The sequence below is a fragment of the Mustela lutreola genome, chromosome 7, assembly GCF_030435805.1.
Source record: "Mustela lutreola isolate mMusLut2 chromosome 7, mMusLut2.pri, whole genome shotgun sequence".
Taxonomy (NCBI): Eukaryota; Metazoa; Chordata; class Mammalia; order Carnivora; family Mustelidae; genus Mustela; species Mustela lutreola.
In genome coordinates, this window is record NC_081296.1 from 68,395,183 (window position 1) to 68,539,361 (window position 144,179).

A 144,179-nucleotide genomic window follows, 5' to 3' on the forward strand; every position below is an offset into this window, starting at 1 on the left:
TTGACTACACAAATAATAATCATGATGATGACTACTATGGGGAATAAAAAAAAAGAAAGAAGGAAATTACAGAGCAATGACAAGTGAAACAAAAGTTGTGACTGGAGCTGAAGAATTCTGAATACATGGTATTGTGAAGGAGAGGGAAAAAAATGGATCAGCTTTGGGACACCTGGGTGGCTCAGTCAGTTAAACATCTACCTTCAGCTCACGTCAGGATCTCAGGGTCCTGGAATTGAGCCCTGTGTCAGGCTCCCTGCTCAGTGGGGAGACTGATTCTCCCTCTCCCACTCCCCCTGCTTGTGTTCCCTCTCTCACTGTCTCTCTCTCTCTCTCTGTCAAATAAATAAATAAATAAACAAACAAATAAAATCTTTAAAAAAAAAAAAGATCAACTTTAAACCTTGTTCATTTAAACAGGTTAAACAGGTAAACAGGTAAACAGGTTAAAATTTCAGGATCCCTATAAAAAGAATAAAAGCAGAACATATAAATCCCAAAATAATGGAGGGGGAGGGAAGAAGCAAAAAGAATTCAGAAAGAAAAAAAATGAGAAAAAGCAGAGTGAATAGAGGGCACAAAATAAGAAGTAATAAATCCAATCATCTCAATAAACATAATTAATGTTAATGGACAAAATTTGGAACACCTGGGTGGCTCAGTTGGCTAATTGACGGCCTTCCGCTCATGATCTTGGAATCCCAGGATTGAGTCCCACGTTGGGCTCCCTACTCAGTGGGGAATCTGCTTTTCCTTCTGGCCCTCCTCCTTCTTGTGGTCTCTCTCTCTCATTTTCTCTCTCTCAAATAAATAAATAAAATCTTTTTAAAAATGTTACTGGACTATATTCATCAGTTTAAAGACATAAATTTACTTTTCTATATGATTGAAGTTGATCACAATAAAACATTTTTTAAATTTCTTTTCAGTGTAACAGTATTCATTGTTTTTGCACCACATCCAGTGCTCCATGCAATCAATAAAACATTTTTTAAAGGGAGATTGTCAGTCTAGAGTTTCTAAAAAAAAAGAAAAAAAAACCCACCTATAGCTGTTTTAAAGGGTGCACTTTGGAAAACAGTGTGGAGATTCCTTAAGAAATTAAATATACAGCTACCCTATGACCCTGCAATTGCACTACTGGGTATTTACCCCAAGGATACAGATGTAGTGAAAAGAAGGGCCATCTGTACCCCAACATTCATAGCAGCAATGGCCACAGTGGCCAAACTGTGGAAAGAACCAAGATGTCCCTCAACGGATGAGTGGATAAAGAAGATATGGTCCATATACACTATGGAGTATTATGCCTCCTTTAAAAAGGATGAATAGACAACTTTGTATCAACATGGACGGGACAGGAGGAGATTATGCTGAGTGAAATAAGTCAGGCAGAGAGAGTCAATTATCATATGGTTTCGCTTAGTTGTGGAGCATAAGGAATAACACAGAATATGGGGGATAAGGAGAGAAGTGAGTTGGGGAAAATTGGAGGGGGATACGAACCATGAGAGACTGTGGACTCTGAGAAACAAACTGAGGGTTTTGGAGGGGTGGGGGGTGGGGGGTTGTGTGGGCCTGGTGGTGGGTATTACCGAGGGCAAGTATTGCATGGAACACTGGGTGTGGTGCATAAACAATGAAGTCTGGAACACTGAAAAGAAATTAAAAATAAATAAATAATTTTTTTTTAAAGGGTACACTAAAAACATAAGGACACAAAAAAGTTGAAAGTAAATCTAGAAAAAGCTACACCAGGCAAACCCTGATTATAAGAAAACTGGAGTACACAAAAGTCATTAAGGGTTAAGGGGAATTGCTAAGTAAATATAAAAGGAATAATTTACTCCAAAGATATGACAGTTTGAAACTTGCATGTACCTAAGTAACATGCCTTAAAATCCTCTAAGCAAAACTTGAAAAAATTACAAGAATGAAAAATCCACAATCACATCTCTCTCAAAAATAGAGAAATAAGACGTATAAAATGTTAGAAGGAATATAGATTTGAATAACACACTTAACAAGTTTGTCTGTTGGACATAAAGAGACCTGCCTCCAGCCACAACACTTAGAGAACACAGCACTTTGTTCTCAAGCACAATGGAAAATTTATAAACATTGATCATGAACAAAGCTTTATGATAAGTCTCAAAAGCTTTATGATAAGTTTCAAAAGGTAGCATAAAGATAACATCCTCTCACCAAGATGCAAATAAACTAGAAATCATTTACAAAAACATGCCTAAGGGACGCCTGGGTGGCTCAGTTGGTTAAGCAGCTGCCTTCAGCTCAGGTCATGATCCCAGGGTTCTGGGATCGAGTCCCGCATCGGGCTCCTTGATCGGCATGGAGCCTGCTTCTCCCTCTGCCTCTGCCTGCCTCTCTGTCTGCCTGTGCTCACTCGCTCTCTCTCCCTCTGTCTGTCTGACAAATAAATAAATAAAATCTTTAAAAAAAAAAAAAAAACATGCCTAAAAAATCTATGATTTGAAAAACATGAAGCACATTTCCACATGGAAACATGAATAAACTTGTTTTTTTAAAATGAACTTTAACAGAAAAATTGTGATGATAGTGCAGAGTGCTCATTGATCTTGTGCCCAATTTCCATATTATCAACATCTTACATTACTGTGACATATTTGTTACACTTAACTGATACTGATACATTATTTTTTTTAAGATTTTATTTATTTATTTGACAGACAGAGATCACAAGTAGGCAGAGAGGCAGCAGAGAGAGAGGGAAGCAGGCTCCCTGCTGAGCAGAAAGCCCGATGTGGGGCTTGATCCCAGGACCCTGGGATCATGACCTGAGCCAAAGGCAGAGACCTTAACTCACTGAGTCACCCAGGCACCCCCCTGATACATTATTATTAACAAAATCCTTACTTTATTCAGAATTCCTTGGTTTTCACCTAATGTCTTTTTTCTGTTCCAAGATTCCACCTAGGATATGACATTACAATTAGTTGGTCGTGTCTCCTTAGCCTCCCTCTGGGCTATGCCAACTTCTCTGATTTTCCCTTGTTTTGATGATCCTGACAGTTTTGAGGAGTACTGGTCAGGAATTTTGTAGAATGTCCCTTGATTGAAATCTGTCTGATGTTTTTTCTCATAATTAGGGTTATGGCTTTGGGTGAGGAAAACCACAGAGTTAAGTGCCATTTTCCTCACATCACACCTAGGATATGTAACACCAACATGTCTTTTCATTGTTGCTGTTGACCTTGATCACCAGACTGAGGTAACCATTTGTCAGTGTCCCCTATTGTAATTCATTCGATTCCTCCTTTTCATACTGTACTCTTTAGTCATTAAACATAGTCCATGCTTAAGGGGTAGGGAACTAGGTTCCATTTCTTTCAGTAGAGAGTATCCATGTAAATCCTTTGGAATTGGGCACCTGGATGGCTCAGTTGTTTAAGTGTCTGCCTTCAACTCAGGTCATGATCCCAGGGTCCTGGGATAGAGTCCTGCATCGGGCTCCCTGCTCAGTGAGGAGTCTGCTTCTCCCTCTCCCTTTACCCCTCACCCCTGCTCATGCTCTCTCTCATATAAATAAATAAATTATTTTTTTAAAAATCCTTTGGAATTCTTCTGCACAGGAAATTTTGATCTGTCTCCTCTCTCCTATTGATTTATTTATTCAATCATTTATTTATATTATTTATTTTATGCTCTGGATTATAAATACTGGGTTATTTTGTTATTCAAAGGTATGTATATGTAATGTTTTATATTTAATATATTATATATGTATATATAAACCTGCATGTATATTACATATATCAAGCCATGTGTATACGCATATCTAAAATTATTTGTTTCTATCAGTATCTGTACCAAGCTAAAAGTGAGTTCATACTCATTGAGTCTCTAGTTCTTCTTTTTTTAAAAGATTTTATTTATTTGAGAGAGAGAGTGAAAGAGCGAGAGCATGAGCAGGAGGGTGGGGTAGAGGGAGAGGGAAAAACAGACTCCCAGTTGCGTAGGGAGCCGACATGTGGCTTGATTCCAAGACTCTGGGGTCATGACCTGAGCTGAAGTCAGATCCTTAACTGACTGAGCTACCCAGGTGCCCTAACTACTAGTTTATTGTTTAAAAAGGACTTACAGATGACTAGAGTGAAGATAGGACTGGATCAGACCTAGAGACTTGGGGGGGTGCCTGGGCAGCCCATGGATGACTCTATCTAAATACATCAATTCTGGGCGCCTGGGTGGCTCAGTGGGTTAAGCCGCTGCCTTCGGCTCAGGTCATGATCTCAGGGTCCTGGGATCGAGTCCCGCATCGGGCTCTCTGCTCAGCGGGGAGCCTGCTTCCTCCTCTCTCTCTCTGCCTGCCTCTCTGCCTACTTGTGATCTCTGTCAAATAAATAAATAAATAAATAAATAAATAAATAAATAAATAAATACGTCAATTCTTTTAAAAACAATCTATACATTCCAAATGAAGCCCAGAAGAGTTTTCAATGGAATTTGACAAGCTGAATCTAAAATTTGTATACAGAGTGCAAAAACAATAGCCAAGAAAATTTTAAAGAGGAACACGAAAGAGAATTGCCTTACTATAAATTAATTAAAGCAGTTAGGTCTTGGCACAGAAGACAGATCCACAAACATTAGCAGAATATGGAGCCCAGGAACAGCAACACCCATACTGGACACTTATTAGATAGGTAAAGTGACAGTGTAGATCAAAACAGAAAAAAACACACTAAATGGTGCTTGAAAAAACATAATTTAGTCCCTTTATTTTAAAAGCAAAGAGTTAGATTACTTACAGCATCAGGATAAGGAATGGTTGGGATGTGTGGAAGGCTCAGTCAGTTAAGTGTCTGCCTTCAACTCAGGTCATGAACCCAGGGTTCTGGGATCAAGTCCCACATTGGGCTCCTTGTTCAGCAGGGAGTCTGCTTCTCCCTCTGCCTGCTGCTCCCCTGCTTGTGCTCTCTCTCTCTGACAAATAAATAAAATCTTAAAAAAATATATAAGAAAAGGTATCTTAGACAAGAAATGCAAGCCATAAAGGAAAATAATTATACACTCAATTATATTAAAAGATAAAATTTCTTTTTAATAAAAGCCACTTTACAAAGTTGAGAAAATAAGCCACAGACTGAGGGAAGATATTTGCAATGTACTTAGCCAAAAAAGTATTAGATCAAAAAAATATTCATACATGTATCCAAGTCAGTCAAAGACAAAGAATAATAGAAAAATGGGCAGAGTTTATCAATAAGCATATCACAGAGGACCAAACCTGAATACCAAGAAACACACAAAATACACTTAATCGCACTAGTATTCAAAATGCAAATTAAATCCACATAGAGATACTATTTCAGACACATCGCACTTGCCAAAATCCAAGATTGTAAGATTTAAAAATGGTACAGTAAATTCAGCATTTTCTCTTTGGAGGTTGTCCAAAAGCAACAGAATAAAATGGTAACAGAAACCCAAAGTTCACCTTCGATGAGACTAAAAGACATTTATTTGAATCCCAATCTACAAAATGCCTGGAAAGACTGCCCAAAGCAATGACGGTCAAGCAGGAGGGCGTGGGTGGAGGGGCAGGGAAGTGAGCGGATGCTGAACTCAGAGCCAGGGGCACAAGGCTCTTACCGAAAGGTGTAGGATAGGCCCTGAATTACAAAGCCAAAGCCGAACTAAGGAGTAGATGCATGGGCTTGGGGCAAGAACTCTGTTGGAATCAGTTTAGTTAGGAGAAATTTAGGGGGTAGAGCTGATGGATAAATCCTGGAAACAAGCCCTTAACCAGACCAACAGCTGCCTTTTCCTTTGGCTAAGTAATCGTGTCCAAATATTAGGATGCCTGAGAACTCAGGCTGATTACAACTGGATGTTGTAATCATCTGGTGGGCTGTTCAGTCCTTCTGCCAGTGGTAGGCACTGCCATTAGGGCACAGACACTCACCCTGTGAGCCCACACCCGTAAGTCCACCCACTTCCCTAGCCATCCTATCCATCCTCTCCCCTAGACCTCCCCGTTCCCAATCTTCCTTCTCCCCAGTCTTTGTGCCTTGCTCTGCCTTGCACAAAGGCACCCCACTGAAGGGTGAGTGAAAGTTGATGGACAGCTGGTGCCCTGGCCTGGGTCTGGGTCAGAATTAAGGAAGGGGCACATTTTTTTTTTTATTTTTTATTTTTTATAAACATATATTTTTATCCCCAGGGGTACAGGTCTGTGAATCGCCAGGTTTACACACTTCACAGCACTCACCAAAGCACATACCCTCCCCAATGTCCACAACCCCACCCCCCTTCTCCCAACCCCCCTCCCCCCAGCAACCCTCAGTCTGTTTTGTGAGATCAAGAGTCACCTATGGTTTGTCTCCCTCCTAATCCCATCTTGTTTCATTTATTCTTCTCCTACCCACTTAAGCCACCATGTTGCATCACCACTTCCTCATATCAGGGAGATCATATGATAGTTGTCTTTCTCTGCTTGACTTATTTCACTAAGCATGATATGCTCTAGTTCCATCCATGTTGTCGCAAATGGCAAGATTTCATTTTTTTGATGGCTGCATAGTATTCCATTGTGTATATATACCACATCTTTTTGATTCATTCATCTGTTGATGGACATCTAGGTTCTTTCCATAGTTTGGCTATTGTGGACATTGCTGCTATAAACATTTGAGTGCACGTGCCCCTTCGGATCACTACGTTTGTATCTTTAGGGTAAATACCCAGTAGTGCAATTGCTGAGTCATAGGGCAGTTCTATTTTCAACATTTTGAGGAACCTCCATGCTGTTTTCCAGAGTGGTTGCACCAGCTTGCATTCCCACCAACAGTGTAGGAGGATTCCCCTTTCTCCGCAAGGGAAGGGGCACATTTTGTATTTTATCCACCCAGAAGAGATGTTTCTGCAATTTGCTAGCCCAGAAAGACAATTGCTTTTGTACTTTGCATATCCACAGGGAGTGTTTCATGCAATCCTTCACAAAGGCTCTGTGAGCCCTTTTGGCAGGGGACAGAATGAGAGGGTTTCATCATATCCTATAAACTCTTTTTCATTTTAATCAAAAAAGCAAAAGCCTGATTAACCAGAAATAGAAAGTGTAGTAGTTTGGATCCAATCAAGAGTAGTTCACCCTAATATAAAAAATGGTTAGTTGCGGTAAACGAGTAACTATAAGATATAAAGAAACTTTGCACGGTCTCCAAGCATCATTGGAGAAGCTGGGTTTAACCCCCAGAGGGCAGAGAAGTTTGCTGGTTCATCCAGGCCAGAGTGAGTTTGGAGTTGCTTGGCAAGCAGTAAGCATGGCTCCCAAGTTTAGAAGAGGGAGCAGGTGACCAGGCAACCTCTGACTCTTGCTGCCCCCACTCCCCGGACTGATCCTCAGGTCTGTGTTTTAAATCTATCCTGCTCAGGCATGAGAGTAGCTCGTGTGAATATTGTTTGGTTAGCCAATATTCTACACAGGCCTGAGGGGGACTTTACAGCCCTCTCCTCTCAAACCAGCCATGGACATAAGGGATGGTTTTACCTGGGCTGCAGGTCCTAGGCCCTAAGGACAGCTGCAGAGTAGCCTGGGTCTGGGAGAACTGAGAAATGCCATCCGGGGGACGTGTGTGGCTGTGCTCAGTGTAGATTGGGTTAAACCTCCAATCCTTGGACAGTCAGAATGTGGCCTTCAGGGTCTCTGGGGCCTCCTTCTGCACCCTCTCCAGGGCCCAGTGTATTGGGGAGGCCTCAAGGTCTGTGACTGTACCGTGGTCTCAAAGGTGACAGTAGTCAAAATCTTTCCCCTTGGACATCATATAGGAAAAAGAACAGTGTGACAAGAAGTGAAAATGTTTACTTGGTTGCCCAGGACACTGGCCTCAGTGGGGAGAGTAGGAGGTTAAGAATAGGTCCCAGAAAACCCCCCACTCAGCTGGTAAGAGGGGGCTTCCTAGGCCTGATCTGGGTCTAGACAAGCAGCTTCCAAGTGGAACTCCCAGAGAAGTCTTGCTTGTGGGGTCAGGCTGCCCCTGGGGGAATCCAGAATGGGAGGCAGTTTGGGGTCCAAAGGCAAGAGATCCCCCTTTTTTTGAGGGACAGTATGGCCAGGGGCTTGCCCCCATAGCCTGGAGCAGCCTGAAGTTCTGGTATTTCCAGAGAACATGGTCCCTTAGCAGGTAGACATGCCCTCTATAGTCTGGAGATAGGAATTTGGAAATCACCAACGCCAAGAGACTGGAAGAGATTGTTAAGCCAGTGAATATGGACAGAGGCAAAAAAGGGGGAAAAAAAGAAGTTTAAGACCAGAGTCATGGGGACTCCAACATGCAGATGTCAGGAAGGTGACCAGAAACAACTGTGAAGAGACACCAGGGTCAGCATGGGGTCTGGGAGGCCAGGAGAAAGCGCTTGAAGTGGGGGAGCATCACTGACAGTTTCACACGCAGCTGAAAGGCCTGGAAGGGTGAGGACTGAGGACCCACTGTCAGGCCAGCAATGCAGTTTCCCTGGGGGGCCTGGACAAGCAGTTTGGCAGAGTGGTGGGAGAGAAACCTGACCGGTTCCAGAAAGAATGGGAGGAGACAGGTGGATGACAACACAGATAAATCTTTTGAGGAGCTAAGTTATAAAGAAGAACAAAGAAATGGGGAAGTAGCTAAAGGGATGAGCTATGGGGAGACAATGAAGGATTACTGCATCTTTAGTCACTGATGGGTATGATCCAACAGAGAAAGAAAAACTGATGAGGCAAGAGAAAGAATGGAAATCTTCTGGACCAGTGTCCTTGATGAGGAGAGAGTGGAACCTAGTGGACATGTGGGGGGTTGGCCTTAGGAGATAGATGACTGACCTCCGGGAAGGCGGGGGTCACAGGTTGGCTACAGATGGTTGTGGAAGTTTTTTTTTTCTAAATTATTTCTGTTTCTCAATGAAGTGGGGATGGAGGTCATTGGCTGAGACCTTGGAGGAGGTTTGGAAGGTTTACAGATGGAGGAGGAAATATGACTAAGTGGTCTGAGTGGGAGAAAGAGTGGACTAGAACATGGGCTAGGCCTGTAGGCAGCACAAGGATTCCCCTGAGGCTCATGGTCATGGAATTAAAGTGGGACATTCGGCCGCGAGGATGCAAGTGGTCCAAGAGTTGGATTCCTCCAGGGTTGGGTGGTATCGAGTGAGTATAACGAAGCAAACGAAGGGCAGGCAGGTTGAGAGTGGATATCAGTGAATGATTATAATGATGGACCTCAGAACTGATGACTGTTCTTATTCCAGGAAAAAGGGAGATAAACAGCAAACAGCCCCTTTGAATTCTCAGGAGGGACCAGCCCCCAAGTATTTCCAGTTCCAAGCAGGATGGCCAGCCTATAGACTGAGTTCCAGGGTCAGGACTCCAGAAACCAGGCATAGTCTGGGAATGGGACAAGGAGCCTCAGGATTGTGGCCCTGGTCGCATGTAGGCCAGCACAGGGGACACCAGAAGACTCGAGAAAGCATCCAGCCTGCAGTAGGTCTCACTCAGAGGAAGGCAGATCTGGAGAGGGGCCCACGAGGGCTTTACTGAACTTGGAAGTCTGTGGGTGCAACTGGGAGCCCCTAGGCAGACTGGTGAGGGCAGGGCAGGGAGCCTGTGTAAAGGCTCTGGCCTCAGTTTGTGATCCTAGTAGGTGATTCGAGAACGTTATGACTGAGAAAGGCCACATGGTGCCTTTGGTCTGTACGTGCAGTTCCTTCCATCTGTGGTACTCCTATTTGGCACAGTCATCGACTGGGCACACTAGGGTAAGTGACGGGTCTGCAGGGAGCTGGGGGAGAATGGCTGAGAGGGCTCCAGACACCAGGCCCTTCAGCCACCTAGAAGGCTGAGGGGCTCCATGACATTCAGGAATGTCAGAGAATAGCAGCCAGTGTCTGGGAAGCCCAGCCCTCGGCTCCTGGCTCACCCTGCCAGTCTCTCCTGCCCAGGCCCTGGGTCTGTTCCAAGACCATCTTTTGACAAAGAGCCCAGCGCCCTGGGTGGTGGCAGTGATCTTCTAGCTCAGCGAGGCAGGGGTTTGTGAGATCGGAGTTCCACCCTCTGGGTGGCGCCCATGCCAAGGGCTTTTTCCTTACCTCTTGGAGGTCTGCCAGCACCGAGAACCTTAGGTACAATTAATACAAGAAAGAGAGAGTACATACATGTACACACAGGGGCACATGAAGGTGGGATAACTTCTCCCAGTCCCGGAGGAGAGAGGGAAATGGGTCATATCCATGGGCTGAAGACAAGAAGCCAGTCCTGTGAAACATCCCTGATGACCGGGTCCTCCCCCTGGCCCTGGGAGGGTTGGGACCGGAAGTTTGGTCACTCCCCCCACCCCCACCCCCACCCCCCGCCAGGAGTGTGGCAGCAAGAAGCCCAGGTCTGAGCCGGGCTACTCATGTGCACCTGGTAATGTGGGGGAGCAGCAAGGACTGCATCATTTAGGACCAGCCAAGAGGCCACTCGAAGCAGCTCAAAGCTCTCAGCATCCCATGTAAGAGGGATGAGCCCATACTGAGGACACGCGGCAGGCCAGCCACACTTGTTGCATGTCACACGCTGATTCATCTTCCCTGACAGCACCGGGCAAGCTGCCTCTGGAGAGCCCTGGGGAGGCCAGCCTGCAGCTCTCAGACTAGGAGGCTCCTTACCCTTTGATGTATCAGATCCAACTGAGCCCTCAGAAGAGAGGAAGTAGTTTGGACTGATGGTTCCTTTGGGGATTAAAAAAGCAAAACCCAAAAAACACCTCAGATACTGTTAATAGAATAAAATTTTATGTCATAATAATGCCTAAAATTTCTTCATTATCTAAGATATACAACAGTTTTAATTTAACCTAAATTGTTTCTTTAAAAGAAATTTAGTAAATTTTACAGTATAATTAAAAATCATTAATTTTTTTTAATGTTGGGAAGGGAAATTGGAAATTCTCCTTTGTAATATTTTATTTACCACCAACACCAAACCCATCAGATTAATGATGGAAAAGATATAAACAGATTAACAAATTCAGAAGCCATGATTCAAAACAAGAAAGGGAGTTGCTTAAGAATCAGAAAACCTCCCTCTCCAATTTCCCCCAATTCACTATTTTTCCCTCTCCTAATGTCCTCCATGTTATTCCTTATGTTTCAAAAGTGAGTGAGCCTGGTGGTCGGTATTAAGGAGGGCACATATTGCATGGACCACTGGGTGTTGTATGTAAACAATGAATCTTGGAACAGTGTATCAAAAACTAAGGATATATTTTATGGTGACTAACATAATAGAATAAAAAAAATACGTGGGTAAATAGAAACAAAAAGTGGTAAAATACTATGAAATGTTTTCCTTGTAGATCAGAAGTGGGACCATTGTTTTACCCTATGAGGTGTTGAGATCATATACATACCTTACTTGAATAAAATATTAAAGTGATACCAAAAAGAAATCAGAAACCCCGAGACAACCCTAAATAAGATGGCAAGTCGGAATTTAGCAGTATGGGACTCCTTCCTTGCCCGGGCTGAACCATCAGCCAAGGGCTACATACAGCCTGGCCTCAAGTCTCTCCCAGCCGCCGCCCCTGCACCCCTTCCACCTCCTCCCCAGCCCCACACTGCCCCCTGGAGGTCACCATTACCAATTGCACGGTCAATGAGGAGCAGGAACCATCATAGCCCAGAGCGGGTATAAAAGAACCCTCTCACAGCTGCGATTACAACCAAGAATTACCAACTATAGAAAGCAGGCAAAGTCAATGAAGGAGGGGCAACAAAGGAAATAGTTCACAGGATATTCAGGAAAATGTTTAAAAATTCCACCATCTGAGTTAAAGGAGCAAAGCACACCAGTGCAGTGAAAGCAAATAGTTGTGAAGATCCTATTAGAGAACTTAAATTGAAAGATGTGTTAGTCAAACATTAAGCAAAAATCCCTGAAAGATGGCCGAGGAGCAGACTGGAAACACAGAAAGACTGTATTCGTAAATTGGGAAGAATGTGAGGAAAATGTGCTCAAGAACATAGCACCAATGAGAATACGTAAAAGGAAAGTTGAGAGATATAGAGACTCAATTCAGATTCTTTCATATCCATTTGAAAGGAATTCCAGAGAGAGAAATAATGAAGAAGAGTAGTGTTTTGATAAAATTGGTAGACAATTTCTTAGAGCTTCAAAAAGATAGGAGTCCAGAAATTGAAAGATTTCACCCGTATTTTTTTAAGGCTACACCTTAGAATAATCATAGGGAAAATTCTGCAAGTCAAAGACAAAGAGGAAGCCCTAAAAGTTAAACACAAATTATCTACAGTGGGATGAGAATTAAACCAATATCAAATTGCCTATCAGTGATACCAAATCAAGAAGGCATTATAATCTGAGTAAGTATTAGTTTAAATCAAGACTTTCATATTCATCCAGACAATTATTCTTAAGTCAGGGCAATAAAATATAATTTCAGACATATAAGAACTCAAAAAGTTTACCAGCCATAGACCCTCCTTTAAATACCTATTCAGTTTTGAAATCAACAGAAATAAAAATAAACCCAAAAGGAATAAAAGGAGTTATAAGAAGCAACAATGAGCAAATAAATCAGTAAAACATATTGTAAAGTTGAAATAAATATCTCTATTTTAAAGTTTTGTTTTTAAGATTTATTTATTTTAGAGAGAGAGAGATTAGAGAAAGTACATGAGCAGGGGAAGGGGTAGAGGGAGAGGGGAAGCAGACTCCCCACTGAGCACAGAGCCCAACTCAGGGCTCCATTACAATACTCAGATCATGACGTTCAGATCATGACCTGAGCTGAAACCAAGAGTTGGACGCTTAACTGACTCAACCACCCAGGCACCCCATGTATTCTGAAGTTTCTAAAACACTGAAAATAAAATTCAGGCAAGAGCCCCAGGGCAGTCTGGAAGATTTGGTGGCTGGGGAGTTGGATATAGGGCAGAAACTAGAAAATGTGTTAACATGCTCAGATTTTTGTCTTATTTTGGGAGAGAACATGGAGACTGACTGACTTTTTAAAAATAAAATTTAAAAGATTAATGAGAGGGGTGCCTGGTTGGCTCCATCAGTTAAGCATCTGCCTTTGGCTCAGGTCATGATCCCGGGGTCCTGGGGTTGAGCCCCAATTCAGGCTCCTTGCTCAGTGGGGAGCCTACTTCTCCCTCTCCCTCTGCCTGCTGCTCTCCATGCTTGTGTTCTCTCTGTCAAATAAATAAAACCTTTAAAAAAAATATATATACACACACACACACACACACACACACACACACATAGATATTAAAAAAAAAAAAAAGATAAAGGCTTAATGAGAGCCCTAAACTGGAAATAACCCATAATTTCATTTGCAGGTGAATGGATAAGCAATCTGTGGTATACCCACAAAATTCCAATTTAGCAATAAAAAAAAGGAAACCACTAGTACACACAAGAGCATGGGTGAATCTTAAAAGCACTATATTGAGTGGCAGAGACCTGACCCAAAGAGTACACACTATATGATTACATTTAAATAAAATTCTGGAAGGGAAGAAGCTGGTCTATAATGACAAAAAGCAGATCAGTGGGCACTGGGACCACAGGTGGGAGATTAATTGGGATGGAACCCAAGAGAACATTTTGGGGTGATGGAAATATTCCCTATCTTGACTGTGGTGATGGTTACATGTGTACATAAATTTGCTAAAATTCATTAAACTGTACACTTAATCTTTTTTTTTTTAAGATTTATTTATTTGAGAGAGAGTGAAAGTGCACAAGCTGGGGGCAGGGGTCAGAGGGAGAGAAGACCCCCCCCACCGCCACTGAGCGTGGAGCCTGGCAGGGCTCAATTTCATGACCCTGAGATCATGACCCAAGTCGAAATCAAGAGTCAGCCGTCCAACCAACGGAGCCACTGAGGTGCCCCAAATTGTACACTTAATTTTATACATTTACTGTATACTTAGAATGGGTGCATTGTATTATTTAGAAATCACACTTCTACTAAAATTGACAAGGAAAACCATCAGCACTCCAGAAATAGCAGAACTTTCATACTAGCAGAGGGGGATAGTGGAAGAAAGAGAATTGAATCAGAAAGCAAGAAACTGGAGGCTTAGGTGGCACCTGCCTGAACCAGAGATAAAGGGGTATCTGGGCCTTGGTTAGCAGCACCCTCAGCCCAGGTCCAGAGGACTCCATGGGGGTGGGTAGAACAGGGCATATGGCCTGCAGGAGACCAGAGCAGACCCAGCTTAGACATCTGTACCGTTTAAATTCCCTAGGTGATTCCGCTGTGCGGCCATATTACAGAGCAGAGACCACTACTCTGAGCTCAAAGAATAAAGAGCCACAGAAGACTTGCAAACACCAGTTAAGCAGCCAAAGCCTATCTAAAAAGCAATTGTCCCATCTCCCTTCCACCGCCTGCCTACTTACCCCTCCCCTCCACTGCTCCTCTTCCTGACTCATTTTTTTTTTTTTAAGGTTTTATTTATTTATTTGACAGAGAGACATCACAAGTAGGCAGAGAGGCAGGCAGAGAGAGAGAGAGGAGGAAGCAGGCTCCCTGCTGAGCAGAGAGCCCGATGCGGGACTTGATCCCAGGACCCTGAGATCATGACCTGAGCCGAAGGCAGTGGCTTAACCCACTGAGCCACCCAGGCGCCCCTGACTCATTTTTTCCTCCATCTTTTTCTGACTTTTCCCCCAACCTTGCCCCCTTTTATCACTCACTTTCCCAAAGCTTGCCACCTGGGGTTAGCAATTAGACTTTTAGAAAGTCTAATTAAATGGACTTCTATTGCATATATTTTTTCAAAACCAAAATCTGACTTAAGTAAAACTTTTTTTTTTAAGGTTTATTAATTTATTTTAGAGAGAGTGCATGCATGGGTGGAGGGGGAGCAGAGAGAGAGGGAGGATCTCCAGCAGACTCCCCACTGAGCGCGGAACCCGATGCTGGGCTTGAACCCATAACCCCAAGACCATGACCTGAGCCAAAACCAAGAGTCAGACACTCAACCAACTGAGCCACCCAGGCACCCCATAAAGTAAAATTTTTTAAATATGTGTGTGGCTCTCACTTGCTTAGTATTTCCTGTGCCTCATTTGTCCTAATAGGAGAAAAAAAAATGGAACTCTGGTGACCAGACTCCCTGACTCACAGGACAGCCCCAGCGTAGACCCCTCTCTGTTGTGTGGGGAAGACTCCCTGCCCTGTTCTGTGTTCCTGTGGATTTTCAACCGCTTGTAGTGTGGGGACTGGGGGGAAAGCAGATGCATGCCGGGTAATGCAAGTAATCCTCCTTCCCTACTCTCCAAGAATGAATCCATCTGAAATGAGGGAGTTTTCATGTCAACTCTGAGCAAAAGAATGGAGCAGCAATGAGGCAATTAGCTGCAGGGACTGAGCTCTGGAGAAGGTCAGGGGCATCTACGCCAAGCAGCCACCTGCCAACACCAGAGGCCCCCTCCCAGTGCTGTGCCAGCCAATGAGAGAAGAAAATGCTTTTCTTCTCTGTCTCTCCTTTCCTTCCTTCTTTCTTCCTTTCCTTCCCCCTACTCCCACATCTGCCTGGCACCTCTTTCTTTTTTTCTGCAAGAGACTCTTGTGAATGCCCAGAGATCTATCTGAAGAAACCAGGAGGCCTAATATTTAAACCAGTGTTTATTCTCACACACCTTGAGCTAAAACTGTGGGCCCAGACCTGCCACGTGCTACAACCCCTCCGAGCAAGTTCATATCCTCACTATGTATGAATGGCACCCCCTGGAATTGTATAGTATACAACCTGTGCAACTGTACATGGCAGCCTGGTGGCCACCCTTTTCTTCCTTTGCCTGCTGAGAGGGTCTGAGAAGTTAAGGAATGACATCCCTGCTCCTGTGTTTCTGCCCAGCCTCAGAGCAAATCAAGCCTGTAGCTGTGTTCATGGGGGCCCGATCCCCCCAACCTGGTCACCCTTGGGGCCTTGAAACATGTTTCTGGCCCTTGCGCCAGGGTTGGAAATAGGGCAGAAATGTAGTAGAAATAGACTTAGATCCCTCCTCACCTCGGAGCAGGAGCCAAATTGGCCAGATCATCTTTGAGTCCCAACTTCTCCATCTGGTTGGCTCCCAGAGTCAATCCTGGTGATGGTTCCTCATTCCCTGGCTGAGCTCACCCCTGCCCCGGCTGACCAGTCTCTCCTACCCTCATCTTATTACGTCTTCCTGAACCTAATCTGAGAGAAGGTGGCATTTTCTACACCTCTGTGTGAATCGAGGTACCTCCCAGCTCTGTACAAGCCCACGTGCCTGCTTTCTCCATAAAACTTGCTGGCCTAGGAGAGCAAACACTAGCCCCAACCCCAGGGTGCTGATCACATAGTAAAATAGAGATCTCATTGTAGGCAATTTTGCATATGTGTGTGCATTTTCTTGGGAGTGGGTCCATGGCTCTCATCAGCTTTTCCAAAAGGTCCAAATGGGTTAAGAACAACTGGAGGACAGTGATGTACATCTTCTCATGGTTGGGGGTTAATGATCCATCCCTTGAGAGTGTAGGATCCCATTCATGTATTTTCAAATATTTGTTGAGCACCTACTACCTGCCAGCCACTGCTCTAAATACTGACGATATAGCAGCAAACAAAACAGACAGAAATCTCTACCCCCTGGGAGCCAGAGACAGCCTGCAGCTATCTGAGGCATTAAAGGCAGACTGCCTGAAGGTTCTGTTTTGAGCTCAATGAGGATCTAAGTACTCAGAACTCTCTGAGTTCCAAGTTCTAAGAACTCTACAAAGTCCTAAGTTATGAACTCTGTGGGGTCTTAATAAGTTACTGATGATGTCATCACAACAGGGGTGATGACAGGGGCCGTAGCAGGAGTTCAGGGGCCAGCCTGGGGCTACCCCAAAGGAAACTTCTCATTGCTGAGCCTAGACAGCAATGGTAGTCTCTGATGGGCAGTGATGGTGAGGAGGTAGGAGAGAACAAAACTGCCCCCCACTCCATTCCAGCCCAAAGCACTGGCCCTTCTGAGGCCTGGCTCCTTCAGCCCTCCTGCTCATGTCCAGCTGGAGGGCTGGTGGTCCCAGGTCAAACCAGGCTTGGGGTACAGGCTGAGATCTAACTACCTTCCTCCCAGCTGGGAGCCAGAATAAAGATTTTCTTCCTAGAGGTGGGATAGGGGTGGCTTCCTCTAATAGGTGTTCCTGGTTGAAAAAACAACGGTGACTTTTGTCCTCGAGAGGATGGAGAAGGAAGGCTGCAGCCCATAGCATGTGTCCATGGAAGAGGCAGGAACCCAGGCCTCTGAGTTCCCAGCCAGGTGCCCTCTATCACTGTCCCACCCTGGCCAATAGACAGGTGCTCACCCACCCCATCCTCACTAGGAACATACACACACACTTGAGGCACACACTTCCTCTGCTCCCTCTTCAACGAACATACCCTCCAGACACACCCAGCAAGCCTCTGGGAATGGCAACCCTATTTGGAGGAAGTGGCAGCTGTGTACACAAAAAGAGAGTGTGGCCCAGGTCTGAAGACTGAAGCATCAGTAACTAACGGGGAGACATCAGCACACCTATCAGCTCTGCCAGGATGGGGTACTATCCCCCAGCCTTCAGGAGGCTAAGCAAAGACGGATGGCGAGCAGTGAGGAGACAGGGAAGCTAGAGGCAAAGGAGACTCAGCAGGCTGAAGGATGGAGTTAGGGATCCAAACTGGCAGCCTGGGAGGCTTTATTCATAATAATTATTTATTCATAATAGCACAAGCCCTGCATCCAGGAGCCTGACCATTTGCAAAAGTGTGGGTTAGATGGAGGAATCTTTGCTTTCGGTTTCAGCTTCAGGAGAGGAACCTGGGCCTCAGCACTCACAGCTCCTGGTCTGGTGAGGGTCTGAAGACCTGGGCCCTCTAAGGGCCTTCTAGGTTTGGGGCAGGCTCTGGGGCTAGACTGTTGCCCGATTCCCTCTACACTCCAGTGCAGAATGAGCACTGCTCACCTCTGTCTCCCATTCCCAAGAGTCCCGGAGAGAGATACAGTGCCATCATCACCCAGAAACACTTATGAGAAGGGCCCAGCTCCAAAGCCAAGCTGCTGTTTGGCAGGAGCTTTCTGGGGCCTGAAGGGCCTAAAGCGGGTCCCTGTAATATGGGAAGCAGGAGCCCCTCATTGTCTACCACTCCTCTCTCTCCAGCCCTGATCTGGAGCCCAGGGTCGCTTCCCTCTCTCATGATACTCCTCCTCCAGCCCTGTCAGGCCCCAGCCCTGTCCCCAGCCTGCCGCTGTTCCAGAGCCAGCCGGAGGGCATGCCTCAGGGTCTCCGCGTTGTTCAGAACATTGTATCGGCTAAGAGCCACCAGCCGCTCAAACTCCTCGGGCTCATAGGTGAAGTTCATCATGCCGTAGGGAGTGTCTGACCCGTTGATGACAAAGTCCCCGCAGGCCTTCTCCTCAGCTGTTTGTCGCTCCATACCTGTGGGTGGGAAGTGGAGTGAAGGCCACACTGGGGAGCACTCTGGGGCTAGGAGCTGCCAGCCCAGAAGCTTCTCCCCCCGCGGCCCTAGGAGACCTGGCTGAACCCACATTTCCTGTCTCTCCCGACCATCAGGAGGAGCTGGGCCGGTGTGAATGCTGAGGCCCTGGAAGCAGAGGGCAGCAGTGGCCGGCTCGGGCCCTCGGAGAGGCATGCTTTGGGACATTGTCCCAGAAGTCTGCTCTCAGCACAACACCCCACCACCAGACCCCAGCTCAGGGGCTCCCCTCACCTGGGGCCAGGTGTGTACGGAAGGTCCGGTTGACAAGGGGGAAGTGCAGCACGATGGGTGAGCGGGGGTCCTCAGCCTTGGTAAACAGGTAGCACTCGCGGGGCTCCTCCAAGTCCTCAGGGAGCACCTCAATCCTTGGGAAGGGGATGCCTCGGTCCAGACAGTACTGCTCTGTCATCTGTAAGACCTGGGCAAGAAAGCCAGCTTCTAACCCCGCTTCCTACCCCCTGTGCTCACGCAGCCCCCCTGCTGGCTGAATGACTACAGGCAGGTGACCGGGCTTCTCTGAGCCTGTTTCTTTGTTTACAAAATGAAAACAGACTAACTCTAGTGGGATGGTTGTGCAGACCAATGACAACATCCTCATGGTCCTTTCTCCCGTAACCACCTACTTCTTCCCTTCTTCTTCCTTCCTCTTAGGGGCAGATTTCAATGTCACCAGGTGGAGATGGAATGCTTACAGAAGGTCCCATGGGAAGAGGCTTTATGCATTGTCTAACCCCAGGCTTTCCTTACACCCAGGAGGATAAGGAGGAGAAGGAAGCCAGCAGCCCAACCAGAACCCTCATCCAGATGATGAACCTGTCCGCTACCCCACAGGGCTTGAGAGAGCTGCCACTGGAGGCGCCCCTGGGAAGCTGATGGCTCTGTTGTTACCACAGTAACTAAGGGACAGCAGACCCCAACACAGGTCCAGACAGGAGCCAAGAATGCTTTCAGAAACAGGCAGGGGCCAGAACAGGCTGGAAGACTTCCAAGGACCGCCTTTGGCCTCTTCTCCTGAATCCCACTCCATCCCATGGCCTCAGCAATCCCCCTCCTCCAGCTGGGGAGACCAGTATCACTAAAATCTTCACAAGGTACCGGCCCGCAGATTGGAACGCACAAAGGGCAATCCCGAAATGCCCAGGCAGGCCTCCTCCACGGAGAACCTCAATTCCTCCCCACCACACACTTTACCTCAAAAGGGGCTTCCAGGGAGTAGTCAAAGGATAGAATGAGGTCTACCGCTCTCTGGGGCAGCAGGTTCAGGGGGAAGGGAGAGTTGATGGCAAAGCCCCCATCCACCAGGCACAGGCAGTCCCGCATGGGAGTGAGCTGGTTGGGAAAGGCGTCGGGGTGCGTGGCTGCAACAGGGACAGATGCTTGCTTGCTCTTCTCTTCACACTGGGATGGCCCCTCTCTGTAGAGATCTCTCCTCCACTGCTTCTGATGGCACCAGAGTCTCCCACCCCAGCCCCTGGCTCTGCCTCCTCGCAGACATCCCAGTCCTTCCCCCTCAGCCACTGGGCAGCAGGAGCCCACAGCCCAGTCCCTAGGGGAAAAGGCAGCGCGGGCCGCAGGCGGCGGGGGCTCCCCATCCACAGCAGCACCCACCTTTCCAGGCCGTGAACTCCTGGCCGAAGACATAGTCTTTGTGTAGGCAGAGGCCTCTGATGAAATTAAAGTTCTCCGCAGAGGTAAAGCGGGAGGTGAATAGGTCCAGCATAGCCTGGGAGAAGGGGCCCTGGGGGGTGAAGAGCCTAGTTCGCAGACATGTGGGGTCATGTAGCTGGAGCTTCTGGCAGTCATCTAGATGGGGGTGGGAGGGTGACATACAGTGAGAAGTGGGGCCCTCCTTTGTCCAGCGGCCCTCATGGCTCAGGGGACTCCCTTTATCTCCTCCTCACATTCACCCCTCCTTTCTCCCAGCTCCTAAGACTCAGACCATTGCTTCCCAGAACCTCTTTTAAATGACCTTTTCTTTCAGGTTGCCTCTATTTTCAAAGTTGCCTATGGCTTTGTATTTATTAAGTGATTGTTTATTTCCCCGTTTCGAAAATGAAGTTGAGCATACAACTTCTAATCAGAATTTCACCCATTAGATACCCACTGAGGAGTACCATGTGCTGGGCACTGTGCCAGGAATGGGGGATGGGTAGGTGAATAAGGTCCGGCCCTGGCCCCACAGGGCTCGTGGCCTACTTAGGGGAGAGGCACATAAAGAGATCATAAATCGTAACAATGCCTCAAGACAAGGGTAATGATGGAGGGTGTACACAGGGCTACAGGACTCTGGTGGTAAGACCTTCAGTCAGCCTGGAGGGATGGAGGAGAACAGAGAAGCCCCCTGGCAAAATGAGGTCTGAGCTAAATCTTATGAGATGAATAGACATTATCCAGGGAAGAAGTGTGGAAAGGATATTTTGTGCATCAGGGAGCTCACAGGACACTTAAGAAGCAGGCCCAAGAGGAGGCCCAAGAGAACCCCGAGGGGTATGGACTGGGCTGAATCGACATCTTTGGAACCAAAGCAGAGAATTCTAAGCTAGTGTCTTATCATAGAGCACTCACAATTCCCACTGGCTTTTTAAAATTTATTTTTAAAAAGAGTTTATTTATTTGTCAGAGAGAGGAAGAGTGTACAAGCAGGGGGAGTGGCAGGCAGAGGGAGAAGCAGGCTCCCCACTGAGCAGGAAGCCCGATGTGGGACTCGATCCCAGGACCCATGGATCATGACCTGAGCCAAAGGCAGATGTTTAACCAACTGAGCAACCCACGCATCCCTCCTGCTGGCTTCTCTGACACGGGCCTTCCCCCAGACCCGAAAGCACACTGTCTCCTCAAGCCTCTGGGCAGCTGGAGACCCTAAGCTAGAAGTCATCCCCTCAGGACTTCTCTGAACCCAGTGGGACAGCCAAGTCCTGCACCATCCCTTCCCTCATCCTCTGAGCCTCAGCCAGGTCCCTGGGGCCAGAAAGAGAAGTGTGGGGAGATCAGGGTGTCTACCCTTACCTGTGATGTTTACTTTCCCTCTGTGCCCGTCTAGGAAGCTGAGGCCCGAGCCAGCCATCTTCAGGAAGATCTCATCCACGCTGGCTGCGAAGGCACTGCCCCACATACCTAAGGGGAGAGGCGAGGCCCTGGGCCCTCACACCTGCAGCCCATCTGAGGGCCTAGCCCAGCCCTGCCCTGTCCCCAGCCCTCCAGCCCAGACTCACCCTGTAGGTAGCAGATCCGGGGCTCTTGCCGGGGCTGCAGCAGACGCCCCATGAAGAACTCAGAACCAAAGAGCTCAGTGGGAACATAAGCCCCATACTTGGGGAAGCCGACCTCATAGGGGGTGAACTCACACCACTCTGGGGGCCCAGAGAGAAAGGAATGTTACCTGGGGACTTCCACCAGGACCCCAGGGTTTCCCCTCACACCTGAGTGCCTGAGCAGGAACTAGACTTGCCAAGAGCAGGAGGCAGCAAGCCCACTGGGCTCCAGGGCTCACATCTGCACATTCCTAGCACTGGCCTCTCACACCCTCTACCAAACACCCCCTCCACCTTCTTCCCAGTTCCCCACGCCCAGGCACCTGCAAAGTCTTCCCCGCTGATGTTGGTGCGGACATTGATGCTGGCGTAGATGGGAAAAGGGTTCTGGCCCTGGCTGACGGCCTCCTGCTGCTCAGACAGCCTAGCGGGGTTTTCCTGGCAGGTAGGAAGGGAGGCACTTGGCTTTTGGGGAGTTCCCTTCCCCCAACCCCGATACCCTGCAGGGGACAGCGTGCCCACCAGAGTCTGGGGCTGCCAAGGCCAGTGTTCTAGAGATAGCTCTCTGAGGACCAGGCCTTAGGCTGCAGGTGCAGGTAAGGCTGCTGTGGGTTTTGTACAATTCCAGGGGCATTAAGAACACTCTCCCCACTTCTTTGCTGTTTCAGAAAGCATATCAGTGACCTTTTTTAAAGGAAATACTGAAAAAAAAAAATCCAGTTTACTCTCTTTAAAAAATAAATCATTCAAAAATATGGATGGATTCTTTTCTTAGACATGAGAAATCACTTGTGATTTATATCCACACACCAGTGGGCCAGGCCCCCCCCAGGGCTGAGACCCTCACTCGGCTCTGACTCCTCTCCTCTCCCAGCAGGCGACTTGGCTAGTGGGCAGGAGTGGCAGCCAGCCTAGCCCACAGGTTAGAACACTTTGGACACTTTCAAAACACACGTGTGCTAGTGCTCAAACCCAGACTGACCCCCATCGGTATCTCCGGAAGTGGAGCCAAGGGCAGAGTGTTTTTGAGAACCCGTGCAGGTAATTCGAATATGCAGACAGACCCGAGAACTGCAGACCCATCTCTCCCTTCCCAGGGGTTAGGGGCCAGGAAAGAGGAAGCTCGGTCAGCCTGCCCAGGGGTCTTGCCTCTCATCCTCGGGGAGCTCAGACCTAAGGGCTGGCTTTGCAAACCTTCCGTCTCAGCCTAGCCTTCTAGGCAGAAGGGTGTGCTGGTGGGGCGGGCTGGGAAGGAGCCAGGTATATTTGTTATATGCTCTTCTCTTACCGCCTGGTAGAGGAAATACTCAATGAGGAGACCCCAGAGGTCAATGAGGGAAACACTGTGGCCGCTGCCCTCCAGGCTTGCCAGCTCCTGGACGTAGTACTGTAGACGCTCCGGAGACATCGCCCCCATCTTACTGCTGCAGACCCGAGCCCGGGCGCACTCAATGGGGCCCTGCAGTGCCACCTGGGACCAGGCTGGGTCCTGGTACAGTGTGGAGATGCACCTGGGCATAGAGAGCACATTAGGGGCAGTGGGGCAAGGGGGCCCAGCAAGGGGAGAGAGTGATGGGTGTGTCTGTGGGTGCCCTGCGTCTCCATCCCTTGTACCCACTGCCCTGCCCCACCCACTCAAGGAGGCCTGGGAACATGGGGCTGTTCTGCCCTTGGAGCCCTTGGAGGCAGGAATCCAGCCCCCTCTCAGGGAATCCTCCCGCTCCCTCAGGGCTCTCCTTTACTCTGCCCCCCGCCCCCACCTCACATACCAGGTAGACCCAGACACCCCACTGAGGTAGGTCACCGTGTCCAGGAGGCCAAGTTCCTGCAGCCCAGCCAGGCTGCCGTACAGGGAAGACATGGCTCGGGTTCCACCTCCGGAGCCCAGCACAGCCACCACAGGCACCTGAGCACAACAATCACAACACTAGCCATCATTGTCCTTTATCGCGTACACGGTCAGACACTGGTCTAAGAGCCTTATATCTCTTCTCTCACTGACTCCTCACAGCAACCACTGGGATCCCCATTTTATTGAGGCACAATATGGTTGGCCCAGTCATATAGGTGGTAAGTGATGGGCTATGAAACCCAAGCGGTAGGACTCCGGAGATGGCTCTTAACCATGGCACCAGGAAAATGCATAACTGGAAGGTGGACTGGATTTCACCCAAAACCATCAGAGCAGGGTTTTTCAGTCTTGGCACTAATGATCATTTGGGACTGGGTAATTCTTTGTCCCAAGGGGCTGTCCTGTAGGTTGTAGGATGGTTAGCCGCATTCCAGGCCTTTACCCAGTAGATGCCAGTTGCTTCCTTCTCACCCACGTCTAGTGGTACCACCCATAAAGCATGTCTCTAGACAGTGACAAATGTCCTCTGGGTGGGTGGGGGTGAAACGGCCCCCCGTGGAGAACCACTGGGCTGCAATGACAAAGACCACCAACCAGCCTGGACCTGCCCCAAACATGAGAGGCTCCCAGATGTTTCTTCAGCAACAGAGGTGCCTGGTGGGAGCAGACTAGAAGCTTTTTGGCTGCTCAGTTTTTCCACAACGCTTTGGCTCATTCTGCCCCCATACTTTTGGTTCCTCTCCCAGCCCTCCTTTCTTCTGTCTTGAAAGAAATGCTCCATGGCCAGTGCTCAGCAAGTGTACTGTGCCTTCGGAGGGCTGGAGGATACAGAGCTCCCTGAAAGCCAGGTCTGTGCCCTCTTTACCCTCCACCTACAGAGTGGAGAGCTGGCACAGAGCAGGCATTACCAAAGGAACCATCTGGGCTTGCCCACCTTGTCAGCACCAGGAATGACTCCAAATCCTGAGTACACTTGCAGCCAGGAGGAAGCCACCAACTTGTTCCTGATTTGCCAGAGCTCTCTCCCTTGGTACTGCCTGCCCTCCTGCCTCCCAGCAGGCTCCCACAGACCCTCCACTTCCAAATCCCTTTGTCTATAGTTATGCACTGAACTGTGTTCTGCCTCTGGAAATGCATGCATCAGGAGCCCCAGTGTGACTTTGTTTGTAGAAAGGGCTTACAAGGCAGTTATACAGGTTACGTTAGGTCACACCAGTGGGGCTTTTATCTAATGGTACTGGAGTCCTTATAAGAAGAGGAAGAGAGAACTTGCCCCTTACCCTCTGTACAAGCTCAGAGTAAGGGCCATGTGAGGACACAGCAAGAAGGTGGCTGTCTATGGGTCAGGAAGAGAAGCCTCGCCAGGAACAACCCGATGGCACCTTAATCTCCAACTTCCAGCCTCCGGGGGAGAAAATAAATGTCTGTTGTCTAAGCCGCCCAGTCTGTGGTGTTCTGTCATGGCCGCCTGAGGGGACTAATATACCTCTTGCTTGGCCAGGGCTGCTTGTCCCTCATTACACATGGGGTCCTGCCTCTCCTGATTTTGCCTATGTGCTCAGGTGAACTGGCCTGCCCCTTCCTCCTCTGTTCCCTGCCCTCCCTGAAGGCTTCCTGTCACCTCTTGGACACACAGTCCTCTCAAGGAAAGAGGCTGGATTTGGTCCTGGTGACCTGGGGGCCACCTCCTCCATTTCATACCTGGCCACTGTCAGGAGCCTTGCTCAATCCCAGCACTTGCTGCAGGGCCTTAGACACAATTGGCTTCCTCTTGTCCAGAAACTCCTGTTCCCCGTCACACAGGCCAAAGCCAAGGCGCAGGTCAAGGTCTCCAGAGCTGCCTCAGATGGGGGTGGGGGTGGGGTGCTGGGCAACTGTTCACTGGAGGAGAGCCTCAGACCCATCCCATTTGTCACATTCCATGGAACCCCTTAGAAAGACCTCATCAGTACCAGACAAGGCCTCCACCACCCAGACTGAGTCGAGGAGGCAGAAGAGCCCCCCCACTCCCAGTCTAGCCCAAGAGCCTTCCTCCTGAAGCCGGCCTTCCTCACCTCATTTCTGCCTTCATCTGCAGAACCACTGCCTGGTCCTGAAAGAGACAAGAGCCCCATTGCTGAGTGCCAAAAGTGGGATACTCCACCCCCCCACACAGCCCCTGTCACTCAGGAGGTTCTGGCCCAAGCTCCAGGCTGGCTCATCTCCTCACCTCACTTCCTCCCTCTCAGGTCCCTCCCCCAGCCCTCTTTTGGGGGCCACAGAGCAGGCAGGAGTCCCTCAGGCAGCCAGAGAGAGCCTTACCTCCCCCAGGACCACGAAACGCTGTTCTTCCTGGCCTATGGCCAAAGAAGAGAGCGGGATTCCCCCTTTGCCCAGCTGGCTGGTCTGGGTCTCTAGCTCAGCACTTGGGCCACTCTGCAGAGAAGCAAACACCCCTCATGACGCTGCATGGCAAAGGAACACATGTCTCTGTGGTGGCCCTGGGACGCCCCTTCTAGACCGGACTGATTCTCTCACCCACGCCTTCCCAGACTATGGGCTCACTCACCTCCAGGACTCTGAGCTTCTCCCCCAGCTCCACATCCAACCTGGAGCTGATCATGGGGTTCACATGAAAGGTGAAGGTGGTTGGGTGGCCTCCTTCTTTGGGGGGGTTCAGGGGCAAGAACTGCGGCTTCTCATAGGCCCCAGGCACTGTCAGCTGAATCTGCCTAGAGCCTGGGGGCAGATGGCCCAGGTGACGGACCAGATGAGGGGATGAGAATGGGGGGGGGGGGTTGGCCCATGATGGTAGCACCCTGAAGAGCAACTCCCCTTTCTTTCCCCTTAGAAATGTCAACTCCTTGCCCCACTCACTCTCTGCCTCTATGACCCATAGCAAAGGCATCATGAAGGATCCTCAGGGTCCCATAAGCTGCCCAGATCAGAACTGGGAACCTGGGGCGGGGTGGGAGACACACAATGCCTAGGGAAGGGGGAAAGGCAGGAAGGGAGAGGGCTCCTTGCCCAGAGTTTATGGGGCCGAAGATTTTGAGATTATTATATTAAGTATATAAAGTATATTTCTATAATAATTATAATCATCACACATTATTACATTAATTAGCAGTCTTCAATTGGCAGTTGCTCCATCTCTTGCCTCCACTCAAGCTCTGTGCTCACCACTGTGGGGAAGTTTTGTGGCCAGAGAGAGAATAGGCAGCAAGTTGTCCTGCCCTTTATTTCCAGTATAAGATCTTGCAAGAACACAGGGTGTGCAGAGGGGGGTGAGAGGAAGAAGTGGGTAAGTAGAGGCTTGGAGAAGCAGGGAGAGCCAGCCTAGGCTGGAAGGAGGTGAAGAGGGAGGCCTGCGGGCACACCCTGATCCGAGCAGCTTTCTGGGGAGGGGGCAAAACCCCCGAGAGAAATGTGCATGACACTTAGAGGGGACCCCAGACCCTAAACCTGACTTGAGAGCAACAGACACCCAAACAGTCCAAGGTGACAGATGCTTCAGGAACAGAGGTCCACATGGAATCTCTCTCCTGACACACCCTCCTTGGCACTAAATGAGACCTGGAGATAGATATGCCCCCGGATGGGTGGGAATTAGAGAATATGAGGAAACTGTGGTTTGTGGCTGGAAATGGCTATGTGCTGGTCCGAGGCAGACAGGGCCCCGAGTGCCACAGACCTGTGTTTGGTCCTGACTCTCGCTTTCAGGCTGCGGGACCTTAAGTGGTTTTCTTGTTTGAGCCACAGTTTTGTAAGAGGTTAATAGTTATATTTTACAGGGTTGTTAGGAGAATTAAAGCTAAAAGAATGTGACATGCTGAGCACAGTACCTGGCTCACAGTGAGTGCTGGAACATTACATGGGCTCAGCCTGCAGGCTCGGACTCTCAGCATCCGAGGGGACCTTAGCTGCCCCATAGCCTCTGCTCTGCTCCTGCATCCAGACCCCTCCCCCATCCCGAGTGGCTATCCCCTGTGGCACACTACATCAGTGGCTGTGGTTCTTCGCTTCTGGAACTCCCACGCTTTGCCATGCGACTTCAGTTCTTCTGGCTGAGAGGCCAACTGGATTGCTGGCGCTCCGACTTCAGGGTCCCAGCCTTGTGACATGTCTTGGCTTGTAAAATGTCAGTTAGTGGCTGTGATGCGACCAAAGGCTCGAGAACCCCCTGCTCATTTGGCTCACTCTCATGCCGCTGCTGACACCTTCAGAACACGACTAGCCCATGGGTCACAGAAGGTGGATAGGGACATACAGCACACAGCCAGGTCCCTCCTGCCAAGCCCAGCTTAGATCAGCCAAGCGCCAGCTGACCATCTGACATGGGGTTGCTTTTGGCAGAGCAGTGATGGAACTGATACAACCTCTATGCATGAACACTTCCAGGGACAGGAAACTCACTACTTTCAGGAGCAATCCGTTCCACCCTTGGTCTGCTTTCTGCTTTGAGTGCTAAAACATTTAAGAACTGCCTGAAGTCCCTCTAGAAGGACCCACCTTCTAGAATTCAGCAGTCCCCACCCCTCAGGAGAGAAGGCAAGCCCCAAGGCTAGGGTCCACACTCACCATAATCTCGATGTGGGCCTGTGCCATCTTCCCTGAGGGTGCCCTGGATTCTCAGACAGGGGTGAGCCTGAGGAAAGCAGAGGCTGCTAGGAGCCGACAGTTCACAGGGCCCTCCCTCCACGGGGCCCAGACCAGAGTGGAAGGAGGGGTGTCTGGGGCAGGGTCCAGGTAACAAATTTGCTTGGGCCTGAGCCTTGTGGGTAGGAGTCTTCTGTAACAGCCCACCTCCCAGGACTCAGATGAAGTGGCCCTGGTGGGAAAGGGGAAGGAGCAGGAGGGGCTTGGATAGCAATGTCTTCAGCTGTCCCAGCAACCAGGGGCCCCAGGGCTCAGGGGACAAGAAAGGCTTCCAAGCTGTCCACTCTGACTTGAGGGAGCTTCTTGCTCCTGGTCCCTGGAGATGCCTCCCTAACACATTTCCCCTCTCGGGAGGGTTCAAGTGACCTTCAGAGGCAAGGGGGCATGATAGGCTCAATTGTGGACTCAGCACTGTCCTTCCCCACCCCCAGCCCTGACAGCCCCAAGCTCGCCTTCCCTACTCACCACCAGGATCCCATTGGTGATAACTTCAGATGCAGGCACCTGACTGCAAAAGATAAGGGGCTCATGGGACATCTGGCTCCCTGCCAGACAGCTGCTACTCTAATAATGTGACTAAAGCAGCTGGAAGAGCCTGGGGAGCATGGCCAGGTTTGGGGGTAGGAGTGGGCCTGTCGCCAACAGTCAAATGGGTGTCTGGACTAGGACACTAGTCCCTCTCGGGCCAGGCCAGTACAGAACCTGGTGATTGACAACCAGAGCCGTCCGTGATTCTCAGTGTAAACAGGAGGGCATGGGTGTCACCTGGACTCACCTGTTTTCCAGAACAAATTCCACCTGCAGCTCTTGCGAGTCCTACAAGAAAGAAGCACGGGAGCATTTTATTTTCAACTCTGAAAGTATCAGAGACTGTCCCAGCCTCCTACCCTGCTCAGCTCTAGGATTAGAAGAGGTGATGATTGTTGTGGCTTCTCACAGGCATAGGAGGGAGAACCTCTCCACGAGGGGTTTAGGACTGTGTGTGCCAGACTCTCAGTGGGTTTGGCAGTGGCTAAGACACACAAAATGCTCTGCCATCAAGGAGCTCACATGTTGGCTCCATTAAGGGAAGAAATATATGAGGGGAAGCCATTGTAGGGTCGGTGGTATAGGACAGAGGAGGGTCTGTCTTGGAGGCCTGGCCTGTGCTGACCAGGAGCCCTCACCTCAATACCCTGTGCCAGACTTCCTCTCTTGAGTTCAGTTCGTTGCTGGCACAGGTTCTGGGAGGCAGGGGGACTCACCTGGTGGTTGAGTAGGAATGTGTGTCTGTATGGTTGGCCAGGTTTGAGGCTTCTCAAGTCAAACAGTAGCAGGGAGAGCTGGTCACTGTCCAGGAGGTCCTTATCATAGAGGGTGAGTTCCAGAACATTCTGGGAATGGCAGGTGAGAGGTGGCAACCTGAGGCAGGGTGGGAAGGCAGGCAGCCCTCTCCCTCCCCTGGAGGAGCTCTCTCCCTCCACTGCCCAGGCACTTTGCTGGTCCTCACTTTCACAGCACTGTGGATCCGGTAGTGGAAGGTCTCATCCCACTTGGGATCACTGCAGTTGGCCACCATTCTTGTCTGGGTGGGGCTAGAGGACGCAGTGGGCAGGCACAGCTGCACATAGCAATCAGCTTTGGACACTGCAGGTGGGATGGGGGAGGGGTCTTCAGCATCTAGCTTTTATTGCAGGAAGGGTTCCCTGGAGGAGGCTGGGGCAGGAGGGGAAGGAACCGATGGGGGAGAGAAGGTTGCCTGTGTGGGATGAGGAGACGTGGGGAGAGCCAATGTCCTTAACTCCATCTGGACCACTTACAACTGAAGACTGTAGTAGCCAGTTAGAAGACCACATGGCTGCACAGACTATTGAGTAATTCCCCTGAAAGGACCTGATTAGGGCAACAAAGTCCCCTTCCAGGGTGAGCATTGGCGTAAAAAGCGGCTGGAGAACAGACTTTGATTTCTGACAACAGCAGCCTCACATGCTCACCCAGGTTGCACTGCTCTACTTGTTAGACTCAAGGAGCCAGAGGTCTGCATAAGTCTCCTGTCCATCCCTTGCCTGCCTGCCCCGAGCTCTCTCACTGGGAGGGCTCACTCCCTCCACGTCCAACACTAGCTGCCCCTCTCCAAACATACACACACACACACACACCTTAAGCCAGCTCCTGCTGGGCTCTGGGGGAAACCCCAGGAAAAGGAAGGGGAAAAAGGGTAGAATTAGGCGTCACTCACGTAGATCTGTGCCCCGGATATTTCTGGCCCTCAGCACCTTCACCTGGAGGTCATAGTATGGGTGGGTTTCCCGCTGAAACAAGAGAACTCTGGAACTCAGTTCTGGGAAGCCAGGTAGGGGGCCTGGTCACCTCCCTGCGGTGGTACCCAGCTCCGGCTTCCCTCATCCCCTCACAGAGCAGCAGCCTGGCCTGGGGTCACTGAAGTCACTGTGCCTGGGACCGGAGAGGACTTGGGATGCTGGGAGTTCAACAAGTCGTTGATGAGCCTGGACTTTGAAATCAGTCAGGCTGTGTTCAAGTCTAAGCTCCACCAAGGCCTAACTGAACGGCCTTGGGCAAATAGCTTGATTTCCTCAAGCTTCATTTGCCCCATCTATATGCGGGGGTTTATAATCTCATAGGGTTGTGCTGACTTTTAAATGAGAAGTTCTATAAAGTGGCTGGTATTAGTGCTTAATACATGTAGCTACTGTTACTAATTACGGTTGTGACGCACCACTGCAAATGGGCAGCTCTCCTCACTTTCCTGCCCCGGCCAAGAGCTTGGGAGCCTAAGTGAGAGCTAGAGTATTGGACCTCAGAGATTAAAGATGAGAAGAGAAAGTGGTGATCGACCCCACCCACCAGGACACTGACCAAGTCCACACCCCCTAGGAGGCCAGCAGGTGAAGGGAAACCAGGTGTCATCCAGCTTGTACTGGTCTGATGAGTCACAAAGGAGACAACAGCTTGAGCCCAAGAGAGGTTAACAACAGACCGCACTCTCCTGGGAGTGAGGCTACCCCTCAAAATCCCAGGAAGCCCCTTCCCCCTATCCCCCTGGGGTACTCTACAGCCAAGCTGGGGCATTCTGGGCAAAGCCTACAGCTGCAAGCATCATAGGACCTCATCCTCCATTCCTAATTTTGGGGAAGGGGTATCATTTCCAAAAGGCAAGGTTTTGGCCAACCTCTTTAATTTAAACTCCACCAGGCTGGCCAGAGCCAATGGGTCCCAGCCTAGATCAGAAGCCAATCCCTGGCTGGCCTCAGTCTTCACAGGGCTTCTGCAGTCCACGCTTCTCAGGCAAGACCAGGTAACTTACCCGACACTGGCTCCACTGAGGTCCCCTCTTCTCTCTCATGCGCACCAGCACTGCCCCCAGGAGGGGCAGCCCCTTGCCTGCCAGCCACCTTGGCCCAAGGTGCATGGCCAGGCAGCACAGTTCTCAGTTGGAAGTCCTGCGTGCTTTCCAGAGCCACCCTGCTCTCCTCTGGTGACACTCACTGCTAGCTCAGGTCTGACAGGAAACGTCCAGGTGGGGAGGGTGGAGCTGGCTGCTCTCTTGAGGACTCAGGGTTGGGTGGCCTGCTGGGGCTGGAGGTGGGGTTTGGTGTGCTCCAGGAAGTGATTGGAAGTGACAATTCCCTCAAGCAAAAGACACCTCAGTCCCCCACCCAGAGGCTGAGGAACTGGGACTCTGATTCCCAACCCTAGCTCCTGATTATCCTCTGGCCACTTATGGAAAATAGATACCTGAGCCTCACCCCCTAGATGATTCGACTTTGTGGGCGTGGCTAGAACCCAGGTGATATGATTTCCAACAAGCCTTCTAGACAATGCTGACACAGCAGGTGTGAGGAGGGGATGGAAGATAGGAAGTGGGCAACAGGGCCTTGTCTCCTCCAGCTAGAAAAAAGTCCTGAAACCATCTGCCCTTCAAGTACCACCTTGCCCACAGCTCTTAAGCAGAAACATGGACATCTCTGATTCAGTTTTATCTGGACCCAAATGTGTTTCTCATCTCTTGTGACCTCCCTCATTATTCATCAAACACTGACAGTCTGCTGTGCGTCAGACTTAACCCTAGGCCTTGCAGCCAAAGGGGAGGAGGATCCATCTGTATCCTGAGGAAATTCACAGCCTCATGACTCTGTGTCACTTTTGCCTGGGGCCCTCTTCCTGGATGGGGGATGTGCCTGGATGGTCCAGGTAAACAAGTAGGGATATCATCAGGCGGTATCAATACGGACAGCTAAAATGCGGGCCTGCCTCTCCTTATGCTACTGGAGATAAGGCTTTAGAGAGTCCTCTTTTGATCATTGTAAGCCTTAGGCTAGAGATGGTACGTGACCGTCTGTGAACCACAGTGGTCTGGATGGCCGAGAAAGGCAGTTTCCAGAGAAAAGATCTCTGGGGCAGTGAGCTGTTGGGAGATAATTTCTGTTCGTCAAACAAGACTTAGTCATCTCTGCTCTCCTCCCCCAGGCCTGAGGTGGAGACTATAGAAAAACAACATCCAAAAAAAGAGGTGATTCAAGTCCAGAATGAACCCTGTCCGCACGTTGAGATGAGAACCTTCTAGAAAAGAAGAGGGTGACTGCCACTGGCCGGGCCCCAAGGGGAGGGCCTATTTCTGCTTAACTTGGAACACAGAGCCAAGACCTGTGCCGGGGTCTGAGAGATGCCGAAGTGCCAGCGCGCTGGTGTTACCCTCACACAGTGTGTGCAGGCTCCACACTGGAGGGGCCTGAGTGGGAGCACGGACTTGGCTGTGGCACACACAGCCATCTGGCATCCCAAGCTCTGCACTGTACGATACTGTCTCCTGGAAGTCACATGCCCTGTGCCTCCGAAGAAAACTCAGGATGACCACAGATGGCTAAAGAGGGGGACACAGAAGGACTAGACTGCCTTTCTGGTGCTGGCCAAAATAGACCAACCTTCTCAAACATACTTGGGTCCTTCAATCCCACCAATTCCATAACTTTCATGACTCTCCCAGTCCATAGGAGCTACAGGAAGAGGCAGGAGGCCGTCATATGTGAAGTGCAGGGGGGAAGAGTTGGGACTAGTTGGCGGTGGCGTGTCCCCCAGAATCTGGTGAGGCTGGAGATGTTCCATGTCTGCACTGTCCCACATGGGCAGCCAGTTACACTAGCTGTGCTGAATGGCACAGATCAAGACATAGAGAACAGAGGTGTCATTCTGACTTCTTTATCGTTAATTGGCTTATTCTTATCAATTCTTAGCATCGCTCTCTCCTCATTGTTATTTCCATCAAACTTCACAGAAAAGGGTGGGGAGAGACTCAAATAGGCTGGTGTATTACTTTATGACATTTATTATGAGATCTTCATGAGTCATTACAGAGCTTTTGTCTCTCACCTTCATACCTCCACAGAGGGCAAACAGAGGGAAGGAAGAACAGAGTTTGGGAAAATGGGGTTATGTATTCCAGAAGGAGGAAAACACACATTCTTTATTCTATTGCTTCAAACAGATGTGCCACACAAGTCGTGAGGGTGGAAGATACAAACATAGCAAGCCAGGGAGACAGGGCTGGTGGGGTGGGGCCGGTTTCCGCGACACAGAGGGAGGGTTGGCCTGATGACTTTTGTGCTGCTTCCAGCAGAATCTCCTTCCAGCTGGTGCCAACAGGTCCAAGGGCAGCATGGCTTCTCATTGGTTGGTATGGCCAGGTGGGACATGGCTCTTCCGAAGCATTGCTCTGCCTTCCAAACCTGAGCAGAGTCCCTGCCTGCATGAGTGATGCTGAGGGCATGCGCTCTGTACTTCAGACTCTCCGTGGGCACTGTGCCTGGGAGAAGCCAAGTCGACAACACCCCCCACGCAGCCTCCAACACATCCCCCACATGGCGTGGTGCTGCGGTTTAAGAAGAACCATGGCCTGTCAAGGCCAGGGACCAAAAACACTGTGAGGGCCGGGCACCATCACCCATCCTTCCCACCGTTAGAAACAGCAGCATCAAGACTGAGTCTGCAAAACCCCAGGGAGGACAGGGGGCAGGGCCTGTGCTCCTATAGGTCTTCTGCCTGTCATTCTGGACACTCCTCCTGGGTGCCTAAAGTGCCTGGGCAGGGAGGGGTATTCTCTGCCCCTTACAAGTGCTCCAGGGATCTGGCAAACAGTTCCTTCATAAACCCATGTGCTGCAGCCACGGCCACCTCCCACTGTTAGCCATAGCCACACACCTCACGAGCACACCCACCTCCCGTCCCTGTCATCTCCTGATCTGATCGCTCCTATGTGTGACAGAGACCCACCTGCCTACAAAAGGCCGGCGCAGTCCTCCAACCCCTACAAAATGAAGCTGGAGAAGGACAGCCAGGCCAACTGTGAGACGAGCAGATGACACTAGCTGTGAAGGGAAAGATGCCAAAGCATAAAGCACTGTGCTCACAGAGACCAAGCCACCCTGCCCTGGGCAGCTGCTGGGTGACCCAGGAGCAGGTGTGTCTGCATGGGTCTGCCTCAGAGGTCGTATAGCCGTCCTTAAGAGCCACCATCACACTCGCCCTGGGAGACTGAGGACGATGCTCTCCTAAGCTTCCAGACATAGAGCTCTCAGTCCAAGGACCTATTTACAACACACCTGACCATCAGTTATCTGCGTATCCTGGAAATCGAGACTTCCCCTCACCTCTCATTTTACCTTGTTTATATGTCAACTATTCCTGATGTGGGGAAAATGGGAGACAAAGCGTGGGGGGTGGGCAGTGAAGGGAGAGACTGAGGAAGAAAATCAACAGTGAGGACGAAAGGGAGACTGAACAGGACATGACGAGTGGGCAGGACTCAGGGGATAGGGGTCGTGGTGACTATGGAGAAATGACTGTCATCACCTAGAGAGCCAGGGCCGGCCGGCGTGGTGAGAGGAGCTCTAGGACGGCTCTCCTCCCAGGTGCCAGGCCACTGCGCAGGGGGCTCAGAGCCAAGGCCTGCATGTGTCTTCATTGAAAACTGCATAAACAATCTCGCGGTTACCGACACTTGAGACACTTTCTTTGTTCAGGTGATTAGTGTGCAAAGGCAGGACAATGCCCTTCCCCACCTCCTCCCGTCCAAGCGGGTAGTAAATTCTCGGAAACTGCCTGCAACACAAATGGTATTTAAGGTGTAGCTAATCTCTTTTTCTATCAAAAAGCTGGTAACGCCAGACCGCAAGTCTGATTAAATTCAGAGATGTTCCACGGCTCAAGGCAGCCAGGAGTGTCCAAATGCGGAGACAGCTGGTGGTGGAAACAGCCCCCCCATTCCTAAGGCCGGTGCTCCTTCCCCACTCTGGAATAGCCGACTGTCCATATGAAGAGTCCCTGGCATGCTGGGCTCAGGTGTCAGCCGGGTTGACCTCTTTGGAACAGAAGTAGTGCACGACCACTCCGTTGGGGTATCTTGCAAATGCACTGTAGAAAGGAAAATGGCTCAGGTGAGAAGACTTCTGAAAAAGGCGCCTTACTCAGGGGCCCTCCCAAAAGCGACCCACCCTAACCACAAGGGAAGGCACACACCTAGGGTCTTCTGAGTTTACACAGCCACCATCTCTGTCAAATAACAAACAGAGCACAAGCTCCATGCAGTCTGAAGGCATGGAAATGCTTCTTCTTAAGTCATCACTGTGACATACATGGAAGATGGAGATGGTTCTGCTCATCAGAGCAAGTTTTAGACGACTTCAAACAACAGACAGCAGGTTAGGTCTTTTAAAAGAAAAGGATTCTTCCACTCATGTAAGAAAAGGGACAAAGTGCCCTGCTTTTGCAAGCGAGGAGACAGACCGGAGTATATGCTCCAAACAGAATGATGCCGGCCCAGGATTTTACTCAAGTCATGAGGCAGCAGATGGAAAGATCTTTTTCTTCCTTCACAGGCACACCCCAAAAGATAAGAACTTTCACCCACATACGACTCATACACACCCACTGGTTACATCACAAGGTCTAGGTGCCAGAAGGGAAGGGCTCTACAGGCACGAAGTGAAGAGCCCCGTGCCATATGCTGTAAGTCTTTAAATCTCCAAAGCTAACCCGCAACACACAACAGGACGGCTCTCTGGATGCTCAAGAAGTAACAGTGGCTGAGACAGCCAAGAGCCATACTTTCCCCATCAGCTAAGGGCAGAAATCCATCCTGCATGGGACCCACACACAGCCGTGCAGGAGGCTCACCTATTCCCAATCTTCTTCTTACACACCATGCAGACCTTCTCCTCCGTGATGATGCACTTCACCTGCTGATGTAAAATCCGCTCTTCCTGGACCTGTGAGAGGAGAGTGGGACAGAAGCCCCAGCGTCCAGAACACAGAACTGAAGGCAGAGGCTAGAGCTGCCTCATCCCCAAACCCCACAGACGCCTCTAATGGAAACACTTGCAAGCAACTGTCAAGTTGCTTATATCATCAGTTTGAGCTACAGCATTAAAGGAACACAAAGCTCTGCTTTTGTCTCTGGGGAATATGTGGTAACTGTCTCATACTAAAGAAGTACAACCCCCCCTAGAGTCTGGAAGGTTCATACCCTCAGAAATTCTGCATGGAGAAGGTTCTTGAGCACTTGATTGAACCGTTTTTTTTGTGCATTTTCTTCTAAGACCTTTTCCAGAAAGATGCGTATATCGTTAATCTGAGTGTTTGCTGGTAGAAGGTTGATGGCCTAGGGACAGGAACAGAGATGGGAACGGGGTGAGACAGAACAAAAGTGAGCCTGAGGAGAAGTCTGAAGCCACACAGCTCTCCAACCTCAGTCCTTTTCTCTGTCCTGTCCTCTCTTGAGTGTGCCCCTAAGTGCCTCTCATCTCCCCAGAAGAGCTCCTGACCTTGGTGGTGTCCAGCTTGCTGTGGTGCAGCTCGAGGACTTGCAGGGCTGCCTGGAGGTTGGCCTGTGGCTCCAGCAATTCCAGCTTGATTGGTCCCAGGCAGTGCACACTGGGGGGCGACAGGTACATCCGGAGCAGGGACAGATACACCTGTCTCACACAAGTCACATACATCAGGCTGGTGGTAAGCCTTCCAGAACCCCCCAGCATGACCACACCTAAAAATAAGAGGGGTTGGGCTCTAGTAAGAGCTGCCCTGGAGCACATAAAATTCATCATTTGTCACATTTTAAAAATTCTTGGTAAAGTCAGTCAACTGAAGAGATAAAAAAATTAAGGACTGTTTTTCATGAGAGAAAGAAAAAAACCACCCCCAAATGCCTTGCATTTATTAAGCATCATACTACTGACAAAACACCAACACTGCAAAATGACTCAAAAAGATCCCTCCCAGGAATCTGGCTTTGAGGCTGTGACCCTATCCCATCTTGGTAGACGAGGCTTAACCTGAAATGAGACACCATCTTTCCTACTGGGGCCAGTAACACAGTACTCAACACTCCGGGCTGGCTAATTCTTCTTTGAGGGTGGCCTGTGCACTGCTTAGCAGTGACTCCAGCCTCTACTGCCTAGATTCCAGTTATCCCCATGCCCCAGGCATGAGAGTCAAAAGTGTGTCCAGACACGGACAAATCCATGTGCATTCTAGACAGAGCACAAAAGTGCACCTCCTCGCAACTGTCGGGCCTTATTATACAAGCTGGGACTCTTCCGAAACTGCAGGGGTTAGGGATGCTACTAACCACCACAGTAAGCCAGAACCATCCCGAGCAAACCAGGATGTACGGTTATCCTGCCTCTCCTCAATACACAGGTACAGAATCAGGGACCTCAGCCACTCCTACCAGTGTCCCCTGTGACCGCCCCCGAGGGGGTGGGCTGTGCTGCGAGGGGCAGTGGAAAGCGCACGTGCTCCCTGGGGCCAGTGTCACTACTTACATCTTTGTTGCCATCTCTGTTTTGGTCATAATGCTTGTGGCAGTACCTGAAAGGGAGAAAGTGGTGAGACGAGGCCAGAGCAGCCTCATGGAGAGAGGTCATGGATTCAGCCTGCGGGAGCAGCCTCACGATGGTGCCACAACTGGGGGCCAGCAAGGGAGGCAGAATGGAGGGGAGGCCGCTTGCTCTCCGGCCTCTCCTCCCTCTTCGGGGCCTGCTGTCGGTCTCACTGGTCTCACTGGGCAGTGTGATGGTGGTGAGGTGGGGGGGCGGGAAGGGGCAGGGAACGTACTCCTCGGCCATCTTTGTGTCCTTCAGGATGTGCACGTAGATGAAGAGCGCTTGCTCGTGCTTCCCCATGCGGCCCAGCAGCAGTGCCCGCTCTTCTAAGAGACCTGGGAGGAGGAAGGAATGTGAGTAACCTTCACCACCACTGCGTAAGCACAGGCCGGGAAGCTAAGCTGTTACACAACTGCGTGAAAGTATCTGTATTACTTAGGGTTTTTTTCAAGGAGAAAACTGCTAAAATTAGAAATGGGCGAAGGGAGCTATTTTAGAAAGTACTTTATCCTATCTTTTTTGTGATCACTTCTAAACTGGCTAAGAACTCTCATCCAAAGACCAAGTGCATAAAAAGCACCCACAAGGTGCCAAGCACTCCCGCTAAGGAAAGAATTTGGTCTCTGCTCTCCCGGAGCTCATCCATCACACTAATGTGTGTCTTTTTCAGACAAACAATGCCAGATTACAAATATTGCTAAATAATGAACTTGCCCAAGAACATGTGCTGATGCACGAAACAGGTCTCAACCTGGCCAGCAACTGCCAAGTGGTTCACACCCAAAAGAGACTCTTCTCACGCATGGTACAAAAGCGAGTCTTCAGATGGCACAGAACTGCAGCCCTGGCCTGAAACACGGGGCTTTCTCCAGCCCTAACTTGTGGGAAGAGTAGGGAACTGGGGAAAGGAATAGGATGAGTTTTTGCATTACCTTCTGCTGAAGTGGCTTCTGGCCATGAGCCAGACACTTACCATCAAAAGGAAAGTCACAGATGAGCCGGCCTGGATCATAGTAGCCCGAAATTTCCAAGAACATAAGGAGTTTCCGTCGGTATTCTCCCAGCTCACCCTCTTCCTCTCCAGCAGGGACTGGAGTTTTGCCTTGAAAGGAAACCAAGCTCAGTATGAAAGGCTGCTGCTGGATGGCAATATGGGGTCATCAAGAGAAACGAAAGGGATGGGGTTCGTGATATCACCACGGTGATCAGAAAGGGCCCCCAAAGTGGGCTCCAGCTGTACTTTTCTTAGTTTATGGTCTCTGCATGACCCCCAAAATATCGGCTTGAGATACAAAAAAACAAGCTGCACAAATGCTCCTGTAAGCAAACCTGTTTCTTATCAGCACAGCTGCCATCTTACAGACAAATCTGTTCCTTCCCCCTCCCCTAGGGGCGATGCTCAGAGATCCCCAGATCCAGACAAGAGCTCTTGGGTCTCCTGTGCTGGCTCATTTAGCTGCCCTGGTGCCTCTGAGGAACTTCCCACCCACCTGGGCCCCGCAGAGGAGAGTAAGTTCTGCTTCCCTATGCCACATGGCACCCTCGGGTCCCAGGTCACCTCTAAGGCCCAAGGCCACTTGGCTTTCTACAAGAACTGGTACCTGCAGGGAAGGACAGGAGATATTCCTTCATCAGACCTTGCACCTTCTCACAGTACAGCTGGATCAGGCAGTTGTGGAACCGAGAGCCTGTCTCCTCCCAAACGTGGATGACATGTTCCTGAGGCAAGACATGGGTCTACCTGGTACCCTCTATGCTGTGATCCAGCTCTGTCTCCCTGTCTCCCTCACATTTTTAAGGCCCAACAGGTCCCATCCAGATGGTCTCCTCATGAAGTGATAGCTCTTTTAAAACCACCAGGAAATTTTGGACTACAACCCAGAAACATTAGGGATTGTTTTCTTTTCTGTTTTTAAAAGATTTTATTTATTTATTTGAGAGAGAGAACATAAGAGGGGTTGAGGGGCAGGGAGGAAAGGGGAAGCAGACTCCCCACTGAGCAGGGAGCCCACAGTACCCTGGATCATGACTTGAGCTGAAGGCAGATGCTTAACTGACTGAGCCACCCAGGTGCCCCGAGGATTATTTTCTTGATTTGTAGTCTAAGCTCCTTTATTAACTTTGTACCATAATCCTCTAAACTCTCACATCTGCCCACGCAGTTACAGTTACATACTTGCATTCTGCTACCTAAAACCAATTTGGTTGCCCTGTGGCCCTGGCTGAATCAATGGCCATACAAACATGGCTTTGTATGAGATGTTTTTCTCCAACGCCATTCTCTTCTATCCCTCTGTACTCTATCTAGATTTAGAAGGCATTCATCAAAAGTAACATTTCCAGGTTGATCTACCAAGATCTTTCTTCAGAGGAGGTAGAAATAATCTTCCTTAAATTTCTACCAGTTCCCAGGTGACATAAACCCCAATCTGAATTGCCCAGTATTGAACTGCCCAATTTCCCCACGTGGTCCTGGATCCCACATTTAAAGGTTTTTAGTTCAGACTAAAAAAAAGATCTTACCAGATAAGGAATAGCCAGACCCTTAAAATTCTCCACCAAGAAGCCGAGCACCCGGTCCCGTGGCAGAGACTCTACCTCCGGAAGGTCTTCGGTAAAGATCTGTGGGAACAAACCCGGGTTCCAGAAGCAGAGCCATTTGACTGCAGTGCTGCCAACCACACATGGAACACACGGACACAGTGGAGGCTCAGGTGGACTTCTGAAGGGGGAAGGGTCTACAAATGGCACCTGTGTGTCATCTCGTGTGACACGCTAGGTCGCAGGCGCTGGTCTCCCGACGTCTGTGGAAGTCTCTCCCCGCTACATTACACCGTTGTCTCCTATTTCCCAGGCTACTCCTCTGAATGCCAGAGAAACTACATGAATCCACCCCCCACCTCCAGCCATCACTGCCTAAGTAGAATTAGGACCCAGTGTGGTACTAGATAAATCCAAGAGATCCCTGTGATTTACCTTCAGGCCATCCTCTGGGAAGTCTCGCAGCACCCATACAGAGTAGGAAAAAATCAAATGCAGGTTTTCAGTACCTGGAGGGAAAAGATTGGTTGGCAGGTGAGGCCCACCCTGACCATAGGACTGCAAAGGCAGGTGCAAAGGTTGCCCCTGAATTTACTTTCCAGGAGAGATGGTTCTGTCCAAACACCAGTCACTCAGGGATACTTGCCCCTACTGGGCTGATTACATGCTAAAGGGCTGTCACAGTTCCACCATTGTGGGTGGTGGGGACTCTAACCTCAAATGGAGAAACAAAGATGGGTGAGCATAAGGGAGGGAGAGTCCTGACCCACCAGAATCAGAAATGGAGGGAGATCAGGTCCATTTGAACACAATCCTTTCCCCCTTCCCTTTCAAAAGTTGGCCTCACCAAGATGCTGCAGATACTGCACTGTCCTCTCATGGCCTTTCAGAGGCGAGTTTGCTTTCTTGGACTGGTCTACCAGCACCTGCAGAGCTGGCCAGGAAGCCCCCGCCCAACAAAAAAGTCATTAGCCTCTTCCAGGAAATACATGCCCATGGGAAAGTCACCGTACTTCAGTGGGTTTCCCCTCTCCACAGACCACCCTCCCAGAACTGATCCCCTACTCCAGCCACCTTTCTCGTGGAGCCCCTTCTTCTCATACAGGATGATCAGCTCGCTGTACTTGTGCGCCTTCTTCAGCACGTGCTCGCTCTCCTCGATGTGGCAGTGGTTGTTCTCCAGGCGGAGCAGAGGGGCCACCAGGGCCACGTTCGTCTGCAGAGGAAGCACGACTTCTGTGGCAACCACGTCGTGAAGGGACACCCCCACACCCCACCCAGCCCAGGCCTGCTTCAGGCCGGAAGGCCATGTATGGAACACAAGCCAGAGAAGGCCAACTGCCCTTTTCTAGGACTATGGGGAGTGGGGGGGCGGGGGGGGGGGGGAGAAAACACTGTCCCTGTTCACCCTGTAGCACCAACCCCAGTCTTACCAGAGAAGACCAGCCCACTGCAAATTCTGGGGCAATTATCTTGCCTTAACCTTTAAATTTCCAGAAGCTCAGAGGTGTCAGGTCAAGGCTGGGTGATTGCCATCATCCAAGATGCCACTCTTATTGATGGCAGGTCCCCCAAAGTAGCCCTTTCCCAGCTTCTGGGGACGGAGCCTTGCGGGTAGCGAGCGCCTGGAGAACTCACATGGAGGTAGCACTTGAGCAGGGTGGTGTCAATGATTTGCAACAGCTTCTTCTTGGATTTGATGGTAGGCGTGCCTTCCATAAGTGGGGAGGTGCTAGACTGGTGATCAGAGTCATTCAGCTTCTTTACCAACTGGCTTCGTTTCTGCCAAGGCCCAAAAATGTGGGGTTAAGGCCAGGACTCAATCATCCTTATCACCTGGGCCACCACGTAATATTCCAAATACTGCCAACACAGCTCATGCCTATCCACCCTGATCTCACATTAGCACATCATTAGCACATTAGTGCTAATCATTAGCACATCATTTTTCTTGGGGATCAAGACAGATGAATGCCAAATTGCCACAGATCCAGTAACAATTATTTATCAGGTAGTTACTACATCCCAGGCACTATGACAAGAATTTTACATCATCCTACTGTAAACCTACAACAAATGCAGACATTACTGTCATCCCCACTTTACAAGCGAAGAAGATATGGCACAGACACTGTATCTCTCAGAAGCAGCTGAGTCAAGTTTCAAATTAGGTCTAATTCCAATCCCCATGTTCTTTTGTTCATTTATTTTTTAAAGATTCCATTTATTTATTTGACAGAGAGAGAGGGAGAGAGAGAGTGCACATAAGCAGAGGGAGAGGGAGAAGCAGGCTCCCTGCTGAGCAAGGAGCCCGATATGGGACTCGCAGGACCCTGGGATCATGACCTGAGCCCAAGGCAGCTGCTTAACCAACTGAGCCACCCAGGCGCCTCCCCATATTCTTTTATTAAAAAGAAAAAAACCCAACAACTGTCTTGAGGTATAAGTAACATACAATAAAATGTACCCTTTTAAAGCATGAAATCCATTTTGACACATATGTACATGCATGTAACCATGACCCCCATCAAGGAACAGAATGTTTCCTATCACCCCAGAAAGTTCCCTTGGACTCTTCTCAAAGAATCCCACCCACTCTGACACCACAGATCTGATTTCTATCACTAGAGATCAGTTTTTACCTATCCTAGAACTTCATATAAATAGAATCATCCAGTCTGTACTATACAGTGTCTGGCAATGCCCTCTGTTGTGTATGCTCTACCATCTCTCTGGCACAGGACTAGTCAGCTAAACTGAGACATTCCAAATGGCAGCAGAGGTGTCCAGGGAAAACATGTGCTCAGAGTCCTAAAGCAAAGACACAGGCAATAGAGGGCTTTCCTCAGTGCCACAGGCTTAGGAGACATTCTGCCCCAGGAATGTTTCTCATTTGGTACAGACAGAGGCATGTCTGTGTGCTCCCTGCCATCTGCCAGCCATAGCTGGGTACCACTGGAGCACAAGGTCAAGGAAGTGCTGAGGCTATGTGTGCCTGACCAGACCTGTGGGACCTTCACCAAGCCAGTAGCAGGTGACAGGTAGCTGGCTTACAATTTCCCAGCAGTATTTCTCAGTGTCTGCCCAGGGGACCCCTTACAGAGGTCTTCAGAACACTTACAGGGAAAAAATTTACTAAGTTCTCTGACTCTGGGTAAGTGCCCAGGGAATATGTAATAGCCCAGTGTGACAAAAGTTTGGAGTGAACAGTCTTTAACAGTTTTATTATTCACTTGAGAATTTCACTTATCTCTCCATAATAGTAAACTATAAAAGAAAACATACATCTAAATACTCCCTCTAAAAAAAAACAAAAAAAAAAACATGTTATAGAAGAGTATTTATTGACAGGGAAAGGATTTCTCAATATACAGCTAAATTTTAAAAAAGTAAGCTAGAGAACTTCAGTTTGATATCCATTGGCAACAGTAACCCCATAAATTTTATTATTTTTTAAAAAGACTTATTTATTTGAAAGAGAGAGATCAAGAGATCGCATGCACGTGAGTAGGGGGAGGGGCAAAGGGAGAGGGGAAAAAACAATCCTCCAACAGACTCCCTGCTGAGTGCAGAGCCTAACGCAAGGCTCAAATCAGGACCCCAAGATCATGACCTGAGCTGAAATAAAAAATCATCATCTATCTACTCAATGGACTGTGCCACCCAGGGGCCCCAATAAATTTTTAAAAACTGAATTCATGACTACATACCCAAGCATGCCACAGAGACCTTGTTTGGTTTGGTTCCAGAACACTTCAATAAAGCAAGTATCGCAATAACGCTAGCCAAATTAATTTCTTGGTTTCACAGTGTGTACAAAAGCTGTGCTTACATAGTATGGTAGTATTATATCTAATGAAATAATGTATATACCTTAATTTAAGAATGCCTTATTGCTAAAAAATGCCAACCATCATTGAGCTTTCAGTGAGTTGTAATCTTTTTGCTGGTGGAGGGTCCTGACTCAGTGTTGGTGACTCAGGGCTGGGGTGGCTGTGGCAATTTCTTAAAATAAGACAACAATGAAGTATGCCACATCAACGGACTCTTCCTTTTATGAATGATTTCTCTGTAGCATATGATGCTGATAGCATTTTACCCACGGAATTTCTTTCAAAACTGGAGTCCATCCTCTCAAACGCTGCCACTGCTTTACTAATTATGTTTAAGGAGTATTCTAAATCCTTTTTGTCATTTCAACAGTTTGGCCAGGAGTAGATTCCATCTCAAGAAACTACTTCCTTTGCTCCTCTGTAAGAAGCAACTCCTCATCCATGAGTTTTTCATGAGCTGGCAGCAAGTCACTCATGTCTTCAGGCTCCACTTCTCATCGAGTTCTCTCGCTATTCCCACCGCATCCCAGTTACTTCTTTCACTGAAGTCTTGAGCCCCTCAAAGTCATCCTTGAGGGCTGGAATCAACTTCTTCCAAATTCCTGTTCATGTTGATATTCTGACCTATTCCCATGAATCATGAGTGTTCTTAATAGGATGTAGAATAATGAATCCTTTCTAGATTATTTATTTTTTTTTAAATTTACTTTACCCAGGTATGGAGGAATCATTATCTATAGCTGCTAGAAGCTTATGAAATGTATTTCATAAAGAAGACTTGAAAGTTAAAATTATTTCTTGATCTATGGGCTGCAGAAAAGATGCTGTGTTAGTATGAAAACAACATTAATCTTACTGTACATCTCCATTAGAGCCCTTGGGTGACCACTGCCAGTGAGCAGTCATATTTTGAAAGGAATCTTTTTTTCTGAGCTGCAGGTCTCAACGGGGGCTTAAAATGTTCAGTAAACTATGTTATGAACAGACGTGCTGTCATCTGGGCTTTGTTGTTCCATTTACAGAGCACTGGCAGGGCTGGTGTGTAGCGTCATTCTTAAGGGCCCTAGAATTTTCAAAATGCCTTGCTCCAACTTTAAGTCACAAGTGGCATTAGCCCCTAAGAAGAGTCAGCCTCTCCTTAAAAGCTTTGAACCCACACACTGACTTCCCCTCTCTGGCTATGAAAGTCCTAGTTGGCATTTCCATCCAATAGAAGGCTGTTTCATCTATACTGAAGACCTGTTGTTGAGTGGAGCCACGTTCATGAACAATCTCACCGAGATCTCCTGGAGAACTTGCTGCAGCTTTTCCATCAGCACTTAGCACTTCACCTTGTACTTTATGTCACGAAGATGCCTTCTTCTTAAACCTTATGAACCAACCTCTGCTAGCTTCCAGCTTTTCCTCTGCAGCTTCCTCACCCCTCTCAGCCTTCACAGATTTGAAGAGAGTTAGGGCCTTGCTCTGGATTAGGCTTTGAGGAAAGGGAGTGTTGTGGCTGGTTTGATTTTTATCCAAACCAGTAAAACTGTCTCCAAATCAGCAATAGGCTGTTTTGCTTTCTTATTCATGTTCACTGCTGTAGCAGTTCTAATTTCCTTCAAGAATTTTTCCTTTGCTGGGGCGCCTGGGTGGCTCATTGGGTTAAAGCCTCTCTCTTCAGCTCAGGTCTTGATCCCAGGGTCCTGGGATCGAGCCCCCACATCAGGCTCTCTGCTCAGCATGGAGCCTGCTTTACCCTCTCTCTCTCTCTGCCTGCCTCTCTGCCTACTTGTGATCTCTGTCAAATAAATAAATAAAATCTTAAAAAAAAAAAAAAAAAGAATTTTTCCTTTGCATTCACAACTTGGCACAAGAGGCCTAGATTTTGGCCTATCCTGGCTTTTGACATGTCTTCCTCACTAAATTTAATTGTCTTTACTTTTGATTTAAAGTGAGAAACAGGGGCACCTGCATATTTCAGTGGGTTAGGCCTCTGACTTCAGCTCAGGTCATGATCCTGGGCTCCAGCCCCGAATCAGGCTCTCTGCTCAGCGGGGAGCCTGCTTCCCCCTCTCTCTCTGCCTGCCTCTCTGCCTACCTGTGATCTCTCTCTGTCAAATAAGTGAATAAAATCTTAAAAAAAAAAAATAAAGTGAGAAACAGTGATTCTTCCTTTTACTTGAAACACTTAGAAGCCATTGTAGGGTTATCAACAGATTTAATTTCAGTATTATTGTGTCTCAGGGAGTAGGGAAACCCAAAGAGCAGGCGAGGCAGGGGAACAGCCAGCTGATAAAGTAGTCAGAACACAGACATTTTATTAAATTTGCTATCTTATATGGGAACAGCTGGTGGCATCTCAAAACAATTACAATAGTGACATCAAAGATCACAGATCACAAAAATAAATTAAGTATGAAAAAGCTTGAAATGATGTGAGAATTACCAAAATATGACAAAGACACCAATTAAGTAAATGCTGTTGGGAAAATGATTCCAAAAGACTTGCTCACTTCAATTTGTTTAAAAAAAAAAAAAAAAGCAGCATCTGTGAAGCACAATAAAGGAGGTATGCCTCCAAAGGTCTAGAAGGACAACACTATAAAGTTGGTTACTTTTCTCTGGGTGATAGGGTTACAGGAGATTTATTTATTTATTTATTTATTTTTAACTTTTGCTATATACTTTTTTGTTGCCCAGTTTCCTGCATAGAGCATGTATTTTCCCACAAGTATGTATGTTCCAAAAGAGTGTTTCAAAAAACCGATTATTTTCTATCCACTAAAATTTCTTCTTCTGAGTTCCTAGGAGAGCTTCATGTAAATTTGCCAGAAATCAGGTACATTTCCTACTATCAAGATTTAGCATCAAAGATCAGTGGTATAACTGAGTAGGGAGATGAAGGAGAAAGAAATGCACCCAGCCACCATAGCTTCTAAGGTATTCATTTACAGAATGCCTGTGGAATCGGAGAAGGCCCACCCTTCTCTGCCATAGAAAAGCAGGCATCGGAACTCCCAGGTGAACTCTTCCATACACCCCTGTACCATACCTACCTGTGTCAGGTAGTCAATCAGAGCTAAGTGTGCCTTCTCCAACTCAGCCCCTGAGAGCCCAGGCAGTGGGTTAGGGTACTGCAGCTGCTTCCTGTAGTCTGTGGGCAGCAGGTCCGGGTACAGGCCCATCACATGGGTAGGATCTACATGGAAGGGAAACACGATTCCCCAGAAAGGAGCACAGCAATTTAAGGATCAAATAAAACAACACCATTATAACAGCAAAGTAAGTTCCATACTAATTTTTTTTAAGATCTTTTTTATTTTTTAAGTAATCTCTATACCGAACATGAGGCTTCAACTCACAACTCCAAGATCAAGGGTCACATACTCTATCAACTGAGCCAGCCAGGCACCCTCAGACTCATTCTTTTAATTAAATGACTACAAGTTCAAAAAGAGTCAATGAGCTCTACATTTCTATAATTTGAGCACTAATAACATGTATATTTCTCTAAACCATTACAAAAATGGTTTGACTCTATATTCCAAGACATACACACATATGCATATCCAGAATTGGAATGGAAAATTCATGAATTCTCTAAAAGTGGAGAAGAAAAAATTCCCCAAGGAAAAACTGCTAAGACATTAAAGTTGAATAATCAATAGCCTTAAAAATAAAAGAACTATATAAAGAAAAGAATATTACTAAAACAAATTACTATTACTAAAACAAAGCCAGACAATGGTCTAGGGCATATATATTTGCCGGATACATGGCAAGAAGCTAATAAATTAATTATATAAAATGTAAGTTGGAAAAAAAAAGATTTCTTATGATAAGAGGCAAAAGACATAAACAACTGACAAGAAAATAATATAAGTAAGTGGGAAAACGTTCTGCTACATTAAAAATTAGAGCAGTACATTAAAGAGTAAAGTCTGTAGAAAAATGTTTATATGATACTACCCAGGGCTTGCTATATTATGAAACTGAATCACTCTTACAATGCCAAGGCAAAAAATACTGCTACTTCAATAAGGAGAAAAGCACTTGGGCGCACCAATCCCACTTCTCGGAGTTTACCCTAAGGAAACAGTCTAAAAGATGGGAGGGGGAAGACACATCTGAAAGAGAAGGTCACATAAGGAATATTATTTGTAACAATGCAGTTCTGGAAACAATGTGGAATTCCTTCAGCAGCAGAACTATAGTCTACGTCAACTAAGAGACAATAATGCACTCATTACAAATTTTAATTATGAAGGGCACACAGCAACATGGAAAAACACTAACAATTTTAAGTAATAAAAACTATAGGGGCGCCTGGGTGGCTCAGTGGTTTGGGCTGCTGCCTTCGGCTCGGGTCATGATCTCAGGGTCCTGGGATCGAGCCCCGCATCGGGCTCCCTGCTCCGCAGGAAGCCTGCTTCCCTCTCTCTCTCTCTCTCTCTGCCTTCCTCTCTGCCTACTTGTGATCTCTGTCTGTCAAATAAATAAATAAAATCTTAAAAAAAAAAAACTATAAAAACGAATACTGTTATAATTACACTGAGATGTACAAAGTAGGAAAAGCTTGGATGAAAAAGACACAAAACTAGAGTCAAGGCTAGATCTAGAGTAAGGTTTTTTTCCTTTAACACTTTAATGTTTCATCCTAACATTACTTTATTTTCATTCAAAAAGTTGGGGGACCAGGAGAAGGCCATGTCCTTCTAGAAGGAACTGAGCTCCAGACAAGCAGACCAGAAGAGAAATGCTACCCAGCCTTGCCTTGAAGCCTCCAGAACGCACATCATCCCCAAGAAACTGGTGTCTGACCACAGTATTTCTGCCAAGCCAGGAAGACTGTGTTCCTCAAAACCTGAGACAATGTGAAAGAGACACTCCTAAGAAACGGCAACCGAATGGGGTAGTTGGCAATTCCGCGTGGCTCCCACACAGAAGCGCAGTCTGAGGAACACAGATAACCACTGGGGACCCGGAGCGCATCCGCTGCCCTTTGGCGGCTTCCCGCACAACGGTGTGTGTCTACAGACAAGGCTCTAATCACATCACTCTACTTAAAACCTTGTGATGTCAACTGAAGCCTACAATACCAAGTCCAAATTCCCTGGCAGCATTCAAGGTCCTCTAGGATGCAGACCCAACATCTCTTTCCCATGCGATCTATCAAGCACCACCACCATCACACTGGGCTGTGGCTTACAGACCCTCAGCCACCACTGGGTGTCTCCTCCCGCCCACCTTCCTTTACACTCTGCTTTTTCTTCTGTCTTCCAGAGCCTGGTCACTGCCTCTTGAGACTCCTGACTTAATTCTCCACAATCCTGGAGACATTTAATCCCATGTTTCACTGAGTGGTTTTTCATGTAAGCGCCTTGTGGACAGACAATATGTCCTATTTATCCTCGAAGCCCAGGATCAAAGATAGAGCTGCCACTGCCATCGCTTATCTGATTTGCCTTTGGGCTGATATTCACTGAGTCCAGGATTATGCCACACATTGAATTCTCAATCAGAGAGACAGGCAATTCACAAAGGGATTAAATTGCTTATGCAGAACAAAGGGTAGGGATTGACTCTTCTCTAGCCACATGGATCTGGCTGCTCCTGGAACAGACTAGGCAGTATTCCAACCTCACCACCTTGCCACCGGCCATTCTTTCTACCTGCACTGCACCTGCCCAGACAACTACCTGGTTCATTAAATAGCCTCCTTTAGGCCCTAACTTCTCAGAGATGCCTTCCCTATTTTATCTTAATTATAATCCTAATACCTATCTTCAGTACTCCTTATCCCCATTTCCCTGCTTTATTTTTCTTAGAGCTTACCACGTCCCAATATATTATAAATTTGCTCATTTATTTGGCTGTCTGCCCCGTCTCCAACAGAATATACACCCCACTACTTGGTACCCAGAATAGTCTCCAATGCATGGTAGAAGCTTGATAAAATTTTTATTGACTAAGTAAATAAGGAATGTAATATTTGAACAAATTCAATAGTCTAAGGCTCAATTTCAAGACCTAAATATGGGTTTCAAGAAATATAAAAACTGAGATGCCTGGGTGGCTCAGTGCGGTAAGCGTCTGCCTTGGGCTCAGGTCACTATCCCAGGGTCCTGGGATGTAACCCCTGCATCAGGATCCCTGCTCAGGGGGGAGTCTGCTTCTCCCTTTCCCTCTGTGCTCTCTGTGTGCTCTGTAGTCTCTCCAGTAAATAAAATCTTAAAAAGAAAAAAAAAAGTGGTGTTGATTTGTATGCAAATTTGCCCAGCTTGTTAATGTTTTAAAGTGACCAGGCAAGGTTCCTCAGTAAATATACAGGGGACCTAAAGAAAAGAACTGAAAGAGGAGTGGCTGGTTTAGCAGCTTCAAAACCCATTATACTTTCTATTAAGTTAAACCACCTGGAAAAGCTGAGAGTAAAAATAAAGCAAAGATGTTCCCCCATATTCATTTTTGGTAGTGGGTCTCATAAAGAAGTCTATACCCAGGATCAGACTTTTTATTTTGATGAAACTGGTTTCTATTGGAAGCAAATATACTCAAAGATTTGCATCTCAAAGGGGAAAGCATCTCCCCAGGGTTCAGGACTGCAAAGCACAGCTAGTGCTGAGTACCAATAGTAGTGGGAACTGAGTGTTAGTAGGATTGCTATTGTTTTCATTAGTGTTCCACTTACAAAGCTGCCTATGTCTGAAGTGGTCTGCCCCAACCTCACTCTTCCCATAAGCTGTTATTTCCCATGAGTATTAATTATAGAATAGAAGGTTTTTGCAGGACCACCTCATATCTAAAATGCCTGCACCTTGATATATGTACATAAGAGTGCCCTGGGTGCCATGTAATGAATATTCTAACCACTGGAAAGAGATCTGGCCTCTCTACTGTAAATAAAGAAAGGGATACTGGAAGTCTCTTTATGGATGAGACCAGGTGCACAAGATGCGGACTGTAAATACATAACACTGTGGCCACCCACAGGATCTTGTGAGGCACGATGATCAAGAGATGAGCAGAAGCTTTCCCCGATCTCAGATGTCTAGTACTATCTCTCCTGCCCTTTCCAGGTTCCCCTCCCTCCATGAATTCCAACCAAGGCCAAACCCATGTGTTACCTGTGCCAAGCTTAGCAAAGACCTGCATGGACTCATCAAAACGCTTCTGGCAGAAGAGGTAGAAGGCATACAAGTTCTTGATGTGATGGATCTGCTGCTGCTTTTCGCTGTCGGAATCATCTTTCATTTCCTAGTGAGAGGGCAGAATAGGAAAGAGCTCACTTGCTCAACAAATATTTATTCAGCATATACTATGTATCAGACAACATCTTAGGAGCTCCGCATGCCCAAGTTTACAAGACAAGCCACATGGCACCTGCCCTCATAGACTTGTCCTGACATTCTAACCACAAGTCTGAGAAGAAACTGTGCAATTAAAGTGCAACAGGGTTTCTACAAAATACCTCGGCAGTCCTCCTGAAAAAAACTGTCAAGGTCATGAAAAACAACAGAAGAATGAGAAACTGTCACAGATCAGAGAACACTAAGGACACACAACAATTAAATACAATGTAATTTCGGGATTTGAAACCGGAACAGAAAAGGGGCATTAATGGAAAAACCGGTGAAATCTGAATAAAGTCTAGAGTTCACTTTAAAAACATGAAAAAGTCAAAACTAAAATAGGGTGAACGAGGACAGAAGCAATTGGAAGAGGTACCCAATCTAGTCTGAGCGGTGGGTGCGAGAAGGAAGCAAGAGGAATGCAGCCTGGGGTGTAAGGCCGAGCTGGAGTTAACCAGGGGAGTCCAGAACAGATGGAAGGGAAAAGGACATCACACGTGCAAGGCGCTAAGGTGACAGAGGGAACATGGTATGCTGAAGGAATGAAGGGGATTTAATGTTGCTGGCACAGCTGGGAAAGGTCCAATTTATAGTAAGAGCTAAATTAATGCAGCTATTTATTATCTTTGTTTCTTCCTTATAATCTTTATTCCCCTTAAATTCTTTTTAACCACTCTTTCCTACATTGAATTTCTTCCTTCAAAATGTCTTTCCAGTTTTCCCCTTCTTTTCCTTTCCTATTCTGTTGCCATCACCCCAGCCTAGACCACTATCAACACATGGTCGCATCTAGTCCAAGTCCTCTTGGTGCTTTGCAGGCTTTCAGAATCCAGCACAGCTTCCTTCTCTAGCTTATTCCCAGACACTCAAGCATTACCCTTCACTCCAGTTAGGATGGACTCCATGCCATTTCTACACTTGTTTTCACTTCTTTAGCTTCTTCAGACTCTTAATGCTCCCTATTTCCCCACCAGATCCTGACCTCACCTATTCAGAAAGGGACCAACAGTGGGATGTCTTGTCCAGCCCACAGGGAACTGTCCCCTGGCTAAAATTTGCCTCCACATTTTGTCAATGGCGAAGTTTAATATGTACTTGCCCTCTGAAAATTTCATGTATATTCCCAACTGTTGCATTCCCAACAATAGTTCACAAGGGTTCCTTTTTCTCCACATGCTCGCCAACACTTGTTACTCCTTGTGTTTTTGATTTTAGCCATTCTGACAGGTGTGAGGTGATGTCTCACTATGGTTTTTGGTTTGTGATTCCCTGACGATGAGTGATATTGAGCATTTTTTGTCTGTTGGCCATCTGTATGTCTTCTTTGGAGAAATGTCTGTTCGTGCTTTTTGCCTGTTTTGATTCTTTATTTTTTTAGATGCTGAGTTGTGTAAGTTCTTTATGTATTTTGGATACTAAACCTTCACTGAGTATGTCATTTGTAAGTATCTTCTCCCATTCATTCATAGATTGTCTTTTAGTTTTGTTGGTGGTTTCCTTTGCTGTGCAGAAGCTTTTTATTTTGATGTAGTCCCAATACTTTATTTTTGCGTTTGTTTCCCTTGCCTGAGAAAAACGTTATGGCCCGTATCAGAGATTTTACTGCCTGTGTTCTCTTCCATTATTTTTATGGTTTCAAGTCTCACATTTAGGTCTTTAATCTACTTTGAGTTTATTTTTGTGTGGTGTAATAAAGTGACCCAGTTTCATTCTTTTGTTTATTGCTGTCCAGTTTCCCCAATACCATTTGTTGAAGAGACTGTTTTTTACCCATTGCATATTCTTGCCTCCTTTGTCACAGATTAATTGGCCATCTGATCCTGGGTTTATTTCTGGCAGCTCTATTTTGCTTCATTGATCTAGGTGTCTATTTTTGTGCTTGTATCATACTTTTTTTTTCCCCCCATACTGTTTTATCACAGCTTTCCAGTGTATCTTGAAATCTGGCATTGTGATACCTCCCCTCCAGATTTGTTTTTCTTTCTCAAGATTGTTTTGGCTAGTTAGGGTCTTTTGTGGGTTACACACAAATTTTAGCACTGTTCTAGTTTAATGAAAAATGCCACAGGCATCTTGATAGGGACTGTGCTGAATTCATAAATTGTTTTTGGTAGTATGGACATTTTAACAATATTAATTCTTCCATTTGTGAGCATGGAATATCTTTCCATTTGTGTCATCTTCAATTTCTTTCAACGGTGTTTTCAGAGTATGGGTCTTTCACCTCCTTGGGTAAGTTTATTCCTGGGTATTTTATTCTTCTTGGTGCAATTGTAAATGGGATTGTTTTCTTAATTTCTCTTTCCCCTATTTCTTTGTTAGGGTATAGAAATGTCACAGATTTCTGTATTTTGTATTCTGCAACTTTACTGAATTGGTTTATACTTCTAGTTTTCTAGTGGAGTTTTTCAGGTTTCTCTCTATAGAGTATCATCTCATCTGCAAATAACGAAAGTTTAACTTCTTCCTTGCTGTTCTGGATGTCTTTCTTTTTGTTGTCTTGACTGCTATGGCTAGGACTTCCAGTACTATGCTGAATAAAAGTGGTGGAGTAGACATCCTTGTCTTATTCTTGACCTTAGGGGAAAGGTTTTCAGTTTTCCCCAGTTAGGATGATATTTGCTATGGGTTTTTCATATACGGCCTTTATTATGTTGAGGTATATTGCCTCTAAACCTACTTTGTTGAGGTTTTTTGTTTTCTGCTTAATCATGAATGGATGTTTTATTTTGTCAAACGCTTTTTTCTGTGTCTACTGAAATGATCATCCTGGTTCTTATCCTTTCTCTTACTGGTGGGATGTATCACCTGATTGATTTGCAAATACTGAACTGCCCTTGCAACCCAGGAAGGAATCCCACCAGATTATGGTTAATGGTTTTTTAAAATGTATTGTTGGGTTCAGATAGATAGTATTTTATTGTGGATTTCTGCATCTGTGTTCATCAAGGACACTGACCGAGGGATACTATAGTTCTTTTATTTTTGTATTATCTTTATCTGGTTTTGGTATCAGGGTAATACTGGCCTCATAAAAGGAATTTGGAAGCTTTCCTTCCTCTTCTATTTTCTGGAACAGTTTGAGAAGAATAGGCATTATCTCTTTTTTAAATGTTTGGTAGAATTCACTGTGAAGCTGTTTGGTCCTGGACTTTGATTTTTGCAAGTTTTTTGATTACTGATTCAATTTCATTGTTGGTAATCAGTCCGTTCAAATTTTCAATTTCTTCTTGATTCAGTTTTGGGAGGTTATCTGCTTCTAGGAATTTATTTATATTTCTAGGTTGTCCAATTTGTTGGTATACAATTTTTCAAAATATTCTCTTATAATCCTTTTTATATTTCTGCACTGTCAATTTCTCCTCTCATTTATAATTTTGTTTGCGTCCTCTCTGATCTTTTCAAAAAACTAGCTCCTGGTTTCATTAATTTGTTCTGCTGTTTTGTTTTGTTTCTATATCACTTATTTCTGCTCTAATCTTTATTATTTCCTTCATTCTGCTGGTTTTGTTTATTCTTCTTCTAGCTCCGTTAGGTATAAGGTTAGGTTGTTAATTTGATTTTTCAACAAGAAATATATTTTTAAAGAGCACAATAAACACAAATTTAGGATAATGGTATGTCTGGAGGGGAGGCAGAAGAATGAGATGGGGAGGTACATATAAGTTATGGAAGCTGTTTTTCTTAGGTAGAATGGTGGGCTCATGGGTATTTAGTATTTTAAAAATGAAAACAAAATAATGGCGGGCAATTTAAGAGAGGCAAAAAAATAGAAATAAAGTAGTCAGATGCTGAAATTAAATACCCCAAGGAAAAAAAATAATCTTTCTGGGATATTAAACATCTCTAACTATTCAGACTGGATTTTTGTTTTAAATCTAAAATGTATACATCCAAGATAAATGTTGCCCTTCAAAAGTATCTATCACATGGGGCACCTGAATGGCTCAGTGGGTTAAAGCCTCTCCCTTCGGCTTGAGTCATGACCCCAAGGTCCTGGGATTGAGGCTCTCTGCTCAGTGGGGAGCCTGCTCTCTCTCTCTCTGCCTGCCTCTCTGCCTCCTTGTGATCTCTATCTGTCAAATAAACAAATAAAATATTTTTTTTTTAAAAGTATCTATCACATGTGACTATAAATTCCAAAACTTGTGACCACGGCTTTCCCTTCAGAAATAATTTACAAGATACTCTCAAAACTAAGTTTCTTAAATCATAAAAATCTCTTCTCTTTCACTAAACTAGCACTGTCCAGTTTAAAGGTCTAGGATCAGAATGACCTTGGTTGTTTCCTAAAATCAAATCTACTCTCTACAGACAATAATCACCACTGGGAATATTTAAGAGAATAAGACAAGTCTCAGAAGTCAGTCTCCACAGAGTGTGTTGGCAATGAGAGAACCGCCAAAGCAAAAGCATGGGCACTATGGCTGTGAACAATACCTGGTGCTAATATGCAAGGAAGAGAGGCAGCCATAAATATAAGAGTGCAGCCCTACTGAATGCAGCAACTCAAGCTGGTTTCAGAAACGGTTTCAGAAACCTGAAGGAGGCCTGCTTATCCAAAGACAGGGATCTACTGCTGAAAGGAATTGTGAAAAGCCCTCTAGTTGTTGCATTCAATCAGACTATAATCTTACGTTATAACTGTTACTTTAATACTTGCATGGTCTAATTTTTCAAGGCTATACCATATCTATTAAATTACTTGATTGTCTTCTAAATTCTAGGAGTTACTACTATTGTAACTGGCATTCATTCTACATCTGACCGATAAGCCATCTGAAAAAGTGAAATTATTTAGAGTTACATAGATATTCTATGGCCAAGTCAGACCCTGAATCCAAGTCCCTTAACTTGCAGCTCTATGCTTATTCTACCAGTCCAAACTAAATATAACCATCTAAACCCAAAGCACTTGCTTTGGAGAACAAAGAGGAAGGCAGACTTGCATCCAAATCTCAGAAATAATACTTACCGCGAGCTGGAGAGCCAATTCAAACTGCTTGTCCTGCAGAAGCTGTTGGATTTGGGTTGCCATGGGGACAGGAATGAGTCTCCAAACAAAATGATTGCTGGCCACGTAGATAATGTTTGATCTGGAGGAAGGAATAAGGATATTAGCAAAGCTTTAGCACAGGCTTTATGATTTTAAAGCTTTGCAATAATATGGCAGCTACAGTAAAAAAGGAAATTCCTTACCCTCCCGAGGTAATGAAGCGGGGCCTTTGAAGTTCAATGCTCTGGACCAGAAGCCTTGGCTCAAATGTTCGGATCTCCACATATCGAGGCAAAACGGCAATGATGTAGGGAGGCTGGTGCTCTGCACAAGAAAAGAACACTTCCAGTTGTGGATCTGGTCTCAAGCTTTAGGTTTATGGGCTGCTTCAGTTTCTCATTTCTATGCTGCATGCAGATGAGATCTCTAAATAGTCCACTACTCAAATACCAAGCCAGGATCCCACGTTGTGATATCCAAAGGGAAAAAAAATTTGTTTTGTCCAAGTGACCCTAAGAGGAATCTTGTGCACAAGAAGGACGCATTCAGCTTTGCTGAGAGTGACCTGATCCCACTCCGACCATCTCCAAAGGAGAGGGTGAAACCTTCAGCTGCTCCCTTTCTCATCAGTCACAAAACCAAGCCAACCAAGTCCAGCTGCCCCTAACAATGCATCAGTGGGAGAAGGTTACATGAGAAGGACAAGATGAAGGCAACTTCTTTCTTCCCTAAAATGAGGCTAAAGAGAGTTCCACATTTCTGGCCAAGGTTATTTCTGCTTCAGATTTTCAGAGGGAAAAGATGCAAAACTCCACCTGATGCTCAGTGATTCCCAGAGAAAGCAACTGGCTGGTCTTCTTAGTGTGCCAGTTTTCTATCACTTACACGAGGTCTCTGGAGTGTGAATCACGGAAATAGAAAGTAGAATGGTTGGCACCAAGGGCTAGGGGAGGGAGAAAAGGGTTGTTAATAGATACAGACTTTTACTGTTGCAAGATGAGAAAGTTCTGAAACTTAGAGCAGAAAGTTGGGAGCTGAAGGAGGGAGAAAAGGGTTAACAGATATGGACTTCTACTGTTGCAAGATGAGAAAGTTCTGAAATCTGTTGCATGAAAATGTGAATATATGTAACTACTGGACTGTACACTTAAAAATACTGTACACTTAAGATGACAGATCTTATGGGGTTTTTTTTACAATTAAAATAGAAAATTTTTAAAAGGAAAGAAAAAAAGTAAAAAATCAACCACTAGATGGCATAATAATCATATAGAAATGTAACCTCAAACACTCAAGAGTTTCTTATTGTGGCTAATGTGCTACGGATTTATTTCTGTCATGTATTTTCTGACAAAAAAAGTTTTCCACATTAATACAGTTTATACTCTAAATACCATAAAAATTTTAAACTTTTTTTTTCTTTTAAAGATTTTATTTATTTATTTATTTATTTGACAGGCAGAGATCACAAGGAGGCAGAGAGGCAGGCAGAGAGAGACAGAGGGAAGCAGGCTCCCTGTTGAGCAGAGAACCTGATGCGGGACTCGATCCCAGGACCCCGAGATCATGACTTGAGCCGAAGGCAACGGTTTAACCCACTGAGCCACCCAGGTGCCCCAATACCATAAAAATTTTAAAGCCAGAAGGGAACTGGCCTAATATTTTCACCACTTTGAATGCTATTGAAGTTATTGTGCTTATATTTTTTATCTTATCAAAAAATTTAAAAACTTGCTTTGCATTGGATTTTTTTACTTCTCTTTTAATGCTGGCCTCATTTTTAAAAACTAGTATAATCCCCCACAGTGTTAAGTTGTATAAATATGTAAAATTTCTCTCTCCTTTAATCTGGCTAACTTTTCTAAGGTCTAATTTATTAAAAAAGGTAATCTATAATAGGAAGGCTTTTGGTTGTCATATCATATCATGATCCAGTCTCCCTAAGAGATGGTCTGGATCTCTCTGTATATTCAAAACTCGGCAGAGTGGCTGGTATACAGCAGACATCTAATAACTGGCCAATGATGACAGTGATTCATCCATTAAAGCATTTCCTAAAAGGCTATGTTTTGGTCCTACTCCAAGTGGATCAAAACATGAGTCCAGAGCTCACAGAGCTCCTATTCGAGCAGAGGAAACAGAGGAAACAGACGACTCACTGCATCCAGTGGGACAGTGTGGGGGCCATGACAGAGAAACCCGAAAGGGCTTTGGAAGCACCAAGGGGGAAGTAATTCATTCTGCCTGCACATCAGAAGACTTCAGAGAGGAAGTGCCACTGAACAAGGCCTTGTCATGTGAGCAGGACATTGTGGGCAAGAGAAGAGAGGAAGAGGCAAGAAGAGCCCAGGGGATCATGGCTGGATGAGGGGGAGTCCAAGATGACTGGAGTCCAGGTGAAGTAGTAAAGTTGAGAGAAGTATAAATGAAGTTTAACACGTACACCACTGAAGTTCAGTCTTCGTCCTGTCAGTTGGTGGTTCTCCCACCCTACCTAGAAAGAATGCCCAGCTATTCCCTTCCTCAGTATGTTAAGGCACAGAAATATTTTTAAGAAACACTGCCAAAGGCACTGGACACTAACAAAGGTTTTAAAACAGAAACTCTCACACTAGGGAATGAGAAGCATACTCTTCGCACTTATTACACATAGCTTCATCAATTCTACCATAGCCCCTTTTCTGAAGGGAACACCACAAAGTTTCTCATGAAATTTTTAGCCCCTCAACCTTGTTCATATACATTCTTGGGCCTTAAAAATACTGTCCTTTTGATTATCTTCCTTCTGATCTGTTCATCAATGAACACAACCAGAATAATTACTCTAGAACATGATGCTTTTACCAAAACATTCTACCAGTTAGGAATCTACTGGCCTCTCTGACCTTCGCATGGGCCTCTAAAAACCAGCCCTACCCTTATTCTCTGTAATTCAGACCACCTGTTTCAACCAGGTCAGTCTCTCTAATGCTCTGTCAACAAGGAACATTTCCGATCATTTTTAACTATTTTTAACTATTTTTTTCTGCCTAGAATGAAAGGAATTTTTCTTCAAGCCAAGTCATAAACTCCCTGCCTGGTCTAGTCCAACCTTAATTATGCAATGGAACTTCTTACTGACAAGTTGAACTTTCTAAATGAATGAATCTCAACTCATCCAACTGAACACCTTGGGCGATGCCTTGTTTTCTCTTTTTATCCAAGATGTTATCCTTACCTTCCCAGCTAGAGTCCTTAAAGATGGCATGTTTCTATGCCCTACTCTACAGCAGTAGCTCTTTTTAAAATGCTCACTCTTCTGACTGAAAATAAATTGCTGTGAGGGTGGTTATATACTTCCAGGCAATACCACTGATGAGAGCCTGGGTCAGAGTGAGAGCAGAAATACCTAATGTGCAGGCCAGATCCTAACATCTAAACACAATCTGCACTTCCAAGCTATAAAAGAGAGGCCATACGCACCAAATCAAAAGCACATCAATACTGAGTTACATGTACTACAGGGATAAATAAAGAATTGTCACTAATTTCCAAATGTAGTTGATCTGGCAGAGGACACATTAAAACCATACACAGAAAGTAAAACAAGGACTAAGAAATAAAAATATATGGCCACAGACAATCACTTCCTAAAACACATGACTCAGTTTTAAATTTCTCCCCCTCTGGGACAAAACCCGGCTTCCTACAAAGACCAGAATATCCCATTTTCAATGACCTTAAACACTTGTCTACTTCTAAGAAGCGGAACTGAAAGTAAATGACACTGTAAACCACAGTTTGTGAAAGCCATGAATGGGATTCCCTTCTGCAAGGATGGCACACAACCCCAGCCCAGAGTGGGAAGCAGCTGCTATGGTGGTCTCACCCATGGCGACTGGTATGTCTGTCCAGTTCAAGGCACATTTCTGTGTGCAGATCCCCTCCTCATTGAGCACCACGGTGAGATCATCCTGGCCCACGGCCACTTTTCCATCTGCCAGAGGTGCAACTAATGGCTCCAGCTGTTTTCCTGTTGGAAAGAGCTCTTTGATGGACCCTTTTCCATCCACCTACAGGAAGACACAAAGTGAGTCAACCAGCATTCTCTCACCAGAGGAGTGAACATGGCCTAAAAAATCCAAATAAAACCCTGAGCCTAGAGAAGCCAATAATATTCCTTGTTTGGCATAAGGAAATATTATAGAGTTTGTTATGACAAATTTTGTCATCACAACATAGAACCAGTTCTCTTTTTCTCTAACACAGAGACAAGCATCTAGGCCGGCAACTAACAATGTCAAGTGCTGGTGAGGATGCAGAGCAACTGTAATTCTCATTTGCTGCTGGTGAGAATGCAAAATGGTACGGCCACTTTATTTGCTGGCTTCTTCTAAGGTGAAATATATACTTACCATCCAACCCAATAATCCCATTCCTTGGGCACTTGCTCAAGAAAAATGAAAACTTATGTTTACACCGAGACCTGTATGCAAGTGTTTATCACAGCTTTATTCATAATGGCTAAAAACTGGGAACAACTTTGTCCTTCAACTGATGAATGGATAAATGACCATAGTACATCCATACTATGGACCACTCATTACCCAGCCATAAAGAATATGATGACACACACAATACAGATGGATGTTAAATGCATTATGCTAAGTGGAAGAAGCCATATTCAAAAGGCTACATACTGTAGGATTCCATTTATATGACATTCTGGAAAAGGCAAAACTATAAGAGATGAAGAACAGATCAGTGATTACTAGAAGTTGGGGCATAGGAAGAGGGGTTGACTTCAAGGGGGCAGAATGAAGGCATTTTTTGGGTGATGGAACTGCTCTCAATCTTGATGATGGTGGTGGTTACGTGACTCTAACCATGATAGAACCATATATCCAAAAGAATGAATTTTACTGTCTGATCTAAATGAGTAATTTTTGAATAGCTTGGGCCTAACCCAAGATTTCCCACCCTCAAAAGACTGTACCCTCAAGAAGAGCAAAGGTAGTCAGAGTAATGAGAGCCTACCCTCCAGCTTCTGGCTCTGTATCCCCAGCCCTCAGACTTCTTTCAGCACCCACAGGCCTAGCTGTTACTCTGTGCATCCATCAGCTGGATAGGGGTGACTCCTCTACCAGTTTGCAACTCTGAGGCTGATCAAATCAGGACATTCCAACAATGTAAATATGGAACAAATATATTAACTAGATAAATAATGAAGAGCTAACACAGTGGGTGGTAGGGAAGTGGGGAGAAATAGAGATGGGGGAGAAAGGCTTCTAGAACTGCCAAGTCTGGAATATGAGATTATGCTATGAAATGCATCGTACATCAACCTATTCTACATACAGTACGCATAACGGAGGAAAAAAAAACCAATGTCATGGATATTTACCACTTAGGTTCAGAAAAAGAGATTACAAAACAATGTATATAACATGCTATTTTTGTAAAAAGGTGGAAGCTCATCTAACCAAAAGGTTAACAGTGTCATTTCTGAGTGAAGGATTTATGGGTGATTTGTACATCCTTTATCTGGCTTACCTATATTTCCTTATTTTTTATATTAACATATGTGGCTTTTGAAATAAAAATAAATAAATTTTTAAAATAACTATACTAAAAGGCTTGAAAGCGCAGAAATCTCAAAGTCTTAAAAATACACAAGTTAATACTAAAATTAGTTTATAAGGTGCACTAAAGCCTTAAGATGACAGTCCTTGGTAATGCTATTGAACGGAGGCAAGGAGCCCTAATTTTCTGTTCCAATAATTAGATACACGATGTGGATAATTCATTATGTAGAGAGTTGATGCTGCCTGGCATCAGACATCTATTTGTAGAGATGCTGAGAAGCATAAAAAAATAGCCAAACATACAAACACAAACCCTGTTATGCCAAAACACTACTTAAGGCAGTCTCTTGACCTGTAGTTCAAAAACACACGATCCTCTCCCCCAGGTAAATATATGCAAAAGAATAAGTTTTACCCTTATTAGGTAGTAGTCTCTCTTGAAACCCACACAGATAGAATTTTCACACCAGGCCATGGACTTGGGCACATCTGGTACGCTAAAGTCCCCCTGAAGAAAGAGACCAAGAGTTCAAATGGAAAGACATTAAAAGAAAAAACAAAACAAAACAAAAAACTGTGACTTTCCTGTTATTCTACCCCACCTCTTCAAAATCGCCATCACCCTCATCTAAGCACAAGTCTGTAAGCTCAAGGCTGGGAAACCACTTGTGACAAAAATTTAATTCACCCATGAACTGGATGACTAGACGCCTTTAGAAAAGGTGAAACCCACTTTGAAATAAACCAATCCATATAAGACCTGCAGAACTGGATGGCCACTGCCTCTGAAGACTAGGAGACTCTGATGAGCGGCCGTGGATAGGTTCCCGCATACTCACGGTAGAGCCTTCATGCGGAGAGAACTCCAAGACCAGAGCCCTGACCTTCAGTTTTACTGAACAGGAAGCCTTTCAAGCTGTGAGTCAACACAGACCAGGGAACAGGGACTTCACCTGCAATTCATGGAATTCCCTGTCCTTCCAGAAGTAGAGCTGGAGCTTCTTTTTCACAGCGACACACATCCGCAGCACCTCCTCACCGGTCTCTGTGTGCTGGGAAGAGACACCCAGGACAAATGAGGTGGTGTATGTGATGCCTCTGTAACTAGGTGACAGCTAAATTCGAGATTTTCTGCCTTGAAATGGCTACTAATCTGAAAATCCCCTGTAATATAAAGTCCCCCTGCCAGACAAACTGAGTGGAAGAACACCATTTTTTTTCTAAGATGTTCTTAGAAACAATAGGCTGAGGAGCACTTCCCCTCCAAGGGCTGCCAGCTAAAGACCCCAACCCTGGCAAATCTATCGGACATTCATAATTCACACAGGAAAAGCCCAGGGAAGGCCTTCACCTATGTATCTGCTTACTCCTTTTTTTCTTAAATGTTTGTCCACTCATGGCTGTCAGTACATGCTGGTCAGGGATCAGCATGTGTCAGCAACCACTTTCAATCCTTTAAGGAGGGAGGAGAAAAGAAATGCAGGGTCAATGTAGACCACAAAGACCACAAAGACTAAAAAGTGATCAAAGCTGAGTAGAAGGGTAAGGCAGATTCTTAATAATGTAAGGATTATGAATTGGCATAAGTAAGGAGAAATGTCTTTCCCAAAAGACCAAAAAACCCCTAAGACAAAGAATATAATCACCTGTTCAGAACAAGGTCAATTTAATGTCCCATGTTCATGATACCAGTAAGTCTGGATTTTCCCACTAATGATTTATCCATGGGCAAAGGCTTTTATCATGGGTTAGTTGCCTCCTGCCAAGACAGACGTCTGGTGCTCTAATTAGCACACACAGGGAACTCAAATGTTTCCCCTTCTGACCACATACAAAGGGGGAAATTTCTCTAACACAATCCAAAATCAAACACTTTCTCTGGAGTCTCTGCTGGGTTGGTATATCAATGTTATTCTTCCCACCTAATGGTAGGAATATTAAGAAAGACCGTATTTATTAAAACACGAAGTCAATTTTCATCTTGCCTACACTTACCTGGAGGTCACATGTGAACAGTGAGGCTCCCTTTGCCTTTGAAACCGTAGTGATTTGTTGAAATGTCAATAGGTCATGGACATAAATGTTATTTTCTGTTTGGAAGGAGGTATAACAACAGTATAAATTATCACAATTCTCTACACACAAAAGTAACTAACAATGAGAAGAACCAATTGGCAAGTGTTGATTGAAGATGTATCTTTGGTTTCACTAACAATGATTTATTCCAGTCTGTTATCAGAATTACATGACAAAATGATAGAGGTCACTTTTGTGCCTTTAAATTTGGGCTGCTTATGCAGAAGAGCTCTTTTGCTACCAAAGCATTCTCACACTCTGTCTTTCTCAAGTCTGGAAATTTGTGATGCAATATTTGTGCAAGAACAGGCTTTCAAAACTACTTCCATTGGAAGCCTCAGTAAAGAAAGGAAAGCCTCTGTGGATTTGGTACAATCCCATGGCAAGGATTTCTTTACTAGCAAAGCAAGCAAAATAATTTCACTTGGGCCTCCTATCTAGTTTTACTCATGAAGGTTTAGTTACTTTATTTCTCCCTCCACCTACAAACTAAGTTTAAAATGATTCCACCATTTGGGCCCTGGGCTGAACAGTACAAAGCATGAGTCAAGTTTCTAGTCCTCGGTTTGTTAAGAAAAGGCCTCGCTGGCTGCCTTCACTTGAGTCTATGGCTTTTCTTTTCTTTTCTTTTCTTTTTTTTTAAGATTGTATTTATTTATTTGACAGAAAGAGATCACAAGTAGGCAGAGAGGCAGTTAGAGAGAGAGGGAGAAGCAGGCTCCCTGCTGAGCAGAGAGCCCGATGTGGGGCTCAATCCCAGGGCCCTGGGATCATGACCTGAGCTGAAGGCAGAGGCTTTAATCCACTGAGCCACCCAGGCTCCCCGAGTCTATGGCTTTTCTACCAAGGCCTGAATAGTCTGGTCTTGATCTGTTTCTCCCTATCTCTTGCCACTGTGCCACTCTCTACCATACATCCTAAATTGGCCAGACCGCAAGGCCTCTGCTTAAAATGCTCTCCCTTCCCCTCTCTTCCTGCCAAAATCCCAATCATCCACTAGAAGATGTTGTCCTTCCCTTACTAAGATTCACCACATTTTTAATAAATTTCTATTGTTAACTTACCACACTGTATCAAGATTACTTTCTGTCATTTCAGTCTTCACAATCAGAACATAAATCTCAAAGATAGAAACCATGTCTAATTCAATTTGGTATCTCCAATGCCTAGAACAGGGCTCAATGAGTATCTGCCCAATGAATGAATGACATTTCTTGGAGAGCAGAGCTCAAGTTTATGAGGGATACTCTTGCCTTTAATACCCATGTACCCTGCCATGTCTGGTTTGGAACAGGTCAGTTTCAACATCTGTCAAATTAAGCATGAAAGAATGGTTAATCAAGTCATAGCTTTTGGTTTTTGACACAGGCAATACAACTGCAACTCCTTTTCTTACCTAACAAGCTGACCAGAATCTTAAACTGGGAAACCACATGGATCTGGAAAAGAACAAATCATTAGACTCAATTAAACATTTCCAACAAGGCTTAACAAATGTTCACTTAAGAACAGTACTAAAGAGGGAATAAAAGAGTCTAGGCCAACGACAGGGATCTGATGGATATTTATGTGTAATTGCAATTTCTGCTCATTATTGAGGATCTCAGACACATGACAGATGAACTCAGATCCCTAATAAGTGGGAGAACAGACAGCACAGAATTCAGAGTTCGTAAGCAATGTTATCAAAGTTCTAGCTTTGACAGGGTCTCACGAAGTCAAACATTCTTGAAATGACCATCATCACTGCCTACCTGCTGAATCTTTTTGGAGAAGTTTTTATTGGATTTCTCTAGTGTCACTTCAAACCTGTTGCAACCTATGGAAGAAACAAACATTCACAGTTCCAAACATGTAAAAACAACCACAACAAAAAATGCTGCTCCCATGGTTCTTCTATAGGAATCTAAAAATTCCTAAAAGACTGGAAGCTGGAGATCTACACTAGATAGCTGTCTTCACTAAGTACAGGAAGCTGCCTTCAATTTCCATTTTAGAACAGAGAGTTTCATGTACCTTGACTTGGCATTAGCGGAAAGAATCATACCACAGAAGCTCACTGAAGCTGCCAAGGTACTTGTGGGTCTGAAGGTCTTATCCTACAAAAGAGCACCTTGGCTAAGTGCTTGTAAAAGTAACAGTCAAATGTAAGAGCCCAAACAATGAAACCCAGCCCGAAACATCCTTAGATCTAGACCAACAAAAGCCCAGCAGCTACCCTACATCCTGCTTCACGGGGCAGAGCAAACACTCAACACCATCCCCCTCAGCTAAAGTAACCGAGTGTGTCTACCCTTACTGCTGCTCTCAGGAGATGCCATATCGGTTGGCACATTACAAAAAGGGAAGAAAGTTACAGACCATAAAAACATGATGCCAGCCTCGTGGGGATGACAAAAACAATCAGCCTCAAAAGTCACCAAAAGGTCAAAAAGAGAATAATTATCACAATAATTATAGCAGCTATCGCAAACTGAGCATATATAAGTTTAAATATATATATATATAAATATAATTATATATATGCACACATATATATAAATATCCTCACAACTACCCCCAAGGAGTAGATATTATTCCAATTTCATATGTGAGGGACCTGACAGGTTATGCACTTAGGTAGCAGTGGGTGAAAGACGGCCCAGAAGCAAACTCAGGGCTGACTGTAAAGCCCAGGTTCTGAGCCAATCCCCTGCCACCTGCCTCCCAACTGTTCACACAGCTGACCCCAAGCTGCTCTCCACAGCTAGTGGGGTCCATGGCCCCAAAAACGGTGGAGCATCTACAAGGCAGCCACAAGTGCCCATGCCACCAAAGCTGGTCTTACTTCTTCCACCTGTTCCTCAGCAGAGGAGATGAAAGGGCTCGGGAGTTGTGGGAGATTCATAAACATGTCCTGTATTCTGCCATTACATTTCATGAGAAAAAAAAATTCAGCCACTTCCTGCTTGGTAACTAGTTCTATATTTGAAAAGGGCTTTATTATTACTTCCAACGATTCTCTTCATAAGCTGAATTACCTAAGACTGAGATTCTCAAACTTTGTGGCCTCAAGACACCTTCACAGCCTTAAAAATTGAGAATCCCAAAACTTTAACATGGGTCGTAGTTATCAATGTATACTAGGGTGGAAATTAAGACCGAGAAATTTTAAAAATCTGTATTTATTAACTTATTTTTAAATATTAGTAATAAGCCCATTACATGTTAGCATAAATAACATTTTAATGAATAACTATTTTTCCAAATTAAAAAAATGCACTGTTTTATATTTTGTAATTCTCTTTTAAATGTCTGGGTTAATAGAACATGGTGGACTCTCACATCTGCTTCTGTACTATTTTGATACACTGCTTTGATTGAAGGAGATGACAAAAATCTGTCCTCACATGGGACACAGAACTGGAAAATGGAGGATTATTTTAAAGCTTTTTTATGGGGTGCCTGGGTGGCTCAGTCGGTTAATCATTTGCTTTGGCTCAGGTCATGATCCCAGGGTCCTAGGATAGAGTCTTGCATTGGGCTCCCTGCTTAGTGAGGAGCCTGTCTCTCTCTCTCTGCTGCTCCCCCTGCTTGTGTGCTTGCTCTCTCTCTCTCTGTCAAATAAATAAAGTCTTTAAAATAATTTAATTAATAAAAAAATAAAGTTTTTTCAGATAATTGTCCATCTTCTTCTTTGATACCATACGAAAACTTGACAAATGGAGTTTCTAACAATGTGGAATCTGAAACCTATTAATGAAACTTCTTGTCAAATTGAAGTCAATTAGCTTATCTTACACATTAATTAATTATTTGATTAAATTAATACTAGGCTCCACACCCAGCATGGAGCCCAACGTGGGGCTTGAACTCATGACCCTGAGATCAAGACCCAAGCTGAGCTCAAGAGTCAGACACTTAACTGACTAAGCCATCCAGGCACCCTCTGTCTTAGACTTTGAATGGATCTTTTTACTCATGAATGATTTAGAAACTTCATGCACTGGAAAATATTGTTCACTGAATCACACAGATTTTCCAAATGTTGGCATATTTTGTTATAGGACACATATATATATGTCCTATGTCATCATATTCATTATCACCTCCAATGTCATCAGAAAAGTACTGAGAAGCTGTTGAGTTCATGGTGTGGATATAATTTTTCCACAATTCTAATTTTCTACTGAAAGCCCTAGCCTGACTGTTAGCCACAGATACTTCCAGTTGTCTTCTTTGAAGTGACAGATTCCTTTGTTCAGTTTTTAAGAAAATATGCACCAAACACCCAAATGGTGTGCAAAACCATAGTCTGTCAGTCATTCTTTTAAACAACAATGATGCTTCATGAAAAAGTGGCCAGTTCAGTTCAGAACTCAAACAAGAACTTTTTCTCAAGGCAGTCACTGTGCTTCAAACCTTGGCACATGGTACTTCTTACTACATCAGAGATTATTAAAAAGAAGTATTGTCAAGGGGCACCTGGGTGGCTCAGTGGGTTAAAGCCACTGCCTTTGGCTCAGATCGTGGTCCCAGGGTCCTGGGATCGAGCCCTGCATCGGGCTCTCTGCTCAGCAGGGATCCTGCTTCCCTTCCTCTCTCTCTGCCTGCCTCTCTGCCTACCTGTGATCTCTGTCCGTCAAATAAATAAATAAAATCTTAAAAATGAAAAAAGAAATATTGTCAAAGATCAGGATATAATAAAATAATTTTATTGCCGCACAAAGAACATCCTTAGATGAAAGTTGGTTTTAAAAAAAACAGAAACCGGGGCGCCTGGGTGGCTCAGTAGGTTAGGGTCTCTGCCTTCGGCTCGGGTCATGATCCCAGGGTCCTGGGATTGAGCTCCGCATTGGGCTCTCTCCTAGGTAGGGAGCCTTCTTCCTCCTCTCTCTCTCTGCTGGCCTCTCTGACTACTTGTGATCTCTGTCAAATAAATAAATAAAATCTTTTTAAAAATAAATAAAGAAAAAAATAAACCAGAAACCACAGTGAGAGCGAGCTGGAGAGCACCACAACTACAATGAGAACAGCAACATACCAACAAGCTCATTAACCACTGTCCTGAACTTATGCTAAGGGCCTGCAGTTCTAGCTACCATCAGTGCAGATGTCAATAAATGTCAGTGAGAAAATGGTGCAGTGGCACTGTGAACTTAGTTTTGACCTGGTAAACCTTCTAAAAGGATCCTGAGGACACCGTGGGGTCTACCAACCACACTTTGAGAACTGCTCTAAGGTGATGGCACTGATGTAAACCTGAAGCTGTTAAGATATTTGATATGAGCTCATCTAACGCCTCTGTTTAAGAGAGGAGTAAAATGAGGCCTAGAAGCATTTCCGAGCTCAAAGAAATGACTAACATCTGATCTCAGGTACCCCTAATTCCAGTCTCTCCATGACACCTTGTCACCCTCTCTCCTTCCTCAGAAAGACAGTCTGGTTGCAGCCTAATTTAGGTTTGGAATATCTCAAACTTAGGAACCAACTTAGTTCTATGGCTGATTCATAGAGGCCCAAGTCTATTTCTTTTTCGGGCCATAAATAGGCCAGAGCCGAGCCAGAACTGAACTGTTCTCTAAGGATACAGGGAGAAGTCAAGTTTCTAATCAGAGTCTGATTCCCAATTGTCTAAGGCAGGTCGCACTGCTACTCAAGTTACCTATGCAGAAATTGAGTCCCAGGAACGAATGTCTCAAAAGTCCCATGCTGAACCCATCACAGGGCATGAACAATCAGCACCAGGGTTCCAAGTCATATTAGCACTAATATTATCAGTTTGAGACTACATTATGTTGAGAGTTACTCTTCTGGTCTACTTTTCAATTCCCTACCATTTATATAGAAATGACCTATCAAACAAATCACTTTATCATAGCATTTAGTATCTGAAGCTACAAAGAACTGCTCATCTGTTGGGGTAAAGAATATTAAGCTCTCTTATTTCCCTGTCCTGCACAGTATCTGAGCCTACAGTGGACAGTGAAATCATGGTTGTCAAATGCTGAATAAAATCCAAGGCAAGCTTAATTTTTAAATTATAGTCTAATAAGTGTCACAAAATAGAAATATTCTGGCTCTGAGAACTAGAAATTTATAGCAAGGGCAAGCAAAGTGCTGCCCTGGGGTCAAATTCAGCCCTTGACATGTCTTTATAAATAAAGTTTTGTTGGAACACAGCCATGCCACTCCTTTGCATATGGTCTATGGCTGTTTTTTGCTGAAATAGCAAAGTTGGTAGTCACAACAGAGATCTCAGAGCTTACGAAGCCTAAACTATTTATTTTTTGGCCCTTTCTGGGATAAGTTTACTGACCCCTGCTTTAAAGGAAAGCTGAAAAACTTAGAAATGAAATTTACCCTCTGCTGATTTCTCTTCTGAACAGGTACCTTCCTCTTCCCTACTCCACTGGTGATAGGTAGCAGAATACAGCCCCCCAAATTATGCCCCCTCAAATTATTTTGAGCTGAAGGCAACTGGGAAGAGGCAGAAAAAGAAAGGCTCTCTCCCTTCCTCTAATTTGCCTAAAAACAGAACATACATTTATAAAGGTGTCCCTCCTCCCCTTTCTACCAAGGACAGCATTTAATCAGCAGAGATAGCTCTAGACCCTTATCAGCCTAGAGAGGACACCAGAACAATCTATTAACAAACTTTACTCATCCGTATTCCATTAGTTCCCCCATGTGTCTGCCTTTTAACAGTTTGCCATCCTAGAAACTCAAAGTCCTTTTCCTTTGTCTTACCACTTTTCTAAAAATTTGTTGTTCATTTGTTAAGATGTTATATAAGCCCAAATTCCAACCACAACCCCTTTGTGTTACCCATGTCTGAGTGCTCCCACGTGTATGTGTAATACATGTTAATACACTTGTTTTTCTCTTGTTAATCTGTCTTTTGTCAGTCCAATTTACATGTTCCCACCCAAGGAACCTAAAATGAGTAGAATGAAATTCCCCTCCACATGCCCTAGGAAGATGCCTTTTTTTCCCATGTTACCCTTGCTCCAGGTTCCAAAAGGAAGTATCTATTTCCAATCTTACTTTAAGCTATTTACTACAGAAAGTTTATTGGGTTGAAAGGCATGAAATTTTGTTTTTCCTAATATAGTCAAATAATGACAATTTCATATGGTCCAACACACTCTGGCATTAACAGCAGATTTCTAAAGACTCTGTAGCTCCAATGTATATTATCCCAAACCATCAATTTTCCATAAAGAGACTATAGAAATAAAATCAGGAAAAGGAAGTGTGGTGCTTTTTTCCCTCCAACAGAGGAAACCCTAACAAAATAAATTTCAAATACTTTAGTTATTAATCTACATTTTTACTAACAAAGTCACATCTGATTGGAGCTTTACTTTTCAAAATCCTTGCATCTGACCCTGACAATTTTGTGAGATAGACAGTTTACAGAAGAGGAAAATGACAAAGGAAAGGACCTACTCAGTCATTTGGCCAAGAAGAAGGAAAGCTGGGCCTAAACCTGGGCCTCCTCTCTCCTAGTCCACCCCAAACAAGTAACAAAAATTGTGGTTCCTAATTTGTTTCCTACTACCACATCATTCATGCAAAAATCTTATTCACACCAGTTATACTTCCTATTTCTGACAGTGACTCTCCTGTAAGCAAAGAGGGGAGGAATACTCAACTGCACCTACCAGATCAGGATAGGGGAACAGAAAAACAGAAATAAAAAACAAAAATGCCAGAGATTTTCTCATGCTTCTCCCTACTTTCCCACTGTACTACTCTCAACCCCCATCATTTTTAAAGGGCCAGGAATCACTGATTTCACAGCTGTATACTGGCTGACCATCACAATTTTTTGCATGAGTAGTAAGTCACCTCTCTCTTGAGGCTGGAGAGCTGCCACTTACCAGTGTCCTTCCGGATCCTATAGAGAAGAAGATGTCCTTGTTTGGTGCCAACAAGAAGCCATTCCTCTGGAAGAGAAAAGAGCAGAGATAAAGGTCAGTCAGCTTTAGTAAAACCCTATTTCTTGAGCTGGGGCTTGTAATCAGAACTCAAACGGGCCAGAAAATGAGTTGCTTTTGATAGCAGGTGTTTTGCAAAGCTAAGGACTATTTATATTCAAGAAATGTTTGAGAAGCAACCCATCAAAAAAAGTATCATTACCAGACATATTAGAGAATAAAAAATGTCCTTGCCTTCAGTGTTTCAAAATCAGACTGACCAAAAATAGGATACAAATTTATAAAACCATAAAATGGATAGTGTAAACATGAAACTAGGTAACTAATAGCAGAAACAAAACTAAACAGCACCCTTTAAAGGTTTAATGCTTTTACTTTAGGGAAAATAAGAATATTAAGCTTACAGAACTCATTATCTTAAATGACGGTCTAGCAGATATAAAAAGAAAGTGTTGACAAAGATGTGAAGAAATTGGAACCTTCACATGTTGTTGGCAGGAATATAAAATGGTGCGGTCATTCTGGAAAACAGTCTGGCAGTTCCCCAAAAGATTATACATAGAGTTGTCATGTGACCCAGCAATTCTACCCCGGGCATATACACAAGAGAAATGAAAACATATGCCCACAGAAAACCTTGTACACAGATGTTCAGAGCGGCGGTATCTCTAACAGCTGAAAGTACATCAACTGATGGATGGGTAAACAAAATGCCACAAATCTATCCATACAATGGAATATTAACCAGCCATTAAAAGGAATGAAGTGCGGATACATGCTTATATAGGGATACATTCCTATATAATAGAGATGAACCTGACATTACTCTACATGAAAGAAGCCAGACGAAAAAGGCTACATATTTTATGACTCTATTTATATGAAATATCAGAGTAGCCAAATCTATAGAGACAGATTAGTGGTTGTCTAAGGCTGGTGGGTTTACAGGAAAATGGGGGAGTAAATACCAATGGGTATGGGGTTTTTCTTAGGGTGATGAAATGTTCTAAGACTGACTGTGGCAAGACTTGCACTGTACTAAAAAACCACTTAACTGGGGGCGCCTGGGTGGCTCAGTGGGTTAAAGCCTCTGCTTTCGGCTCAGGTCATGATCCCAGGGTCCTGGGATCGAGCCCCGCATCAGGCTCTCTGCTCCAGGAGAAGCCTGCTTCCTGCTCTCTCTGCCTGCCTCTCTGCTTACCTGTGATTTCTCTCTGTCAAATAAATAAATAAAATCTTTAAAAAAAAAAAAAAAAACCACTTAACTGTACATCTTAACTGGGTGAATTGTATGGTAGATGAATTACATCTCAATAAAGTTCTTATTAAAAAAAAGAAAACTGGTCTATGCCAGCGGTTCTTTGGTATGTATCAGAATTAATTGAGGATTTGTTAAAACAGGTTGCTAGTCCCTGCCCTCAGTTTCCAATTCAGCGGGTCTCGCAGTGGGCCTGAATACATCCATTTCTAACAAGTTCGCAGGTAACGGTAATGCTGCTGGTTCAAGGACCACATTTTGGGAGACACTGGTCTGTGCTAAAAGAGGCTCCAATAGGGTTTAAATAATTACCCTGTCAGATCTATATTAACTCATTCAGGGAAGTTAAGCATGTACAGATACTTCCTCAGCTTTCAGATACTATAAAAGGTCATTCATTCCTTTCATAAACTCTCTTGGATAATGATACAAACAGATAAACTTTATTGAGCATGTGTTGTGCTCCAGGAAATGCTAAGCACATATCACATGCTACTTCATTAATCCTCACAAGTATCCTTTGAGGTAAGTCCTTCTTATAAATCTCCATTTCACAGATGAGGAAGTTGAGGCCTAGGGGATAAGTACTTTGTCCAGAGTCATACATGTAGGAAGATGTGTGTAGAAGCGTCAGGATATAACCACAGGCTGTGAAGCAATTACGAAGGCATCCTATGTCAAAAGAATGGGTGTTGGCCAGAGGTTGTCTGCAAGGCACTGGCTGTATTTATAAAAACAGGCCAGAGGCCACATCAGGAACATTTTTCCAGGTTGATGTCCCCAGTCTTCCAAAAAAATAGTGATTCTGACGTCTCTCGTGTTTTATTTTATTTTATTTTATTTTTAAATTTTATTTATTCCTTTGACAGAGACAGATCAGAAGTAGGCAGAGAGGAAGGCAGAGAGAGGAGGAAGCAGGCTCCCTGCCGAGCAGAGAGCCCGATGCGGGACTCGATCCCAGGACCCTGAGATCATGACCTGAGCCGAAGGCAGAGGCTTTAACCCACTGAGCCACCCAGGCGCCCTTCTCTCGTGTTTTAAAGCAAGGCAGGACACAGAAAGTAAGACAGAATGTGCTCTTAATGACATTAAGAGAAATCAAAAATAACACTGGCTCTAAAGGAATGTTGGAGATTTATCTTGGAGCAGAACACAGAAAACAAAGAAACAAGTTCACAATGCTTGCTCTGTAAAAGATATTGTGCTTAGAATTCTACTTATAGATATCACTGTACTGAGCAGTTGAATACTGAAGTTGATTTCCAGGACACCCACTGCTATTTCAGATATAAATAATGAGGTGGAAGTTTTTTTTTAATTCACTTATAACATACATAAAAATCTATAACCAAAAGGCCAAAAGAATATTCACCATCTTCCCCATTCTTCCCTCCGAACTCTGCTCCCCAAATCCCTACCAGCTCCTGTTTTCCTTTATCTCTTTTAACAGCCACATCTTAACACTCTGGTCTGCAATTCCTATCAATTTTAGCTCTACAAGGTAGCTTGCAAAAGCCATATCCCAGTCCCTCCAGGGACCCCTGTGATGGCCTCAACTGGTCTCATTATATGTGTCTTTCCATCTGTGAGACTGTCACACTGGTGCTTACATCCTCATGAGCACTACCAAAATATGAAGTCAAACTCATAAGCATGACATTCAAGGATCTACTTTCCATTTTATTGAAATGTTTCCTTGCCAAGAGATGTTATTTATCAAATGTCTATTGGTCAGAAAACAGGATCAGATATATTCATTAAAATTTTTTTAAAAAATTTTTGAGGATATTTATTTATTTATTTGAGAGAGTGAGAGAAAGCATGACAGGGGAGAAGGTCAGAGGGAGAAGCAGACTCCCCGTGGAGCTGGGAGACCGATGCAGGACTCGATTTCAGGACCCCAGGATCATGACCTGAGCTAAAGGAAGCCGCTTAACCAACTGAGCCGCACATGAGCCCAAATTTAAAATTTTTTAATTGAGGTTTTATTTAACCCTTTTCACATGTTCATTTGAAGGTGCTAGGGGGGAAAACCACTTATACATATAAAGTATTTTCCTTTAAGTAGTAAAAGCACCACACACACATTACTAAGCCTCACACTCAAGGGAAAACAGCACATTACCCAGATGCACTCATGGCATACAACCTTGAAGAGGCTTGATTTGGTTAGAGAAGTCAGGGGTGGGGGGTGCCTGGGTAATTTTAGCCTGTTAAGCATCTACCTTCCGCTCAGGTCATGATCCCAGAGTCCCAGGATGGAGCCCTGCATGGGCTCCCTGCTCAGCAGAGAGCCTGCTTCTCCATCTGCTCCTCACCCCACTCCTGCTCTCTCTCTTTCTGTCTCTCTCTCTCTCAAATAAATAAAATCTTTGATTAAAAAATTTTTTTAATTAAAAAAAAAGTCGGTGGGGGCTCAGGTGACCACAGGACCTGACCCATCTTTGGGCCTCCACAGTCTATGACATGCCATCATATAATACAATCATGGAGGCAAAGCACAGAGAAAGAGATTTGCAGAGCAGACACAGAATGGAATGGACAGTCCCTTCCAAGATTCAATACAGCAAATCAGAAAGTGGGACATACTACAAAAACGGTGTAGTCTGTTGGTAACATATACATAAACAAATGTGAATCAGCTCTAGAAAACTCTTAACAGCCTAATGCTGAGCCACAAGGCTGGACTTTATTCCTCCTGCAGAATGAGTAAGTGCTGGGCCATCTTGCTCATAATTACCCTAATGAAACTTCATCCAACTACAAACTAGTCCAAGCTCTTGTGATAAACAGTTTCATTCCTGGCCCAATGCTGGCCACTGCAGGGAATACAGAAATGAAATAGGTAGTGGTCACTTCCCTTTTTGAGGTCATAGAGCAAAGAACAGTGTTTCTTAAAGCATAAGCCTGTTTAGCTGCATCAGAATCACCTGAACTTATTAAAAATGCAAATTGCATAGTACTGTTCCCAGAGATTCTGACACAATAATTCTGCAGTGGTGACCTGAAACCCACACTTTTAATTCAATTTTTAATTATATGATGCATCTATGTCGTTCCAATGCTAAAACTGTAGGAAGTCTAGCTTCCATCCTTGTCCACTCTCCCTGTTTTCTCCATCTGCTAGAGGCAACCACCTTAGTCCTTTTTATCCTACCGTTTCTTTGGAAAATAGAAGAATGAATGTGTAGACACACATACAGAGACACAGATACAAATGCACATCTGCATTTTCTTTAAAAGGTTCTGCATATATATTATATTTTGGGAACCGGGGTCCAGAATAAGACATGATTTACTGGATATGTGACCTTGGAAATATCACTCAGATTCTCAGGTTACTCCTCTGTAAAATGGAGGTATTATTTCATAAAAGTTTAATAAGGATTAGTACTCAATAAATGGAATCTGTTACTATTAATATCAATTAATATTAATTCATTCATTCAACAGATTTAATGAATACCATTATAAGGAACTATTCCAGGAACTACAAATAAAGCAATGTACAAACTAAGTTCCAGTTCTGAAGGAATTTATATTCTAATATGGAGAGAGACAATAATATAACATAAAATAGCATTAAGTGACAATCCATGACAAGAAGAAAGATAAGGCTGAGTAAGAATAGCACCTTGTCTTTTATATAGCATCGTTAGAAAAGGTCTTGCTGATTTATGTGACATTTCAGCAGACACCCGAAGGAAATGAGAAATGAGTTCTGTAATATTTAGAGCAAGAGAGTGCCAGGCAGAGGAAAAGAACAAGCGCAGAAGCCCCGAGGTAGGTACGTGCTTTGTGTGTTATGGAACAAGGAAGACTGTGACTAGTAGAACAGAGCAGGAGCTAAGAGCATAGATGGGGTAGATGAGAGGAAGCTACCACAGGCCTGATGATGTCAGATGTAGAAAGCACAGAAAGGACTTTGGAACTTATTCTAGTTGTGACAGTAAGCTACTGAAGGGTTCTGAGTAGAGGAGAGATGCAATCAGATCCAGTTTTCAAGGGATCACTCTTCCTCTGTGCGGATAAAAGACTAAAAGTGGCACAGTGACAAAGACAGGGTGATCAGTCAGAGGACTACTACAGTAATTCAGATGAGAGAGGTGGTGCTTTCAGCAGAATAGAAATAGTGCAGATGGAGACAAGTGACTGAATTCTAGACTTCACCTGGAGGTGAAACAGATAAGATCTGCAGACAGATTGGATGTGGTGTATAAGAGAAGTGAAGAATGGCTCCAAAATCATCAGCAAAAAATGGGAACAGAAATGTCATTTGCTGAGATGCGGGATACAGGGGGACAAACGTGTTTTGGAAGAGTGGAATCAAGAACCATTATGGTCATGCCATTAGACATCCATGTGAAGGTGCTGAAAAGGCAGCTGGATTCTATAACTCTGGAGTTTAGGGAGAAGTCATCCTCATCATCAGTATCCCCATTTCCATTTCCCAAGAGATGGATTATGGTGTCTCTCAAATATTGTCTGGCCCTGCATGATCTGGCTTTGGGAGGCTCCTGGATGAATTTTAGCTAAAAGGGGTAACAACTAGATATACCAATATTCACTGCTGCTTAAGTCTGAAAACAGCTTTGAGTCAAGAGGTGGTAAACAGCCTCTTGCAGCCCAATACCTCCCACAGCATCCTAGAAGGTATAAGCATTTCTCCTGTAGGCTGGGAGATGAAGGTAGAAAAAATTACCTAGCATTTCAAAACTATCTTTCTGAAAAGCTCAAGTACAGGGAATCTTTATAGTGTGACAAAGTGGACTGGTGAGAGGATAAGATACATGTACTACTAGTTCCATAGTGTATCAGTCAAGGATTATGGCAAGCTAAGTAAAGCATGTTAAGCAGCTGCATTAACCCTTTCCAGAAGCATATGTCCTAGGCTGAGCTGGGTACCCCTCCTCCATGTTTCTATAATAGGCAGCATATGCCTCCAGTATCATTTATCTTGTATCATAATCTGTTCTTATGACTTTGTCCCTCACTGTGTGTCCTAGGAGCACAAGCACTGTTTCTTATTCATCCCTTTATCCTTGTTTTCGGCAGAGAAACTGCGCCATATAGGCATTTAATATATATCTGATGAAGAATTAGGGGAATGTGTCCCTTTGTGCAGTGTCAAGTCTTTCATTTTTTAAATTTCTTTTTCTCCTCTATTTATTTTTGATCTTTGCTAAGCACTTAATAACAGAAAATGGAGGTTTTCTTGAGATATTCGGAGGAAGCAAGATTCTCTCCTTAACCCAAGGGACTAGGACAGCTTACTGTGGAGGCGTGATTTTAAAGAAGCCCAGGGCTGCTAGAGGCAAGACTGTGTACATTAACATGAAGACCTGTAGTGAAAGCATCCTACTGAAAAGGCTGTGAAGAACTCTGCAAGACTGCCTGGGTGGCAATGTCCATAAACAATGCAAAAGATGCCAGGTACCACCAGATTCCATCAGGCCCATCTTGGGTACCTAGCTCAGTATAAGATCTGATGAAGCTTCTGAGACACCTTTTCATGGCCCTTATTTCTAGTACCTGGGCATTAACAAGAAAGACTGAAATTATTTGTTTGGTCTTTGGTGACTGTTATCAGACACAACCACTCTAAAAGTATACGGTTCATAATTAAGAGTCAAGGTTTAGTTAGACCCCTGAAACCATTTCTATTCTAGAGCATACAAGAGATGCCTGACCCTGCTTTCTGTACTGGCCGATCCCAAGAGGATCACACAAATTTTTAATAGGTTAGATTTCATGACAGCCTCGAATGATGCTCTTCTGCCCACATAGTTAAGTAGCTTGGTCACTTTGAATATAAGGCAGTCAAGCCACTTGGCTAGACTGAGTTTAGAACAACAACGTGAATTAACTACAATAATAATAAGTGAACGATGAGTGACCACTAAGGAAAAAAGACATATGGTGTTAACGCATTTAGTGCCCCTAAAATAGTGTTGTTTTTCATCTAGAAAACAACAGAATCATCCGGGCAAGTTCAAGCCCCGGGCAAGTTAAAAACTCCCCACTGCTTGCCCCTCCAAACTGAAGACTTATTGGGTCTCGAAAGGAGCCAAAGCTCAGTACAGTTAATAAGAAAAGCTCAACCTTCAACTCTGTACCGAAAGCAAGAGTAAACGTACTTAAAATGACTGGGTTCCGGAGGACTTCCCCAACAGTCCCACTGTAAATGCCCTCCCTCCTCCCAGGTCTTTCGGACAGTGTCCGACAGGAGTTTATACAGCCAGATGCCCGTCCACTTTCCCAGCCTTGTGAAAGGTCGGAACAGCCTCTGCGCCGACCCCGCCTCGGCCCCTGGAACCCTCAGCTCACCCCAGGCAGCCAGACAGTCGATCTGCAGAGGCAGCTTTTCTAGGATCGGGACGGGCTCGAAGGCGTCGTGCATGGCGGCGAGCAGTCACTTCAGCAGCCTCACCCGTAATGGGTCGGGCCGGGCCAGGCCTCGGCCGGGAACCAGCCCAGTGGAAGGGCCAACCGTGATGCTGGACCGGGATCCTACCTACAGGCCATACGACAACACAGCCATCAACACCGGACTTCCTGCCGGGCTAAGCCCGCCTCTTCCGCAGTAGAAACCCCGCCCCTTCCGCCCCAGCCTCTAACGCGCCTTCGAGGAATGCTGTGGCATTTGGGCCACCACCTCTACTGGGGACCCAGAGCCTCTCTGTCATGGAGCCGACTAGCAATGGGGGTTAACAAAAAAGCGAGGCGGGAGGGCGGGGGGGTTAGTTCTTAAAACTGCCTCAGGCAGTGTAGCATGGTGGTTAACTCGGGCTTTGGCTTGCTAGCCTGGATGGCTAATTTCTGCCATTTAGGAAATTAGCTGTGATGTCTAATCAATCTCCAGAAGCTTTGTTTTCTTATCTGCAAACGGTTGGTAGTGTTCCGTACAAACTTAGCGCTGTGGGCGCTTAGCAACTCCTGACCCACTCTAAACACCCAGTAAATGGTTTTTGCATTACCATTATAATCACAACCTTACCCTTTTTTAAAGGTTGTTCCAGGGCAGAAGTTCTCTAAGTGTGGTCCCTAGACCAGTAGCATCAACACTACCTGGTAACTTAGAAATGCAGTCTTGGGCCTCATTCCTGACTTACTGAATCAGAATATGGCGGTGGGGGGGGGGGGTAGGGGTAGGTATCAGCAGTATGTACTTTAGTAAGTCCCCAAAGTGAGTCCATGCACTTAAAATTTGGAAAACCACTGCAATAATGATGCAACCCCCCCCAACCCACACCCCCCCCCCCGGCCAAACATCCACAGGAAATAGGAGGTAGGTCATAAAAGTAAGCATTTGGGGGGCGCCTGGGTGGCTCAGTGGGTTGAGCCGCTGCCTTCGGCTCAGGTCGTGATCTCAGGGTCCTGGGATCGAGTCCCGCATCGGGCTCTCTGCTCAGCAGGGAGCCTGCTTCCCTCTCTCTCTCTCTGCCTGCCTCTCCATCTACTTGTGATTTCTCTCTGTCAAATAAGTAAATAAAATCTTAAAAAAAAAAAAAAAAAAAAGTAAGCATTTGGGTCTAAAGCAAAAATGTAAATGAAAAAGGGGTGAGTCTATAAGTTAAAAAAAAAAAAACGCCTGGGTGAGTCAAGTCAGTTAAGAGTCTGCCTTCAGCTCAGGTTATGATCCTGGGATCTTGGGGTCCTGGGATCCAATACCATATCTGTATCCAGCTCCTTGCTCAGCAGGGTGCCCGCTTCTGCCTTTGCCAGCTGTTCTCCCTGCTTGTGCTCCTTTCTTCATCTCTCTCTCTGACACATAAAGTCTTTAAAAAAGTAAATAAATAGGTACTTGGGTGGCTCAGTCGTTGAGCATCTGCCTTCCGCTCTGGTGTGATTCCAGGGTCCTGGGATCGAGCCCCACACTGGGCTCCCTGTTTGGCTGGAAGCCTGCTTTCCCCTCTCCCTCTCCCCCTGTTTGTGTTCCCTCTATCACGGTTTTTCTCTCTGGCAAATAAATAAAATCTTTAAAATAAATAAATAAACAAAATAAAATAGCCTCAGGTACCTGGGTGGCTAGGTTGAGCAACTGCCCTCAGCTCAGGTCATGATCCCGGAGTTCCAGGATCAATTCCTGCATTGGGCTCCCTGCTCAGTGGGGCGTCTGCTTTTCCCTCTGTCCCTCCCCTCCCTCTCGTGCTCTCTCTCTCACAAATAAATAAATAAAATATATTTTTTTAAAATGGACTTGGTCAGTTTATTTATTCCACCCCCCCCTTCATCTTTATACAATGGCAGTTTCTTCACTTGTAAATTAGGATAGTTGTCCCATCTTTACCAAATGTTCTTTCTGATAATCCAATGAAATATTTTCAAGGTGTTAATACTAACACAAAAATTGCTAAATAAATCAAGTGTTATGGCTGATTTTCACCACATAAACACCTCGCAAATTTAGAATTGCCAGCTGCTGTACTGGAAGAAGGCCTAATACCTAATAGTTTCAGGCCCAAGGACTAAGAACTAAATAGATCTATGTGATACTATAACTTACTTCTGAACCAGTTTTAAGAAATTATACACTGTATCTAATCACAGTGACATGACCCATTAAGAGAAAGCAGAGAGAATTATCAAGTCTACATAATTTACTTTACACTCCTGCTTAACACAGTGATTTTTCCCCTAGTCTTAAGTCAACATCTAACCACCATCAAAAAATATTTGGCCAACCATCTTGCTGCATTATAACTATTTTTCACTTGCTAAGTTTCAGTATGGAAGAAGAGAAGCACACAGTAGTACCACTAGCCTTTTGCTAATGGGTTAACCTGAGAATACAGTCAGCCCTTCATATTGTTCCTTAGAGATACTGCCTAGGTGATTTTTTTCTTTTTTTAAATAACCATAGCAAACAGCTATAGAAAGATTCTAAAACACTTTCACTATTGTATGAGTTAGTGAAGACTGTGGTCATGTGGTCACTGGTTTCACAATTAGATGATGTAGAACAAAAACCATGAAGGGAAAATTCCCACAAGAGTTTAGGAAGAAGAGTCTTTAGAGGCAAATCTGGGAAAAAAATGAGGAAGATATATTAATTTTGTTAAAATTTTTTTATATTAAAAAGTGGCATGAACTTTTTATGTAGAACAAAAATCTCGGGAAGGCAAAATTGGACAAAACCATTAAAACAGAAAAATAGTGCTTCAAATGAATCCCATCACCTTGTGATGTCTCTTATAAAGTCTCTAAACCAACACCAGGTGTAAGAACAGTCAATCCTAAAGAATGAGCAGCAGTCCAGGGCCTCCACACTACTTCATGCAGGAAAAACTGTTTCAGTTAAGCCAGAAGGACCTGTTTCCTTTGTATTAGCTCCGCTTAAGCACTACAGTTCCTTGAGCAGGGCGCTCACTCACAAGCACTTAGATGGAGTGCCTCTTTGCATCTAGTGCAACACCCAGTAACTAGCATGAAGGCAAACAAAGCATTGCCTAGGATTCCACAATGCCGCTGCCCTTGGAGGCTTACAAAACAGTAGTTAAAAGTTCTGGAGTGTGCACCACATTGCCAGCAATGGGATGTGTCACAAAAGCAGATGTCAAGAGTTAAGCTAATATTTCTCTCTAAAGTACATCTGAAATAGAAAAATCTTTAATATACACCATTTGTAAACAAAATTGCACTTGATTTTTTTTAAATGATCTGAATCATACTGTAACAGGTTTCTCTCTTGCGTGCTCTTCTTTTTGTTTTAAATCACCAAAAGAACCATGGCTCCAGAAGTCAGGACTCTTTTTGTCTCCAAACCACCTCTGTGAGATATAACCTTGGCTTCTCAGGAAATGGAAAAATAATTAACAATTTCCCCCACCACCTATGTAACTCCCTAAATAAATAAAAATTATAGGCAGTTGCTCCTGGAGATTACATATTATGGCGTTGATGTCACAGTTCTTTAGAAGATGTTAAACTTTTTAGTTTGATAGATTAAACAATTAAAACATTATAGAAGGCTCAGGAACAACACACGTAAGTTGCATAAACATCCATGTCAGGGTATGGGAAGGAAAGGGGCATCAATGTTGTAAATAAAACACTTGCAGATCTTTTTCATCCTATGAACTTGTTTTCAGTAAGATGTTCTCCTTGTTCTGACACCTCTCACCAGCTCCAATGCACAAAGGTCAAGGAACAGATCAGGTTTCACTGCCTCCTTTAATTCCATGGAGGAGTATAGAAGATTAACACAGAAGCTGATCTCTTCCCAGATATTGCCATCTTCAACTGCACATCTTCCCATTTTTTTTACTCCATTTTGGACCTTTCAAAGTGTGTAATCATTCGTTCCTAAGGTAAAAAAGAAGAAGTTTTTTTCTAAGCATTTTAAATGGGTCTACATTCCAAATGTCTTCTTCTACAAAGATCACACACACACACACACATATACTTCTCACAAGTACTTCTGTGTCCATTAACTAGATAGAAATAGTTCCTAACTGGGGCGCTTGGATGGATCAGCTGGATAAGCACCTGAGACTCTTAATTTCAGCTTAGGTCCTGATCTCAGGTCTGTGAGATCAAGCACTGCTTCACTTCAGGTTCCGCACTGAGTGTGGAGCCTGCTTAGGATTCTCTTTCTTGTCACCCCAACCCACTTGCACTCTCTCTGAAAAAAAAAAAAGAAAGAAAGAAAGAAAGACAGACAGAAATGGTCCTAACTATGAAGATTTTGAAACATATAGATGTCCAGGCCCCACCCAAGATTAACTGAACCAAAATCTCTAAGTTTCTGGACATTAAACCACAGATTAAAAGGAACTCTGTATTTCTGAGTCAAAGAAGAGAAAGAAATAAACATCTACTTCAGATTAAACTTTAATGAAAATGTCTACCTCCCTGATTCAAGAATGTAACTTGAAGAAAAAGTCAAGGATGTGGACAAAGATTAGGCCAGAAACATTTCTACTGCAAAACTCAAAATTTTAACAAAATTGAAAGAATTAAATGTCCAAAAATATAGGACTGCATAAACAAAATTATGGTATATGCTTATAATGAAATATTACATATTCGTTTGTTTAAAAAAGCTCTAGAGGGGCGCCTGGGTGGCTCAGTGGGTTAAGCCGCTGCCTTCGGCTCAGGTCATGATCTCAGGGTCCTGGGATCGAGTCCCGCTTCGGGCTCTCTGCTCAGCAGGGAGCATGCTTCCTTCTCTCTCTCTCTGCCTGCCTCTCAGTGTACTTGTAATTTCTCTCTGTCAAATAAATAAATAAAATCTTTAAAAAAAAAAAAAAAAAAGCTCTAGAGATCTGTTGTACAACACTGCATATAATTAACACTTTGCACTTGAGAATAATTAATGGTAGATTTTATGTATTTTCATAATTTTTTTTTTAAAAAACATGTTAAGGGGCATCTGGGTAGCTAAGTTTGTTGAGCATCCAATTCTTGGTTTGGGCTCAGTCATGATCTCAAGGTCATGAGACTAACCCCCACGTCAGGCTCTGCACTCAGTGGGGAATATGCCGGAAATTCTCTCTCTCCCTTGGGCCCCCTCCCAATTCATGCTCTTTCTAAAAACAAGTAAATCTAAAAAAAAATTAAAAATAAAAAGCATGTTAAAAATTATGTCCGATTAGAAACAGTATGGGGGGGGACGCCTGGGTGGCTCAGTTGGTTAAGCGGCTGCCTTCGGCTCAGGTCATGATCCCAGCGTCCTGGGATCAAGTCCCACATTGGGCTCCTTGCTCGGCAGGGAGCCTGCTTCTCCCTCTGCCTCTGCCTGCCATTCTGTCTGCCTGTGCTCGCTCGCTCTCGCTCTCCCTCTCTCTCTCTCTGATAAATAAATAAAATCTTTAAAAAAAAAAAAAAGAAACAGTACGGGGGTCCCTGGGTAGTTCAGTCCATAAGCATCTGCCTTCAGATCAAGTCATGATCCATGATCCAGAGTCTTGGAATTGAGCCCCATGTTGGGTTCCTTACTCAGTGGAGGAGTCTGCTTCTCTCTCTCCCTCTGTCCCTCCCCACCCCCATGTTCATGAGCATGTTTGCGCTCACTCTCAAATACAATCTTAAAAAAAAATAGTATTTATAGTATGCCATTTCAATTAAGAAAATTAATTTATTACCATTAAATTTCTTTTCTTATATAATTTTTTACCTTGGAGTTAATATTTTTCATTTTTGTTTTGCTTCATTTGCTAAAAGCACATATCACGTATCACATATACTGAACTTAGAACTGTAAATTTTTTTTCAAAATAATCAATTATATCAGCTAATCTATCCTTTTCACTTTTTTTCTTAGAACTACTCCTCCTGAAGCTCTCTGGTCTTCTCCATTGCGGACTGGATGCCCTCCAAGACTGTTGCCCAGCTATTACTCTCAGAGTTTCTTACATCATCTTGGGAGTTTATCCTTGCCTCTCTGTTGGGCTCTTTATTCACTGAATCCCAAATCTTTTTCTTTTTAGTTCTCTCATTTTGTAAAGAACATTTTCTGCTACTTTTGAGAAAGCACATGTAGGATATTAATTTATTTCCTGCATGACTAAAATCATCTTTATTTTGCTCTCATAACAACAGTTTAGTTGAATATACAATTCTACATTGAAAATAATTCTCCTCACAATTCAAAGACATTGTTCTCCTATGTTCTAGCTTCCAAAGCTGAGGCTGAAGAGTCTGATGCTATTTTGATTCCCAGTCCTTTAAAATTTGTTTCTCTTATAGTTAAGTTCTTACTCAGTTCTTGAAAGGTTTACACACAAGAAATATGAACAGATGGGTGAAGTCACTATCACCAAAAAAACTAAAATAAACCTGTATTGCCATGAATGGCCCAACAGGGTTTTACATACTCAACCTTCTCTGCCTGAAAATATAGCAGTGGCTGAGAGCTAGTCACAGGGAAGCCCTGAGGACAACTATTCGCAGAAGCCTTCAAGTGAGAGATTTGGGAAACTGGAGAATACATCACAGAATGCAAAGTGTTACAAAGAAAGATAAGTTTAATTCTGCATGATAGAGTTCTCAGTTATTTCAATATACAAAACTGCTACGGAATTTGATATTGTGTGCTACATCACATAGCAGGTCAGTGGGAAATGAACAAATCATTTTTCAGCAGTCAATCCACAACAATGAGTTAGAAATCAGGCAGATGCTTTCAAAGGGCTTTCTAAAATTAAGAAAATCTAGAATAACCTAATATTCAGAATGAAAGACATGTCCTTCAATGAAAGACATGAAAGACAAGTCTAACCATGTAACCTACGAAAGGAAATAGGGGATAGAAAGAAAGCTCTTCCTAGGGGGAAAAAAAAGGTGTACAGAAAGAAAACATTCTTGAATATGTGGGTTCCCCTCTTAGTATCTTAGTATTTCTATTCTCATCCTTTTTACTATATCAACTATAGTTCTTCAGGGCATTACTGAGTCAAATAAAATTTCCCTAAACAAAGGACCTATGATTCCCTATTAAATCATCAGACCCAAAGTTTATGCACATGATGATTACCAACCTCATCGGAATCCAGAAGGGCTGGAAGTGCTCTGCAGAGAGAAAAACACCAAAATGAACAATGTAAAGTCATAAATAGTTCATAAAGGAAAGTAGATTATGAATGCAATTTAAAGCCTTTTTTATAATTATCTAAGATCTGCATATTAATGGCCATTTCAGGGGAATAAAAGCAAATATAAAAACAGAAGGTTACTGGAAGTGTACAGAAAACAAACAGGTTCTGCGCTGTGACAGAGCCAATGTTTAATTAAAAATAATCATGGGGGCACTTGGGTAGCTCAGTCATTAAGCATCTGCCTTTGGCTGAGGTCATGATTCCAGGGTCCTGGGATCAAGCCCTGCATTGGGCTCCAGCCCTGCATCGGGCTCCCTGCTCAGTGGAAAGCCTGCTTTTCCCTTTTCCACTCCCCTTGCTTGTGTTCCCTCTCTCACCGTCTCTCTCTCTCTGTCAAATAAATAAATAAAATCTTTAAAAAAAAAAAAAAAGATTAAAAAAATAAAATTAATTAAAAAAATAAAAATATAGTCATGGGAAAGAACTAAAAAATTCCAAAGAACTATCCCAGTGATTTTAGGAAGATGGATAACTAAAACTTTCTAAGCAGAAATGTCATCTGAACAAACAATTCCAATTACTTTTGGTTGTATATCATTTGTAATTTTTATTGAACATCTTTTAAACATTTTTAATATTCCTTAATTTAAATAATTTAATCTATAAGCATTCTCATTAGGATGTTCTTGAGCTCATTCAATTAAATAATAAAAGCAATACTGAAATATGATTCTCATGGTAATGATTCAAAAACTTACACATCTGTCACAGAAGAAGGAACATTCTCCTCTACCCACTTCAAATCATCTTCCTGCTGGGAACATACAAATATCAGTTGTTGCTAAAATGCTCCAAATAATACATCCCAAGTAAGGATCTATAGAGGTCTCAAAATTCTTAAATTTAATCTTTTGGGCATTCTTAAGGAGTATATTCATAACAAATGGCACTGCTAATAATTTAAAAAACTATATAATCCAATACTTTAAAAAACCATGTAAGGGAAATATAAAATGATGTCTTTAAATTCTTTCCTCTCAATGGTCTAATACCTAAGAGTTTGCCTCATGTAAGTTTTGCTCCTTAAGCGTGAGATTAAACTCTAAAGCCCTTAATGTATAGACTGCATGTACTATTTTAAAACAAAACAGAACAAAAAAACTGCTGAATGAAAAAAATCTTGATCTTTACTACAAGAAACACCTTAGGTTATTAAAAGGACTATAACTTCCACTAATGAAAACAACTAAATAGAACCATCAGACTAAGGACGCTTGCCTGGGTGGTTCAGTTGGTTAAGCATCTACCTTTGGCTCAGGTCATGATCCCAGATCCTGGGATTGAGTCCCACATTGGGCTCCTTGCTCAGCAGGGAGCAATGCTTCTCCCTCTGCCTGCCACTCCCCCTGCTTGTATATATACTCTCTAACAGATAAATAAAATCTTTAAAAAAAAAAAAAAGAGCCATCAGACTAGTCTGGAACCTTTTCAGGACTTAGTAGCAAACCATCTAGTTAAAGATTAGTAGGTCTTAGAATCACTTGCTGTTTTTATAAATGTAAATGTATTATATATGAAAAGATCTTTATATAAAGCAAGCTTAAAGCTTTATGATTTAAAAAATCATTAAGGCCTGTATATAATTACTTACTGCTTTGTTTACTTTACTATTTCCATTTGGTTCTTGTTTAGTACTTCTCATTTTCATTCCTTCTGTAAAGCAAAAACAAAGTAGATGGGGTTAAGTATATTAGTAGATCAGCAATGATTTCAAACATGAATTTAGAATGTTAAGTTTACTCAAACTGAATTATATAACAATGTTTCTCCATCTTTATGCTAGGAAGTTCAAATCCAGATTTTTAGCTCCTCCAGTAAGCAAAGTGGACATTTAATGTACAACTGTTTACTGAATTTACCACAGCTTCACTTGAAAATTTATACCCTTATTTTTGCTGTCTCCTAATTTACCACAGGCCAAACTGAGATACAAGTGTAAAACAGGTGTAAAATAATAAACTATATCCAGTATCCTGATTTGGATACTCACAAACCATTATACTTGCTCTACTCTACTTCTAAAAACCAGAAAATAATATTTAAAGCATAAATAAAATTTTATCACTACCAAAGCTTTCTTTTAGCATAGGTTCTTTTTGTTCATCCTCTTCCTCTTCCTCAGACAACGGTGAAAAGGCAAACCTGACCAAAGATAGAACAGAAGGAAAAAACTTAGAAAACTACAAAAAATGGTCCACTAACTAGATTTTATAGGTTTTACTACTGAAACTGCAATGAGTCATTCATAAAATTATTTCAGTGAAAACGAAGTTAACTCTTCCCCTTCAGAAAGCTCGATTGCCTATACGAGCAAGAGAAGCAGGACAGCATCACACTGATGAGTGCAGGCTCAGCCACGTACTATTTATGACTTGACACAAGTTATTCATTCTCTGTGCCTCAGTATTCTCATCTGAAAATGGGGATAATGAAACATCACTCACAGAGGTGTTCTGAAAAAAGTAAACATTTCAAAAAATGCTTAGAATAATACCTCACACATAGTAAGCATTTATAAGCATATATAATCAAACAGAGGGAAGTAAATTCTCATGTGCTTTAAAATCGCAGCCTTTGAATCTGGGGTAAAGAGACAGAAGACCTGACCTTATATGTACCAGGTGATTTAAAAATCTGTTTCCCAGTGGGGAGCTGAGAAGATGAAGGCCTCATCTTACCTTTCCAACTTTGAACAGATTCAGCAAAGCAGCTGCCAGAGACAATTCCGTTTTTTGTTAATTTTTATTTATTTGAGAGAGAGAAAGTAGGGGGAGGGGTAGAGGGAGAGAAACTTTCAAGCAGACTCCCCACTGAGCATGAAGCCCAACACAACAGGGCTCAATCCCATAGTCCTGAGATAACCTAGGCCAAAACCAAGAGTCAGGACACTCAGCTGACAGCCACCCGGGTGCCCCCAGATAGGTAATTCTTACAAAGCATTAGCTTTGAACTCACTCTGTACTCACTGTTGCCTGTTATTTTCATTCTACCTTGTTTGTAAAACTCCCTTTCATCAATTTAAAAAGCAACAACAACAAAAAACCCCCACCTCTTTAAAAGTTAGGAATATGGCACCTGGGTGGCTCAGTTGGTTAAGCACCTGTCTTTAGCTTAGGTCATCCCAGAGTCCTGGGATCAAGTCCCACATCAGGCTCTCTGCTCAACCGGGAGCCTGCTTCCTCCTCGCTCTCTGCTTGCCTCTCTGCCTACTTGTCTGTCAAATAAATAAATAAAATCTTTAAAAAAAGAGAGAGAGAGAGAACTGAGAAAACAATGTAGGAGGGTTGATGGGTATGATAAATATATAAAAATCAATAGCATTCAAAGGGTCCTGGCTGACTCAGCCTATAGAGCATGTGACTCTTGATCCCAGGGTCATGAGTTCAAACCCTAATCAGGTATGGGGCTACTTAAAATTTAAAAACAAAGGGGCGCCTGAGTGGCTCAGTGGGTTAAACTCTGCCTTCGGCTCAGGTCATGATCCCAGTGTCCTGGGATCGAGTCCCTCATCCGGCTCACTGCTCAGTGGGGAGCCTGCTTCCCTTCCTCTCTCTCTGCCTACCTCTCTGCCTACTTGTGATTTCTGTCAAATAAATAAATAAAATCTTTTAAATAAACAAATAAATAAAATTTTTTTAAAAAATTCAATTAACATTCCTACATTTTTGCCAAAGCTACATGTATTATTTTAAAAGGGTATATCCAGGGGTGCCTGGGTGGCTCAGTAGGTTAAAGCCTCTGCCTTCGGCTGAGGTCATGATCCCAGGGTCCTGGGATCAAGCCCCACATCGGGCTCTCTGCTCAGCAGGGAGCCTGCTTCCCCTTTTCTATCTCTGCCTGCCTCTCTGCCTGCTTGTGATCTCTGTCAAATAAATAAATAAAAATCTTAAAAAAAAAAAAAGGGGGGGGGTGCATCCAGGGATGCCTGAGTGTCTCAACTGGTTAGGCACCTGCCTTCGGCTCAGGTCATGATCCCAGAGTCCTGGGTGGAGCCCCGCACCTGGCTCCTTGCTCCTCTGCTTCTTCCTCTGCCTCCTCTACCTGCTCTGCCTGCCACTCTTCCTGCTTTGGGCTCTCTGACAAATAAATAAAATCTAAAAGAAAAAAAAAAAAGGTGGGGTGGTGGTGGTTTGCATCCATAAGAGCCATAACATTTTTTAACTATTTCAATAAAAAGGGGCGCCTGGGTGGCTCAGTGGGTTAAGCCTCTGCCTTCGGCTCAAGTCATGATCCCAGGGTCCTGGGATCGAGCCCCACATGGTGGGGGGGAGGTCTCTACTCAGCAGGGAGCCTGCTTCTCCCTCTCTCTCTTCCTGCGTCTCTGCCTACTTCTGCCTACTTGCCTATTTCTCTATCAAATAAATAAAAAATCTTTTAAAAAATATTTCAGTAAAAGTTATGACTAAAGCACAGGACTAAAATTGGTAGAGCAGTAACATATTCAAGGATTAAAAAAATATATATAATTTCCCTAATTAACCTATTAATTAAATTCCAATTAAAATCAATAAAGGTTTTCCTAGAATTAAACAAACAAGCTAAACATTTCATTAAAAAGCAAAGATCCAGTAACAATGCGTATTTTTTTAAAAAGAAGACTAAGGGGAGGGCACATACCAAGACATAACAGTAAACAGTAAGGCAGTGTACTACTAACACTAAGATAGTGTACTACTGATTCAGGATCAGAGGGACAGAAAAAATCAGAGAACCCACAGTCAAACAATTCTTGATGAATGAAAGTTCAACTGTGAAGTTTTGAAAAAAATTATAATTTCAGAATTCACCTCAAGCCAGGAAAGTTTCTTAAACAAGACATAAAATACACAATACATGAAGGAAAAAAAAATACCGACAAATTTGACTCCATACTTTCAAAATTTTCTATAGCCAAGAATACCATTAAAATGTTCAAAAACAATCAACAACGAGAAGTAAATATCTGGAATGCTTAGAACAAAATATTGGTATCTAAAATATATAAGGAATTCCTACAAATCAATACAAACTGATCAATAAGCTGATTTAAAAAAACTCAAAATATAAAAAGCTGATTGTCAGGTGAACTAAATGACCATAAACACATAAAAGCCATAAAAAGTAATTCAGTCTTAAATGTAACATTTAAAAAATAACAGTGAATATTCTCATCTGCCAGATCTGCAAAAACTGAATAACAGGAATATAGGACGGAAGAGGAGAGAACTCCTCTCGTACAATTATCAGTACATACACAATTTGTTTCAGATTTTATTTAATGCACTCTGACTTTAATACTTTGAAAATTACAAATGTGCATACCCTTCACCCCAATAGTCCCAAGCCTACTCTATTTTTTAACTTTAAAAAAAAAAAAAAACCACAAACATATGTATATTAAAAAGACACACTAAGGGTGCCTGAGTGGCTCGGTCATTAGGTATCTGCCTTTGGCTCAGGTCATGATCCTGGGGTCCTGGGATCGAGCCCTGCATTGGGCTCCCTGCTCAGCAGTAACCCTTCTGCTCCCTCTCCCACTCCCCTTGCTTGTGTTCCCTCTCTCATTGTCTCTCTGTCAAATAAATAAATAAAATCTTTAAAAAAAAAATAAAAATAAATGAATAAAAAGAGAGGCTATTTTCATGGGGTAAAAAGATATTACTTATTGTCTAAGTATTTTATTGGTATGTCTGATTATAAAATTAGCCACTCAGTTATGCCACCTCATCCTTTTCCTTCTTTGCTGATATGGTTGGGTAATATAAGCTCTTAACTGTCTAAACACAAAAGGAAGGGCATGCCAAAGACGTGAATATACACAGAATAAAGATAGTCAATTCCTAAATAATTGAGATTTGCCAATAGCTTAACAAAGCAAATTCACATATATATTTTTAATTCCAAAGTCTGTCACTTAAGTTTTCATTTTACCCTATTGTTACAAAGTGAGCTGGGTTACTGGCTATAAAAATTATTCTTTCCTTCCTGAGGCTAGACAGGTGAGACTTTCATTACAAGTATCACTATCTATCTACTCTTATTTACTCATATATTATCAGATGTCAGAATTGAAAAATACCTCATACGAATTGGTTCAATTCCCTCCCATTATATGAAGAGGGCCCAGGGAAGTGGAACAGGGCACCATGACAAAAATCACAATGCAAATAGGAGAGCTGGGCAGGAACCCAGGAACCCATTCACTGGATTCCAGACCCAGTGAATACTCTTTATACTTTGACAAGGCCCTGACACTGTCACCCATTCAATCACCCCTAAACAGATGACAAGGCCATTCAGTGGTTAGCAATATAAATAAGAAGTGTCAAGAACCTCTGGTTATTCGCAGATGGTCGCCAGAGAACCATGATGACGAAGAGGATCATAGAGAACAGCAACCGCCAGATGGCATCATCCACCCAAAGCTCCCGCCAATCCTACCAAAAGGGGGAGAAGTACATTTTTATACATAATCTTAACTCTTCACAAAGCCCTTGGCATAGAACAAGAATCAGTTATTTATTCATTCAACTTACATTTACTAGGAGCCTGCTATGTGCTAGGCAGTGTGCTAAGTGTTGGGAATAAAAAATGAACGAACACAGTTTCTTCCCTGGAAGTGTTTTATTGTTGCTCAAGAAAAGGCACCAACTGAATGGAGCACTTCATTAAGACTTCATTATAGCTCTGAGAATATTTAGGAAAAGGTTTTTATACAAGGTAAGAGAAAGTAACATTGTGGTTTTTTTTTTTTTTAAGAGTTTCATTTTTATTTATTTTTAACAGCTTAGCTCTAGCTTCCTAAGTAATGTTACTGGCCAGTCAATGCTCAATTCTTAAGTACATGGCTTCTGCTCAGATTAGCATTATTCATACACACTTAACGTTTAGGACTCTGCTAACAATTTTTAGTTAAGGCCAAAACTAGGTTATGAAAAACTGTGATATCATTTATAATGTTCTCTCCCACTACTGGGATACAGAGTCAGTCCTTTCTCCCCAAAAAATCCACAAAACAAATCTACCATACCAAAGCACTGTGATAATACAAAATATTTTTAGGAGGAGGAAAGCATTCTAACCCTTAGACTGGAGATCTAGCCCTAATCTCTTAAACTTTACCACGATCATTAACACCACTGTGTATTTTTTAAAACACTATTCATAAATGCATGTGTTTACAACTCACCGACTGACAAGTCACTATCCTGAACTTCATGGTTGTCCAGATGATAAACACAATAGATGCTAACAGGAAATGGAAAAACCTGGTCAGAATACGAATGTTAGTTTTTATTCTCAAACGTTCTCTGATTCTCATCAAGTGGAATCTCACACATCCCTAACTCCCAATATATCACAATCATTTTCTCTCACTTATTGTAACACATTTATTCAACACAAATTTACTTAACAACTGCTATAAGCAAAGTGTACAATGTGTACCCTTGTCAACACTTTCTATACTTAAAGAATAGTATTACTTATTATCGCACTACTTTAGTAACCCTCAGAAGTGGGAAAGAAGATGTGAGAAACATGGCTTTTTCCAGCATTATCAATAATGATTGCTTTCCCTTTCCTCTTTCGTATAACATTAATTTTTCTTTGCCTGGTCAGATGGAAAAAGGTTGATAAAATGACTGTAAGACAAATAGAATTATTGGTTCCAATCATAGGCCAGACCTCTCTATTCCTGATACACAAGTTAAAAAAGGCAGGCAAATTACCCTTATGTGGGCTATAGTCTATCCTAATGTATGTGCATAACATATATGTTATGCATGTTTAATGACATATATAAAGGCAGTACAACAGCAATGTACACTGATCTAAAATCTATATAAAATTTTTTATTTCAATAAAACCAAATAAGCAAATATTAATGTCTTCTAAAAGAAATCTAAATGCTATATGACACTAATGCTAATTTGCCTCAAAAAAAGAAGTCTCAGAAAAAGAATGGAGACAGGAGAGGGAGAGTTAAAATTATATGTAATTGATTTTCAGCTATTAAAATAAATGGTTGTCAAACTTTTTAGAACCAAAGACCCTTTCGAGAATTCGACAATAGTGAAAGACTCCTTCCCTATGTGAAACACACAAAACTTTCCATGTAATTTTAGAAAGCCCATCCACGGCCTCTCAGGTTAAGAATCTTAGTTCTAAAGGAAATGCATTTAAATAGCAGGAAGCAAGTCCTGACTTACCTGCCACTGCCAAGATAAGCGTGTTGGTAAAATGTCGGTACAAAGAGAGTTTTACAATGTTCCTCCGAAGTTTTAACAGCTTCATTGTTTGAGTCAAGCTAATAAATATGTGTTTGCAGGTCAAGGAAATCAACATTCAGAAAAAAACAGTAAGCTAGTAAATTAACCCTTACATTTCTTTAAGGATCTTGGGTCATAATGACAGAGCCATGGATGCCAGGCCTTACAGCTCTTCCTCTCAACTTTATAAACACTCCAACCCCACCATTAGTTAGAAAGTCTTCATTTTCAATGAGACTTAAAGAGAAGACATAACCCGGATAAAATGAGAATGCAAAAGATAAGAAAAAAGAAGAGAAGAAAAATATAAAGGAGAAATAAAGGTAGTAAGCTTTCTAGAGAAAGAAAAAGAAGCAAATGGAAGAAAAATGAAATAAAAATGAGTAAGAGGCAAAGCAACAGGAGTTATCATCATCTCCTTTTTTCTTGCGAGGTAATGGTGCCCTAGCTAATCCAGTCTAGAGTCTTACACTCATGTCTACAACCTCCCAGAGTTCTACACTCAGTCCCCTTGCGTCATGCTAAGCAACTTGCCATCATGAACTATAATGAATTACCATATGATTACAATTGGCTGAGAACCACAGGCAGGCTCAAGAGCAACAACTCTCTATTTTCAAGTCATTATCTCAAGTATAAGTTGCTGCACAAAGATAGAGGACAGCTAATGACTACTATACGCAATTATCTGCTCTTATGGGCCCAGCACGCTTCCGCTGCACGACTCTGCTCAATTATCTGCTCTTATGTTCAACTTTCAAAATGAGGAGAAGATATGAAAGCAAGTGAGCTGAAGCTCACACCTGCCTTCTTTCAACAGAGCCCTCGCAGCTACCTAATTATCAGGTCATCTTCTTGTATGGTCTCGTCCCTCTCCTTTCCTCTCAATATGCATAGTAGAGGTTCACAAAGATACTGACCTAGAAAAGCTTTGGCCATTTGGATGCAGGACATTTCAGTTTCAAGTATTTTTGATATATGAAAATCCCCTCAAATTCACAAAATTGCAATTTTATTTATACTCAGCCTTTCATAATAGTCACAGTCCATCAGGACAATAATATTGCCCAACTGTACATAGTTGGGCAATAATATTGCCCAACTGCCCAACTGTTTAAAAAAACAAAATAAATTTTTAAAAATCCCCAAAAGATAAAACTCCAAAAACCTGAATCCTTCCTCCAACAGGCCAAGTCCCTAATAAACAAATGTTTATTCTTGAAAAGCAGGAAGACAAGATTATTCAAATAGAAGCTTGTTTGTTACCTGCTGGTTGACTTTTCCTGTAAATGAAGCAAGATTTATTTCAAAGAGTGACATCTTCAAATAATCCCAAGTCAGCTTTTGAATGAGGGTATAAAACACTTACTACGTAAGGGTAAAATCTGCTAAATCTACTTAGAATTTTAAGAGAGTCAAACAACCTCATACAGTTCCTGAAACCATATTTTAAGAATCAAAATATTTACATAATTTTCAAGGCATTTACTAATTGGAAGGCTGAAAGAAAGAGCAGGACCACAGCAGCCAGTGATTCTAACACAAAGTGAGATACACAAGTAAATCCAAAATCGAAGTGAAATGCTCATTTAAAGAAAAGGCCAAAAGCTTTTTATCTTGTTCTCAGGCTGCAGTCACCAACTCTTGATGAAATTTTTTAAAATTAAAAACAAAATAACTGCTTACCTGAGCCCCCAGGTTGTTAGACTGAAAATACCCTATTCCCCAAAGTAAGGAGTGATCAACGAAACTGGCAAAAACCATTTGCAGAAAGATCAATGGAAACCCAACTCCGAGGGGAGAAAATGGGACCGCCATCAAACAAGCCAATGAGAAGGATATCCACCAGCACAGGGCAGTGTCTAGGAAAGCCAAGGGGATAAAGGCCAAGGAAGCAAGATCAGTCTGGGCCTGCAGACAAAGAAAAAAAGGTGGTGAAAAAAAGATGTCTAGAGAGCACAGCGAAGAAACCAGAAAATGACTCCGCATTTACATAATCATCTAGAATGATTTTGCATTTGAACTGAAAGAAAATAAGGAATAATACTTTGTACCTTTATCATTCTTCCTTTCTGACAATCACAAAGAATACACAGCTATAAGCATTTCATACAAACTGTTGATCACCATCTCAATACAGTAAGACGTGCTACAAACTAATACAAGGCAACCACCATAGAGCTCCTAGCGTGCTAAGTAAGGTCCATGTTAAGAAGTGACCACACTGAAAAGCTTTGGTGTTACAAGCCCCAATCCCATCATATCATCTCCCATCACTGTGATTTTTGGCTACAAGTCTAAAAAGACCCTTCTCATATTTCAAAGTACTGCAGCATTAATACATAGTTATAATTTCCAGAGCTGTAATACAATATAATTCTACAAATAAGAGCACATCCCAAAATAAGATGTAAGGCAAGTATCTGTCCCCGAAACTATGCCACTTGTTTCACGAGTTTATATATATAAGATGCTATTTATATAACCCTGATTACCCAGACATCAGGGCATTACTGAAAGGATATCCATAAAATAATACAGGCATCAATTGCTGAGAGGGCCAGGTTTACTATCAGAGCCAATGAGTAAGAAAAATACTACAGCAGCAGAAAGAAAAGGAAATTGACAGAGGGTTAGAGTTGCTAAAAGTTGAAGATTACATACAGGACAGTGTGATCTGAAAAACAGTATGTATCCATAAAATGTTTTATTTAAGGAGTAATTTATTACAAAACTTACTGAGCTCACTAAGTCAAGTTTATAGCATTTACCACCTTGAATCTAATGGGTTATTGCTGACAGTGATTTTTAAATAAATAACTACTAGAATGCCCAGTAGTTATTAATCCAGCTGGAATGACCATTCACATTAATCCAACTCTGACAAAATTTATCATTTATATTTAGTGCTTTGGCTTCCCTTCCTGACAAAGAGCATGATTTTATAATTCTCAAGAATAAAGTGAAACAATTAGTTGCATTTTAGAAAAGCCTCTGAAACTCAAGTACTAATTAAGCAAAGAGCACTATCACTTTAAAACAAAAAAGAGAGGGTGCCTGGAGGGGCGGTCAGCTGAGCATCTGACTCTTGGTTTGGACTCAGATCCTCATCTCAGCGTCATGAGATGGAGCCCCTCATCAGGCTCCAAGCTCCTTGGGAGTCTGCATGGGATTCTCTCTCCCTCTTCCCCTGCCCCTCCTCAACAAGCATGCACACATGCTATCTCTCTCAAATAAATAAATCTTTTAAAAAAGTGTATTATTAAGCAAAATTATAATCTTTGCCACTTATACAAGAATGAGGGCCCACTGTCTGGGAGGAGGCAATGAGTAAGTAGCAATTTGTGGACAGGTGGGAAAGCATTCATTCCTAGTTACTCATTAAACTTATGAAGTTCTAATGGATTAAAAAGAAAATTTAAATTATATATACATTTTGAAAATCAGAGTTACAAATGATTTAGAAGAAATAGTAAAGAAGTCCACAGACTTTTCTAATTCACCCTCTCAGGACAAAAACAATGTTATTTGAACTGATCATAAATACTTAGATTAAGCAGTACTGACCCCGGTAACTCTGAGGACGCCTTCCATGCCAGAGAACAAAAGATAGAGGGCTCCTGCTACCACAACTTTGTGAAGAGTGACTCCAAGGCGAGGCCTAAACAGGAAGCAAAGAAAGAGCTGAGCATCAATGCCACAAACTCCAAAATAAGTTAAAAGCAATCACTTAATTAAAATACTGGTCAATAACTTAACAGAGGAAGTCAGACATACTTAATCTACATAAGAAAAAAAAAAACTCCGAAGAACTTATGGTCTTAAACCAAGTTAATAACTACTAGAACTTTAGATCTGGTTCCCGGTTACTGTATCAAAAAAACAAAAACAAAAACTCATTTTATTATAGAGACTTCTGAAACATTCAACAGTATAATGAATCCCTCTATGTCCAACATCTAGTCCCAATAACCACTAAGTTATAGTCAATTGTGCCTCATGCAAATCCCATCCACTTCCTATCCTCCCATATTATCTTCAAGCAAATCCTAGATAGTGTATCTTTAACTTGTATATATTTCAGCATGTTTTTAACCAACAAGGACTTTTTAAATACATTAGCACAATACCATTACCAAATCTAAAAGTTTTGATATAAGCAAATATCCTATTGCAACCCATTAGATAAACTGTACATTTGTAAGCTCAGAATCCAACAAAATATGAAGTCTTTCAAGCAGCTTATGCTTCAAGATGCCATTCAATCAGAATCTGCATTCTGATTGATAACAAGATCTCCAAGTGATTCATTACTGCACTGTCAGTTTGAGATGCATTGCCTTAAATCATGTCTACCTAAGTCTAAGTAGTATTTGTCCTTGTATTTTTTTATTATATGCTAGCAAAGGTCCATATGGGCAAGGATTTTTCTCCCCACTGTTGTATTTTTGAAACCTAGGCCCTGGCATATAGTAGGCCCTCATATTTGTTAAATGAATTAAATAATTTTTAAAAATGAAACTCACCCCATTTCCCTAACCCCATTGAAAACAAATCTCCCTCCAGTGAATAAGTTTAAAAAGTTAAAACCCAATTCTTCAATCCCACTTAAAGCAAGACTCCTTGAAATAGCTCTCTATACCCAGCTAGTTCCAATTTCTCTGCTCCTATTCTCTCTTGAACTCACTCCAGTAAAGCTTTTATCCTAGCATTTCCCTAAACCATCTTATTAAGGTCACTTATGTCTTCCATGTAGTTCAACCCAATGGCCATCATTTAACCCTCCTGACACAATCGCTCCTCCGTGAAACTCTTCAGGTTTGCCTCTCACCACAATAAACCTTCTCAAATTCCTCTAATTCTGTTTCACCTCACTGAATTCTAAGTAACTGAAAATGTTCAAGGGCTCCGTCCTTTGATCTCGTCTATATACAATTACTTCCTCAGTGACTGCATTCCATTCTCATGGTTTTAGATAAACATATATATCCTGATGACTCCCAAATTCATATCTCTACCCCACTCTCTCTTCTTTATTTCCCCATTTGGTTACCTAACTGAACTCCTAATTTTGCCTCTACTCCAAACTTATTTCACCTAAGATTCTCCTTAACTTATAAATTCCATCCTTTCATTGCTCAGACCAAAATAGTTGGCATCATCCTTGATTCTTCTTCTCGTTCATATCACACAGTTGATCTACCAGAAAATTCCATTGGCTCTACCTTCAAAATATATACAGACCACATCTTAGCATCTCTTCCTCTAGGTATACATATGGTCCCCCACACCACCTTTAGATCTCTGTGTAAATGTCACTAAGTGAAGCCTTCCTTGGCAACCCTATTTACAACTATATGCTTCACTTCTTGCCTAGCACTCTCTACACCCTTCCTCTGCTTTATCTGCTCCATAGCACTTACCACTGACATATTAGATATTTACTTACTTATCTGTATCTTTGTCCCCTCCCTCCACAAATGTAAACTCCAAGTCTTTTGTTTACTTGCTGTGTCCTCAGCACCTAGAATAATATCTAGTATACAGAAGGCACTCAATAAAATTTTTGAAAAATAAATTATTTTCAGACTTTTTTTCAGACCGAGTGACATTCTCATAAAAAAATTGATTTCAAAAACATTTTGGAAGATTAAAAGTCACTCTAAGTTCACCCTAAAAATTTGATGTTTTAACATCATTCACTACATTGCTGATTTTCCTACAAATGCTCGAGTTCTCAGAAGTGAAATGAAACACTTAACATTTTTTAGAAACCTGTCTTATTGCAAACTATTTCTTATATCAATTCTTTCAGAATTACAACAGGAACCTACAATACTGTTTCAATTTAATCAGTGTTTTAATATGTTCTTCCATATAAAAAGTCCATACTTACTTAACTATGCCATACCCCAGGCTGACTATAATGACCAGGGTTCGAGCCAGCGAGCGTTTAACTGCTGAAAGCAGCTCTGCAAGGATCAGGGCACCTTGGACTATAAGGAAGAAAGAAAGAAAGAGTGCTATAATCTAGGTTTGGGAAAAGGCGTGACTCTAGAACCAGAATGTCGATCTAGATAACTAATGCTCTTCAGAATAAGCATTGGGATTAGTCCTGTTCAAAGAAAATACCTCTCCTGCAATTCTTCTAAGTACACAAGCTGATTTCACTTACCTTGCTCATGTGAATAGCAGTCTGGGTATGCTTGAATCACCTTCCCTCCCTAACCCCACTTCACTAAAACCTCAGCAGAATACCTCACCTACATAGTTTATAACACCTACAGAACTTTTCTCCCATTTTTAAAAACTGGGGAATACAGATTGAAAAAATACATATACACTGAAAAGCACAAAACACAAACACACAGAGTTTTCAAATTATTTTCACATCTACTACTTTCAAGCCTTTTCAAAGATAGGGAAAGCTCTAATTAGTAATCTTACAATAATCATCATTCATAATCAAATGGTCTAATGAAGAGAGAACCAAAGCTATCACAAAAAATTTCAGCAAAATAATTCGTCATTAGCTGTTTACTTCAGTGAACCATAAACACCCTCCCATTTTCTTGGTATTACTGTGCTTAACCAATTCTTAGAGGTACTTCTCCCTCATATTTTAAAATCTCTGAAATCAAAATAGGTCAATGGCATCTTACTATTAAGTTGGCAGTATTTATTTCTCTCCTTAGATGGATAATATAATAATGGTACCTTAAAAATCAATGGCAATTGAGGGGCGCCTGGGTGGCTCAGTGGGTTAAAGCCTCTGCCTTCAGCTCAAGTCATGATCCCAGGGTCCTGGGATCGAGCCCCGCATCGGGCTCTCTGCTCAGTGGAGAGCCTGCTTCTGCCTCTCTCTCTCTCTCTACCTGCCTCTCAGCCTACTTGTGATCTCTGTCAGATAAATGGATAAAATCTTAAAAAAAAAAAAAAAATCAATGGCAATTGAGATGCAGCGATGGTGATAATCTTATCCAAAATGGCCACTGCTGCTGTAACTTGTGTGAATCTATTTCAGCACAATTCACTCTTAAATCACTGAACCCGTAAATTACGAGATTAAAAACAAAAGTTACAAGTGATTATGCTTAAGTTATTCTAATAATTAAGAAACCGAAAAGTTAAACCCACTTAACGACTGCCGACATGAGGAAAACTCACGTCTTACCTGCCAATCACTCATAAGACAGGCGAACACTCTTTGGTTACATACCTGATTCGCCTTTATATCGGATGTTCTGAAATTCTGCATAAAAAACAGCTTTCTCGAGCATTCCCAGGAAGATGACAGCACCAATCCAAAACTGGATTCTCAGGAGATCTCTCCAATAGCAGGCAGACCATGCCAGCCACAGAACACCAAACAGGACATATACAATACACATCACCATGAAAAACTGTCATCCAAATGGGTAAGAAATAAAAAGGAGGATTAGGGCCAAGAGCCAATTTAGAATACTCAGTCCTAAACTATATAAAATATATATATATTCTACCTCCTACTATAAGAGTAATTATTTCATTTCTTTGAAGTTCAATACTAACACAAAAAAATCATCTCCTCTTGCAGAGAGAGAAACTACCTAAGGACCTATCATCAAGAGTAACTGTTCTTCTGCATTTAAAGTGTCTTTCAGCTCACAATCTAAAAGTACATAAATAAGGAGAACACTAAGGAGCAAAGAAGACATGGCAGGGTGAAGATACATCTAAAGGCAATGAAACACAATGTGCGAAAACTATGAAAGGGAAAAGAAGAATGAACAAAGGAAATCTGAAAACAGTGAGGCTATTCCAATAGACACAAACACACACGATGAAGTGTCATCATTTAGTTACTTTAAATGCAATCAGAAACTACAGGAAGGTAAGAAGTGCCCCACTTTGAATTCTAGACAGAATATGAGATCTGAAATTATCTTTGAGGTACTTTCCAATTCTGAAATTCCACAAGTCATCAACTGACACTCTCAAGGTCATATTTTAGTAAGAAGTACAAAACTAAAAAGCAGTGTTTTCTGAACCGTTCAGAACAATTCTTGAAAGAATATTAACACAAAACATGAACAATCTTTCAACTTAAACTTATGTAATGTTAAGGGTAAGAATATAAGTTCACTTACAATCATCAAAGGATATTCTTCAAGCGTGAGGTATTCATAGGGACCCTTCACTTCAACAGTCACTGCCAAAAACACAGTCCTCGAAATTAATGTTAAGGATGCAGAAATTAAACAAGAACATTGCATAAGATTTGTCTGGTGAAATTAATGAAAATTCCATTGGGTTATTTACTTTTAACCATTTCAATTCTGGTGAATATTATATTTATAGAGCACTCTGAAATTCCTGAGGTGTTCTCATGATTCATGCTGTGTCCCAGACAGGCCTCCATACTCCTGCTCCCGACAGTATATTAAGTGGAAAAGTCCTTCGCTCCCAGACACACATCCTGGAAAGACTAGATTTAAGTTGGGGCACCTGGGTGGCTCAGTGGGTTAAAGCCTCTGACTTCAATTCAGGTCATGATCTCAGGGTCCTGGGATTGAGCCCTGAATCGGGCTCACTGCTCATTGGGGAGCCTGCTTCCCCCATCTCTGCCTGCCTCTCTGCCTATTTGTGATCTCCCTCTCTGTGTGTCAAATAAATTTTAAAAAATATGGAAAAAAAAAAGACTAGATTTAAGTTATTTCTTCCATAAACCCCAACTGGAACCACAGCCCGGCTCCTCTAAATTCCAAACGTATTTCATATGTACTTTTCCTTACAATACATCAATGATGTGCTTTGAAAAGTATAGGATTTCATTCCTTCATTCTGCTATTCTCTTTGTCTTCTATCTAACCTTACCTATATTCTCCTATTTATTACTTTTTTTACCTACGTCAAGTTTATGGGACTTTGCTACATTAATGTTTAATTCTCATTAAATACTTAATAACAACAACAAACTGGTTAATTTTTACAAAGTATTTAATAAAAATCTGAAAGAAAGATCTGCCTTACTGAAGCAAAACTACGACTTTTAAAATTGTGATTGATAAAACTATCTTAGTTCTGATTGATAAATACTTAAGTGAGAAGTGTTAGTCTGTGATGACAGACTACAATTGTCTAGTCAACAAAAATTTCCTAGTTTTTACCAAGCAAAAGGAACATGCGATTATTAAAAGTAAACCAAAAAAAGAAAGTAAATCCAATCCAACATTCATATGAACAAAAGGAGCACCCTTTTGATTTTATGATTTTAGCAATCATAAAAATTTTAAGCACGTTGTTTCTTAAACCTACACCTTCTTAATTTAATAAATAGGAAACAAAATAATTAGTAAATATTTATTGTATCCTTTGTTTACTCTACGCCAAGGGTCAGCAAAATACAGCACATGGGCAAATGTAGTCACCCACTTTTTATAGTTTCACTGAGAAACAGCCACATCCATTCACTTACATATTATCTATGGTTGCAAATTCACACAAAAATGGCAGAGCTGGGTGGCTGTAGTAGAGAGAACATTTACTATCTGGCTCTTTAAGAAAATTTGGCTATATTTTTCCACAAATACCCTGTGAGAAAGAATCTAGAGGATGAAGCAAAAGAAGAAATGGCTAGTTCTCAGGGACTGCTGACATTCAGGGGTATGACCACAGAATTCTCCCAGAAGGAGTGGGGATGCCTGAACCACACTCAGTGGCAACTATACAGGGATGTGAGGTTAGAAAACTATGGAAACCCCCTCTTCTTGGGTCTCACTGTGTCAAAGCCAGACCTGATCATGTTTTTGAATCAAGAGAAGCAGTCTGGGATGTGAAAAGGATTCCATCCAGAAGAATACCTACTATCCAAGATTATCAAGTTCTTAGATTTCTCTAGGGATTCTGCTTCAGCTTGTGATGGTCCACAGTGAGGGGGCCAGGAGACTCTCCTTGGAGTGGGAGAGCCTACATAATCTGAAAGCTTCTTTGCTGCTATGAGGACCCTGGGGAAATCTCCCTATTTCTGAGAAACTCTATGCTAAGCACTTTGTAAATTCTGTTTTTCATCATGGGAGAAGTAGGTCAGGGCAGTTGCATGCACACTGGGGTTTTGTGCAGAAATTCCTGGAACACTGGAGACAGATTTCTAACATTTTCTGGTTTATGTTTTCCAATGTCATGGAGGCTTAATTGTAATCTTATAAAATTGAGACTCTATAACTTCATCAAATAGCAAAGCACCTTCCTAAAATGAGAAAATGTACAGTTTTATTTCCCTTCAAAAGTCTTTTTTTGTTGTTCATATTAGCTAATACAGAAATTTCCACTCTATATTCCATTCCTCAAATGGTGAATTAATGTAATGTTTCTGTTTCTTAGAATTCCTACATAAATAATGCTATTGGGGAACTAGCACATTTAGAACTCAGAACTTGTAGCCTTTATTAATAAAGTCTCAGTTATTACCTAACTCAAAAAAAAAAGGCTAAAAAAAAAGAAAGAAAGAAAATTTGGCTAACGCTTGCTCTATGCCAAAATATAAAGTAAATTTATTAAGCACTTACTATGTGACACGCATTAGAGAAAAAAGAGGAGATAAAAAGATGAATAAAATGTTTTCTACCAGCCCGCAGAAAACCAGCTAGAAGGGAGAGAAAGTAGGAAAGCAAGACAGAGAACCCCCCAACATATGCTTTCTCTCTCGTGCTTGCTCTCTCAAATAAACAAAATCTTTAAAAATAAATAAATAAAAATAAAATACCTTCTTATCTCCAAACAATGGATGGATAAAACAAAATAAGGACGTAAGTTCAAAAACAAGATATATACCTCCAAATATCAAAACTGAACAGAAACTCAGAACAGTGTATGACACTGAAGCTATGGTCATTTTGACTCTGGGCCGGAAAAGCAAGCTATAGTAGTCAGGAGTGCAGTTCTTATGGGATTACCAAAATTAGTAGGAGTCTAAGGAAAACCAGGAGCAGAGCCAGATTTAATGCATGAAGAGGCTGAAGTGGAACGGAACAGGGCTTCTTTTCCATCCTTTTCCAAGAAAGAAGGTTGAAAGTAAATGCTAGCAACTGCTGCTTTAGACTATTATTCTTTAGAAAGCTATGGGCCTAGAGGGGCGCCTGGGTGGCTCAGTGGGTTAAGCCGCTGCCTTCGGCTCAGGTCATGATCTCAGGGACCTGGGATCAAGTCCCGCATCAGGCTCTCTGCTCAGCAGGGAGCCTGCTTCCTCCTCTCTCTCTCTCTGCCTGCCTCTCTGCCTACTGGTGATCTCTCTCTGTCAAATAAATTTTAAAAAATCTTAAAAAAAAAAAAAAAACTATCTAAAATAAAAGAAAGCTATGGGCCTAGAAATACAGGATACCCCTACATCTTGGGTCCAGAAAGTATGCAAGGTAACCCATTGGTTTACCTAGAACTGCTATATCCCATATAACTATAGAGCAGAAGACCCATTTCTGGTTTGGGAATTAAAAGCATTCAACACAACAATCTACAAAAACCAAATATTTTAAATTGAATCAAACAAAAGAAATAGTGAAATAAAAAAGAAAGACACAGTTGGGAAAACTAATAAAAGCTGGTTTGCTGGGATAAAAATACAGTAAAATATAATTCTACGAAGTTTTTTTAAAAGTTAAAAAGGGAAGATAAAAGCAGAAAGAATGAAAAAAGCTACAGATACAGATTTTTTGGTAAAGAAATACTACTCATTATGCCAATAAAATCTGAAATCTTGAATGATACGGACAATTTCTTAAAAACAAAAAAAAAATCAAATAAAAACAGAATAATTTAAAAAAAGTATTACTATTAAAAAAGAAAATTAGGGGCACTTGGGTGGCTCAGTGGGTTAAAGCCTCTGCCTCTGGCTGAGGTCACGATCCCAGGGTCCTGGGATCGAGCCCCACATCAGGCTCTCTGCTCAGCAGGGAGCCTGCTTCCCTCCTCTCTCTCTGCCTGCCTCTCTGCCTGCTTGTGCTCTCTGTCTGTCAAATAAAATAAATAAAATCTTAAAAAAAAAAAAGAAAATTAATCGGTCTTTTAAAATCTATATAGAGGAGGAAAAAAAGAACATTAGGCCAAAACACTATAATAAGTTCTACAAAACGTTCAAAAAATGGATAATCCTACCCATACAAAAACTACTCTACAGAATTTTATAATAGGGGATATTCTCCAATTCATTGTATAAGACTAGTATAATCTGGATGCCAAAACCCATAGATGACAGTATGTGAAAAGAAAATTATAGGCCCATCTTAAAATGAGCAAAACTTCCAAATAAAATTGTATAAAACAGAAGTCAGCTATATATATATATATATATATATATATATATATATATATATATAATGTGTGTAAGTGTGTGTATATCAAGATCAATACTGGCATCTCAGAAATTCAAGAATGGGTTTTTCCTTTTTTTTTTTAAGATCTTATTTATTTATTTGAGAGAAAGAGAAGGAACATGATTGGGAAAGGGGCAGAGGGAGAAGCAGAAGCAGTCCCCTCTGAGCAGGGAACCTAACACTGGGCTTAATCCCAGGGACCTGGGCTGAAGGCAGACACTTAACCAACTGACCCACCCAGGTGCTCCCAAGGATGGTTTAACATTAGAAAAATTGGTTAATATAATGCAACACATTAACAGATTAAAAATGGGGGAATCTACATGATCATTTTAATTAATATAATCAAAGCATTTGATAAAACTGAGCACTCATTCTCCATAAAAAAAAAAAAAAAAAAAGGCATAAAAATACACTTAGTAAATGAGGGGGGTAAAAAAATCCCTTAACCAAACACAGAATATTCTGAAAAGTCAACAGTGAAAACAATTAATGGTAAAATGCACTAAGGGTGCCAATAAAGTCAGTAACAAGATAAGGATGATCATCATCATTGTTTCATTCAATATTCTACTCAAGAAAGGAGGGGAGGGAAGAAAACTGCAAAGGAGGAAGAAACATAAAATAGAAACTAAAGAAAATAAGACTGGTTAGTTAAGTGACCACAACATTCCAAGAGGCGATGACTCCAGGAACTGGGTAAGAACAGAAAGGAGAACACTAAGAAAAACTGAGACACTAAAAACTTAACAAAGTCAATTAAATTCATAAATTTCCAAGTTTTCACTTGGTAATCAAGTTATGACAAGTCAAGTTGAGAATACTGAGAACAAATACCAATCCCTGATATGAGGAAGTGGTGATGCAACATGGGGGCTTAAGTGGGTAGAAGAATAAATGAAACAAAATGGGATTGGGAGGGAGACAAACCATAAGTGACTCTTAATCTCACAAAACAAACTGAGGGTTGCTGGGGGGAGGGGGTTTGGGAGAAGGGGGTGGGATTATGGACATTGGGGAGGGTATGTGCTTTGGTGAGTGCTGTAAAGTGTGTAAACCTGGTGATTCACAGACCTGTACCCCTGGGGATAAAAATATATGTTTATAAAAAATAAAAAATTAAAAAAAAAAACTGATAGGACAACCAATAAAATTATTATGATATAGAAATGTAAAAAAAAAAAAAGAATCTTAAAAGCAGGAGGATCAAATGACAGAAAATGAAATCTGGTATCTATAATACATAACAAGAAAGCATAAGTAAAGTGCCTGAAACTGTCTGGTACACAAAACATTTCTTCTTCTTCTTCTTCTTCTACTTCTTTTTTTTTTTTAAGATTTATTCATTTGCTAGACAGAGAGAGAGAGAGAGTACAAGCAGGGGAAGCAGCAGACAGAAGGAGAGGGGGAAGGAGGCTCCCCACTGAGCAGGAAGCCCCACCAGGAGCTTGATCCCAGGACCCTTAATGGACTGAGCCACACTCACAACAAACATTCTTAATTATTCCCTCCCTTACAGCAATTTTACACTACTGATCACACATGAAACAACTAGATAATATGAATGGTACAAAGGAACAAAATGTACGTACTGGTAAAAAGATTACTGAGTGAATTTTCTTTTGAGGATTCCTTTGAGGATGAAATGCCAATATGTACAATAAAAATGTATGGTGCATCTTGCCAAGTTTTCAGTGGATCATGCATTGCCTGGAAAAAAAAAAAAGACATCAAATCTACAAGTCTTAAGAACTAAGAACATGTGTCAATATGAAAATCTTCTTCCAGAATGTGCCTAAAAACATAGCTGAGTTCTTTACTTTCATTCATTAAAACAGCAGGTACAACAGAACAAACGGGCCTATACTGCATAAAGTATGTCAGACTACAAATTATTATATGACAGGACATTTTAGATCTTGTTATACACAAAAATCATGTATTTAACCTATTTTTTTTTTTTTAACAAGGAAAACCTCAGCTAAATATCACTAAATTGAATGTTGCATTAAGCCATGCTAGGATACTTGGTTATATTTTATATAGATAAAGTAAGGAGATTTAAATCACCTCAAAACAAAAAATACCCATGATGTAGACAGTGAATTATATTATAAACACTAACTCCTGAATTTAATTTCCTTTGTTCAATATCCTTCTCAAAACTACCAGAATTTCTAGTGAAAAGGACTCACATTTTTATCAAAAATTAAATCATGGCTAGTCTATGTGGAGTCACTGTCTGTCAAAGTAAAGGAAGTGGAGGTAACATCCTCCATGTATACAGAACAAGTTATTTGGGAAGAATCCGTTTCAAGACCAGTTATTCATAGCCCAAGCAAAAAGCTTTCAAAGGATTTGTTGTCATACTTACTAGCGTACTATGGACCCTCACAAACACAATACTAAAACACAAAGTTAAAGGAGAAAATTACTGGCTTCTTCCTTGTGTGAAAGGAGGTATCAACTGCTTAGACTTACAATTTATTATCTTCTGGTCTTAAAATTAAAAGAAACTTTTACCCAGACACCTCTGGGTAAGTGTCATCGATCTATAAAACCCCTCAAAGTGGATAACAGAGTTTACATATTTATGTGTTTTCCTGTGGAGCCACAGGTTTTCTCAAATGTTCAAATTATCCTACAACCCAAAAAAGGCCAAAATGAGTTCAAAAATTATTTTCCATGCCCAAATCACAAGTGTCAAAGTAGATTAAATGATTCTATAACTATAATACATTTACTAGGTTATCTTAGTAACTTAAGAACATAAATGCCATACTGAATCACATATTGTTTTATTTCTGCCTGAAGGCCTCTTTCTGACAAAATTAAGGAGTTTATGAGAAAAATTTAAAGCTTCAAACTTATAGGTACATCATGTCCTTTACCCATAATTAACTGAATCTTCCCTGAACTTATGTGTGCATTAACCAATAAATCTTAGTTTGGTGGAATAAGCTGCTTTGGTATTAATTCTATACACCTTAAAACTGCCTCTTACAAATTTCAGAAGGGACTCATTAATTCTCATATTCCAGGATTTGACAAAGTTTCCATCTAACCCTGGGATATACATTATTTTGAGCCTGTAAAAATAACCATATGCCAAGTTTTGACTTCGTAACCAGGCTTTGACAAGTCTAAAGTCTAGTTCAGAATACTGAGAACATAATACCAATTAAGAATCTTAAAAGAGGGGTGCCTGGGTGGCTCAGTTGCTAAGCGTCTGCTTTCGGCTCCCATCATGATCCAGCGTCCTGGGATCGAGCCCCACATTGGGCTGCCTGCTCAGCAGGGAGCTTGCTTCTCCCTCTCCCACTCCCCTTGCTTGTGTTCCTTCTCTCACTGTGTCTCTCTCTGTCAAATAAGTAACTCTTAAAAAAAAAAAGAAATCTTAAACTATATGCCAGGCACTCTGGCACAGGTTTAACATTTATTATAGTGCTTAATCCTCACAACAACCATGTATGATATTATAGTGCTTAATCCTCACAACTATGTATGATAGGTACTACTATTAATTAGCTCCTTCGTAACTGTGCTTTAAGAAGTGAATGGATAGGGGCGCCTGAGTGGCTCAGTGGGTTAGAAGCCTCTGCCTTCAGCTCAGGTCATGATCTCAGGGTCCTGGGATCGAGCCCCGTGTCGAGCACTCTGCTCGGCAGGGAGCCTGCTTCCCTTCTTCTCTCTCTGCCTGCCTCTCTGCCTACTTGTGATCTCTGTCTGTCAAATGAATAAATAAAATCTTAAAAAAAAAGTGAATGGATAAAATAAACTGTGATACATTCAAGTAATGGAAAATTATTTAGCACTAAAAGGAAATGAACTATCAAGCCATGAGAATGCATGGAGAAACCTTAAACTCATAATACTAAGTGAAAGAAGCCAATCTGAAAAGGCTATATATCACACAATTTCAACTATAAAACATTCTGGAAAATACACAACTATGGAGACAGTAAAACAACAACAGAAAACAATCAGGGTGCCTGGGTGGCTCAGTCAAGCATCTGACTCTCCATTTCAGCTCAGGTCATGATCTCAGGGTATGAGATTGAGCCCCCTGTGGGGCTCCACACTCAGCAGGGAGTTGGCTTGAGATTCTCTCACCCTTTCTCTCTGCACAACCCCCCCCTTTCCAAATAAATAAATCAATAAATCTCTAAAGAAAAAAATCAATGACTGCCAGGGGCTTGAAGGGAAGGAGAGATGACTAGGTAGAGGGAGCACTGAGGATTTTTAGGGCAATGAAACTTTTCTCTATATTATAATATCGGTCACTTTACATTTGACTAAAAACAAATAACACAAGGAACTAACACTAATGTAACTATGGACTTTGGTTGGTAACAATGTGTCAATGTTGATTCATCAACTGTAACAAATGTGTCACACTGGCTGGTGCAAGATGGAGGGGGAGTCTGCGTTTATGAAGGAGCTATGTAGGACCCCTGCCTTTTGCTCAATTGTATTACGAATCTAAAGCTGCTCTAAAAAAGGAAATCTACTAATTTAAAAAACATTACAATGGTAAATATATCACATTACTGCTTAAATCAAACCATAAAATTGAATTAATAGAAACATTAATACTTCTTAGGGAGAAAAGACAGAGAAAAGCCCCTTTGTCTAAAAAACTTGTTTTATCAGAGCTTTAAAAAAAGGAGGAGGTGCTGAACTTGTGATTACCCTTTAAATAGAATTATTAGGGGCACCTGGGTGGCTCAGTTGGTTAAGGATCTGCCTTCAGTTTGGATCATGTTCCCAGGGTGTTGGGCTCAAGCCCCATGTCGGGCTCCCTGCTCAGTGGGGAGTCTGTTTCTCTTTCTCCCCCATTCTCGTTCTCTATCTCAAATAAATAAAATCTTTTTAAATAAATAAAAATAGTATTATTAAAGTATTCTCCTCTTAGGTCCAATTTTCAGGAAGAATGATCAAAGGACAGATAAATCTCTGACTTTTTATTATAATCTGACTAAATATCTCTAAATAAATATTACTTGTGATATTCATCAGGGTCATCTTCCAGCCAGCTTTAATCACTAGGAACAGGGCTCAAGCCTTGAGCAAATTTTAGAAGTATGCTATGCTTCAGAGGGTGCCTGGCTGACTCAGTTGGTGAAAAACGTGACTCTTGATCTTCGAGTTCTGAGTCTGAGCCCATTGTTGGATGCAGAGAATATTTAAAGGGGAGCCTTGGAAGGCTCAGTGGGCTAAAGTCTCTGCCCTCAGCTCAGGTTATGATCCCAGAGTCCTGGGATCGAGTCCTGTATCGGGCTCTCCGCTTGGCAGGAAGCCTGCTTCTCCCTCTCCCACTCCCCCTTGCTTGTGTTCCCTCTCTCGCTGTGTCTCTCTCTGTCAAATAAATAAATAAAATATTAAAAAATAAAAAATAAATAAAAATAAAATACAGTATAAAATCTTTTAAAAAATAAAATCATAAAAAATGCTATACACAAAAGGCCACTGAATAAAAGCACAATTACAAACAACCTATCTGCATACAAATAAATGTTTAGCTTCAGCAATTATTTTTTATAAATACAATTTACAATAATTTAATCTGACAAACTGCATAAAATCTGTTTTAAATTATAACAGTCATTGTGAGCACAGAGGGAAACTCAATCCTCTTTTCTTAGGACAATAAATTGCTGTTATTTTTCTCTAGAATAAAATATAAACATATAGAACAAAATATACATAGAACATATAGAACAAATAGAACAAAATATTAAAAAAGAACTTATAGGGTGCCTGGGTGGCTCAGTGGGTTAAGCTGCTGCCTTCGGCTCAGGTCATGATCTCAGGGTCCTGGGATCGAGTCCCGCATCGGGCTCTCTGCTTGGCAGGGAGCCTGTTTCCTCCTCCTCTCTCTCTGCCTGCCTCTCTACCTACTTGTGATCTCTCTCTGTCAGATAAATAAATAAAATCTTTAAAAAAAAAAAAAAAAAAAAAAAAGAACTTATAAATTATAAATTGTGCATACACTTGGAACCAGCAATTCAACCTCTAGGAATTTAGGCTAAGAAAATAAATGTGCTCAGGGTACCTGGGTGGCTCAGTGAGTTGAGCATTTCCTACTCTTGTTCTCAACTTGGTCTTGATCTCAGAGTCATGAATTCAAGCCCCAGTGTGGAGCCTACTTTAAAAAAAAGAAGTATGCACAAAGATATAGCAGTACATTAGGAATGGGACCTTATCTATCATAGGGAAAATTTGGAAACAAAACAATATACATCAATCAGGAGTTAAGTATAAAAATCATGGTGAAATGAAAAAGTATGCAACCATTAAAAAAGTGAAATAGCACTCAATGTACCAATCTAGTAAGTGAAAACAAAAAATTATATAGCAGTATATATAACATAATCTCACTTTGGTCAGTAAATATCTCTTCTGTGTCATCACACTGAACTGCTAGAAAATAAAATTACAAGGGATTTACTTTTACGTGTATAGAAGCAACATGTGCCAACATGGAAGTCTTTTGAAACCAGAATATAAAAATTTTTTTAAATATTCAAAATTAATCACTGAAGTGCTGTTTAAAATTGCAAGATAATGAAACACATATATGTCTGACAATGGATCGTTTGCTAACAAATTACAATGTATGAATACAAAAAATACTCTGCAGAGACCTAAATAATGATGTCATACAGTATTTACTAAACTGGAAGGAAGTACATGTTATACTGCCAAGCTAAAAAAAAACGCTACAACGTAATATATATTGTAGGATTCCCATTATTAAATAAATAGAAGTATGTTCAGAGACAAAAGATTGTAAAATAAATATATTTATACTCTACAGTGTGTGGTAGTATTAGATGATTATTTCTTCTTTGCATTTATGTATGTTTTCTAAATTTTTGATAGTGAATATATGCAGATTAGCAATAAGAAAAAAAAATTTTTTTAATGAAGTCTGCAGTGCCAAACTCATCTTTAGGTTAAAATTCCATAAACTATAAATCGGGGCAGGGAAAGGGGGGAATAGCAGAATAGCAGAATGAGGACCTCTGAAAAGATACTTATCCCCAAAAGCAACAAGAACATGGGCAAAATGATCTAAATCAACATTTCTGCCAAGTCCAGAAATTAGCTAAAAACTTGCGCCAACCCTAAATGCGTTTCCTTAAGAAAAACAGTTGGGTGTCTTTAAGAAAAACAAGCCTGTGGTGTTTTTGTTCATCCTAATCCCACGTCCCTCTTCCAAACACCTTAAAACCAAAGTTCTCACAACTGTAATGGCTGTGAAAAAGAGCAGTTTGGCAGCCACTGGAAAAAACAGAACCGGTTTGGAGCTGCCCTCAAACCCAGTGGCAGAGCTCTCTGGCAGGTGCTGAAAAGCTCCTTTCCCAGGTCTTATCTTTTTATATGACCTAGTCCATCCTCATATAGGATCCTATAGTCAAGGCACCATCAAAGGCACTCAGCAGCAACTGTGACAGATCATAACTGTACCCCTCCCTCAGCTGATGTTAGCAGGCTGGGCTATCAAGAGGCTGACTAAAAACTTAAAAGGAAAGACTGGAAATGAGATGATCACAGGTGGTCTCAAGGGTGACAAGGGTGGGAAGAGAAGTGACTGCTAATGGCTTTCCCATAATCAAAATAGTGACTTTCTGGGGTGACAAAGATGTTCTGGAATTAGATCCTGATTGGTGGTTGCACAACTTCTGAATATACTATATAAAACACTGAATTATAGCTTTTAAAAGGCTGAATTCTGAGATATGTATGTCTGAATAAAGTCATTATAAAATTTAAAACTTTAATCAGTTTTGTAAAAAGCATGATCCAACATGGTTAACAGTCTTATTTCCTCTGTATTTTTAAGAGGTAAAGTTTTGAGGAATTAGTTATTGTGAATTAGAAAGTGAATTATGAAAATAAAGGCATATTTATCATTTTCAACCTTATTTCAGCTTTCCAAACTGTCTTCCAGTTATACTCTATCATAAGATAAATTCAGATGTAGTTTGAGGATCTTTTTTAAAGGTTCTTCCTATTTATGAGTCACATCTATTGGCTGATGATTACAAAAACAGACTTTAGCAAATAGGGAAAATACAGGAAATACATAGAAGAAAATAAAAATTGCTCATATTATCCACAACAACCATTACTAACACTTTTGGGTTTAAAGGTTTGTTTTTGTTTGTTTGTTTTGTTTTTTTAATAATCTCTACACCCAATGTGGGATATGAACTGAGAACCCCAACACCAAGAGTCAGACGTTCTACTGACTGAGCCAGGCAGGTGCCTCAGCATTTTGTGTTTAAACTTCCATTCTTAAATTTCTTTTTTAGTGCTCGCTTCGGCAGCACATATACTTAAATTTCTTTTTTAAATGGTACAATATCAATAAGATTCAAAACACATAAACCTAAGAAACTGAAATATGTGTTCATTGTTCCAAATTAGCTACTATACTTACAGTTTTGTCTCCGGTAAGAGTAAGATTTGTTCCATTCTCCTTAGCCTTTAAACATTAAAAAAAAAGGAAAAGAAAATTAATTCAGAATTTTTACTTTACTCTCAGAAATACATAACAATGCAAACAATTACCTCCTGTTTTTCTCCTAAAAGAGGCAATCGATGTACAAAATCCCCAGAAAAGCTCTATGAAAGAAACAGAACATTAAAATTAAAGAAGTATAATAGTTAAACATCGTTCAAAATCCACAGAAATGATTAAAGCAAAACTTATTGTAACAGTAAAAAAATATGGCACTGACAGACAAAAGATTTCCAATGAACCATAAACAAGTGAGTAGACTAAACTGAGAACTAAAAAATAGTATCAGACTAAACTGGCCATTCAATTTTTCTATTAAGAATTAAAGACATTTAAAAATTTAAAAAACCCTTAAACAGAAGGTATATGCTTAGTATGGAGAGAGCTTATGGTTCCCTTTCCTGCTACAGATGAGAAAAATATGGCTATATGTTATAAAGCTTTAGATGGAGAAATGGGATTTGAACATAGGATTTCAACTCTTGGGTCTACTGAGTTAAGTGCTCCTTCCACCACAACACACTCACGCCTATAAAAAAAAACTACACTAACTACCTTTCTTATCAGTTATCAGCAGATGAGGCATTTACCTTCCTGAGTAATTAGAACATGTATTTCAACTCTGTTACATTAGACTGGAGGAGGAGAGGTAAGCTTACTAATAGGGGTATATGCCAAGACCCTGGAAAGATTATAGCAGATCTCAAAGTGAACCTTGGGCAGCACTATACAACAGGTAGCTTCCCATGATAAAATCCAAGAAAAGCCAACCAATCCTCCCAGGCTAGAAAACTAACAGAAAGTCTCTTACTCAACATTCCACTGTTTCTAGATTCCTTATTCTTCCACCATTATAAAGATATCTTTTTTCTCCAAATCCATAAACTCTAAGCTATAACAAGAACTGAACTATCAATTGTTATAGTTAGATTATCAATTACCTCATTTGCTTATTAATCACTAATTATTAAATTAAGGTCTTCTTATAAACCAACTTTACTTCTAGTAATTGGACACAAAACCTAGCTTTTGGTGAACTCTGCCTCTTCAAGGCAATTTGCTAAATATTCGAAAGCAATAAACACAGTAAGGACAAAAAGGCTATAGTTAACAAGAACTATTTTCAACACCCATAAAATATATCATTTCTCCATCAAAAAACTGGTGCTAGATCCTATTTCTAAGAAAAAAAAATTTCAAAGATAAATTCCAATTACATGATTACATATGTGTAAACATTAAAAATACACATTATTTACCTCTTCTCCTTTACTCAAGAAAAAGTATGAAATTCAACTCTTTGAGTTCAGGTCTGTAGCAGTAAAATCTAGAAACACTGATTTTTCTGAAAACATATTAATTAGATGAGATGACAAGAGAACTAAAAATTGGGGGTTCCAAATGTCCATCAGTGGATGAATGGATTAAAAAAAATTTGGTATATATATATATATATATATATGCAATTCATACTTAAAAAAAGAATTAAATGATATATGGATGAACTTTGAAAATATTTCACTAAGAGAAAGAAGCCAAACAAATATTTTATGATTCCATTCCTTGAAGAATCTAGAATACTGAAATTCATAAAGACAAAGTAGAATAGTTGTTAGCAGGGATGGAGGGGTAGGGGAGTGTTATTGTTTCATGGTTATGAAGTGTCAGTTTGGGATGATCAAAGTTCTGGAGATGGCTACTGGTGATAGTTGCCCAATAATACAAAAGTACTTAATGCCCCCAAAGGACACACTTGAAAATGGTTAAAATGGTAAAAAAAAAATTTTTACCATAAAAAAAAAAAAATGGGGATTTGCTTTTTACACATGAAGGCACATCCTCTTTTTGATGAGACAAATATTAAATGGCTGACTGTGCAAGTTATTTCTGTCAGAACAAAGAATTGGGAAGTGGGAAATGGGGAATCACCAAAAATACAGATATTAGACATTTCACCTCTTCTATTTCCCTCCAACCACTATCAAATATTACCTGTGTTTTAAAGAGTTCACTGCAGTTCTGGAACAATTTTGATGATGTTTGATATTTCCCAGACAAACCTTTTTTTTCCTTAAGGTTTTCCAAATATGTCTCCACTTCTTCTGCCTGTAAAAACAGAAAATACAAAGTACACAACTTACTTTTCACAAGGAAGGTATTTAAAAAACACCAAATAGATTGCTTACAGGACAGACACATTGTTGAATTTGCTATTTTAGAAGTTAACAGCATCAGATAAAAACTGTGTAACAGTATCCAAGAATCTAACAGTATTAGACTCTGAAGTACTACAATTCTAGTCCACTGCTTACAAAGAGTAGTTCTAAAAGTTCTAGGAAGACCTGGAAAATGTCAGAGTCCAGAAGGTTTTGTCACAAGAAAATACATTTACAAGAGTTAAAAGACTAAATTGCCAAAACCAACAAAAAGACATACTTGTGCTCATAAGCTAAGATAGAGTACAAAACTGCTGTAGCTATTCATAGCCCACTGTGGATATTCTGAGAAAAATTCACCATTTCTGTGGTTGTATCCATCAGTTCTGCAACTTTTCTCCTATACTTACATCCCTACTCTTTCCCTTTTTTCCCTAAGCTCCAGTTTTACATCTCCAACTAGCTGCATGTCATTTCCAGAATTCCGTCCTGTGGCAACCCGAGATAATTTTTACGTTCTTATCTTACCTATAAAGAAAGACCAGATCTGCTTAAGTTCTTGACCAGTTTATCACTAGTATCAAATGTACGAAGTTTTTACCTGTAAATTCAATTACTGATTGATTAAGAGCAAAAGATCAATAATGCTTCAAACTACACTCTGGACATACTATCATTTCTCTTTAAATTCTTCAGTCCTTCCCCCCATCCTACCTCCTATCCAATGTTGTATAACAAAAGCAAAAAACAGTCACCGACACCACAAAAAAGGTAATGTAAAATCCTAATACAAGGCAGGAATTCAAAATCCTTAAGGTCTGGAAAACCAACTAGATGGTGGTCATTTTTTTAAAAACCAGTTAGAATATCTTTGAAATGGAAAAAAAAAAAAAAAGAAAGAAAGAAAGAAATGGAGGCTAGAAACAGAATGGAAAAGTCCTGAAAAATCCATGTTGGAGCCATATATATTCACTGCCCAAGTACAGTGTACTATGTCAACTGTGAAATGAGATCTAAAACTAATTCCACACTACTACTAATAAAGTAATAGGTTATTTGTTTTGTACTGATAATGCAAAAGCAATGATGGGTAAAATTCCTGCCCCTTATCAGGAATCAAGGCAGTGACATTGAATTGTACCAGTAGTCATTGCAGTCATACACAGCTTAAAAAAAAAAAAAATGCCAGTTTTACTAAAAATGTCTTCAATGAACAGTAAAATCTATTAATGTTATTAAATCTGGACTTTGTGTGTATTTTTTAATATTCTATGAGACAAAATGGGAAATATGCAAAATACTATAAAAAAGATAAAACACTTTACAACTGTTTTGACTTATAACTTGAACTATCCACTTTTTCCATTTACCTCCAAGAATAACTGACAAACTATAGGTTATTCAGATTTGGCTATTTGGGAGATACTTTCTTGAAAATGGGCGAAGGGAGGCTGTTACTTCAAGGAAGACAACAGAAAGTATTCTTTGCCAATGATAAAATTTGAGCTTTCAAACTGCATCTTCCTCACAATACTTAAGTCTCTAATACTCAAGGAGTTTCTGATGTGACAGGAGGGTGATATTAACAAATATAATTTCAGGACACCTGTGTGGCTCAGTGGGTTAAGCATCTGCCTTTAGCTCAGGTCATGAACCCAGGGTCCTGGGATCAAGCCCCATGTATGGCTACCTGCTCAGTGGGGAGCCTAGTTCTCCCTCTGCCTGCTGCTCCCCATTTGTGCGTGCTCTGTCTGACAAATAAGTATAATCTTTAAAAATATGTACATATATATATATACACACACATATAAAAAACACTTCAACTTAATTGTAAAATAAGTTAATATTTTAAAGATTTATAAAATTCAGTCAAGCACTATTTTCAAAATAACCAAAATTAGACATACATAAAAGACCAAAGTACATGACACACCAACTTATTTAAATACAAAAGAGAAAGAATAAAGTTGACTGATATGCTCTCAGATACCACAATGCCACCAACCTTTAAGAAACTCTACTTGTTACATTTTGGTATAAAATCAAAGAACACTATCTACAATTATCTGAAAACACTTAAAATATCATCCCCTTTTCCAACTATGTATCTGTATTATGAGGCCACATTTTGTGCATATACATCACAATAATACATCACAATAAACTGAGTGAAGAAGATATAAGAATTCAGCTGTCTTCTACTATATCGAACATCAAATGAAGAAAGGGCTTTGCAAAAATACAAAATAATACCTCTTCTGTGTTTTTTGGAAAAATCTATTTTTCAGTAAAAGTAAGTTTTTCGTATTAACATGCAATGACTTATTACTGCTACTGTAAAATAAATTAATACATATTTCTGTATTTTCTGTTTTAATTTCTAATACATTAACCCACATGAACAAAAGGTTTTTTGGAAACTATAGTAATTTTTTTAAAAATATGGAATGCTTCATGAATTATATGTCATTCTTGTGCAGAGGCCATGCTAATCTTCTGTATTGTTCCAGTTTTAGTATATGAGCTTGTTAGAAGGTGGAGGAGGAACAATAAAGTATTCCACAAACTGAGAAGGTATTCTGAGACCAGAAAATGAAGGAGGCAACTCTCCACAGTTTATGCATAATTTTATTCAGGGTAACTTATTGACCGGGAAGGGAAATGGGCATAGGACAATACATGGGAGCTTAAGAGTTATTCTCCGCAAAATCCAGACCCTAGTCCATAGATTTTATACAGTGAGCAGGCATAAAGAAGGGCACTGTAGTGAGATCAAAGGATTCCCATGCACCTGTAAAGAGCCTGCAGGCACCTAATAAACAGCTAATCATTAATTAGATCTTGTGGCACTACCTCTGCATCAGGAAGGGTAAAGACAATGTTATCTCTAACAGATTCATGGAAGGCCAAAACAAGCCTCCCCCAATCCTGGCTTTCCCTTTTCTTTTCTTAAAGAAGGCATTCTCAAGATAGGCATTTCTCAAAGTAGGCATTCCCTTTTCTTTTCTTAAAATTTTTGCATATTTATTAAATTCAATTAGTTAACATATAGTGTTTATTAATTTCAGGGATAAGAGTTCAGTGATTCATCAGTCTTATATGTGATGGATGGTACTCATCCATCACAGGACCTCCTTAATACCCATCACCCAGTTACCCTATAACTACTCTTATAGTCACCCTTTACAGGGTCTCTTATGGTTGGGCACATAGGTGGCTCAGTCATTTAAGTGTCTGCCTTCTGCTCAGAAGTCCTGGGATCAGGTCCTGCATTAGGCTCCCTGCTCAGCAGGCAGTCTGCTTTTCCTCCTACCCTTCACCCCACTCATGCTCTCTCTCGCTCTCAAACAATAAAAAATATATAAAATCTTTAAACAAAAAAGTCTCTTCTGGTTTGTCTCCCTCTCTGATTTCATCTTGTTTTATCTTTCCCTCCTTTCCCTAATGATCCTTTGTTTTGCTTCTTAAATTCCACATATGAGTGAATCATGTAACTGTCTTTCTCTGATTGACCTATTTCACTTAACATAATATCCTCTAGTTCCAACCACATTGTTGCAAATGGCAAGATTTCTATTTTTTTGATGGCTAAATAGTATTCCATTATATATATATACCACATCTTCTTTATCCATTCATCTGCCAATGGACAGTTGGGCTCTTTCCATCATTTGGCTATTGTGGACACTGCTGCTATAAACGTTTGGGTGCAGGTGCCCCTTTGGATCATTTTATCTGTATCTTTGGGGTAAATACCTAGTAGTATAATTGCTGGGTTGTAGGGTAGTTCTATTTTCAACTTTTTGAGGAACCTCCATACTGTTTTCCAGAGTGGTTACACCAGCTTACATTCCCACCAACAGTGTAGGAAGGCTCCCCTTTCTCCATATCCTCACCAACATCCAGTGCTTGCTGACTTACACATTTTAGTCATTCTGATTGGTACGAGGTGGTATCTCATTGTGGTTTTGATTTGTAATTCCCCAATGCAGAGTGTCACTGAGCAATTTTTCAGGTGTCTGTTGGCCATTTGTATGTCTTCTTCAGAGAAATGTCTGTTCATGCATTCTGCCCATTTCTTGATTGGATTATTCTTTGGGTGTTGAGTTTGGTAAGCTCTTTATAGATTTTAGATATTCCTAAGGTTATGTATAATAATCTCTAAGGGGCCTGGAACACACAGCCCCATAAGTAACTGACAAACGAACAAAATGGGGGGCCAAAGATGGGAATCAGTACCATCAGCACTTCTATAGTGCTGCTAAAGTGAGCAGGAGTATGCAGTAATTTTTAAGGGTTGAGACCAAAAAGTTTGCTAGCATTGTAGGTCTGCAAACTGGGAAGCACAGATTCTAATTTCCACTCTTTCCCTCCTAGTTACATGACACTCCTTCCTCTATAAGGTAGGACACGATGATATTTAAAGTCCAAGAAGTCTGTAAATTTTATATTTACCTTGAAGTTGTAGATTTCATTGTAACAGTCAGCACTTTTCAGATACCAGGTTATATTCAAAGATACATCACAAGGTTCTCCATCAACTATAAAAGAAGAAAACTTTGTGAATAAAGATGATTCCCAAACAAAGCATTTTTCCTAGGCTGTTACTCACATTCTATTTTTCCTGCTAACTTTAGGTATTCAAAGACCACCTCTTCTACGAACATAAGGTAATATACGTAAAAAGAAGTGGATATTCTTCAGATAAAAGTACTATTGTTCACAAAAGAAGTTTCTGACCTGCTTAAGTGTATCTACTTTTATGCCTTAAAACCTCAATTCCTGGTTCTCTGTTGGAAAAAAGCTGGAAGTGATAAAGCAGTCCTCAGTTAAACCCAGTCTTCTATTATCATTCAAATATTTACTGAGCAGAACACTTAAGCATACAAAGCTACATGACACTGTATAGGCTGGAGAACAGGACTCCTAAGGAGGTTACATTCTAGTTGGAGAAACAAGGAATAACATTAGGGACATCATAAGGCAGTATTCAAAAATAGTTCCACTGAGGGAAAAATTAATGGCTTAGACCTTGAAAGATATCAAAACTAGACAGAAAGAACTAAGGAAAAAAAGCAAACCTGGGGAAGGAAGGAAGAGCAAAAGCAAAAATGAAAAACTCTTTCCAAAACCCACCTTAAGAGAGGCCTCAAGGAATCTTAAGAAGTCAGAGTGGCCTCATAACTCATTAACAATGCCTGGAACACAATATGCTAGAGGGCCAAGGCATTAGTCTGAAAACGTGAGAGCATAAATCTGACTGTATCACACATCAGCTGTCCCACCTGGAAGTCAGTTTATCTTTGATTCCAGCTGCGTTATGGAAAATATACTACAAGATACCTGCTTTATGCAAATGTGACAAAGATAAACATGACTGTATCTAGGAATCTATTTTTGGTTCTTAACAAAAAGCGCATACCTAAAATTATAACCTTCCCTTTTGTGTTTTAAATTGTTTTCTCAAATTAATTTTCAAGTGACACACTTTTACAAGGCTCAATTAAAATATACAAAACTCTGATGTGCTAAATAGAATTTATGGAAATGATAAAAAGGATATTTGCAATCTCACTGTAAACTATTCAGAAGAACCATACAAATTCTTCTATTAACTAAATAGAAGCCAATAAGAAAATCCCCTAAACAAAAGATCTTCAGAAAGACTTGGCTGCAAAAATACTACTATATGTTAAAAGACACCATTCCGAACTTTGTATAGATGGATTTAGAGACGAAAATGGTCCCGGCAATTTCATGGAAAGCTATACCACAGCCCTAAAAGTATAAAATCGGAGACAAGGTAAATGTGAGCTAATAGAGAAGTAACAAAAGGAAACAAAGTATAATTTTTTAGGAGTCTCAAATTCTCCCCAAAAACGAAATGTAAACTGCAAAACAGCAGCTTGCCTAAGGTGGCAAAGCACCAGTTGATTAAAAAACAGGTGAGAAAAGACTATAGATGATAAAAAGGTAGAATAGCATGCAGGCTGTCAGGCTATTCCAAAAAACCAAATACTGCTATCCTTAAAAGTTAGTCTTATCTAGCATACCAACCTCACAAGACAGACCAGTTTGTTTCAGTAATCTCATTTAAACCAAATTTAAGTCCTTAGTCAAGAAATTGCATTTTCAGGGCGCCTGGGTGGCTCAGTGGATTAAGCCGCTGCCTTCGGCTCAGGTCATGATCTCAGGGTCCTGGGATCGAGTCCCGCATCGGGCTCTCTGCTCGGCAGGGAGCCTGCTTCTCTCTCTCTCTCTGACTGCCTCTCTGTCTACTTGCGATCTCTCTCTGTCAAATAAATAAATAAAATCTTTAAAAAAAAAAAAAAAAAAGAAATTGCATTTTCATAGACACAGTCTGTTTTTCATAGCAATTTTACTGGCCCCCTTCACTCCTGTTAGACTGTAAGCTCAGGAAGAGAGAAGGCCTTTTCTATCACTCCCTTGCTATCTAAAACAATGCCTGGCGCACAGTAGGTTTTTAATAACTACTTAGTAAATGATTAAAACAAAATCAACCAACTACAACTTATAACTTTGCACTTTCCTGGAGAAAGACAGGCAAAGAAGCACAAATGAATGACCTGAACTTTTATCCCTGATCCTGAAACAAGAGTTTTACCCATGATCATTTATTCCCTAAAATAAAACCAGTTTCAAAAATAAAAGGAAGCCTTTCTTTAATACGCAATGGGATATTCTGGATTCAGATACAGTGGTTTTTCTCAGTGGACAGACTGGTTTTGTTCTACATAATCCCTATTCCCCGGTAATAGCCTTGAGCTTCCTCTTTCAAAGATCCAAATAAGAAAATACACCTTCTGTAAACAAAGGTTTACTGAACATATGCATTCAGAGCCAAAGGTCTGACAAACCTAAGTCATGTGTTCAGTAAACATCTAACAAGCACACAAAAGCCAAGTCAGTGGTATCTCTTTGACACAGGACAGATTAAAACACCATGCAGACAATCAAACAACATAATTGGTCTAACTGTATAAACACCAGAAAAACAAGAGAAGAAAATAAAGTTCACACAAGTATTCCGAAGATTACTCAGTGAAAAGACCTTAATTACACTAAGATGTTTATGCCTAGATAGTGCCAGACTATTAAATTTCAAAGCTTACATTTAGAGAGGTCAGAGATAGAAACTAGGTTATTTAAAAGTTTAAAGATCACTTAGAAACTCAAATAAAAACTTCATGAAATGCAAAAACTCACATTTCAGGAAGATAGTGGTATTTTTGAACAGGATCTTTCCAAAACTAAAATAATTTTTCCCCTGCAAAGATAAAGGAGAAAGATAATTAGCATCACTTTAATTCCCAAGGCAGAATATAATTGTTACAAAACCTAAATTTATAAAATGTTTAAGTTAGTTTTCTTAACAACAAAAAATACATGAATATCCTTCCTTTTAGAAAAATTCGACCGCATCCAAACTGCAGAAGTTTGTAGCTTGGTGTAGAGACACAATTTTTTCCCCACAGACCATGAAGCAAGGACTCTAGAAGCTGCTAGAAATCTCAACCTAAATCTTCAAGTAAATTCCCTTCACTCACTAATCACTGTTCAGAATAACCCAATCATTTCTTCAAATAAACTATTGTATGAGATGAGCAGACAGATGAACTTAACTAGTAGCCATTTTACCAACAGTACCTAAAAGTCAGAACCTGAAGATCTTCACCGAATGAACAAAAGCTATTAATGCTTGCCATGGAAAAGCTCAAATGAAATTTCGACATTAGAGCCAGGGAGCAGAGCCGAATGAAACAAAAAGACCACCGAGGTTTCAACAGGAAAAATGCTTTCTGGCATTTCCTGGATGCATCCGATTTGTTGGCTCGCAGGACTACAGCGCTTACTCAAATGAAATTTAAAGGAGGGGAGTAGGAGGACCAAAAGGGTCAACCTATCTAGTAAATCATCCAAAAGAAAGGATACCTTTACCGCATCAAACTTTAGAACAAAATTTCTTCCATTTCAGCCATTCTCATCTTAGAATATATTTTTTAAATGCCTAGGCTTCCTAATCACACAGCAAAGCTTAGAATAACCATTCCAAAGTTCCAATGATATCAAACAACTTTGTTAAGTAGAATCATCCAGTAACAAAAAAGTGCAGAGAAAAGACAGAAAGAAAGACACCTATTTCCAGATCTCTCTCCTGCAACTCGGGGTCACTGGATTCTGCGAAACTTTAGCTGAAAGGGAAACCGTTCTCCACCTTTTCATCAACTTTCCCGTCTCAAGTCATTCAAAGTTCTCTCTGACTTCGCTGATAAAATACCGTTCCACCATTCTTCTCCGCTCCTGAAGTGGTCCTGGCACTCCCGCTAACCTACCCACAGAAGTGCACAGCTGTCCGCTCCAGGGAGGTGGGTCCCTGCTAACCAGCAACACAGACGCTCCAGGCAATTCCACTCCTTTGGAAGCGGACTTCAGCGGAACCTTCATGGACCCCTAAGGCCGCCGTAGCCCCACCCCTTGCTCCTCCAGGCTCAGTTGCTTCTGAAGTGAACACTCACCGACGGTATCGGAATGTGCCACTTGGATCGGTCGGCAGCGGCGACAGGTGCCGGCCCTACACCGAGAAGCGACAGTGGGGACGGCTGAGCCCCCAGAAGTAGAAGAATGACAGGCAGCACCTGAAGCCACGCAGCCGCCGCCATCTTCACAGCCATGGAGCGCCTACCGAAAGCATTTCACCTCCTTCCGGTTCGCCCCGCCCTCTTCCGGCCCTGCTCTGGGGGCGGGACCATCCGGGTCCTCGAAACCTCCCGGGGCTTGTTTGTTTGGCCACCCAGCAGCCCCTCCCTAAGCCAGCCGTCACGACCTCGTGTGAGTTTTAGACCGTACAGCGCAGACGTAGTTCTGTGGTTTGCCGGTCACCTTGGAGCATTAGGATGTTTATCAAAAGCTGCCTCCGCTTCTGTCGGCCCTTCTCTCTCCCGGCCCTTAAAGGGTCTGGGGATCAAGCAGGCACCCAGTGTGGCGTTTGGCTTTCTCCTCCTCTCGTTCGCCCCAGCCTTTCATGCGTTCTAGATCAAAGTCAGTCGCTGGGGCCGAAGTCTGGGAAAGCCGTAAGTTCGCCTGTTTGGCGTGTAGTAGTCACTTACCGGTTTTCTGGAGATATTTAAGCAAAGACGGAATTTGGCAGTGGTAGAGTATAAGCACTTACAGAACTGTATCTACTGGAGTAGATACACCCTTTATAAAGACCATTTTATCCCTGAAAGGGGAAAGCAGAATTTGACCGGGGAACACCAAGCTTCAGCGCAGAGCAGGCCGGCACTTTCTACTAAAAACTGAAAGTGGGTCAGTTTTCAGGATCTGTGGCGTGACGGTCACGGAGATCAACCTGCAGAAGTTTGGCCTGGGTCAGGCAAGCGGTCTCCGTATTTCCTGTTTCTCACGCTCTAGGCTTTTCTCCTCTAGGGCTCTTTGAGTACACGCCCCCTCCACCGCAAAGACAGTTTTGATTCCTCAGGAAAGCAGTTCTTCGTCGGGCATTCGTAACTAAGAAAATTTGGCTACCTAAATCCATGTAGAAGCGCTAATTTGGCCTGGAAAACCGAGGAATAAGTGCAGATTTGCTACTCCTTAAGGACCTGGAGAGGACTCCATCTCCCAGGACGTGACAGTGGTGAAGTCCTGGTTATAATTTAGAAAGACGGCCAATAGGAGTTTTAAAAAGACCGCGCTTGGCCTTGGTCTGAGCGCTGGAAGAGGGTCGAATTGCCTGGGAAGCCATGGAAGCTGCTGGGAAAGAGGAAATCAGGTAAAGGCCCAGTGGTCCTGCAGGGACTGAATCCAGACAGCAGGGGATGGAGAGTAACTGAAAGCAACATTTTGGTTTTGAAGGCTTTACTGATTGTTGAATGACCTGTTAGTTGCATGTTTCGTATTTATGTATTTAATCTTTATAATTTTTTCTCAATTCCCCAGCCCCTCATATAATACTTTTAGGATGGTTTACAAAACAGTAGAAGAGTTGTGATCAGAACTGTAACCTGTGAATTTCAAGCATGTTGCTTTCCATATTCAGCTGTACCCCCATCTTCCTGTATTAACAGAGCTCATTCTTCAAAGCTGGAAAGTAAAAAGACTAAATTTCTCAAATCTTTGCAGACTTGATTAAAAGAAACACTGACAAAGACTGCATCAGTGAAGGATTTGATGACTTCCAAAAAATAATTTTTTTAGTACAGCCAAGTGTATCTGTGTGGGCTTGTTTTCCTATCTGGAAATTTGTGTTCAATCATAGTTTCCTACATATTCATAAACATGCTGACTGTAGCTGTATTCAGTAACATGTCTGCTTAAAGGCCAATGGTTTTCCCCCTCCTTACAGTCTATAGTTGTTTTAATCATATGGAGGCTAATTTATTTTTTTAAAGATTTTATTTTTAAGTAATCTGTACCCAACACTGGGCTCTCGAACTCAGAACCCCAAGACCAAGATGCTTCACTGACCGACTGAGTAATCCAGCTAGGTGCCACTGGAGGCTAATTTAAATACATATTTTCTAGCAGCAATATGTATGTATCTTATTCATGGTCTGTTCCAGAAACAGCTATTCTAGGAACTTGGTTTTAAAAAGCGTTGACTCCTAATTGTCAGCATAATTCAAAAGCAGATTTTCCTTTTACATCTGTTTCTATTATTCTAGTCCCTTGCACATACCCCTGTTGAAGTATTTGTCAGGTTGATTTGTACCTGTTGGTTAGGCTCTTGTAGGAAGCTCAGACACATTCCTTCCTATCTTCCTCAGGGCCCAGCACTCACTGAAAATATTTTATTGAATAATTAGGTGGATTGTTTTTGTTTCGTTTGGGTTTTTTTGTGGTTTTGCTTCTTCTGATTTTATTATTGTAGTCATAGCCTTCAGTTATTATTTTAAAAGAATCCTGCTTTATAAGTGACAGTATTTTTTCCAGTGTTTCAGTGTATTCCCAGAACTTGATATTTTGTTGTTTACCTTGTGTGATTTACAAAAAGATGTTACTCTGCAGCACACAGGCTATCATATTATGTCATGGTCACGGCAGTTTTGTATTGCAGAAGTTTATTATCTAAGTTCATGCTGTAGTTAGAGAAGGAACAAAAATTGGATTCACAAACTTTGGAGAAAATAAATTTCTTAAAATGTCTTTTTATTTAGTGTTGAAGATGAAGCTGTGGATAAAAACATTTTCAAAGATTGCAACAAGATTGCTTTCTACAGGTAAGAAGAGGAAATGTATTACCTGATCAGAACATTCCAATATTGCAATTTTTGTAGGCTTTTTAAGGAAAGGGTCAGTTAGGAAATGTAGTCATTAAAAAATTCATCAGACAGGAGACATTCATCTTTATACACTTATTACTGTCTTATTTAAATTTCTAAATAAATACGTATCTTATTTTAAAAGTGTTTATATCTTTTTTTTAAGGTTTTATTTATTTATTTGACAGAGAGAGAGATCACAAGTAGGCAGAGAGGCAGGCAGAGAGAGAGAGAGAGAAGCAGGCTCCCTGCTGAGCAGAGAGCCTGACGTGGGACTCGATCCCAGGACCCCAAGATCACAACCTGAGCCAAAGGCAGAGGCTTTAACTCACTGAGCCACCCAGGCGCCCAAACGTGTTTATATCTTTGAACAGATAATACTTCTATAGGTTTCAGAAGTCGAATAATATAAAAAGATATACTTTGAAAAGGGTTACCCCCATGCCTGTCTCCCTTCACCCCATTCCACATATTATCCCTCTAAGTAACCAGATTTATTAGTTTCTTATTTATCCTCCCAGTATTTCTTTTTGTGAATACATATATTCTTTTTTTTTTTAAAGATTTTATTTATTTATTTGACAGACAGAGATCACAAGTAGGCAGAGAGGCAGGCAGAGAGAGAGAGATAGAGAGAGGGAAGCAGGCTTCCTGCGGAGCAGAGAGCCCGATGCAGGGCTCGATCGCAGGACCCTGAGATCATGACCCGAGCCGAAGGCAGCAGCCCAAACCACTGAGCCACCCAGGCGCCCCTTTTTTTTTTTTTTTTAAAGAATTACATATATTCTTATATCACTGCCTTTCTTATAACAAGTCACTTCCTATATATGTTGTTGTATTCTTTTTTTCTGCTTTATAGTTTATTCTGAAGAGCTCTGCATGAGTGTATAGAGATTGTCCTCTCTTTTTCTGGCTGTGTAGTATTCTATTGGGTAGATGTACAATGATTTATTTGTTCTCCTTCCTATTGCTAGATCCTTGAGTTCTTAATCTTTTAGCTATAAAGTCATGCCATAATGAAAAGCTATACATATGTCATTTCCTACATCTGCAAGTGTATTTATAGGATTAATTTCCAGGAATGGTATTGCTGCATCAAAGAATAAATACATTTAAAATTGTACCTATTACCAGAGACACCCCCATAGGGATTGTACTGTTTTATGCCCTAATCACCACTGTATAAGATTACCTGTTTCCCCAGAGCTTCAGAAAATATTTCTTTAAAATACTTTTGTTGACTATATGTCTTTGTGTGATCCTAAACCTGAAACCACCAAAAATTGTATCCTATGTTACAAATTTCTAATTTATTCACACTGCTCTAAAGGAAGAAAATCAGATCACTTAAATTCTGAATAGGTACCTTAGAGGGAATTCTATAGGGAACTCTTGATTATTTTGTAAAGTCACTGGATTATATTGGATTTCCATAAGAATTTATTGAGCTTCTATTAAAGTGTACATTTGTGGAAGGAGGGAGGGAAATTAACAAGCTAATAAATGTCATCTATGAAAACTGCCCCACCTTCTCAGTAAAGGGGACAAAATGCCATCCTCGGACAGTGCTTTGTTGAGCAATTACATTCATATTATTCTTACTCATACTAATTTTATTAGCACTCTAATAACAAAGTACTCCTATTAGTATTTTATGAGAGTACTAATACTGTCTGGACCCAGTTCATTTACCATCATAGTGAATTTTAATGACTTCCACATGATAATATAGATTGCTGACAGTCACAAATAATTCTTGGGTATTTATATTCTGTATATCTGCAGGCGTCAGAAACAGCAGCTCTCCAGGAGATCAACCTATAAGGCATCACTAGACTCAGCCACGATAGGCAAAGACAGCACCAAGTTCCGAATCATCAATGAAACAACCAAGGTGAGAGAGAAGTATTTTCTAAGAGAATTATTTGTTCCTATATTAAGTTGGGTTTGAATGAAGTAAAGTTCCACAAAGGCTAATAATTAAAACTATGTATGCATCAAAAATAAACTTTGTTGAAGAAGTAATGTCATCTTTTTTGTATCTATACTAATACTACTTAAAAAGTAATGTGAATATTAACTTACCTATTGCCTCTGTATCATATGCTTTCCTACATGTTTTACAAACGTTATTTCCTTTTAATTAGTCCTCATAATACAGAAAAGTGACTAGAAAGTCACCTGCTCAAAGTCAGAGTCAAGTTTTCCCCTGCATCTGTCAACTCTGTCAAGTACCCATGTTCAGTTACTGTTAGACAGTGTGCAGTTGAGCATGCAAATGAGCAAGGTATGGATTCAGGGACTGTCCAAACTTCAGGGGAGCAAGGGACTATATAGTTGAAAACCTAAGTCACAAATGTGCTATCTTCCTGGGCTGCTTCACTAGCAGATCATCCTGGTTATTACATACTGAAAGGATGAGAGCAAGTATTAAGTACTTTTTCTCACTTGTCAAGTCATCATGCTACTTCAGAAGGGCCAGTCACAGAAGAAGTGCACAATGGGCTAAGCCGGGAAGTATGGCTGTGCCCAAGTACCCAGGCTCCCAGCCTGACCCTCACTGTCTCATTAGAAGCTTCAGATGCTTCTAAGGCCTCACAAACAAATCTGGCTTAATTGGTAGTTCATGTAACTAAAAGACATACTTCAAGCCATGCAGTCTAGGTTCCATAACAGGCGACTGAGAAGAAATCCCCCCTTTTCCTGCAAAGTTGTGTGAGCTGTCCCTGTGGCATAGCTGTCGTCCCATGGTGCTACACTGAGGAACCTCTTCAGGGAAGACAGAATAAAAACTGCTCCACAGCATCGGGTCCTCTAGAAGGTATGAGGAACATACCTTCCTTATGAAGTTTTAGGAAATTTCACTATTTCATAAATGTGGGATTTTCTAACATACTTCTCTTGCCCAAATTCAAAATAAGGGCTAAAATCATATCAATAGTTCTGTGTTCTCTATCCCTGACCCCAACTTCTTATTACTTAAGAGTGTATTATGGTAGCTATATACTTAGTTCATGTCTCTTAACTACACAGATGGGATGGTGAACCTTTCTCTGAAACTTCATGCTGCTTTTATACCACCTATTTTTTTCTGGAGGAATTTGCCCCCTTGCTTGGCATTTTTTATGTCTTTGAGTTCTCACCTCATGGTTCTCCCTCGCCCCCACTGCAATAGGTCCTCATACGTAGGTCCTCTCCAACTGATCAAGTCTATACTAATCATTTTTTTTTAGCATAGTTTGATAGCTATTCATGGGAAGACCTGGAGTAGTACGGATTTCCTTCTTGGAGAGCCACCAGCCATTTGCATGTGGTCTAATAGCCTGATACCCAGCCAAACCTCTGTATTCAGTGTCAGCAGAAACACTTGGCTCCAGGAAATGCAGAGAGTCCACTAGAAACCTTCCAGAAGTCATAGTCATTAAGCCTGCCACCAGATGTTAGGTTCTTTTCTTTTTTCTTTGTTTTTTTTTTCGTTTGGGGTTTTTGTTTGTTTGTTTGTTTGATGTCATTTGCTCCTTTTCCTTCCTGTCTCCAGTGTGTCTAAACCCAGAGAATTGTAGCTATCCGATAGGGCAAAAATCACTTTCTATCCTTGGGACCCTTGGTATATTGAGCATCTGAACATCCAACATCACGAAGACTCATGATGAAGCAAAGAAAATGAGGCAGAAGCACTCTGTGGGCCAGAATGCAAATGTCCATGCATCTTGATACCAGCGCAGTTAGTGGTGGATCCCCACACACAACATTTTACAAAACTGTAGATCAGTTCTCTACATACATGCCTCTTGGAGCCTGAAAACGTGAGAGACAATGCCATTCAGGTCAGGTGCCAGAGCCAGAGTCTATACCAGATCTAGATCCTTCCAAGGAAAAGAAGTGACAATCCAGGACAACTCATAGAATCTCAACATAAGATAGCACATGGCTCAGAAGGAAGTTGAGAAGCCCAACAAGCAAGGACAGGTTATCCAGGATGTCAGCAACATGGCTCCCAGTACTGAGAACTTCGAGGACCCCTTGGAACAGACTTTATGTTCAGGTATTAGAAATATTGGGGCTGCATAGAGAATCTACATGCTCTAATCTCAGGCAAATCTGTAGGTTTAGGGGGTCACCCTGAAATTCTGGCTTAATTCCAATTTAATGTTTTCCTTGTCACCTGGAGTTGAGATGACTAAGAGGGACTCAGGATTTCATGTTCTCTGTCAGCATGGTAGGGACAATGAGGACCCAGACAGTAATTTCTAAAGTTGTCTGAACCTTGTATCCAGCTCACTGTATAGACAAGCAATCTCCATTTAAAGTGGTTTCTGGGATGTAATGGGTATTTCATGGGAGATTTCACTTTAGGGCATGGTATTGGTGTAGTCTGGAGATTTAAAATAAGCTGCACATGTCTACTTATTCAGAATGATAGCTTTTTACTTCAGGTTCAGAGAGACAGAGTCCAAAGTCTAAGAGGATCATATTCAGCTCAAAGCTGCCGTTCTCATATTTCATTGATCCAGCAGATTCTGACAAACAGCGTTCTTACTGTCTCTGCCTGCCCCCACACCATTACAGCTCTTAAAGCAGTAACTTTGTTATCAAGATATGTTGTTAATTTTTTAAATCTTCTCAGTCCCTTCCCCCAACATAAGCAACCAGGAAACAGAACCGAGCTTCATTCAACATTGTCTTAGCTCAGGCTCCCATAACAAAATACTGTAGACTGGGTATCTTAAACAACAGATACTGATTTGCCATAGTTCTAGAGCTGGGAAATCCAAAATGAAGGTAACTTTCTGGCTTAGAAAGTTACTAACTTCCTGGCTTAGAAGAGTTAGAAGACTACCATCTTCTTACTGTATTTTCAGATAGTGGGGAGAGAGTGAATTCTTTGGTTTCTTCTTCTAAGGGCACTTATAATCCCATCATAACCCCACCCTCATGACTTTATCTAAATCTAATCACTTTCCAAAAGCCCCATCTCCAAATACCATCTTATTGAGGGGTAGTGCTTCAATATATGAATTTGGAGATGGTGGGGGAGACACAATTCAATCTGTAGCAACCATGATGTTCCTGGGATATGGTCATGTTACAGAACAAGCCGAAGGGAGGCCCTGTGTGTTGTCTCCAGCTCAGGACATCTAGGCTTTGAAAAAAAGGCAGTTGTAAGTTAAACTGCCCAAGTTTTCTCACACAGGGTCCCGGAATAGTATGTTGCCTATTCCTGATGAAGAAATAATCAGGTAGATATTTGATAAAGAGATTTCCAAAAGAAAGCTAATAGTAAAATGTTGATTGTCTTTTAGAGCTGTTTTTTTCTATTACCAATTTTTTTTTTTTTTTAACTTTATGTGAAAATTTGACCTAGATTGAGAAACAGGGAAGACCCAGTCTTGTGACTTCAGAGCAGAGCAGTTTATTCTGTCCTCTGAGTCTAGAAAAAAAGCGTGCTAGCAAGGCTATCTAGAACAGACCTGTGTCTTTGATCTTCTTTTATATTGCCAGTTTTGAGGCTTTCTCATGACATGGATGACTTTTTAGCACTACATTTACTTTCCTTTGCAGCCTGTTGGCGAGTTTTCACCAGAGACTCCCATTTCTGGCAGCATCTCCAAGGATGCAGGGATATCTCTGAGCACCCCCATGAAGATCCCCCTTGCCTTTGCCTCTGAGCCTAATGAAATGGGATTTTGCCCAACCAGCTGCCCCTTCAGCTGATGAGGAAGAACTACCACTTGTTAGCCAGTACTGCTTCTGCAGAAACGGCCATGAACAGGCAGCTAATTTGGGAACTAGCCAAACACCCAGAAACAAGGAACAGCCTAATGCCCAGCGTGAACTTGCCTGCAGTAAATCAACTGGCTGCAACAATGGAAGGAGCAATTAGTGCCCTGTGGCAATGTAATGTACTCTTAGACCGTTCTCTGAATCCCAGGAGATGTTGATCAACAACTTGCTAACTCTTGTAGGCCCTTTAGATGAACTATTCCTTAGAGTATAGTGAAGACACCTGGTACCAGAGGAAAGGCAAGATCTGTATCCATCAAGGAGAAGTTGACGGACTCATAATTTCCGTTCCTAATACCCACTGCTATTTTTAGCATGTGTTCTAGGGCTGTTCTGTTAACTCTTGTCAGTCTCTACTAGTTGTGACTCCCAGTTCTGGGTAAATAACAGATTTTGTTTTCGTGTAATTGTGACCGTCCACTACTTGAATACAAAGACAAGTCTGTTTCTACCACCATGGTTTTTACAACCTGGTATTTTTGCCCATGTGGCCAAAAACGACAAGAAGCTTAATTTATGGATGACAGACTACCAGGTTTTGTTTTTATTACATATGAAAGAAATCAGGTACAAAAAAGAGAATACTCTTTCCCAGCCTATGAGAAAGAAATCTATAAATAAAGCTTTATGAAAAACCAAATGGAGACTTGCAGTATTAAAAGGAACCTCTAAATGGGTCCCTTTCTCTGAGGATTGATCTCAGTGTAAATGGACATTTACAGATTTTAAATGTTTTTAAGGGAACAAAATCCATACTGTGTCATTATTTAAAATGCTCTGTTACACATTTCACTTAGTTTACATAAATCCATCTTGCTGCAACTTGAATGTAATTGCTACTATGATCTAAGTATTCATACTAACTTCTAGTTTACACAGTCTAGCTTCTGTAAGTTAACATATCTTTTCATTGTCATTTACAGTTTTCACTGACAGGAGGAAGAGATGCCATCATTTATTTGTATATTACTTTTTCATAAGTGTCCAGACAGGAAAAGAAAAGGAATATATAGAGAAATTCTTAATGTGTTAGATAGGAGAATGTAACATTCATATCCAGGCTTTTTGACATGAGCAAGAATTGGGCAATAACTGGCAATTGAGAAACTCAGAGAAGTGGTTTTTAAACTGTCACCGAGGTCTCCGTGGAGGTGTCTCAGGGCTCAATTCAGGGAGGGGCTCAAAGGTGGGGCACTCCAAGCTACTCCCCACTGTCTTTAACCCACGTAGCTTTGTTTATTGGACTTCTGAAAATCTGTTGCTGTTTAAAAAAAAGTTTTTAAGTCAATGAAAACAGCATGAGCCAGGAATGCCTGGGTGACTCAGTTGGTTAAGCGGCTGCCTTAAGCTCAGGTCATGATCCCAGGTTCCTTCAACTCCTTGCTCATTAGAGAGCCTGCTTCTCCCTCTACCTGCTCTGCCTGCCACTCTGCCTGCTTGTGCTCTTGCTCTCTGACAAATAAATAAATAAAATCTTTTTTAAAAGTTAAAATTAAAACATACTGATTAAAGGAGGAAAAAAAAAAACCAGCATGAGCCAGATCATAGAAATAGAGCATACTAATGTCTAAGGAGATTATATGCATGGAACATGAAAGATATGTCGGTAATGGTAGGAGATATGAATGAATCTGAATATCAACCCGGAAAAGGACTGCCCATTGGGGAAAAAATCATTTGCTTAACTGAGCTAGAACGGAAACAAAATGGAGCTTTGACTCTGATTTGTGTGTTTGGTTATAAAAGGTTATTATAGTAAAAGTAAAAGCAGGGTTATTAACTACCTCCTCATAGAATTAGGATTCTTTCCTGAGTTGCAGCCTCAAGAACAGAACATACAGACCAATCTTTGTTTGTTTGTTTTTATTCTTTTAAATGTGAGAGCTACTAAAACTGGGAGAATCTCTGAGTACAGAAATGGGGTGTAGTTGATCATCATAGGTAGGCAGCTTGTGTGCCCTCTACTTAGGATGTTTCATGCTCATTTGGCCTCCCCAAAGTCTTGCTAGTTCCTGAAGGTCCCGCTCCTCCAGAGACAGCCCAAAACCCCTGTCCTTACAGTCATCATCAGTATTCCCTTGACCCTCTCCCTCAGCACTTACAGCATGTTTTATGTTTACCGTGTTTCATCTGTAAATTGCAATTTCCCTCTAAGAGTTTGGTCTTCTTTTTCACAGCACATCACAATATCAGATGCCAAATAAATGTTAGTTGAATTTGAGAGCAATGACAATACAGTTCTCACTTAGGAGATATCTAACAGAATTATCTGTTAGATAATCTAACAGAATTTCAACTATACTTGTGTTTGAGCACATTTGTAAATCTTAGAATTCTGATGGTACACTTGAAGTCATTAAGTTTACAAAAGAACATTAGACATGAAAGGAATAATTACATTATGATTGGTGTGGAAGGAAGGGTGATGCTGGTCAAAGAGTAACTTCCAGCTATACATGAAATAAGTTCTGGAGATTCTCCTGTATAGCATATTGATTATAACTAATGTTACTCTATTATATACTTGAAAGTTGCTAGAAGAGTAGATCATAAATGTCATCACAAAAAAGAGATAATAATTATGTGATACAATGCCGTTGTTAGCTAATGCTGTAGTGATTATCATCTTGCAATATGTAAGTATCAAATCAACCCAGTATACACCTTAAATTTGTACAATATGTATCTCAATAAAATTAGAAAAAATAATTAGGCTATGCTCACTACTACTCTACTATTGTGCTATCTTAAGAATTATCTGTAAAAGTAGCTACAGCCACTGTACTTTTTATCTGGTCACTCTTATGTGTAATGTCATTGCTTAAGTGCCCTGACTACTTTCCTATTATTCCCAAGAGGCAAAGTCCCAGAGAAATCATTTTGTGTGTGTGTGTGTGTGTGTGTGTGTGTGTGTGATAGTCTCCCTGCTTCCTATCTTACTTGCACCAGAGCACAAGGACTAGGTCACACAGCATGCCCATGTTAGCCTTTCATTGAACAGATGTTACAGTAACAATACATGTACCCAAGTGTAACCAGAATTTGGTATCATATGAAAGATTTAATGGAGAATTTGCTAATAATCACTGCTATATGGCAGAGTGGTTGAAAACTGTCAAAATATTTATCTGATCAAGCTTTTTTGAGAAAGACTGTAACTGTATGTTGGGAGTTGCTTGCTCTCAGAATCCCAAATAATTTGATTTGGGGAAAGAAGAGGAGCCTCATCTAACACTGGCAGGTGATACTTTATACTTTTGAGTCCTTTTTTGGCAGGGAAAGTTGGTAAAATTAATCATAAAGTAAACAGCATTTTTGTAAGATATGCGTGGAGGTTTGGAAGGTTGGTCACATCTGACCCTTTTTTAAAACTGCCCATTAGAATAAATCAAAGGGGAACCATAGCTTAGAAAAGCAAATTATCAGGCATAGCCCCATAACCATACCTTAAGAGTCAGTAGAGTAATAGAATGTTCTATAGGTCAGGTGCCCATTGAAATCTAAGGAATTGCAGAAGGCACTGAAAAATGGGCAGATTCATTAAATGCCTGCAGACTCCAGAATATCTATGAGGAGAAAACTTGTCATATGAAACTGAGCTATGACTTGGCCTTTTCCATTATTCTCAAGTAAACTGGATTTCCTAACTACATAAATGAATGGAAAACAAAAGTCCATAAGATCCTAGATTTTTTTTTAAAGAGTTTATTTATTTATTTGACAGAAAGAGATCACAAGTAGGCAGAGAGCCAGGCAGAGGGGGGTGGGAAGCAGGCTCCCTGCTGAGCAGAGAGCCTGATGCGGGGCTCTATCCCAGGACCCTGAGATCATGACCTGAGCCAAAGGCAGAGGCTTAACCCACTGAGCTACTCAGGTGCCCCTAGACTTTTTTTTCTTAAAATTCCATGTCTGATTCTAGTGTATACATAAATAAAGATGACTGCATATTAAAAAATACATATTTCTCTGATCTAGATGCCTCGTTTTGAAACCTAAAACTAGCCACTTCTATTTGCTTGAGGTTTGATGTTTTATTTCTCAATTCCTGTATTCTCTATTTCTTTGTTGTTTCCATGTCCCACTGTAGGCAGAATTTTACCTAAATTCCCCAGCCTCTTAAGAAAGCTGGGAGTATCTCAACCTCTTGAGAAAGTTGAATTTTACCTGAATTCCCCAGCCTCTTAAGAAAGCTGAGAATATTCCAGCCTCTTGAGAAAGTTCCCCAGACCTTATTCCCAAGTATACAGGAAATCCTTTGATTTTAGTACAGCAAGGCTTAATCATCTATCCTAGGGAACCCCCGTGACCACTATTTTATTCTCTATTCCTTTCCATTCTGTGGCTTGTCATCCTTCATCTTCCATTCAGCTGGAATCCAGTTGTCCTACTTTTAAGATCAGGTTCTTAAGAGAGCTGCAGTTTGTCATAGATACAGGGCCAGAGGTCCCAGTTTTCCAAAAGCAGTTTCAGTTTATGTCCATCATTCTGTATAATTATTAATAGAGACCTCTTTCATCTTTGAAGGTCCTGGTATGGACAATTACATGTTTGCCTAGCCATAGCACACATAAAAGGTATTTCTTGCTCTACACCAGGTACAGCCAAACAAGTACATACAAAGATTGGGGAGCTTTTTCCTTTATGATTCCATTTGTTCCCCAGTTTATTTGGCCTATAATAATTCAAACATAGCTTCATTTTTTTTTTTTAAGATTTTATTTATTTGAGAAAGAGAGAGGGGGAGGGAGCATGAGCAGGGGAAGGTGCAAAGGGAAAAGCTGACTCTCAGGCCCCTGGGATCATGACCTGAGCTGAAGGCAGACGCTTAACCGACTGAGCCACCCAGGTGCCCCAAACATAGTTTGTAATTATTGCAATTTGACAGTAGAACCAATCATCATTGGGCTAATAACCTATTGAAATTAATCTCATGTCTGTTCCCAGGTTCCCCTTCTGGCTGAAATTTATGGTATAGAGGGAAATATTTTCAGGCTTAAAATCAATGAGGAAACTCCCCTGAAACCCAGGTATGAGGTTCCCGATGTACTCACAAGCAAGCCCAGCACTGTAAGGTAAGCCAAGAAACAAGAGAACTTGGATACACCCTCAATATGGGCTTTTATCATACACTGAGTAGCAGATTTTGTATGTGCCTCCTGTTTTCTCTATTCAAAGCTACCATCATTTGCCAAGTTTGTGTTCAGTTATTTGGCAATAAATTTATCCTTTTTGTATGTTATCCATTCTGTTTTCTCTTCTTATGCTGTGATTAATCGGCCCTTGTAAATGGGGAGAGGCAGAACTTTTGATGCCTGCTGTCCTTTTCACAAAGAAAAGGATTCATCAATCTGACTTTGGGAATAAGTAGAAGCAGAGCTATTTAATTTCCTCAATTTAGTGGCAGGGCTCCAGAGATCTAATGCACTAGCCAAACATGCTTACTGTAATTTATACAGTTAGGCTGACTCACTTTTAATTAATGGTAGTCTCAGAAGTCTAACATGTAATTTGATTGAGAGTCAGAGATAAATTAATAATCAGTGTCTAAGTGAAAAAAAAATCTTCGGGGATTAAAAAGTATTTTCCATGTCACTGCAGCATCTTGTTCAGTTCTCAGCACACCTTCCAGTGATATTTCAACTTGGTTCTCCCTGTTGATTCCTGTTATTTCTTTTATATATTATTTCACCAAGGGAATAGAAGATTATACCAGATGCTTTAATTTTCACTATATTATTATCATAATTTTATGTAGATTATTTTTTCCATAAAAATTTAATAAAGTCAATAAATTATAGGGATAAGTTATTTCAATTATAGTAGAATCATCATAAATTCAGAATAGGTCTGTCTATTCATTGAGCTGCTACTCTATGCCAAGAACTTAGGAAACAGGAATTAAAGAGAGACTCTTCTTAAGACTTCACAGTTTGCTTGTGCACTTGTTTTTATGCGTGTGTGTGGGTTGGTGGTTGTGGGGGTGTGTGTATATTATTGGTCACACTATATTATTTTCACTATCCTGGAGGATTTGCTTTCCTGGTAGATCCTTTAACATTTTTACAAATTCATCTCTCCTTCTCTTTTTCTGACCCCATATTTTGGGGTCAGGGCAATAACTAGCTTTGTTTAGTAAATATGGCATATTCTACTTCTGTTCCAACCTCTTTCTAGAGGGCCTTTTACTACTGCAGAAACTAGAAAGCTAAAAACCATATTCCTCCATCTCTTATATTCCCGTGCAGCTAGTTTCTGGTATATTTCAGGATCTACCAATGATTTGTACTTACAGGGATCTTGATTTCAGTACTGAGCTTCCCATTTTGCTAGTATGGATTTGGCCACCATAGAATGTCTCTCTAGAGGTATACTAGTGAGAGCAGTAGTTTTCTGATCTCCAGAGCTAACGTGGCATGATCCTGGAGCCCAGCAGTTGCCATAGTGACTTCTGATTATCCACCTTCCTGATTCTAGTTGCAATAGAAGTTTCATTGACCATACAGTTATGCAGTATTGTTCTGTTACTATTACCTCAACACGTCCCATGATGTTGTAAGCTCCTAATTTCCCCATATTAAGTCACTTATTTTCTACTTAAAATAGAGTGTTTTCTTTAATCTACAGTTGACTCTGGGTTGATATAGTCTTTAGTATCAGAAGTGAGTATAGACCACAAACCCTCCAGGATGGGAATATGAGATTGGTTAGTTGATTTGGCTGGATTTGGAGATAGCGAGGATATCGTTATCATTAGGATGAGATATTAGTGTTATGGACTGAATTGTGTGCATGTCCCCCCCCCCCCCGCTTCCCCCCCACAGACTCATTTGTTGAAACCCTAACCTCCTGTGCCTCTGAATGTAACTGTATTTAAAGGTATGGCCTTTGAAGAGGTAACTAAGTTAAAATTGGGTCATTAAGGTGGGCTCTAGTACAATATGACTTGTGCCCCACACGAAGAGGAGATTAGAACACAAGTAACACAGACAGAGGGATGACTGTGAGAGGACATAGCAAGAAGAGGAAAGCCAAGGAGAAAGGTCTCAGAAGAAACCAAACACTGACACTTTGACCTTGGACTTCTAGCCTCTAGAATTTTGAGAGAATTAACTTCTGTAGTTTAAGCTACCTACTCAGTGTGGCATTTGTTGTGGCAAACCTAGCAAATTAAAAAACTGTCAGTAAACCACAGCATTCCTTGGCAGAGTTACGTAAATTACTACCCATGGTCAACTGAAATAAAGTGCATATTGAGAGTATAGCCCCTGCAGACAAAGCAATAGGGACATAGCATAGAACAATTGTCATAAAGAACTTAAAACTCTGAAGTGGCCTCTTATTAATTTAACTGAAGAACTTAAAGAAAGAAAAGTACAGTCTCAGGTTTTAAATTCTTAGCTTAGGCATTTGTCAGAAACCAAGTAAGTTTTTTAATGACAGTCCTAAAAGTCTCTCATATCTGTTGTGGCTACAGAGTTCTTATAGCTAAAAATCAGATACAGAGTTTGTCTGTGGTTTGCTGAGTTAGACCATGAGTTTAATTCACAGCCTCATCAGTTCTGTGAATTTAGAGCACTAATTGGGGAAAGGGAAAATTATATAGCAGCATTTGGGAAGATTTGAATAACGAGTACTCAGACCTCAGAATTCCATCAAGCCTCCTATTCCAGCAGAAGCAGCTCCTTTTCCTCTAACAAAGCTGATCCAACCTTACTTGGACACCCTGTGTTGACCTCACCTAAGATATATTGTGCAGGGGGATTCTAGTGTTCCTTATGCCTCACACCACCCTTCACTGCCTTTAAAACCACTATCGGAGTCGAGCATGCCTAAAGAGCTAATTACAGTCAAACCCTATCCCTAAGGAATTACAAGATTTTCTCTGGGCAAAAACCTGGTATATGGATGGGAATAATTTCTGAGGGGCTCCTAGACCGAAGGAAAGAACACAATTTTAGGACTGCATTAAATTTACTGACATGGCGGGGCGCCTGGGTGGCTCATTGGGTTAAGCCTCTGCCTTCGGCTCAGGTCCTGATCTCAGGGTCCAGGGATCCAGCCCCACATCGGGCTCTCTGCTCTGCGGGGAGCCTGCTTCCCCCTCCCCCTCTGCCTGCCTCTCTGCCTACTTGTGATGTCTCTCTCTCTATCAAATAAATTAAAAAAAAAAAATTTACTGACATGGGTACATGTACCAGAGAATCTAGATTTGATATGCTAGCTTGGACAGCTGGGAGTGGATCTAATTATTTGCTTGGCTGGTTAATTATAATCTGTGTTCAGCTATGGACTCTGCTGAATGAAGCTGAGATACCAGAAATTCCTTGGCAGAGTAGAAGAAATAATCCATAGACTTAGGGAGGTAAAGATGTTGAAGTGGATATATCATACTCAACAGCTCATCTAGCTCCTAATTTTGTTCTCTAAGAGGATCCAAAAGATATTCCCTTCACTGAGAAATAAATTGGTAAGGGAACATTTGGAAAGCACTGTAGTGAGTGAATATCTTTTGTGAGCGAGACATAATGGTGGGAAATGATGCCATCAAAATGGGCTCCCTGAGGGGTGCCTGGGTGCTTAAGT

The 144,179-nt window shown here is 42.0% G+C and overlaps 4 protein-coding genes and 1 non-coding gene across 14 annotated transcripts in view; 1 reads left to right on the forward strand and 4 right to left on the reverse strand.

Annotated features, from left to right (window-relative positions):
* Positions 1 to 17,312: 17,312 nt before the first annotated feature.
* PLA2G4F (phospholipase A2 group IVF) lies at positions 17,313 to 31,747 on the reverse strand. Its single transcript, XM_059181258.1, has 20 exons — positions 31,562 to 31,747; positions 30,476 to 30,548; positions 29,747 to 29,883; positions 29,502 to 29,630; positions 29,033 to 29,073; positions 28,723 to 28,765; positions 28,180 to 28,246; positions 26,168 to 26,337; positions 25,921 to 26,034; positions 25,674 to 25,711; positions 25,321 to 25,456; positions 23,537 to 23,673; positions 23,056 to 23,278; positions 22,091 to 22,205; positions 21,729 to 21,866; positions 21,523 to 21,630; positions 20,125 to 20,319; positions 19,708 to 19,874; positions 18,748 to 18,934; positions 17,313 to 18,455 (listed from the first exon to the last, which is right to left on the reverse strand). Exons 1-20 carry the CDS (start codon positions 31,664 to 31,666, stop codon positions 18,235 to 18,237), a joined length of 2,544 nt encoding a protein of 847 aa, XP_059037241.1. The 5' UTR covers positions 31,667 to 31,747; the 3' UTR covers positions 17,313 to 18,234.
* Positions 31,748 to 33,562: 1,815 nt separating this feature from the next.
* On the reverse strand, positions 33,563 to 80,219 carry VPS39 (VPS39 subunit of HOPS complex). The gene is made up of 25 exons (XM_059181259.1): positions 79,981 to 80,219; positions 72,339 to 72,404; positions 66,228 to 66,292; positions 65,870 to 65,912; positions 64,393 to 64,487; positions 63,351 to 63,449; positions 62,813 to 62,905; positions 60,702 to 60,885; positions 57,037 to 57,157; positions 56,813 to 56,933; positions 51,613 to 51,742; positions 47,545 to 47,687; positions 42,312 to 42,455; positions 41,748 to 41,889; positions 41,521 to 41,607; positions 41,109 to 41,182; positions 40,656 to 40,754; positions 39,734 to 39,851; positions 39,106 to 39,234; positions 38,365 to 38,467; positions 38,073 to 38,118; positions 37,074 to 37,223; positions 36,776 to 36,910; positions 36,427 to 36,518; positions 33,563 to 35,664 (listed from the first exon to the last, which is right to left on the reverse strand). Exons 1-25 carry the CDS (start codon positions 80,051 to 80,053, stop codon positions 35,589 to 35,591), a joined length of 2,628 nt encoding a protein of 875 aa, XP_059037242.1. The 5' UTR covers positions 80,054 to 80,219; the 3' UTR covers positions 33,563 to 35,588.
* Positions 80,220 to 82,702: 2,483 nt separating this feature from the next.
* On the reverse strand, positions 82,703 to 127,226 carry TMEM87A (transmembrane protein 87A). 4 transcript variants are annotated; one of them, XM_059181270.1, is made up of 20 exons: positions 127,071 to 127,226; positions 125,761 to 125,821; positions 122,989 to 123,074; positions 118,370 to 118,483; positions 116,428 to 116,481; positions 116,297 to 116,341; positions 109,440 to 109,557; positions 103,630 to 103,691; positions 102,720 to 102,903; positions 101,397 to 101,496; positions 99,068 to 99,161; positions 97,339 to 97,411; positions 95,441 to 95,545; positions 94,420 to 94,478; positions 93,564 to 93,667; positions 89,320 to 89,393; positions 88,843 to 88,904; positions 87,950 to 88,002; positions 87,135 to 87,165; positions 82,703 to 83,958 (listed from the first exon to the last, which is right to left on the reverse strand). In XM_059181270.1, exons 1-20 carry the CDS (start codon positions 127,224 to 127,226, stop codon positions 83,917 to 83,919), a joined length of 1,677 nt encoding a protein of 558 aa, XP_059037253.1. In that variant the 3' UTR covers positions 82,703 to 83,916. The 4 variants fall into 4 exon arrangements, with proteins under 4 accessions (XP_059037253.1, XP_059037251.1, XP_059037252.1 ...); XM_059181268.1 differs by having other exon boundaries at positions 87,950 to 88,005; XM_059181269.1 differs by lacking the exon at positions 97,339 to 97,411 and adding an exon at positions 98,022 to 98,097.
* LOC131837424 (U6 spliceosomal RNA) lies at positions 120,970 to 121,071 on the reverse strand. Its single transcript, XR_009356035.1, has one exon. It is a non-coding gene; the product is annotated as a U6 spliceosomal RNA (small nuclear RNA).
* Positions 127,227 to 127,255: 29 nt separating the features above from the next.
* GANC (glucosidase alpha, neutral C) overlaps positions 127,256 to 144,179 on the forward strand; it is a 73,021-nt gene continuing 56,097 nt past the window's right edge. For 4 of the 7 annotated variants that reach the window (XM_059181260.1, XM_059181263.1, XM_059181265.1 and 1 more), the window contains exons 1-5: positions 127,393 to 127,625; positions 127,981 to 128,323; positions 129,708 to 129,770; positions 131,598 to 131,706; positions 140,541 to 140,668. In XM_059181260.1, the coding sequence (XP_059037243.1) occupies positions 128,295 to 128,323; positions 129,708 to 129,770; positions 131,598 to 131,706; positions 140,541 to 140,668 (329 nt within the window). In that variant the 5' untranslated portion in view covers positions 127,393 to 127,625; positions 127,981 to 128,294. The other 3 variants (XM_059181261.1, XM_059181266.1, XM_059181262.1) reach the window with 3 other exon arrangements.

Excerpts from the sequence above, each read along its gene's own strand:
- PLA2G4F (XM_059181258.1), bottom strand. The coding sequence starts at position 31,666 with ATGCACCTTGGGCCAAGGTGGCTGGCAGGCAAGGGGCTGCCCCTCCTG. Across the intron at positions 29,074-29,501 it reads CATTCCTACTCAACCACCAG|GACTCGCAAGAGCTGCAGGT; the intron begins GTGAGTCCCCCT and ends TCTTTCTTGTAG. Across the intron at positions 25,712-25,920 it reads GTTTCGTGGTCCTGGGGGAG|GACCAGGCAGTGGTTCTGCA; the intron begins GTAAGGCTCTCT and ends TGTCTCTTTCAG.
- TMEM87A (XM_059181267.1), bottom strand. The coding sequence starts at position 127,226 with ATGGCTGTGAAGATGGCGGCGGCTGCGTGGCTTCAGGTGCTGCCTGTC. Across the intron at positions 101,497-102,719 it reads CCGATATAAAGGCGAATCAG|TCCAAGGTGCCCTGATCCTT; the intron begins GTATGTAACCAA and ends TCTTCCTTATAG. Across the intron at positions 95,546-98,021 it reads CTGTATTATTTTATGGATAT|TTATTAGCTTGACTCAAACA; the intron begins CCTTTCAGTAAT and ends GCAAACACATAT.
- VPS39 (XM_059181259.1), bottom strand. The coding sequence starts at position 80,053 with ATGCACGACGCCTTCGAGCCCGTCCCGATCCTAGAAAAGCTGCCTCTG. Across the intron at positions 42,456-47,544 it reads TGATTGACTACCTGACACAG|AAACGAAGCCAGTTGGTAAA; the intron begins GTAGGTATGGTA and ends GGGCCTTGGCAG. Across the intron at positions 37,224-38,072 it reads ACAGAGATGGCAACAAAGAT|GTGTATCTGTCCCTGCTCCG; the intron begins GTAAGTAGTGAC and ends TGTGTGAGACAG.